Genomic DNA, 144179 nt, shown 5'->3' on the forward strand with positions numbered 1-144179 from the left:
AAATCCTACAGCGAAAACCTATACAGAAACAACGGCAAGGCGGGCTAGTTTGCTGGAGAAAAGAAATATCGGTTAGTAAGTAATGAAAACAGTTAAACCTGCTACACTATTAGAGTTTGTAAAATGAGACAGTCTGGGCAATTTTACAACTTTTTTTTTCCATTGTACTTTTTTTTTCTTTTGTATTCTTAAATGTTCAAGTGCCGAGGAAAATAGAGTAGGAGGCGATTCTGGGCGCCTTTTCGAGGAACCATGCAATGCCAAATCTGGGGTGCTTTACCTGCTGCTTTAATGGTGAACTGAAGGCCTTGGCGCTGCTGCTGAAATTATACCAGGATTTCGGTTTTATCCAATATCCGTTATAAATATCCTACAACTCGAACCGATGTTCCACACTGTATTTGGAGTCAGAAAACTGAAAAAAGTCCCCCGCTCCATTTACAGCATATTTGCACGCGCTTTTGCGGAATATTAACATTATCCCTAACTTGCAGTGTCGATTGTTTAACATAAGCACACAAAAACTATAAAACGGCAGGGGCGGTGGCGGTGTCACAGGAGCTGCAGGCCTGAATGTTACCATCCGAAATATGCAGGCAACCTTTCATTCCGTCTGATTCCGCATCCTGTGTTTATCTAGTGTTGTGTTGCATGCCTTATTTGAGACATTTTAAATGCTCTGCGGGTCTGTAGGTTGTTGGTGCTGTTAGTTGTTGTGCGTCTTTGTATGTTTTCCACTTAAACTGTTGTACAGCGCCATGACGCCCAATGAAAACTTGTTCCCGCTTTATGGAAGCAAAGAAGGGGGACGGAAGGAAAGGAAGGAATGAGGGGAGAGGAAAGGAAGGAAAATACGATTATAATAGCAAGGGAAGGGAGAGAAGAAATGAGGAAGGAAGGGGAAGGAAGGAAGAACATTAAGACGGCGGAAAGCGAAGAATGAAGATGGGGAGAGGGAAGGAGGAAGCGAAGGAGAGGAGGAAGGAAGGCGGTGATTAGGGAGGACAGATGAAAGAAAGGAAGCCTCAATGGAAGGAGGGAGGAAACGATGGATCAAAGGAGAGAGGGAAGGAAGAGAGGAAGGGGAAGGTGGGAAGAGTAAAAGGGAAGGGGGTGTTTCTCGTTTCCTAAAAACAAAAATAAACAATATTATCAGTCACACTTTACTGTATTGTTTTAGCAATTCGAGACCTTATAGTACTTACAGCCCATACACGTACAACACAACAGTGTAAAACACAGCCAGGTGTGCACATCTGTGCCGGTGCTCCAGACCCCCAGCCAGGTCGCTGCGTCTGTGCGCGCGCTTCACAACAGTCAGCAGCGCGCGGGCAGAGAGTGCGCAGTCACCAGGCAGCGGCAGCGGGGGCGTCACGGACCCCCCTCCCCCCCCCCCCCACCCCCACCCCCACTGGCTCCTACTCTTTCACCCCGACAGCAAAAGAGAGACAAACCTTAGCGTTTATTTACACACCTATTTTCAGGAGTATTCATCATAAAACTGCTGAAATAATAATCTTAATCATAACAACAATAACAATAATAACCATAAGAACAACAACAAAAATAACATTAATGAAAAGACCACAAACAATAATAATGACTGTTATTGTTATCAACGTAAATCATATAAAATAAAGTTTATTATCACGATTATTAATCAAAACAATAACTGCTACCTGTTGTTATTACTAATAGTAATACGGCTAAGACTATTTTGTATTAATACTTGTGGTATTTTTATTAGTATTTTTCACTATGACGATACCAACACGAAGAACAAGACATAATAATTGCAATTAAGCCAACAAGGGCAACACAAGCAATCATAGTAACAATAAATAATACTGATAATAGAGTATAGGATTTGTTTTGTGTTTGCTGTTAGTTGTTTTATTAGTGGTTGTTTTCATTGGTTGCTTTTGTTTTTATTATCGTTATTATTGTTATTGCTTCTGGTTTTATTTTTGTATAGCTATTACATTTTTGAATTGTTATTATTGTTCTATAACGCTTCAGCGACCCTAGGGGTGCGAAGGATTCGGTGTCTCTGATGCTACTCGCTACCTCACTTGTGAATATGCGTGAAAGTGTTTAGAGAGGCCATCCAGTGAAAACTCATAAGACTATCCTTTTACCCAATCTTACTTCGCCAGCAGTGGCCAACAATAAGGGTTCTCCAATGTCTGTTTGCTGACGTCTAGTTGGAAAGCACATCTTACTATGACTTCATTCACCGGAAAGCCACTTCCATTTTGCCGGTCTGTAGCTCAGGGGGTAAAGTGTTTGCTGCTGACCTGGTGTTCAGCTCAGCCATTGCAAGATCTGGAAACTGAGGGGCATATTATCAAGGAACGGCGTTACAATTATGGCCGCTTTCACAGCAGGAAACTGCCGCTAAAGCGGCGATAATGGGCTTGATAATATGCCCTTGAGAATTCCAATAGAAGCCCATGTTCTGGTGTTAACATGGGCTTCTATTTGAATTCTCTACGGGATATTTTCAAGCCCATTATCGCCGTTTTAAGCGGCGATAATTTTAACGCCGTTCCTTCATAATATGACCCTCAGTGACCTTCACACGGAAACCATAACGCAATTTAGTTAGAAACAATTTGAAATGCAGTACACCGCGCTATATCAACACGCAACTGGGCTTTGCCGTTATTATTGTTATTCGCAACACAACATGTACAAAGTGACAGTCTGCAGGAAAGATATAATGTGGGCATACCTTTGTTGTTGGTTCCTGGTTTTTGTTACACAATTTGTGTATTCTGCGTAAGTAAGTCGCAGTGTTCTTTTTTCGTCAAATAAGTGGCAACTCTTGCTGGTTGGTAAACCCAGCCCCTTCCCCACACCCGAGGTTGCTGCGACTTGGTCGCCAAAAACAAGCATGTGAAGAAGAAAATGGGTAGAGGACACGATTTGGCAGCGTTTTAAAAGAATGTAAACTGCATTCAAATGCTGACAGGTGATTTTGTTTTGAAACCTCAACTTACTTGCGTATCAAACTTCAGGTAACTAAAACAGTGTCTTAACTCTTAAACCTGTCCTAACAATTAGACCCGAACATCTCTGAGGGTGCAATCTCTCCTTTAGGCTCCCACACAACTTGCTATACTATACAAAACATAAAAAAACTATGCACTGCTAGCCTGACGTGCACAAGATGGAGCCACCCGCAACTCACATGGAGACGGTGACGGCTTGTGAGTGCTCCTTCCTGACGGGTGAGCTGCCGAGACAGCCAGCACGCTGTGGGAAACACATCGTAGGCAAAGCATAACGGACTCGAGCGTTTAAAAAGAGATGCGTTCTGAGCACAGCCTCTTCCGTCCACCTGTGGAGTTTTAATAGAAATTCATGCAGCAGCTGTCACGTACCTCTTAGAGTATACTTCGAGGGGGCCTTGGCTCCACCCAGAGGAGTATTTCTCTGTCACCACATGCAATTGGCTGTTTGGAATCTCAGGGTATATTATCAAGAGCAGGCGATAAAGTTATCGCCGCTTTATCGGCAGGAAACTGCCGCTAAAGTGGCGATAATGGGCTTGATAATATGCCCTTGTAAAATCACATAGCAGCCCAGGTTAACACCAGAACCTGGGCTGCTATGGGAATTCACAAGGGCATATTATCAAGCCCATTATCGCCGCTTTAGCGGCAGTTTCCTGCCGATAAAGCAGCGATCATTTTATCGCCTGTTCTTGATAATATGCCCCCTCATTCCATGTCCTTACATTACTATTCATGTAACCCTAAGTTACATTTTAAAAAAAAGCATTCAACCATCACACTTTGTGAAATTCATTTCTTTATCTTATACATGCAGTACCACTACCATCATCAATACCAGCAGCCACTATCAATACTACCATCAACTCCCACCAACCCATCTAACAACACTAATATCATCACCAATACCTAAACACCACCAATACCACCATCCCTTTACCATCATTAGCAACAGCACCACTAATAATGCAACCAGTACTACAACAGTGACCAGTACCATCACCATACCACCAATACTAATCAACACTAATACCACTGTCAATACCACCACCAGTGCCATCAATATCACCACCAGCACCAATACTGCCACCAGCACAATACTAACAATACCATCAATACCAACCACCCCTAGTATTGCACCACAAATTATCACAAAATCACCAATTCAGCACACCGCCAATACTACAAATTCCAACACACCAATATTGCACCACCAATATTTCCCTTCTATAATGCCGCCACCACCACAACTACCAACAGCAGTACCATCTCAACCACAACTAAACCATTATCACCACCATAACCAATATCTCTGCCACCACTTTCACTACCACAAGTACTACAACCATCAGCAATACTACCCTTACCAATATCCAAATGCCATCAATATCACCCTAACAATACCACAATTAACAAATACAACCAATACCACCATCACCAATGCCACAAACTCCACCAATAATACCGCTGCTAGTGCCACACCACCTCCACATGTACCACCAATTCCATACCACCATTACCACACCCCAGCAAAACCATAAACACCAATACATCAAGACCACTAATACCGCAAAATCAAGCTACCACCACAACTCCCACCAATTCCATACCACCATTACCACACCCCACCAAAACCATAAACACCAATACAACAAGACCACCAATACCGCAAAATCAGGCTACCACCACAACCAGTACTCCGACACCACAACTCCCACCAATACGTACCACCACACACACCAGCACAACCACTATTACTACCATCAAACACCACACTCCATCACCACTAATGCCACAAATACTACCACCAACACTATACCACCACCTATTGCAATATTACAATACCACCAGAGTTTTAAGTGGGCCGGGTCCTGCCGGGGCTCAGCACCAACAGTTCTTAAAAGCAGGCGCCGAGACGGGTCCCTATTGGCCACTCCATTTTTGCCCTCCCCCTCAGGGTGAAAAATAAATCTTCACTCTGCAGCAGTGCCACTCTTTCCTGCCTTTGATGTAACTTAAATGAGACTCATTATATCCCTTTCACAGTCTAGTTATGGTTCTTTCACAGTCTCATCATGTCAGAACTGAAGCATTTTAAATGTTACATTCAACGAAGCTGTAGTTGGTACATATTTATCAAATGAAGTCAACAACCATTGACAAAGCCAATACTCCTGGCTTGTTGTATGTGTAATGTTACTTGCTGTATTATATATTTAGTTGGAATGACAGAAGCAGCACAATAGCAGTCACCGGCACACTATGCTAAGCACAGATTTTTTAGCTTATGGGTTTTTAAGCCACACCCTTAATGACATCTGCCACGACCCCTTGAGAGACCCTCCAATTTTTTAATTCCACTTAACCCTTTCCATGCGGCCGCGATTCCCCTGGTGTGCTGTACACAGCACGAACAGGGGCGGGCCGTGACGAACCCCAGCCGTCATCAGCACACGAGCACCGTAGTGCATGACGGCTGGGGTTCGTCATCAGCATGGAAGGGGTTAAAGCCCTGAATACAGCCACCACCAAAATACCAATACCAACAGCACCACCACCATCACCAGCAATACCAGTACCAATGCTTCCACTAATACAACAACCATTATCAATATCACCACCACCATTACATAACCACTTTCAAGCTTTGACAAAGACAATAGATCTGGATTTTATATACCATCTCATTGAAGATGATTTCCATAAGCCGGTTTGTTCATGATTTATCATAATATACCCATGCCTGCTGATTTTCTCAATGCTTGATTTTCTATTGCTAAAGCTTGTTAGTTGAAAAGAGGCCACAGTGTAATATAGAAGTGCAGGTACTCACTCTCAAGAGTACCTTTTTTTTACTGAAAAGTGCTGGTACTCTTCCATTAAATGTATTGCAACAGGAGACCAGCAAATAAACCATATTAACATCATCAAACATCAAATAGGAAAGGGAAGGAGAGAAGACACCCCTGGCCCAAACAGAATACCACCGGTACTCTATAAACAAGAGTCAAATTTTTAAGCAGAAGCACTGGAACCAATTTTCGGAGAAATAATAATGCTGAAAACCCTGCTTTGCTCTTGGAGAGGATCAATTATCTCACCAATTTATAAACCTGGAGAAAAGTCAAAACCAAAAAACTATCGATTGGAGGCACTAGTAGACAATGAGGCAAAATTCTTTGCTGGAATTTTGCTAGAGGAACTCCAGGCATGGGCCAAAGAGAAGTTCAGAATTCTATTACAACAGACCGGATTTGCGAAAATAGTTGGGACAACTACAAATATACTAAGCATGGCAATGCTTATAGATAAGGCGGAATCTGCAAGGAAACCCCTTCATCTATGATTCATCGATTACAAGGCCGCCTTTGACCACGTAAATAGCAACAGACTATGGTCCAAACTGCAAAGCTGGGGGCTGTCACAGCCCCTACTAAACTTGCTGATAAATCTTCATACTGACACATGGGTACAGATAAAGCTGGGTAACGGGTCCCTCCTGTCAAGGCATATTCCAACTAGAAAAGGGCTGAAACAAGGATGGGTACTAGCACCTACACTTTTTAACCTGTTTATAGCTGACCTAGTCCCGCAGTTAAATAGCTGCAACTCACATGCCTCAAAAATAGGAGACATATTGCTGCCCTGTCTCCTATACGTGGACGACATAGTCCTGATTAGACAAACAAAAGTAGGCCTACAACATCTTTTAAATACTACACATGACTTTTCTAAAGCAAATGATTTATTGATAAATCTGAATAAAACAAGAACTATGATGGTTGGCAAAAAAAGGAGACGACCAACAGCTTGATTCTGGGGAGAGACTAGAATTGAGGACACAATAGAATATAAATATCTGGGTGTGAAGCTGTATAAAGGTGGACGTTTCTTGGCACAGAAGAACAGCATCAGGCACAAAGGCCTTGCGCTGGCTACTTCCTTAAAAACATTAAATACCAAACTAAACGGACCATCGATATTTCCTTTGGTACAGGTGACCCGCGCAAAGCTACTGCCAACAATCACCTACGGCAGCAAGGCACAGAAAGGAAGAGATGCCAAAATACTCGACGCCACAGTAAAAACTGCATACAGGTTAATTTTCGAGTTACCTAAATGCACATCGCCTGCACAAATCAGACTCGAGTTTGGCATACAGAAACAATCGTTTGCAAGACAAGGGGCTTACATCATCACCTGTCACAAAGTGCAGAAAGCCCCTCAGGGAACTCTAAATGAACAGTTATGGAAGGAGATACAACTACATACTGCAACACCCGCTGCAGAGTATCTTAAGAGTAGTTTACACGACATGGGGCTAAACCAGCTTTGCGAAACACCTACAACTGCCCCCACCTTTAAAAAACTGGTTTGGAAGATAGTGAAACATCTTTCATGGCTGGAGGATAATGCTTCTCTATCAAAAAGGTCCCATGGATGATGACTTTGAACACCTATACAAAGCCGACAGCACAAAACTACTTCAACCTGGGTTATGCAAAAACATAAAAATCAGCTTTATGAAATATAGACTCGGTCTGTTACCCTGTACACAGCATTGACCACCATGTTTAAAGGAGAAAGCGGTCTCTACGTGCTGCTTATGCGGATTAGCATCAGAAGATCTGCTGCATATACTATGCTCATGTAAAGAACTTTCAAAAGAATGGAAGCAACTTCTGGAACGACAATTTAACCTATGAGTGTTCGTACCAGGAGGCAAGCAGCACTGGCATGCTTTGCATCTAACGGCCCACAATTGAATTGTCGTCTAGTAAAGTATCTGAAGATATGTGAACAGAAAATGTCAGATATGCAGCTATAAAAGAACCTAGTTGTATGACAGATAAGCAAGCCAGCGAAGAGGTGTGAAGAGCTCCTCTGTATTCATCGTGGTCACTGGTACAACTGCACCTTGTTCTCTGGAGTCAAACTGCTCCCAACTAAAGTAGGGCATAACCAGGAAAAAGAAGTAAGGACTGGAATAAGTACTGTCCCTCTAGTGAATTACAACTGACTGGCTGGATAGTAAAGACGTTGAGGTTATGCTATAAGGAGTTGTCAACATAACAAGGAGATATGCCTAAACTGATATGACAATTCCAAAACATTAAATGGCTTCCAGGGAAGAAAAACTAATTTCAATCAGAGTTTGCTACTTAATAGCTATTTATTCCATCTTAGTGAAAAAATGCAATACATGAATTATTTCCAAAAAAGTTACAAACATATAGTAGAAGTGAATTGGACACAGCACAGTAAAATTACATTACACACACACTTACACTAGTCAAACATGTCACAGTCACTCAGCTCGCATACATGCATTCATACAAAACTCAACACAATCTGGAATGGCAAATGTACCAGTGTGAAAAGTAAAAGAAAAGGAACGGAACTGCTCTCTTAGTCAAACTGAAATTACAAAGACATTTTTCTAAAAAATAGTCCACTCAGCTGGTTTAGTAACAATGACAATTGTCAAGGGACATTTCATCAACAATGTGTACTCAAAATTGAACTCAAATGTGGTATAACTCAACACTTGAATTTACAAGAGCAGACCATTAGACAGAGGCCTACGCGTTTCGAATCCCTATAGGTCACAATGGGATTCTCCTCAGGGCCAAGGAATTTCTGAAAAACAGAAGACAAGATCTAAATGTCAACTTGTTCCCAACAATTAAGAGAACTAGTGAGCGAACACCACCACAATCACACACAGCTTACCCTCTTCAAATATAGGACAAAACTAATGTAGTGTGGCAGACTCCTACAGAGATAGAATAGAAAAAATGGAAAATAATAATTTAGTGTTCCTATACTAATGCTTGGTAACAAGTGTTATAGAGTATGGGGGGGATTAAAATTACCTATCAATGTCAGCAATGGGTCCACGGCGGAGCAATGTATTTTGTAGAATATGGGGAACCTGCAAAACAAAAATGTATTGAGGCTCTACACTATCAATGACCCTTGTGTCTAACGCTCAATTGTGCGAAAGTAAAGACCCAAACGGGGACCTCTCAGAACCGATCAAGTCTTTGTTTGGCCGTACATCCAGTGCCCTCGGACCCACTTACCGCGCATTAAAAGAGACTGCGTTCTAACTCCGCGGTAAGCCATACGGTTGCCTTCAGTCTCACCCAAGAGTTCCCCGTTTGGGTCTTTTTAATTAAAACCACCTCAATTTTCATCTTTTTAGCATGAATAAAAGCTGGCTGTTGAACTTCGGGCAACACTCTCCCCATTAGAAGGCCGACTTACAGAGACACCGGTAAGGCACCAATCTTACTTTCGCACAATTGAGCGTTAGACACAAGGGTCATTGATAGTGTAGAGCAGGAGTCTCCAAACCGGTCCTGGAGGGCCGGATCCATGACAGATTTTTGGGATATCCCCATTGAGATACATGTAGTAATTTTAAAAAATCTGGCATGGATCCGGCCCTCCAGGACCGGTTTGGAGACCCCTGGTGTAGAGCCTCAACACATTTTTGTTTTGCAGGCTCCCCACATTCTACAAAATACATTGCTCCGCCGTGGACCCATTGCTGACATTGATAGGTAATTTTAATCCCCCCCATACTCTATAACACTTGTTACCAAGCATTAGTATAGGAACACTAAATTATTCTTTTCCATTTTTTCTGTTCTATCTCTGCAGGAGTCTGCCACGCTACATTAGTTTTGTCCTATATTTGAAGAGGGTAAGCTGTGTGTGATCGTGGTGGTGTTCGCTCACTAGTTCTCTTAATTGTTGGGAACAAGTTGACATTTAGATCTTGTCTTCTGTTTTTCAGAAATTCCTTGGCCCTGAGGAGAATCCCATTGTAACCTTTAGGGATTCGAAACGCGTAGGCCTCTGTCTAATGGTCTGCTCTTGTAAATTCAAGTGTTGAGTTATACCACATTTGAGTTCAATTTTGAGTACACATTGTTGATGAAATGTCCCTTGACGATTGTCATTGTTACTAAACCAGTGCAGTGTACTATTTTTTAGAAAAATTTCTTTGTAATTTCAGTTTGACTAAGAGAGCAGTTCCGTTCCTTTCCTTTTACTTTTCACACTGGTACATTTGCCATTCAAGATTGTGTTGAGTTTTGTATGAATGCATGTATGCGAGCTGAGTGACTGTGACATGTTTGACTAGTGTAAGTGTGTGTAATGTAATTTTATTGTGCTGTGTCCAATTCACTTCTACTATATGTTTGTAACTTTTTTGGAAATAATTCATGTATTGCATTTTTTCACTAAGATGGAATAAATAGCTATTAAGTAGCAAACTGTGGTTGAAATTAGTTTTTCTTCCCTGGAAGCCAATTAATGTTTTGGAATTGTCATATCAGTTTAGGCATATCTCCTTGTTATGTTGTTCTAAGTGCTCAGCCTTACTGATTAGAGCCAGCTCTTTTTTGGTATTAGTTATAAGGAGTTGTCAGCATATTTAGCCGAAAATAATTTTAGCTGGAAAAACGTGAATACAAACTTTGTTGCTTTACGATAAGTGGGAGTACGTTGAGTGTGATGAGAGGTCCCCACGTGTGACGCATGACCCTAGGATGGCGGCTGGATGCGCCCCAGGTGAATCTCGACACAAAGATCCCAGGGAGTTGCCTTGTGAGGCGGTGGGAAGACTCTGGGGCCCCCGAAGACCACATGGGAAAAGAGACAACTTGACTTGTTCTGAGAAGCAATGCCGTTGCCTACATCACCAAGCTGGCTTTCTTTTTGTGCTGAGTTGCTTGTCCCCCTGACTCTGCAGCTGCCTTCTCTTCCTAGAACTGCTTCCTTGAGTGACCGTGTGGTCTCCTCCATCTTGGATTTCCTGGGACAGATCGGTGACTTTCAACCTTACCTACTCCCAGACCTATTTGCTGCCTACCCCATAAAGCTTTGCCTATGGAGCATGTAGTCCGTTTCCCTGGTTCCTCCATTTTGCGGTTGTGACTGTCCTTATGCCCAGATTTATCTACTGCCTCCCCATTGCGCTCAATCCGAAAAATCCTACCACTGCTCCCTCTCCAATCAAGGAAACTTTTGATCCAAGGCCTTATTTTGTCAAGGTTGGATTACGGCAACGCACTGTACCTGGGCGTACTACAGAAAGTTACAACTAAATTACAGGTAGTACAAAATGCCGCCGCCAGGATCTTGACCAATACTAAGACCCGCTGCTCGGCCAAACCAGCTATCCGAGAGCTGCACTGGCTACCCATCATAGAAAGAGTGCAGTTCAAGGCGCTCTGCTTACGCACAAAATTCTTAATGGAAAAGCCCCCCCTATACTTAAAGATCTGGTCACTCCTTATACCACCTCCAGACCCCTCCGATCTTCTAATGCCCACCTCACCCGAGTACCCAAGATCAATAGAGCACGATCAGGAGGTCGTTGTTTTTCGTACAACGCGTCCAAATTGTGGAATTCCCTTCCCTCTGACCTTCGTACACAACCCAACCTGCTGGCATTTCGAAAATCTCTGAAGACATGGCTGTTCCCGTGAGCTTCCCCCCCTCTTCATTCCATCTGTAATGGTTCAGCGCTGGGACGCTCACAGGCAGCTATGCGCTTTAGAAATCCGGTAACATTAACATTAACATATAGCTATGCCTTTGGGCGCCTTGAGTCAGTTTCCCTGGTTCCTCAATGTTGCGGTTGCGACTGTCCCAATGATGCCTGTTGCCACCAGAACGACCAGCGCCCTTCACCACTTCCAATGGAGCCAACAACCCCTCTCTCATCTTACTGGACTTGGTGATGCACCCCTTGTCTACCCCTACCTTCTCCCGGGACCGAGCAATATGGCTTATGCCCGGTGGAGGTGCATAGGCAGCTATAGAGGAGATCGGCTTAGGTTCACCCCTCAGCTGTCACCTACCCAGCTGGACATTGGGGACTGTTCTCCATGTCTCTCTGCTGTGTCTCTCTTCCTCCCCCTCCCTCCGAATGCGTAACAATGTCTTTTATATGTCGCTGTTTAACTGTTTCTTTTAATAATAATGATGATGTAGTATTATGAATTGTTTTTATGTACTTTTATGGTTATTAACTTTTTAACCGAATAAAGTCAAATTGAATTGAATATATGTCGCTGTACTGTGTAACCCTGTAACTGATGTAACTTGCATCACACTTGTCCTCATGTAACTTGTAACTCACTTTTCCTCATGTAAAGCGCTCTGATAGCTCCCGGTCTAGCCAGCGATATATAAAACTCTTCAAATAAAAATAAATAAAACAAATAAGTAGGGCACGTTTTTAGAAAGGACTTATAAATACAAGAAATGTGAAGTAAGGAGTTTTTATATTTTCAGTTCTCATTTTAATTGAATTTCTTTTATATTGCAACAGTTTTAATTACTATAAAAATAAATTAAACTTGAAATGTATTGCAAGGGTGCTGAGAAGTGCATGTACTATCCCTTTCAAATGAAAGAAATGCAGGTACCACGTGCCTGCCCATTTAAAGTACTGGGTCACCCACAGCAAAGCACCCCTTGTCTAAGAGCATCTATGCATTTTTTGCTAAACACGACATTCCTCACTAAGGCCTTAATGTTTTGAAAAAACATCTCAAAAATGGTGTTGGGGAAAAGGGAGTTTGGCGGATTCACTGTTTGAGAACTCATTAATCTAAATTGCAATTCCTCCAATCCGAACAGTGCCTTGCATACTAAGATGTGGTGCTGGTTCTGTTCCCACCCCCCAACCGCCCCTCCACCCCCCCCCCCCTCCCCCCCCCCCCCCCGCATTGGCATACTTTTGGCTGCCTGGTGCCACACAAATGCCCCCTTGTACCAGAGTGCAAGGATGTTTCCATGATATCCAGGATAGTTTTCTTTTTTACTGGAAGGGTGCGCTTCTAGTACAAAGATCCATGCTTAGCCATATGCCTTTTCACATTTTAACATGTGTGCTGTACAGTACAGCACACATGCAAAGAAAATGTTTTTCCAACATTATTCTTGCATAGAAGAGGCGAAGTTTTTGACACACATCTCTGTCTATCAATGTCAGTAGAAATCCATGGATGGTTGCATCAGAATAGCTATGCGCTATGGACATCAGGGCGTCTCTTTGATGCAAAGCAGTGCAAAGTAGCTCTTAGCGCTGCTTTTCATTACTTTAGGGATACTTTCCTGTGCAAACAAGTTACAACATTTGCCCTGGAAAGTAAATAACAATGCAAAACTTTGCACCGGTCTGTGTCACTTTTGTGACAAAAACCTGGTTCAAAGTGTTAGTAAATCTGGACTGAAGTGTTAGCCGGCAAGGGGCTTACTGACAACTAATTGTGTGGAAGAAGCCAATGGAGGATTTTAACGAGAACGTGATCCGAGGTTAATGTTGAAAGATGGTGAGGCAGATGCACGAGGGAGACTGAATGGCAGTGTGGTGGAGAGATCATAAGTATAAGAAAGAGCAAGGTGGTAGAAGTGGTGACTATAGAATACATGAACAAGGTTATATGAGGCAAAAGATGTACAGAGTGGAGAAAGATGACAGTTGAATACAGAGCCGGCCCTTGCTAAGATAGCACCCTGGGCGGAGAGAAACTTGGTGCCCTTGCTGATGCAAGCAAGTGGAACAAGGTAGTAGGGGGCCCTTTTGTGTTCACTAGTCAGTCCCTCGCTGAGCAGTGAATGGTCCAAGACTGCAAACCACTAAGAACCTGCCCCTGCTCACCTAACTCGCCCTTAGCTTAGCTGCATCACTCTGATGAGGGTGTTGTTAGTTTGTGCCAGCAGGGGCGAGAAAGTGAAGGAAGGGGGCGTTAATAGGGTGTGAAAAACATCGCCTACGGTATGATAATGAAATGCCACTTTAGACTGGCAACAATGACAGAGAAATGAGCACACAGGGACATGGGCAAGACTGGCGCAAGATGAGAAGGGTGCTGTTTTGTTGCACAACCTTAATGCTTACAGCTCCACGCAGCTCTCAGAAGTATGGTGCCCTGGGTCCGTTGCCCTGCAGGCCCATACCAAAGGCCAGGCCTGATTGAATGAGGGACATAGTAGAGCGCAGATCAATGCAGGACAACAAGCAAAAGAAAAAACACAAGAGTGTAATTTCCAGGAGAACATGGCGGCTAGCAGCAGCAGCTAGTCGGGAGGCTCCGGGAGGCTCTGACATATCCGGATGACTCGCTAACGGCTAATCGCTGGTGAAAGCTGTTCTTACGCGGAGGGCGCTTACATGGTGAAAGCAAAAAAATAACTTTAATTTTCATATTTACCGCGGCGCCCGACGGCGGTGTTCGTGGTGGAAGGTAAGAGCGGCTACCTTAGCTGACGGACAGCGCCTCCAAAGGCAGCTCTAAGCGGTGGTGCGGTGTTGCGGCCGAAAGTGTTTTCAACGGCACCGGTGTATGTTTGGGTTCAAGCACCGAGGACCTGGAGGGAGCTTTCAGCTTAGGTGCGGCGGAAGCCGCCATAAGAAATGACCAGCTCACTGACTGCATGAAGGAGGAGGTGAGGAGGCAGAAGGTCAACAGGGCTGAAGGGGGGGTAGCGCAGTGGGCTAGAGCAGTCTGTGAGGTGAGAAGGGGGCGCAAGGCAGTAACAAGAATATCGTATACAGGAAGAAGCAGTGGCCAAGCGAATCAGTATGGACTATCTCCCCCAGAATGCATTAGGGAAGCTGCCCAAAACAGTGTTGAATACTCCCCATTTAGTGGATTAAGTGCGGTAGGGGGGGATTCCTCGCCTATCTGTGGGAGTGATCTACGGACAGATCCAGTCTCCAGATATACGCTTAGAAGCAAAGCAAGGAAACAAGGGACTGCACGGGCAGACATTCCATCTCTGTCAAATATAAAAAATGGTTCGGGCGTCTGTGGCCAAAATAAAGTATCAGTAGTAAAAATCCCTGCAGTATCTAAATATGAGCCTAAATCAAATAAAAAGAAGAGTGGCCCAAAAAGTAATTTGACATCTCAAGAAGTTGTATATAGGGCTAAGCCTCCACCTTCACTCAAAAACTATTTTAAGGTAATTCCCTCAGTTTTGGAATTAAAACCTTCGGCTGGGGTTTCTACCCCCACGGTTTATACTTTTCCAGAGTTTCCGAAGGGTCTTCTTAGCCCTAATAGATTTCAGCTATTGGTGGATCAAGATCAAGCTGATATCGTAATGATGCAAAGTCCAGAGATGTGTGAAAATGTACTTAGCTCACAAAGTGCAATACTTGACAATGATGACTTAGAATATAGAGGAGTAAAGGATCTCTCAGTTTCTAAAGAGCAGGCTAAAATCTCGGGGTTGTATCTTCAAGGAGCAGTATGTCTACCGAGAGGGAGGACAAGGATGTGGAAGCACTCCCTAGTGATCGATCGGTACTGTCAACTTTGCAGTCATTAAGTCATGAGATGAAAAATGGGTTTGAGGTTTCACAGAAGAACCAACAAGAAATAAAATCGTTCTGTGAGAAGTTAGAAAAAAATTTGATTCGTTAATTGTCAGAACTATTGCATTAGAATCTACAGTTGCTGACTTAAAAACCTTGGCCCTTTAACATTCAAAGAAAATCGATGAATTAAGACAGCATGAACAGGGATACCAGGAAAAATTGGAATCCATAGAAAATGCACAAAGGAGGAATAACCTCCGTTTTTTGAAAGTTCCGGAAGGAGCGGAGGGCAGCAACATTACTGAATTCGTAGTCAGGCTTATCAAGCAAGCTACTGCAGTGGAAGCCTCAAAAGAAAAACTTATTAGAGACATTCAAAGACTTCATAGAGACCCGTTTAGGTTAAACCCGAACAAAACCAGACCCAGGAAGATTCTAGTCCATTTTTTGACTTACACTTTGAAGGATGAAATTCTTAACAAGGATCAAAAAAGTAGCTCTCTATCAGCAGAAGGGATTACCTTTCAGATCAGGTCAGATGTCTCTTCAATCACGGCATCTAGACAGTGGGAGCTAGGCAAATTATTAGACCCTCTTACGCAATTGGGTGCAATGGCACAAATGAAATTTCCCGCATCCTTAAAAGTTATGTATAAGAACAAAATGAGAGTCTTTAAAAGGGTAGACAAAGCAGAAGCTTTTCTTCAACTGATAACAGAAGATGGTCAGGAGCGGGAGGTGAGGTAATACTTCTCTTGTTTCTCTTGATAATAAGTTAAGTCCCTTGTAAATAGTAAAATTGTTTCATGATTTTTTTGTATAATATGCCATCCGGATATTAGGGGACGGAGCCTCAAGGCCTGAGTAGGGCCAAGAAGAAGAAGGGGGGTTCTCCAGGGGAGCACTAGGGGGGGCTTGAGTAAGGGGAGGTATAGAGTAGGGTGGGAGATGGGCACTGGGTGGGGAGCATGGGGAAAAAAAACAAATAAAATGTCCGATTCGCCAAATCAGGTTACTTAATAATCTTCACCATCTATCAAGGAAGATATGTCATAGGCTAGGGTAGCCCAGGGTCTATATATGAAGGTCCTAACATGGAATTTAAACGGCTTGAGGATAAAGCATAGAAGAGAAAGAATATTTCAGTACTTGAAAGATGCACCTGAACACATTTTTATTCTACAAGAGACGCATTCCACAGAACAAGAGCTAAGAGAGGTCTTCAAAAGTAAAAAATTGATTCAGCATGTTATATGCACCTCCCAGCAAGTGACTATAAAAGGGGTCGCAATCTTGATCAAAACAAACCCAGCTATTATATTGGAAGAGTCAAGAGCTGATAAAAAGGGGAGATGGGCCATAGCAAGAATAAAGTATCATTCATATAAATTTACAGTTGCTGGATATTATGGTCCGAATTTACATGATCCTCTCCCACTTAGAGAATTGCTGGAAGAACTTCTTGATTTTAACGATCCCTTAAGTCTAGCATGAGATTTTAACCTAGTTTTGGATCCTCAAATGGATAAAACATATAAAGACAAGTCTATATATAATCCTAAAACAAGATCTCTTCTAATGAATGCCATGCATCAGTTGGGTTGGAAGGATATTTGGAGGAAAACATTGGGGACAAAAAAGGAATTCAGTTTCCACAATAAAAAACTGGGACATAAATCTAGATTAGATTTTTTTCTGATTGCAGATGAGCTATGCGGTGCGGTCACGGAAGTTAATCATTTAGGAGGCCATCTTTCTGACCACTCAGCAGTCTCTTTAGTTTTGAAACTCTCGGGGCTGCAAAGTAATAAAAGATGGACCATGGATCGAAGTATTCTGATTGAGGTGGAGATAGTAAAAAAAATTGATAGATGATTCGGAAAGGTTTTTCGAGCTAAATCTAGGAACTGCCCCACTTGAAATTGTATGGGACTCCTATAAAGCGTATCTGAGGGGGGTGATCTTTGCCATTCAATCTACAAGGTATAAAAAGTTCAGGGCAATGATATCTGAGATCGAGACAAAAATTGCAAAGCTAGAATGTGATCTTTTAGCCCCAAATTTATCTTCGGAAGTAAATATTCGGGGGGGGGGGGGCTTCTAGCGTGTAAATTGCAATTAGAAGAGATTCTCGATACTAGACTTAGGAAGTGCTGGCAGGCCAGTTCTCTTGCTCACTTTGAATATGGGGAAGCCAGCCGGAAGCTTTTAGCTTGGAAAACAAAAAGAGAACAAAGCAGGATTATGATCGAAGGAGTCTTGATCTGTACTACAGGTGTGATCTCAGAAAATGTCTCTGACATTGAGGAAGCTTTTTTTTAAACATTTCGATCAGGTATATAAAGAAGACTTATCTCCGCAGGATAACTTAATTCAATCATGGCTCGAACAATATGCAATATTGGAAATTGAGGATGAGGCATCTAGTAACCTAAATAGAGGCATTAGTTTGAAGGAAGTGGTCGCTGTAATTGAGTCGGCTAAGAGGGGTAAAGTCCCAGGCCCGGATGGATTACCGGCCGAACTATATAAGATTTTAGTTTCAGTCATTACCCCCATACTCCAGATGCTTTTTTCGTCTATCTTTGAGGAAGGAGGAAAAATTCCCTCCTCGTGGAACGAGGCTACGGTAGTTCTTATTTTCAAGCCCCTTAAACCAGCGTCGCAGTGTTATTCTTATAGGCCAATCTCTCTGCTGAACCTTGACTATAAGTTTCTTGCTAAGATCTTAGCAGAGAGATTAAATGGGGTAGCTGGTAGACTATTACACTCTGATCAAAAGGGATTCGTGAAGGGACGCACCCTACAAGATCTGACTCCAGCATTAGTGGGGGCAATTGATGTTGCATCTCTGTATAAACTACCAATGGCGATTATTACACTTGACGCCACTAAGGTGTTTGATCGCGTTAATTGGGTATATTTGGTTACAGTTTCAGAGAGATGTAACTTGGGTAGGAATTTTTGTAGAGCTGTTTCCTCTTTTTACCAACATCCCATAGCCAAAGTTTTGATCAATGGTGGCCCCTCAGCACCTATAAATATTCAAAGAGGGACAAGACAGGGATGCCCCCTCTCGCCTCTGCTTTTTAATTTATTTATCAAGCCGTTGTCAGAGAAAAACAGACAGGATCATTATATTGCACCTTTCAAATATAAGAACTGGGAAAAAAGTGTCTCTTTATGCTGATGACATGATGATATACACTTAGGACCCATCACAAGCAATTCCCCAAATTTATAGTGCAGCTGCTCAGTTTGACCAAATATCGGGCTATCATATTAATCAGTCTAAGTCTGAATGCATGGCCTGGAATTTAGTAACCTCGATTCCAATTTTGAAACAAGAGATAAGATACCTGGGGATTCAAATCACGCAGGATATAGAACGACTAACGGATAGAAACCTCGCTAAAATCGACAGAGAAATCGCGGAATCTTTAAAGAGCTGGTCGCTTCTTCCCCTTACTTTAATAGGGAGAGTAAATATTATGAAGATGATGCTGCTGCCCAAACTAATATTTTTATTCAAAAATATTCCGCTAGCCTTCAAGGAAGATAAGCTGAGGAAAATACAAGTCAAATGGAATTATTTTGTATGGACCTCGAAGGGTATAAGAATCTCATGGAAAAAATTGCGGAGGAAGAAAAGTAAAGGTGGCCTGTGTGCCCCAGACCTGAAACTCTATGTCTGGACTCTGTTACTCAAGGCAGGGATAACGCTATTCGATAAACCAGATAGCACAGAAACAGGCATAATGTTTGATATAATGGTGTCTGAAGTTTGGAGATCTGTGCTTCTTCAAGAAGGTCCGACTGAAGATGTTGAGGGATATGGCTTTTACTTGGGCTAGAGTAAGGAACTCTTTAAATATTTCATATTACTCAGCTATGGCTCCTATCTCTCTTGTCAAACCCCTGCTGGACGCTGATATAAAATACTGGGGTCAGCTGATGCCTGACGGGTCGCTGCTAAGCTGGGGCGAGATCTGTATCCTGACTGAGAGCAATCTATCTAAGTTTAAATTTTTGCAAATTAAGAGTTGGAGCCAGGCGGTTGGATCGGAAATTGGAGTAAAGACGGTTTTGGAGAAACTACTTCAGGGGAAGAGTAGGAAGATTAAGACAGCAACTTTCTATTGGACTATCCTGGAAGCAGATGACGGTGACTTCACCTTGCCAGTCCACCTATGGGGAGAGCACGTTCCGGATGCAGAGCTGGAGGAGTTATGGCAAGTATCCTTTGACTTACTACACACCACAGTGTCTCCCGCCAATTTAAAACGCAACCATCTGTATTCTCTTCACAGAGTATACTGGTCTCCTGCTAAGCTTGCTACATTTTCTAAAGATACGATCCCCTGCTGTCCAAAGTGTAAGCAGGAAAAAGCTGATGATCTTCACATGTTTTTAACCTGCCCTGTTTTGCATAATTTTTGGTTCACAGTATCGGAAGGTATGAAAAACTTGTTTAACTTTGATATACAGGTGTGTGTTACACATATATTTTTTGGTATTTTCAATAATTATGAATCACTTCCTCGAGATATTAATAAGTTGTCACTATATTTGATTATTCTTGCACGCAGAGAAATCTGCAAACTCTGCGTAAAAGACACTGCACCTTCCTATTTAGATTGGATAAATGCAATTAGATATACAATGAATCTAGATAGGGTAGAGTGGAAGAGGAGGATACACTTTTGGATTCCCTGCATTAACTGGGTGGACAAGTTGTAACTATTGTCCTATGATTATGCCTTTTTGTAGAATAAACTACCCCAAGATAGATGAACTGAATTGACTACTTGTTCTTTTTACCTCGAGGGTATCTGCAGAAAGTGCATCCATTAAGATCTTCAGAGTTTATAACCAAGTAATGTGGGGTCCATCTGCTGCGCAGTGAACGGTATGGATTTGGTACTCTGAGAATATCCTTCGGCGTATGAGGTAAACAAAAAAAAAAGAAAAGAATGTAATTTCCATTGAAGTTTTGCAAGAAGCAAATTGATGTGCTTACAATGCATGAGGAAGTAAAATGCTGAAGGGAGATTGTAGGAAGAACTTTGATCAAGAATTAGTTTATGAGGGCTCGTACTGATGGGCAGGGGTCTGATTCTGGAATGACATTTGATGTTTTCCAGTCTGTACATCTGAAGCGTTGTGCTTTTCATCACATTTTGCTCTGGTAATAATGGCTGGGGAGATTATAAGCTCTGAGAGAACCCAAAGCCAGTTCTAAATGTGTAGGAACTTAGGTCCAGATTAGCTATTGATTAGTGTTATCACAGGTGGGCACACATTGTAATGCAGAATAAACTCACAGTGCCACTCAACTTTTGGGCACAAAAATTATTTTTGTGTAAATCGTTGATGTATTTAATGCCTTTGCATCCTGTTTTGCCAAACCCCATTAATCTATGCAAAGGCAGCATAATGGGCTGGAATGATGCAAGTATCATTAGGACTTTCCACACAGCCAGGTCTACTAAAGTAGCGCAACCGGGCAATGAGTGCAATTCTAATGCCAAATTAAATGAGGGGATATATTTATGGTAAATATTATTGTCATACAGAAGTACCTCTGGCTAAATGTCATAAACATTTTTCATTTGTTATGGTGTATTATAATTAAGGCAATAGAGATGATAAGTTTCATCATTAATATTTGCACAATTGTATGCAAGACTCATTTGTTACTTAGATATATTACTTCATATTGATAATTTGAGTCATTTTGCATCATAGAAAACGTTTTCATCAATAATCTTTCATAAAAACATTGTTAAAATAATATAGTAATCAATTAATAGGCATGTCAAACTCATTGTATCTAGATTCTTCTATTTCATAGAAACATTTGTGAAGCTTTGCCTGGGAGTTGGTTCAATTAATCCATGTTTACCACCTTGGGAAAGTAGAGGAGGAGACCAGCTATTCAGGCTATATGCACGTGGAGTCGAGAATCTCATCCACATCATTTGTATCTGCGACAAATTAAAAGATATAAGGAAAATGTTAATAAAACCATCCTTCAACCAGCATGGCATCAGGTCCTGAAGGCAGGCGGTAATCCTGTGCATCAATCTAATCCACAGCTGAATTGCCGCCTTACAAAATTCCTTGATCTCACTGAACAGAGGCTGAAAAACACATCTCTACTGGCCTCAAACTAGTACTACATGATGGTCCTCGGAACTAATGGTGTCCGCCTAGGAAAGATAAGCTTAATAATTTAAGCATAGCATCAGGACAACACCAGCAGTCACACCTTGCAGCTGTTTTGTTTCCTCGAATAACCAGAGTGGCAAGGGAACTCCATGGAGAAAGACATTAACACACTGAATAAAAACTCTTGACAATGGAATTTGAGGGCGAATTGCTCAATAATACAATCTATATGAGACAGATTTTGATCCTGACTAGAACATTAATTGCATTTTGTACAGTTTTATGTTAGATACAGCGTGGATTATTTTAAAACTGGTTATTTTTTTGTAACAGTGAATTATTTTAAAAACTGGTCAAATTTTTGCAATAGTGGATTTTGATTTTAAAGATTATTTAATGTATGCAATGGTTTTAACCAATCATGCATAATAAAAAATGACCTTTCCTTACCTATTTCACTTTTACGGGGCTGGCAACTTTTCTCAGTTTCAACGTTGTTTTTCTAAATGTGTGAAAAATGCACATTAGAGTTTCATTGTCAAAATCGTTTTTTATGTAATGTAAAAATGATCAGCTTTTACACTGCAACAAAAGAATAGAATGATATCACCCACACAGCTCTCTCAAACGTACGTGGAGAACATGTGTTTTGGCACATAACAAACGTGTCAGAGATAGCGGCTGCTCCTCCACTGAGGCGGAGGAGCGTCACCACACTGCTTAAAGAGCAGTGCAGAGTCAAAATAAAATGTCTATAACGGACCTTTATTATCATTTTATATTTCTGTTCCTAGGTTCAGGGAGAAGCGGAACTGGCCAGAGCAGGGGGCAGAGGGAGGAGTGGTGAGCACACTCAAAGTGCCCATGACTGTTTGGCCTAACCAAATAGTCATGCGCACTTTGCATGTTCCCCACCAGGCTGCATTACACAGCCTGGTGGGGAACATGCACAGGCTCCCTGTCCCCCACTGAGCACCGAATCACGGCACTCAGACCAATCACAACACTGCATTGAAAAATATATAAGACCAAAATTGATTTGTTTTCCATAGACAAGTGGTATGAAGTGGTTGCAGTGTCATTAAATTGAGATTTCATTTAATCATATGTCTTAAGTCTTTTGAATGTCACAAGTTTGCAGATGTGTTCTTGTATTTTTAGTCCCATTGGTAAAATTATTAATTATTTTGACACAAGATTTGTTTCCACAATCAAATGTCCTTTTGTTGTTTAATTAAGCTGGCGTAATCTCTACTTATAAAATGCTGGACCTATATATTTAGTAGTGGAGTTGTCACTGTTTGAGGGAGTACAGTACTGTCGAGCTATTCTGGCATGATGCTGCTGTCATGTAATCAGCTCCACAGTCTGGCACCTATGCTCACACCTTTCAAACTGAACACAGCCTGACAATGTATGAAATTTTGCAACCTATGCGCCCTTTGCTTAGTTCCAGCCAGCGACGAAATGGGAAACCTACAGAGCTACAGTCTGTGAGAAAGCATATAAACCACTTTTGAAATCTATGTGGCAGGTAGCAGATAAACCAAACACATTCTTGTTAATTATGTACATACTTCTATTGTGTAAAATGTTTTAACAATCATTTCAATAAATAAATCAAACCACACAAACAGACATTGAACTACATTTAAATATAAATTGCTATGTGAAGGGACAATAACATCATCTAGTTGATTTAAGAAATATTCTGTAAATATGGTAGAAACTACTATGACTGCTTAGAGCAATCATCTGAAAGTTGGAGTCTGACATATGCAAGATCTTAAAACTTGGTTAGTTTCCCAATATGTGCTTTTTCCTGTAAAGAGAAGAAAGCTCCAGTAGCTTCATTGAGCGTTCTAAGTGATAACTTCCTAAAGGTTGGTAACATATATTTATTTCTCAAGCCATTTAAACCTGGACAGAGGCATAAAATGTGTTCAAGTGATTATTCAAAACTGATTTCATAGCCTACAGAAAGAACTGGGATGAAATGTTTTTGATGAGCCCTCAAACTACTTCAGCAGAATATATAGAAGGCAACAACTTAAAAATGTATACTTGGTTACGACTTCCAAGTTTGAATCAATAGAGGACTTCCTAGATGGTAAGTAGGATTCCAGAAGATATCCCGCAGATCTGCGTCTTGGCATATTAGCTAGATCTCTCAGATGGAATTATTTTTGCAAATCTTTTCTAGTGGTCGATTTGCATCTATATTTTGGCAATTTTATTAGGGTTTCAATGGGGGGGGGGGGGGGGGGGTTGTCAGGGGTTCCCCTAATTGGGGGCCAAGTTCCACAGAAGCGAAGATGAAAAATGGAATATATACACACTCAATGTCAACTGCTCCCAAAAAGTGTGGGGGGAATAATCCGAGGAGGGTACCAACTCTCCCCCAGCTGGATGGTGTAGCTGCAGGGTTGTAGATGGGAGAAGGCTGCAAAAAAATACACAGTACTTCTAAACTACAAATGAAACAACAAGAATTATATACAAGTGTTCAGCATGAAATTCCACTTACCCCTCGATATTGAAAGTCAGACCTTGAATGAAGTGTCACCAGGAAACTTCAGAGTAGGAAATACGCCAGGGAAGATATGTACCCCAGCAGCAGCAGTGGACTCACACAGTAAAAGGGTTTCAGCAAGAACGTGTCTCACCCTGCAATCAGAGTAACAGCAGGTAACACTCAGTACCAGAGGAATTCCTACCAGCTGAAAGCACCACAGAGTAGGGCGAGGAGGAAACGTTCTAGATTAGGAGTTGAGCAAACCACGACCGGCTCATAAGCTAAAGACAGAGCGGAACGGGTGGGCACAAACGACGTCCGTCTCTTAAACTAAAGACAGAGCGGAAGGGGTGTACATAAAATACAAATGAGAAACTCCGCCCAACTCATAACATAAAGACAGAGTGGGAAGGGCTCTCAATAAGACAACAAGGTATCGGACTCACTCGAGACAAGAGGAAACGCTGTCCGGCTCGTAAACTAAAGACGGAGCGGAACGAGCACCTCTCTAAACATACACACGATATGACAATACTCACGAACACAGGGAAATGCTAGGTAAAGATGATAGAGTTGTAACTCAGAATAGGGTGGAACCCGGAAGAGAAAGATTGAGGGGTCAGGACACACCACCTCTCGGCCGAGGGTGGGTGCGAGCTAGGAAATAGATGACAAGGTACACGGTTTTCTCCAAAAACGATGGCCAAGAATCAAATATCGGCAACTGGAACAGGAATACGCGAGAAACAAAGGCTCCGTTAGCTTCCACGAAGCACAAAGAGCGAACGCTAGGAAAAGGGGCGTGGTCACATTAGAATCAGTAAGCCAAGCGTGGATTCACATGCGAGACGTCCTTTTCAGTTCCTTAGGGAGTGTCTCAAAAGTACATGACAGGGCACAATGAACGCAAGAAGTTACAGTAGGGAATATCTAAAAACATGCAAATCCGATTAGGAAGGAACACCATGCTGAACACAAGCTACAGAAGGTCTGTGAATCCGACCACCTCTAACATGGGTAAGTTGTGGTTTTTAGGTCTCGTAGAGAGACCTTTTGCCATCCATCCACAAAGCTGACTTTTTACGATGAGGATTTGAGGATTTTCAACAGTTCACGAGAATCCCAATCACGTGACCTGCTCTCATGCACGAGCCTTCCCCCTGCCAGCAGCCTTTCTCCCTTCACAGCCATCTGTTCGTCTCTCCCCGCCCCCCGCCGTCACTTATTCATGGCCACAGGCCATGCCTCGCATTTACTTCCCCGGCTCTGCTCCCCGCCCCGCATCCTCTCTATCCCTCGCTCTCCTTCACCCTGCCCACACCACCTCTCGATATTGCTGCTTGTTTTGTTTATTTTCTATTGTTTTTGTAACTTGTTGCCTTCCGTCTGATGTTCTATCCCTAGCTGTTCTGCAAATAACATTCTTTGTTTCTAACACCCACAGCTTAAAAACCGAAGCTCTGCCCAGTAAAAAGCAAACCAGCATCCCACCGGAGTTACAAACAATCTTTTGCTCAGCTCCCAAGCACGTACTTTAACGAAGCTGCAATAGCGTGCTGAACGTCTCCATCTCTGTTTGTGCCACATTAATTTAACTGAAACACAAGACATGTAAGCACTTAAACTATGTACTTTCAGAGATCTAAATTTTTTAGGCGTTATTTACCCCCGGTTACTGCCTTTTCCTTCCGCGGCATCGGTCCCTTTGAGGGCGTGACTCACTGAGAGCCTATTGACTGCCTGTTGCATCAGTACTTGTGTGATTTAATTAGTAATATACTTGAAATGACGATGCGCTTATTTTCGAGGGACGAATGGGACCAAATTAAAATGCATGATCATTATCCCGGAGGGCTGGAGGCTAAGGGGCTGTGTTCAGGAGGTGTTGCAGATGGCTCCAAGTCACATGGGCACCGTTTTTCCATTTCTTGACTGATTTTACATAATAGTTTAACTTTACTTTACATCAACCAAATTACCGTATCGTTATCTCCCTCTCTGTGGGTATTGTGAGGTGAAGGGTTTTGTCTCATTGTCAGCAGCCTTCCGTGGCCGCTTAGATTCCATTTGCCAGCAACCACTTCACGCGCTCCGCAGGTCATAAACAGGACCATCTGCTCATGAATCGAATGCTGGCATGGTTGCCCAGCCCCCCTCCCAGCGCTGCCTGATCTTCAAAGGCACCTTGTAACCCAAGCTGCCCTCTGCCTTTGCGTACTGAACTCTTTCTTGTTTCTTCTTTCGACAGTCTGCATCGTGGTGGCTTGATTTCTCCTTAAGTCCTTCTTTCTTATGTAGGGCGTGCCTTTCTTTGTTTTTCAGTCAGCCATACCATTGGATTATTTGCTTACAGACTCTCCGTTCGGTTGCCCATACACTTCTTGGCCACTTGCGAGTTTCCCTTTGTTGGTTCACTTATTTGCGCACTCATTGTTCTACTTGTTTTCCTTCAGTCGATGTCTGTGAGCGCTGCAGCCCAAACAATGTTGCCTTTCTATTCAGCATAGCCTGTTGTCTTTTGCTTTAGATTATATTTTTGTTTTTGTGCTACTTAGTCTACCCACTACTCCCCAATAGATGCACATGTTTAAATTACGTGTATATAGCGCTTCAACATACCCCCGATGAGACGTGACCTGCTTGGTTCCATTCGCCTTTGTGGGTGTTTGTGCTCGTCGTCTTCCAACCCCTCTGGATCTGGGAGTATTTTTTCTTTGTATCTCGTATTGTTTTGCTGCTTGTCCAGGTTACAGCTGCGTCCTCCTGTTCTCCTGGGGTCCTCCATGGGCCCCTTCTGAGTGCTGCTCCTCTGGGAGACGTCAGCAGCCCCCATGCTTGCGTGCTTTTTCACCTACTCTGTTGTCAGTGGATGCATTAGCTTGTCAGTGCCTTCCCTCCCTCCCTCCAGTCACTGCTTTTTTTCTTAGGCAGTTTGGCAGCTTGCTCCTCATTGCCTTCACACGCCTTTATTTTCCTTGCAAATTTCTCCTTTTACTGTATGTATTTTTTTACAACCACAGCACACTATAACTTTAGCGGCCCCACCCCTTCTGTTTTTAGGTCTCGTAGAGAGACCTTTTGCCGTCCATCCACAAAGCTGACTTTTACGATGAGGATTTTCAACAGTTCACATGAATCCCAATCACGTGACCTGCTCTCATGCACGAGCCTTCCCCCTGCCAGCAGCCTTTCTCCCTTCACAGCCATCTGTTCCTCTCTCCCGCCCGCCGTCACTTATTCACGGCCCCAGGCCGTCCTAATTGCTCTTTTTTTCAGCCTGGCTACTTCAAAGGGTTCGGGTTCGGCTGCCCCGCCCCCTGCAATGCCGAGAGCTTCTTTTGCATTTCTGAGTGCTCTCTCTCCCTGCTTCGGTCTGGGCCAGTAGATAATCACTTGAGCACGGATCTAGCTCTCTGACTCCCCCCCACTCTTTCCCTCTTTCCCTGGCTCCCTCACCCCTCCTCAACTCCCCAGACCCCCCCTCTCCCCCTCTCTTCTTGCTGGCAGTGCCTGGCAACTCTCTGTTCCTTTGCCCTTGCGCTCTCACCGTCTCCTTTCCTAACCCTCCGTGCTGCCCACCCCCGGTCAAGCCTCTTCCTCCATCCGCCTGTCCTGTCTGCACTTCAGCCTCCCGCCTCGCTGCTGCTCCGGCTCTCCTGCTGCCTGTGCCACTGCCTCGGACCCCTGCCTCCTGCCTGTGCCTCTCGCAGGCCAGGCCTCCTCTCCTGCCGCCGCTCTGCTGCTTCTTGCAGCCTCCGCGAGGCGCATCGATTTTCGGACCTCACACCCCCCTCTCCTCTTCACACGTCACCAGCCTAAAATCTGACAGATGTGCAGTCAGAGCCGACCTGGAGTAACCCTTTCACTGCCGGATGCTGGGCGGGGTGTGTGTGGAGGGGGGCATGAGTGGGAGTGAAGCTGGTGGGGGGGCAAGGATCGAACATACAGTAGTGGGTGGCTAGCATGTTTCTCAATATATATGTTTGTGTGTGCATGTATACACGTGTTCGTATGTGTATGTGTGACATTGTGCATGCATGTAATTTGTATGTGGATGTATATTAATTACATAGGCCCGAGCCTGTGATTGCCATCGGCGTTAATACGGCGCTGTGTTTCAGGTTGCTCTGATTTGCGTGTTTTTATGTGTGCTCTTCATGCAGCACACACACCCTGAAATAATGTATTTAATTTGGTACATTTATAGTAGATTTATGGCATTTACTAACACACATAAAACGGAGGCGAACATTAAACCTAGTTTGTGTAATACCTTCTGTTTATTCAATTCTCTTAATTCAATTTTGCATGATTATATTTTTCCATGTATTATAGTAATTCACGGTGATCATATAACAGAGTATTCTGGCGTTAATGTAATCTATTTATACCTGTGACGTTGCGCTGTTCTGTTTCTTTCCCTATTGTATTACTTACTGTGTCAACGGCGAACCCTTCTTTTAATGCTGTCTTGGAAAGCGCTCTGATACCCCAGGATCTAGTCAGTGCTACATAAAACTCTCACATACATACATAAATAAATAAATATATAAATAAATACATATTAAATAAATAACTATGTGAAGTACAAGAGGAACTAAGCGTGAAAAGCGAAGGTGCACAAGCGACTGTGTGTGCCGTGGGTTATCCCGCACAAGAGGCAGTGTGTGATGTTTGTTGCACCAGGGGCGTTATGCGGTGTCGGGCATTATGCGGTGTTGACTATTGACTACAGGTGTGGTTGTGCGGCGTTTGGTGTCCGGTCGTTGTGACGCCAGCGTTGGCACATCTGGGGCGCGCACCCCTGCCTTGGACAGCGGGCCAGAGACAGAAGGGTCGGGGTGACCCCTGCCCCCTGTTAATTACATCTAGCGCTAATGGACCCGCCGTGGATGGGGGAGGGGAGAGGCCGCGGCAGTGCACGGCTGACAGGGGCCCCGGGTACCCGTTCTGGCTGGAACACAAGCCTACAAATGTGCACTTCTTGGGAGCTTGCGCGCCACGCACGCCCGTGCATGCAGGTAACCATTGTCAACAAGTTTGCAAATTAGCATTAGATTTTTTTTTATTTGAGTCTAAGATTGAGTTTGAAGTGGCCCGTGCTATGGGAGGAGGGTGCAATATTAATGGGACCGGAAGAAACCTTCACTACCGCCTTCCATGCGAGCATCAGTGCAGGCTGGAGGCGGCCTCCTCCCTCTGGACAGGGGTGAAAGGACAGTGCCAGGCAGAGCTGGAAGTGTGAGTGCTTCGCCCAGGAGAGAAGAGGCCGCAGGGGTCACTCCAGCCCCGAACAGATAGCGCATAGACTCTCTGGGGCATATGCACAAGCCACTAGCCATTGGTCCCGTTGCTTTAAAGTTCCTCCCCGTTTCATGCTCCGTCTGCTCCGAAGTATAGCGCCGCAAGGGGAAGCAGTGTGCTCTATTTCAGTGTATACAGTACACTCACTCTTTCCCTGGCTCCCTCACCCGTCTTCAACTCCCCGGACCCCCGCTCTCTTCAGACCCCCCCTCCCGCTCTGCTGTAATTACTGCTCTGATGAGCTCCGTACCCCTCCAGAACACACAGCGACACCCCTTGGTGAGACAGACGGGAGCCGAGGCTGCAGCACAGACTCAAGGGCAGGGACAGGGGAGAGTGCACGCAGCTGGAGTCAGACGAGCTGCACCACCCCACAGCGGGGGGCTCCTGTATCAGCATCCACAGACCGCCCAGCCATCACCATCCACAGACCGCCCAGCCATCACCATCCACAGACCCTCCCAGCTATCACCATCCACAGACCGCCCAGCCATCACCATCCACAGACCTCCCAACAATCACCATCCACAGACCGCCCCAGCCATCACCATCCACAGACCCTCCCAGCCATCACCATCCACAGACCTCCCAGCAATCACCATCCACAGACCTCCCAGCCATCACCATCCACAGACCTCCCAGCAATCACCATCCACAGACCTCCCAGCAATCACCATCCACAGACCGCCCTAGCCATCACCATACACAGACCCTCCCAGCAATCACCATCCACAGACCGCCCCAGCCATCACCATTCACAGACCCTCCCAGCCATCACCATCCACAGACCGCCCCAGCCATCACCATCCACAGACCCTCCCAGCCATCACCATCCACAGACCTCCCAGCATTCACCATCCACAAACCTCCCAGCAATCACCATCCACAGACCTCCCAGCAATCACCATCCACAGACTGCCCACCCATCACCACCCACAGACCGCCCAGCCATCACCATCCACAGACCTCCCAGCAATCACCATCCACTGACCCTCCCAGCTATCAGCATCCACAGACCGCCCAGCCATCACCATCCACAGACCTTCCATCAATCACCATCCACAGACCCTCCCAGCTATCACCATCCACAGACCACCCAGCCATCACCATCCACTGACCCTCCCAGCTATCACCATCCACAGACCGCCCAGCCATCACCATCCACAGACCTCCCATCAATCACCATCCACAGACCCTCCCAGCTATCACCATCCACAGACCACCCAGCCATCACCATCCACAGACCTCCCAGCAATCACCATCCACAGACCTCCCAGCAATCACCATCCACAGACCTCCCAACAATCACCATCCACAGACCGCCCCAGCCATCACCATCCACAGACCCTCCCAGCCATCACAATCCACAGACCTCCCAGCAATCACCATCCACAGACCGCCCCAGCCATCAACATCCATAGACCTCCCAGCAATCACCATCCACGGACCTCCCAGCAATCACCATTCACAGACCTCCCAGCAATCACCATCCACAGACCGCCCCAGCCATCACCATCCACAGACCCTCCCAGCCATCATCATCCACAGACCTCCCAGCGATCACCATCCACAGACCGCCCCAGCCATCACCATCCACAGACCTCCCAGCAATCACCATCCACAGACCCTCCCAGCCGGGTCTGCTGCACCGCCATCCACAGACCTCTAGACCACCAGCCCCTACAATACCATCCACAGACCCACTCACAGCCAGGAAGACTGGACCACCATCCACATTCCCCCCCTTTATTTTTAGTAGTGGCCCTGGGGAACGGGGCCCCATGGCCTAAGAAGTCTCAGGAGGTGGGCCACCAGCCCCACCCCCTTTAATTAGGAAAACGAACCTGTGGGATTGGATCCACAGGGGATAATAAGGCTCGGGTGGAGGGCCACCTGGCCCCCGTCCCCTCTAAAAACATAGGGCCCGTTCTAGCTACAGGAAGCTTCATCGGGCCTGCTGGCCTCTACATTTTTGTTAGGTCTCGCAGAGAGACCTATTGCCGCCCATCCACAAAGCTGACTTTTACGATCCGGATTTGTAGAAGTGCACGTGCTCGTGACCGCGCTTCTATCCCCCTGCCTTGCTCTTCAAAGGCTCCCCTTACCGTGACTCGCATTTCTGCCCAGCCATCTGTTCCACAGCCTTACTCGGATTTCTCCTCCCCCTCCCCAGCCAGCTTCCCCCAGGCCGTGTTCCCTCCCACTTTTCCTCCGCAGTCAAACACGCAAACATGTCTCGGCAGGGACACTCACCATCCTGTGATTCTTGGCAAATCACGCAATCTCTGCCTTTCACTCGCGGAAACACGCACACCAAACTCAAACAGTCCACAGATTCTCTCTCCCACCTCCCCACACTCCCAGTCTCTCTTCCATTCACGCACGGCAACACGCACACCATAGCTTCTCTCTCATTCATCTGCATGTTCTCCCCCCCTCCCAGACTCTCTCCCGTTCACGCACGGCAACACACCCACCATAGCTTTTCTCTCATTCATCTGCTCAAACACGCAAACACGTCTCGGCAGGGACACTCACCATCCTGTGATTCTTGGCAAATCACGCAATCTCCCTGTGCCTAGAAATGAATGTGTCCCTCTGTAATACAACTGCCTGGTGCTTATGAAAAGTGCTCTGATATATTCGGGTCGAGCTCTTCCTGCCTTTCACTCGCGGAAACACGCACACCAAACTCAAACAGCCCACAGACTCTCTCTCCCCCCCCCCCCCCACACTCCCAGTCTCTCTTCCATTCACGCACGGCAACACACACACCATAGCTTCTCTCTCATTCATCTGCACGTTCTCCCCCCCTCCCAGACTCTCAACGCCGCAGCACCACTCAACGCCACACCACCAATCAACGCCACACCACCACTCAACGCCATAGCTCCACTCAACACCACAGCACCACTCAACACCACCGCATCACTCAACGCCACCGCATCACTCAACGCCACTCAACGCTACAGCAACACTCAACGCCACAGCACCAATCAACAAAACAGCAACACTTAATGCCACAGCATCACTCCACAACACTGAAGGCCACAGCCTCACTCAGCACTACTAAAGGTCACAGCATCACCCAACACCAATAAAAAACCACAGCATCACTCAGCAACACAGAAGGTCACAGCATCACTGAACGCCACAGCATCACTCTTTGCAACCAATCAACAACAACTGGTTCTAAGATGTTCTCTCAATGTTTTAAGCTTTATTAGAAATGTTACAAAATAATGGTAATATTTCACCTATGTTCTTGGATTTTCCTCACAGTTAAATACACTGAACATAATCTTCCCATAAGTTATTTACAAAACTTTAAGCTATTGCCACTATACATCACAATAACTTTTATTTAAGTATTAATTATTAATAAAAATAAAAGCCATTGTTATTTATAATATTGATACTTCAAAGTCAGGTAACTACAAAACATATTGCATTAGAATGCTATAGGTGTCACGTTTGCAAAAGTTAAAAATATTGGCATTGTAAATAACAAAGCTAATAATTTCGCTACTTTCAATACAGACACATAAATAAAATATTTGTCATTTGCAATACCAATATCTCAAACTTTCCTAATGCGAGAACTATTGCATTGTAAATGCTTGTTTAGTGAGGCACTAAAATCTTTCTCCGAAAAATGCCTAGAGGATGGATGATTTAGCATTATGGCTTGGAAGATCAAAACCCTCACTGAGTCGCTTGAAATATATAAAATTTCAGAGACAAACAGATAAAACTTTAAGCTATTGCCAGTATGCATTACAATAACTTTTATTTAAGTATTAATTATTAATAAAAATAAAAGCCATTGTTATTTATAATATTCATACTTCAAAGTCATGTAACTACAAAACATATTGCATTAGAATGCTATAGGTGTCACATTTGCAAAAGTTAAAAATATTGGCATTGTAAATAACAAAGCTAATAATTTCGCTACTTTCAATACAGACACATAAATAAAATATTTGTCATTTGCAATACCAATACCTCAAACTTTCCTAATGCGAGACCTATTGCATTGCATATGCTTGTTTAGTGAGGCACTAAAATCTTTCTCCGAAAAATGCCTAGAGGATGGATGATTTTGCATTATGGCTTGGAAGATCAAACCCCTCACTGAGTCGCTTGAAATATTTAAATTTCTGAGACAAACAGATAGGTCTCAAGGCAGTTCAAATAAAGAGGGGTCCTCGCTTGAAGATTGAATAATGGTCTAACATTCAGGATAAAACTTGTGTCAAGCTTGTCTGAGTTCTACCCATTAAGTGCTAGAGAGCTATAAGTCAAAGCTGGAACACGTTTAGTACTCAGTGCCTTAATTATAGGGTTAATGGACAGTTCACCAAATAGTTTCAGGACTTCGTTGTTATGGCAGAGTTTGACTTTAATTTTTCCAGAAGCTGCAATGTGGACACATTGGTATCTAAAGAAAAGCCCAAATATTCATACACCTCTGCAGTTTCAACTGACTGTAGGCCAATATTCCATTTCCTTTCCTGCTTCCCAAAGACAAGATGTTTGTTTTTTGTAATTTCGACTGTAAGTCCATTTAACTGATTATATTATTAAGAGTGCTCCATTGACTTGGATGACCTGATGGGGTTTGGGAACAAATGGCGATCTCATCAGCACAACCTAAGTCGCTGATCTGACAATGTCCCAGTTTTGGGACAAGAAAATTAGGTTATGAATGTGCTGTCCTATGTCTGAGATGTATAGTGAATAAAGAAATGAAGCAAGGACACAGCCTTGTTTAAGTCGATTTTGACATGAGGAAAAACTGCATTACCTGAAAGTTGGTCTCGCATCGAGGTGAGGCGCCAAGATCAGATGTAACAATGCGATTTCGATACAAAGGTCCTCAAGTTTAGACCATAGTCAATTTCTATTTATCTCATTAAAGCCTGAAAAGTAGTCTACAAAGGAGATACACAAAGATCTTCCATAATATATCTCCTTCGTGATTAAAAGCACCAGAGCCGTGATGTTCTCTATTGTGGTGCAGCCTGGGGTGAAGCCTGTGTGAATATTGACAGAAGGGTGCTTTCATTAACCCACTCTGTTAGAGATGACAATAGATGTTTAGCAAATAGTTTTCCTTCCACATCTAGAAGATCGATCAGGCAAAGTTTGGTAGTGTCCCTTTTAGTGCCTTTTTGTGCCGAGATTGAATAATTTGACCCTTCCATGGACGCAGGGACCTGGCAGGTAGATAGGGCACTGTCGTAAATGGGCTTGAGCATCCTGTTTCATAGTTGTGGATTGTGTTTCCTTACACCATTGACATTTCATCGAGCCAGGGGCTCTGGAAGGTTGGGATTGCTTTATTAGTAATAGTATGTTGTGCTCAGTGGGGACATTATTATTTTGAGAGAAAGAAAGGGATATAAGAGGAGGTAAAATACGGCTTGTAAAGTGATTCTTCAATTTTTTTTCTTCCAAGTATCGATAGGGATATGGTCAATGGTTGAGGGTCGGTAAACGCATTCTTGTTAGCGATTCCCTTGTGTTGCACTGCCCATCTTTTGTCAGATTAACTTATTTTGAAGCTTTTAACTAAAGGTCTATATAGCTGTTTAAGGCACATGATCGGATTTGTGCTCTCTACACTTCTCGAAAACTTAAGAAAGCATCTCAAAAATCCCCTAAAAACCTCTTCAGGGGAAGATTTACACAAATTGATGCAAGCTGAGATTTCTGGGGGCTTGGACCTTTGCTGGATGGTCATGGTCGACACGTGTACAAAACAGACTTTTTAATGCTCCCCAGCAGGATTACTGTTCTCATGTATGGGTCTTATGACATTTTTCGAGTTCGAGTATCAGCTTTGGATTCTTTCCAGTGACTCAAATTTCTCTATCAGTTTGGAGCACCACGTCATTTTCTTGTTATTAACTGACATTAAGTATTTTCCTGGGAGAGAAAAGGTCTTAAAGCGAGAATGTCAGAAGCACAAGGTGATAAACTGAGGATTATGATTGTTTTCCTTTCTTGTCATGTTCTCATAGTGTCTGTAAATAGAGACATTTGAGTAGTAAATTAATGGGAAGTCCATGATTGGCTCTGCTTTGTAGTAATGAAAGTTTTATTGGCCAGTTGCTCTTTGGAGAATAAGCCATTAAGACTGAGGTAACCCATTTCTAATTAAAAAAAAGTCCTAAGGAGTTTTGATTTATTTGTTTTGTTTGTCTTTGACCACTGTTGTGGGAAACCAGGGATGGGGTCTCCGGTGGACCATCGGGGCCATCAATGTCAACATCATTAGAATATCTCTAGCAGGTCCGCGGAGAAGTCTCCAGTCATAATTCAAGGCCAGTTACTATGAGGCTCTATAAAAGACTCAAGTTCCTTGAAGATTGAAATAAGAATTGCAGAGTTAATCAACAAAGGAGGTAGGCAAAGATTAATCATTAATAGTTGATTCCTTACAAAGCTCCTAATTATAACAGCTAGAATGTAACTCAAAGTTGTTATGATTATGTTCCCCAAGAGAACTTTGACACCTCCATCTCGAAGAATGTAAAATTATGCAGAATAAAACATTCCACTACCCAAGATTCCAGCAGGACAATTATGTAATGGCAAGTCAAGAAGGAAATCAAATCATTAAAAAAAGTATTGGGTTGATGAGTAGTCCCGGCAATATTTCACAAGCATAGCTGAATATATTAACAAAGATCTCAGTATCTAGCTTTGAATTATTATGTATCCAGCTCCCTAGTGCTGATGTCATTTGCATAATGAGTGTGCCTGGAGACAGGATGATGGAGTACAAATTTGGAAAGAACAGACATGGGTCTTTTTCAATTTGAGAAAGAGAGATTTGACACTCTACCTGCGTCTCTCTCTTAGCCAAGATTTGTGATGCTCTCTGTTTAGAGGATTAGGTTGTTTGGGTTAGCTCTACACTTGGACTTTTATCGGGAATAAACTACACTATCAGAAGATCTGAGAGACTATTGAGTTGAAGTCAGGAAGGAATCTGATCATCTGTAGGATATACTGCATTTTGAGAATGTCCTGTAGACCTCTTGATTGATAGCAGGACAGAAAATCTAGGCACTGATTTTCTGAATGTCTGAGATGGCTCTTAACAAATTCAGGGTGGACTTGATCTTTGTTGCTGCCTAAGCAGTTACCTGGAGACTCCTTTGATTCAAAGCAGCTTGCAGAAGATGAGGCCTTTGGCTCAGCATTTATCTGAGCAGATGCAGGTGCAGCAGAAGGTGTGCCATCTGTTAACCACATGTTGGAAGCCCTCGTCACAGTAGTAGGAGTTATGGCAGAACTGATTAGCAACTGATTGACCCTGGGATCGTGGCTACACAATTTGGTAACTAAGAGTGAAAAGCACTACACAATTTGTTAACGAAGAGTGAAAAGCTATCTACCACCTGGGTTAATAGTATCATCTTCGTCAGCAATAAATCTTTATTATCATGGCTGTGTTTTGCCAGTGTTATGACAGGCTGAGGTTCAGAGCTGAATCAGTGGGGGCTGATTGATGATTTACCACCTGGCTGCTGCAGAGTATGTTTCATAATTAATGCTTTGAGATGCAATTGTTGGTGGTTAAGTAAGTAGCAACTGAAGATAGCTGTGGGCCAGGTGAAATATTCCTGGCTACTTCTTGGCTGTAAGTTAAAAGTGTCAGTGGAGTCAATAACGTGGGAAGCCGAGATCTCGTTCAAGAAGGTGGTTGAATTGGCTCCCTCTGTTAGCCTGTATGACTGCTTCCATTTGTTTTGGTGGGTTACGTTTGAAATGTGGATACGTTTATGGTACCAGCTGAGGAACAGTAGGTCCTTTAGAAGACACCTCATTTACTTTTGCTAAGTTTTTATTTAATCTTTTTGGCCAGTGGTTCCCAAACATTTCACTCCTAAGGACCTCCATTGAGTCACTGCTGGAAGCCAGGGACCCCCAAGCAATTTGTATGATTTAAATGTCAAACATTAAAACTGTAATTCGAAAAAAATAAACACACTTGTGTACAGCAAACAAAAACTAGACTTGAATTACTAAAGAATTTAGTATTTTTATATAAAAAATATTTGCAAAAATCGAAAAATATTAATTTGAAGGTTTGTGCTTCATCTAGCGTCTAACTTTTCATTGTTTGGTTTTATTTCGCTGCCTGAGGCTCCTCCTCCTGCCAAGGCTGGACTGGAAACCTAAATTTCCTCTGGCAAATGTTGTCAGACCAGACCAGACACTGTACAGTGCACAAGTGCTGCGAGTGAACCTGACCACTACAAAGGGGACTTTGGGGGGCTCTCCCATAGAATTTTTGGAGGGGAAATGGTGCATTTTATAAGACATTTGACATCATATTTTGAATTGTATTAGCTTTTAAAGCATAGTAAATAATGACCTTACTATGCACCAGTATACAGCAATCTTTTGTCAATCTTCAATGACTCCCTCACTACTACCCTCCAACAGTGCCTCTCATCTCTCCGTAGCACATGTATTTAATTTATTTTATAGCACCTCCCATACCACTGTAGGGTTTCAGAGCACTTTACATCACACACATCCAGAGACAATTAATCTTACATGTGTAGATCAGTTAATAGAAACTGTTACATAAGGCAAAGGGGACTACAAGGTGTAGGATTTACATGTTATCCATACTGGTAGGCGTTTTTTAAGAGTGCTTGCTCTGGAGAAGCACAAACTCAGGATTCAGAACATAACACAGGCGTTAGCATTGACTTTAATAATAAGGATTTTTTTTTCTACCCAAACAAATCTTTTTAGCAGCATCCGTATAATGAAAGACCGGGAAAAAGCATAACTTACTAACTTGTACCATGCAGTTTGCATGCAACTCTTTGACGGCAGTTTATAGCTCACTGTGCTAGATTATGATTGGAACTTGTGAACTGCGGAATAACAAAATAATCTCAGTGGCAAAAGCTGGAACCCACTGAGCTATGCACAAAATGCATGGTACATTCTTTGCAGCAGGCATATTAAGTATCTTCACTTAGATGAGACAAAGCTGCTACTGGACAAACCCCCATCTCTCTCCAGCATGTACATTAATCACTGGAGTTATCATGACACTTTTATTGCTGCCCAACAACTGCTCATTATACAAGGAACTTTGCAGGGCTTTTAAAACTGCAGTCTGCGGACCCCCTGGGAATGTGTCATGGACCCCTTGGGGTCCGCGGACCCCAGTTTGGGAACCACTATTTTAGGCCTTTTCTAACGTCTTTTACTAACGTGTTTCAAACGGTGTTGAGTCAGATAATGGGCCTGAGGGGTACATAGTAATCGCCCAATGGCAGGAAGTCAGAAGCTGGGATTTTTCATTGCACCTAGAGGACTAGTGTGTAGCATATCATAAGGAAAGTCTGATGTTAGGAGCATGTGCGGGTCCCCAACCTATAGAGTCAGAGGCCTGGAAGTATCGCTATCCTTTTGAGGGGACTACATGGTGCCCAAATACAGCTGAGCAAAGGTCAGAGATCTTGCAAGGGCCTCAGCATTTGAGTTTAAACACATTTTCAATGGAAACAACTGCAGCAGGTTGATAATATTGTTGCTTCTTAACAAGTTGGAAGTTTTTCCATGATTGCGTTGAATTTCTTGTTGATACTTGCTAAAAAGTTGCTAGATTTATTCAGCGTAGTCAGTTCAATTGAAACATGTTTAATGTGAAGTCTTGTTCTCCAATGAGAGAAGTTTGGGCCTCCAGAGTATCAACTATTTTGTAAGAATGGAACTTATGGCACTCCTTGCCGACAGCACAGGATAAACCCGGTGAGTGTACTCCTCTTTAACGCTGGATGGACTGATGTGTTAGGTCATTGATACTCTCTCTTCCATGCCCAACAGCCATTGGGAAGTGCCTTGTAGCATTTTTTATATCGCTTAGGTTGATTAGAAGATCCAAATTGTCCAGTGAGCTTGCTAGCTGATCTTGTTCAGCTATGGTTAATTTCGTGTGCCTATGACTTTATGTACGGTTTAGACTAGAGTGTTGACATGCAGCATCCAACCCAGCATCTGATGGCCCATTCAATTCCTACCTACCATAGGTAGAATCACTTTCGAAGAATGAACCAGAAAGGTTAAAAGTGCATATCTGTAGTATTCTGTTGAGCTCTACTGTTATGTTATGTTATTTGCAATTTGTAAAGCGCACTGACACCATGGGTTTCCTGGCGCTATAGAACAGAGGTGAAAAACACGGGCTGGAAGTTTACAGGGTTAGAAGGGTATGGGGGAAGAGGAAGGTTTTAAGCTGCTTCCTGAAATGAAGGACGGATACCAGCTAAGTAGTTCTGGGTATCCCCTTTTACCAACTTTGGGTTAAGACTATATCCTTGGTTACTGCACTCATTGCGAGGTAGAATGTTCGGGCATTGCCTTATGCCGATGTGTGGGCTTCATCAATTTCTTCTTGGGCAAAGAGCAATTCGGAGTGACAAGTTCTGGATGACCAGTTAAATTCTTGGGATTAGCTCTCTTTCAAAATATAGGTGTGATGTGAAGTACCGTAGGCTGGAAATTGGTAAGTGAAGGCACGGGTAAGGGAGGATCTGCTTGTTGAACTGCAAGGCTTCCAGTACAAAAAGCTGGATTGAAGGAACGACACCTGATCCATCTACCGGAGGGTGTGTGGCATTTGTTTAAACTTCTGCATCCAATTAGTTGGCCTCTCCAGGGTCTTTTTAGAGCTCAAGCAAGAATTAGGATAGGTCATCCTTCAGGAGGCATTAGTGGTATTAATGGGTTGCCATGGGGTCTGGTTCTGCCATTTAACCTTCTCTAGCGTGTGCTGGCAAGTTTCATGTGTGGTTCCTTACAGCCAGTACAGTTGAATAGGGTACTAATGGCCCCAGAAGTAGTAGCGATGGAAGACATTAAGAAAGTCTAAGGGCAGCATGCATGCCATTGTGCCTCTGTGCCTCAATGCCACTGGACGAGGTTAGGTGATTATGGTGAGGAAGAGAAACCAAAATGTCAATTACTGTGCCTTTTTTGTTACTGTCACTGCTATTTCTCATGGTTTAGGCAGGTTAGGCTGTTTAGGCTACTTCCTATCTGTTCCCAATAAAGCTCAAGTCTGATCAGCAGTAGAGCTTGTGTGCAGTAAGAGCGTCGATGTGGTAATGCTAACCGGCTGTGAAATACTGAAGAGCTAGCTGGTGAGGAAAGCCAGTAAGGTGGGGGTGCACAGTTAGGCAGCAAACAATCAGAGGGCTTCAGACAACTGGAAGCCAAAGATATCTCAGCAGGCTTGACTCCCCGCCCGGAGATCTGCAAGCCTCACCGGAGGCCAGCCTTAACTTTCAAAGCTCAGCACCTAAATCCAACTCACCATGATGCTCACTCCTCAGTCACACCTCGCAGATGCTCCACCACACTCGGCCCCCTGAAGCACCAAGTCATCATAACTTTATTTCGATCACAAAGATCTTAAAAAGTACATCACAGCCAAATACATACAAGCATAAATTACAGACAGCAAGATGGTTATGGAAAGGCCAAATAGTAAAGCATTCTATAAAAACACTTAAAATGGTATGTGAGAATAAAAGCCATATAAAAATACATATCATCTGTATAAAATATATATTATTAAAAAAGTTACAATATAGAATATATTGTACAATGCACTTTGAGCGTCTGATCCATATGGCTAACAGGAATTTAGCTAGTCTAAAGACCACTACTCTACGAGTATCTGTACTAAGGATTCTAAGCATGTCTAGATAGTGGCCAGGTCTAATGAGCCTACACAAGGGAATAATTCACTTGGCCCTCAAGTTCTTGTAGTACGGGCTAAAGAATAACAGATGGACTATGGATTTGAGGCTTCTTTTGCAAGCCAGACATTTACCACCGGAGGATATATTGTTCTCCACTTGTTACAAACTAATTTGGTTGGAAGGGTCTTATATCTGAATTGGAGGAACAGTTTCCATGCAAGAGCAAATAGCGGGAAGGGTTTGAAATCCATACACTCTAGAATAAGTGATCCCATAGAATTTTCCACACCTTTCGCCTGAATATATTCCCTATAAATATCTTTTACCCTAATCTTCGTAATCAAACACAGCTCCTCCGGTCTTGACCAATAATCCTCCAACCCCAATTTCTTTCATAATTCCCTCAAGTCGCAAAACAAGGGGATTGCCAGAACAGTAGGTGCTTGTAGTCCAGCTTGTGAACAAATTTTCTTTGGGCCAAATCAAGAAAAATAGGAGACAGGGGAGTGCTGGCTGGTAAATTTAGAAGTGATTGTATAAAGCGACGTTCAATGGCAGACAGACAATTAATGTTGCCACTACCTCACAGTTCTACTCTATATATGACTTATCCTGGGGCTTTAGTATTATATATTTCTAGTGCTGGAGCCACTTTCCTGGGCACCGTACTTCTATGGATCTTATTTATGTGGGCATTCTGCTGGATTAAGGATAGGTGTACTTTCTCTATATGTTGGTCTTAACATAAATTTGGGATTAAATGAATCCCCAAATAATCAATAACCAAAACTAATTTAATAGTACGGTCCCCTACATACATGCATCTCATCGACGGCTTTGAAGTATCCTTGGAAAATATAATATATTTTGTTTTTGTGTCATTGAGCTCCAAACCGCGCTCATCACAGAAAAGTTTGAAATCATTTTATAGCTGTTGGAGCCCTTAGGGAAACTTTGAGATTGATAACATATCATCAGCAAAGAATACATTCTTCTCTCTCTCTGACTTTTGGGGCGTCACATCCATCCCTTTCAAGGGAACCTACTACCATATTAATACATAGCGAGAACAGAGTGGGTGCTAAAAGTCAGTCCCAGTCTTGCTTGAGGATTTATCATGAATGGCTCAGTTAGTTGTCCCTCCTCCCCCCACCTAACTTGGGCTTTATTTGCTGAATGTAGCTAAATAAGAATATCCAATACATTTTGTGGAATTCCCAACTCTGCCACCACCTTCCAAAGTTTGCATCAAGGGACCAAGTCAAAAGCCATACACAGGTCCACAAAGGCTACATACAACTTCCCCCCTTTAATAAAGACTTATTTCCAATAAATGCAAAGGAATACGTCGGTGGAGATCACTAAACGAGAATATTTGGTGTATAAGGACTATATCCTGACAAGTGATAAGTGGATGGTATGAGCGGAATATGTCAAAAGACAAGACATTCCAAGAGCCCTGAAGAAGTCATTTTGCTAGATTTATGCTCGACAAAACTCATGTTGGCTGCTTTTTCTTTGGACTGAAATTTGGAACAATAAATTATTAATTGCAAGAATCACGGACTGCACTGTACCAATTGAGAAATTATTTTGTGAAGAAGGATCTTATATGGACATCTGAATACTAATATATGAGTGCTCGGGGAAGCCTTGTGTTTCATTTGTTTTCTACATTTGTGGATTATGTTGGGGTTGTATGGTAACCGACCTCTTATCCCCTAGGAGCACCACTGGAGACTTGGATTAATATACTATTCCTGGTTTTGTTGAGCGCCCATTTATGTTACTGGTTACCATTTGTCAATAACCGGATGGTCATTTGTTTTAAATGCTTTTTTAAAGAAATTTTGCACTTTGCACATACTCATACTCACCCAGCGCTTGATCCTGGGGACTCACGATACTCAGGGAAGCAGGTGCTTGTCCTCTGATTGCCTCACCGACGCCTCGGTCAGACTCGGCAAGTGCTGTTGACTGGAAGGCGGTACTGCGACGGTGGCATTGGGGACTGGGATACTTCTGGGCAAGTAGCGGTTAGCGGGTTAGTCTTCCCATGAAAACCTCTACTTTAACTGATGCCAGAGCGCGCGCGCAGCTAACGCGTGCAGCGGGAGCACCGCTGGCGAGCCACTGGTGAGCCATAGGCAAGCCCGTCTGCGCCCGTCCGTGCCTGGACTGGGCCCAGGGCCACGCTCCCTGGCTCTCTCTCATCAGCTTTGCCGGGTAAGATGTTAAAATACCCAAGCAAACAACTGAACGACATCCCTTTTCCAACATATGCACACAATTGTCCCCACTTAGACATACACTCACTCTTCTTTCAGCTGTTCCAATTGTTCGTTTAAATTGGAAATCCACACCATTTCAGCTCCCTCCCAGCTGCAACCTCCACACACAAATCAAGAATATATTAATTTAGCCCTTATAAATGCACGTTCCTGTCTCCAAGCATAACTATGAAATATCCGACTTCTTAAAGGATCATGATCTTGACATACTATTCATAACAGAAACTTGGGCAGACCCATTGTCTTGACTCGATGTTTGCACCGCAACCCCTGATGGTTACCATATTTATAGACACAACCCTGAACTTGCCCCCTCTAACTATTTAGAATGGCTCCCTAATGCCTTCAACTCTTTAGTACCACTCAAAGAAGCCTCTAAAAACAGACATGCCCCTTCTGCCCCTTGGTTCTCAGAGGCTCTCAGACTTGAAAAACAACAATGTCGAAATCTTGAGAGACACTGGCGTAGAGACCATAACAACAACGTAAAAATCTGTTACAAAGAAGCAATAACAAAGTATAGGCACGTCATTATCCTGGAGAAAAGTAAGTACTACCTTAGACAGATAGAATCTGCTCAAGATTCCAATAAACAACTGTATCAGGTAGTGGCCAAGCTATTAGGGCTGTCAAAGGTCAACCAAATCTATGTCAATCTTACAGCCCAACCTAAGGCAGATGACCCGATTGTGGCAGTCTTACCTCCTGTGGCTTCGGTGACCTGGGCTCAATCCTCACTTCTACCCACCCCGGTCCGACGCTGCAACCAGTACCGTTGCGCGGAGGGCGGTAGAGGGAGAGCCAGTCACTTCCGGTAGACCGGTTAGCGGGCTAGTTGCGGGGGAGCAGGCAGGCATAAAGGTGCGTGGTGTTGTGGTCGCGGTGCAGTGAGTGGGGCTTTGGCAGGGCCCTTTGACTGCTGGTGACACTACTTGCTGACTGAATATTTAAACATCATTCGAATTGTGTACAACTGATTTTTAATCTTTGGCCTTTTAATTTGGGCATACTGCGGGTGGCAAGAGCTGGGGGCAGTCTTACCTCCTGTGGCTTCGGTGACCTGGGCTCAATCCTACCCGCCCCGGTCCGACGCGGTAACCAGTACCATTGCGCGGAGGGCGGGGTAGGGCGAGCCAGGCACTTCCGGCAAACCAGTTAGCGGTCTAGTTGCGTGGGAGCAGGTAGCTAATTAATCAGATGCTCCAGCGACCGTGAGGAGGACGCGTGCAGCGGGCGCGCCGCTTGGGCGTGGAAGACCCGCCAAAGGCAAGCCCGTCATTGCCCGTCCGCGGCCGGACGGGGCCCGGAGCCAGAACCCCTGGTTGTACCACAGTTAAGCAACAGTACAGCTCCCTGAAATTGCTTGCTCTGTGCCCCGATTGCGGATCTGTGCAGACACAGCTTGGCGGGAGGCAGGAAGGCCGGGGATTGCAGGCACTGCTCTTTCAAATTTAGTGTGGGGAGTGAGGTGGACGAGATAAACCCCCTCTCGAACTGCTGTTTGCTGAATTGCCAGTCACTTAGGAAACACAGACCGGAGGTCCTCGACCAGCTTGTAGATGGTCAGGTAGATGTAATGTTTCTCTCCAAGACTTGGCTGGACGAGGAGTCGGCGCCAGACACTGTTGAGGCACTACCTAGTGCCTATGCGTTCACCAGAATAGATAGTGTTTCCGGCAGAGGAGGCAGAGTGGCAATCATTTTCAAGCATCATATTCAATGCACCCTCGAGTCTATCGCTATTGCCAATAGTGATGCAGGGATCTTTACAATTAAGGCAGACCCGAACTATATTGTGAAAGGGGGCTTGATTTATAGACCTCCTGGTCCCTCTAATGGTTTTTCATCTAGTTTGATTGACCACCTTACTCAACCGGCACTATGGTATGACAAACTTTTAGTGCTGGGTGATCTTAATTTACATTTTGATAATGCTGGTTGTACGGTGGCGGGTGAACTTTGTCAGGAAATGGCCACTCTACAACTTTGGCTAATATCAGATTCCCCTACCCATCTGAGGGGCCATATGCTGGACCCCCTCTTTGCCAATTGGGAGGATATAGTTGTTTATCCCTCTTTCCCTGTTGTATGGACAGATCATTTCTTGGTCCCTTTTGCTATGAGACTGCCGGGGGCAAAGACACAGGAAAAAGTAAAAAAGGGCATAATGTGTCGGAGATCGGTGAGCTTCTCACAGGAAAAGTTTAGCAGCGCCCTCTCGTTGGGGGGCCTACCTGGTGGCACAGACGCTGACGGGGCATGCATAAACTTAGGCAGATTAAGGAAGCCCTGGACAACACCGCCCCCTGGTCATATAATTTACCGGGTAGAGCACATAAATCTGCTCCTTGGTACTCAGACGCCTTAAGAACGGCGAAAGCAGATTGTAAACACCTGGAAAGGCGGTGGAGGAAAGATTTGTCTGACCAGGGGAGGAGGGAGTATAAAGAGGCACTGAAGAGCTTATTAGAAGAGCAAAATCAGTTACTATATCGAGAGAATTGGATCGGCGGGCAACTCTACACGGGAATTGTTTAGGGTCTATAAGGAGATATCTTCCTTATCTACGTCAGCTGCTCCGGCTGTGGGATCAGAAGAGCTATGCAACCATGTGGCAGATTTTTTCTCTGACAAAGTGGAGAAAATATACTCCACCTTCCCTGACTCCGCCCGTGTAAGAGAGGAGGTTGAGGAGGAGATAGAGTATGTCTGTGAGGGAGAAGGGTTGAAGAGTTTTTCCATGTCCCACCCAGAAGAGTTCATTAAAATCTGGATTAGTATAAAACCGGGCGTTCCTAGAGACCCAGCGCCCCCCAAGGTGCTGAGAGGGAGCCTGGATATCCTGAAGCCATATATTAGACACTTGGTGGAGACCTCTTTTAGGACCTGTTCAGTACCAGGATGCTGGAAGAAAGCTGTGGTCCGACCACTGCCGAAGAAACCTCATATAAACCCAGACCAAATGGATAATCTTCGCTCCATCTCTCTCCTACCATATTTTGCCAAGGTTGCGGAGAAAGTGGTAAATCTGCAGCTGACGTCGCATATTGGGAGATCTACTCTCCTGCATCCCACTCAGTCCGGATTCCGAGCTTGCTACTCTACGGAATCTGCCTTGCTCTTTGCCACTGAGACCATCAGGCAATATGTGGACGCAGGCTAGACGGCGGCCTTGATCCTGCTGGACCTAAGTGCCGCCTTCGACATTGTTGCCCACCACACTCTGGTGCAGTGTTTGAAGAAAGGAGGTGTGTCGGACAGTGCCTTGAGCTGGTTAAAATCTTTCTTGTCTGGGCGTAGCTTCCAGGTGAGGCAGGACTCCCATTACTCGAAAGTCATCGATTTAAGACAAGGGGTACCGCAGGGATCGACCCTGACCCAGACCCTGCTCAATCTCTACGTGGCTCCTCTAGCGGAGATCTCTGATGGGTTTGGGATCAGGGTCGTGTCCTATGCCGATAACACGCAGCTGGTGGTCTCCCTCACATAGGCACCAGGCACGGCAGCCTCCAACTTAGTGGCGTGCCTGCAAGAACTGGCCGCATGGATGGCTAACAACTGCCTGAAGTTGAATGTCAATAAGACCAAGGTGCTTGTGGTGGGGCGAGCTCCGTCAGTATGGTCATCTGCCTGGTGGCCACAGAGCTTGGGGACTACACCTGTGCCCTGCACGCAGGCAAAGAATCTGGGGGTGTGGTTGGACACAAGGCTCTCCTTTGAGTACCATACCGGGCGGGTGGCAGGCCTCTGTTTTGGAGTCCTGAAGGTCCTCCGCAAAACCCTTGATATGCTACTGATTGCTGCCAGGAAGACCATGGTCCATGCTCTGGTGACATCACGCCTGGATTATGGCAACATTCTGTATCTGGGTGCTACGACAAAGTGAATGCTCAGACTCCAGGGGGTGCAGAATGCAGCAGCATGTCTGGTTCTTATGCGCCTGAATAGGGCCTCGGCGAAGGCAACGCGGGCCGCACCCCACTAGCTGCCAATAAGGGAGAGTGTCCTGTTTAAGGCAATGTTTGTTTGCCATCGCATCATACCCCCTCCTTTCTGTTGGAGCTACTCACCCCCTATGTCCCTACACACCAACTGAGCTCATGTGGGGTGGGTTTGGTGTGCGTTCCTGCCACCAAGAAAGCTAGGATGGGCGGACGCTCTTTCCTCCTGCTGGCTGCCCAGCACTGGAACAAACTCCCCTAGTACCTCCGATGGAGGCCTGGGAGAGCTTTTTCAGGAAAAATTTGAAAACATATCTTTTCCCCAGGGATACCTAGTGAGAGAGGATGTCGGGTGTGGAATTCTTGCAGTTGCACCACAGTGCGGGGACACACTGGCCGAGTGTAACCATGCGCTTTATAAATGTGCCTATTATTATAATTATATTTATTATGACAAGGAAGAAACTCCCCCTTTGTTCTTTAGTCAAGTCTCACCTCAACAGATCACAGACCTAATCCCCTCATTATATCGGGATCTTCCACTGACCCTTGTCCACCTACAGTTTTGAAAGTGATCCCTGATCTAATAGCCTTCAACCTTTCAAATATCTGCAATGCAATGTTCAGTACAGGCAACTATCTGTCCATATGGAAAAAGGCCCTTATCAAACCTCTGCTTAAGAAGCACAACCTTGACCCTGCAGACACAAAAAACTATAGGCCTATCACAAGCCTTCCATTCCCAGCAAAAAACTTCGAAAGAATCATGAACTCGCAGTTGGCACAATATATTGAAGAAAATAATTTACTGGATGACACACAATTTGGCTTTTGGAAGGGCCACGGTACCGAGACAGCCCTCATTAAAGCATCAGATGAAATTAGGATGATACTAGACCAAAGTGGTGCTGCTGTCCTGGTGCTGCTGGATTTATCAGCAGCATTTGACACGGTCGATCACGCTACCTTGATCTACCGTGTCTCAACCATCGGTATCAGACAGAGGGCAAAAGCCCTTTTAACCTCCTTCCTTTCCAACTGCACCCAACTAGTGTGTTTAGGCGCTTTCAACTCCCCATCATTTACCCTCCCGTGTGGTGTGCCACAAAGATCATCCTTGAATCCAACATTATTTAACATCTATGTGTCAGACTTGGCCAGAGTCATCAAAGAACACGGGATGGGTCTTACATCTCACGCAGATGACACACAATTGGAGCTTGCAGAACATAATGATGGAGAAGCAGCCGCAGCAAATTTTTAGGATGGAATGGTGGCCATTAGCACGTGGATGGCTAACAATTACCTAAAATTATACTCGGAAAAAACTGAGGTGAGGATTTTTGGCAATCTCTCCCCAGGTTGGTCCCCTACTTGGTGGCCAGCCAAACTGGAACCACCCCCATCCCGAGTTTCAAAGGTCAGAAATCTGGTGTCACGTTCGACAACAAGCTGTCCTACGCATCCCATGTCAACACTGTTGTCTCATCATACTTTTACACACTCAGGATGATAAAAAACCTCTTACCATTCCTTCCACTCAGTGCTGGAAAACCCTCATTAGTACTCTAGTAATGTCAAAAATTGAATATTGCAACGGTCTCCTAATGCACAAAATAAGGTCCTCAACAAACTACAGTTGATGCAGAACTCAGCTGCCAGGATTCTATCAGGCACCCCTAAGTACAAATCGATCTCAAAGGTGTTGCGAAAGTTGCACTGGCTACCTATAAGAAGCCGAATTAAATTCAAGGCGCTTCGCATCGCTTTTAAGGCCATGCGCAACACTGGACCTAAGTTCTTAAAGGAAGTTCTTGGTGCCTCTACGCCCAATAGACCCCTGCGCTCATCAACAGCCAACCTTTTAAGGGTCCCTCGTACCAAGAAAGTCTAATGAGAATGTAGACAATTTTCAGACGCCACCGCCAAATTGTGGAATACACTCCCCCTTCACATCAAGACTAGCCCGACCTTGCTTGCCTTCAGGAAAATGGTAAAAACATGGCTTTTTAACCAATAGTTATCAGATCCAAGTTTATGCTGCCGTCCGCAGTGCTGAGACACCCAAGGGTATTTGCGTGCTTTATAAATTGCATAAATAAATAAAACATTTGCAGAGTTTCTTGGCATAATCTAATGCCTGTTTGTATCTGGCTCTACATGCCACATAACAATCTCTTACTTTTTTGGTGGCCCAGTATTTCCCTGATCTGTGTGTGGAGTATCTCATGCTGGTTTCTCAACTTCTCTAATATTTTCACTTTGGAGACAGCAACACGCCACCTCCTCAAGCACTTTGGAAGCACCAAGTCACCACCACCACGCAAGCCAGCAATAAACCCACCCACCGATTTCTGCTCCACTGACCTTCACTCACCTTGTAGCCGGTGGATGGGAGGGGGTGTGCTCTTTTTGAATTTTGCCACTGTTTGCTACACAGACTCACCAAGCCTTGCAAATCAGGCGCACTTTTGCTTTGTGAATATAAGATGTATTTGTATAATTTCGAGACTGGTATATATGAATCAATAGCTTTTTGACGCATCATGATTCTCTTAAATGCAGTGTTTCAAATGAAAATCTAGAAATGCAGGCACTCACTACTCAGAGTACCCCATTGCTTCTGAGGAGTGCCAGTACTTTCCTAATAAATGTAGCAGCAGTGCTGAGAAGTGCCAGTACTCTCCCCCTCAAATCAAAGACGTGCAGGCACTGAGTACCAGACAGCCCCCGGCCATTTAAAGCACTGTTTAAATGTTAATTTTTCACCAGTAAATGCTTGACCCTGATGTTGCTTCATCACTGCAGCGCACGCGAGGATTTTACACACAGTGTATTCTGAAAATGTTATGGGGTTTGAACCACGTGTCCAGGCTTCGTACAGAGAGGTGCAGTTTCCCTTATTTTTCAATTATGCATAATACTCCTCTTTGATGAGCAGCTTGGTGCCTACACACCACCCCCACCTCACAATACTTGATTGTCTATAGGGCAAACACTCGTATTGTTGTCAATTTGCGTCAAAAGGCTTTTTATGTGCAAGTTCGGGAAAGTTGAAAGAAATCGAAAAAGATACCGAGTTTCGATAGAAATTACGCGAATAAAGCATGTGATTATTACCACGAGACATCAAAACTAAAAATGATCTTTTTGTTAATATTTCTTTGATCTTTCTAACAATGTATCCTACGAAGAAACTGTCATAGAAATGCACAGTAATTAATTGTCATTGTTTGCTTTTATTAGCCTCTGAAATTGGCATGCCTTTGAAACAAAAGACTAATTTACATACTCAAATTTTCAAAAAAGTTTCCAGCAGAGAGACAAAAGATAATCATTGACAACGAGTAACAAAAGTGTTGCAGCTACATTTTGTATTGCTAGGGACTGGATACAACAGGAATTTGCATTTTTTATAAGTCATTATATTACGATTGTGAAGCTAATCAAATCTATACAGTATGCCCAAGCGAAACAGGAATACCCACTATATGAACAGGACGGCCCCAGTTACAACTAAACAGTCATTGGCAAAGCCAATAGGTCTGGTCCTTTCATGGTGCATGGACACAAAGGCAGCATTGTCCGTTTGTTTCAATGGAAATAAAGGAAAAGAGGCACAAGTGCAGGATTATTTGATTTTGTTTGAAACACACAAAAACAGCAGGGATGAACTGTAAACTGTGGAAGACCAGCTCTGTGCAGCATGCTCACGCAGAGGTTCAAGAACAGACAGCTACAGGCCACGGCTGGTAGAGCTAGCAGAGTGCTTTCTGGTTTCCTATTAAAAAAAGGCTGCACACTAGCAGGTGGTGCCTGGCAATTTTTCATTGGTTGTAAGTCTCCTGCTCTTGCTCAGTTCGTCACCGCATTTCTTCCTCCGTCTTTGGAATGTTATTTCCTCCCTAGTTGATATAATTCTTGTTCCTTCTCGTTTTACAGCAGCTTGGGCCCTGGTCTCCCAAAAACATTGGGCTGATTGGTTCCATCTCTGCAACTGTCCTTTTGACAAACTGCTTACCTGGTGCTTCTGGGTCTCAGGGTGTTTTCTGGTGCTTTCTTTGCTTGTTATTGCCATCTCTACAAGTTTCCAATGAGTTTTTTCAGCTTTCCCGTTTCTATTCACATTGTTTATTGAATAGATGTGTTAATCATCAGTGTGCCATTTGCTTGTACAGTGCTTTTCCACCTGACCCTGAAATCACCCACCCCAATGCCATACACTCTGAGCGCGCTGACTGATTCTACTGTGACCACTCCCAGCAGACGTGGTATGTTCTCCCTCTTGTCTTCCCTTACCTTTATATTTAACTGACCCGGATAGATCCCAGAAGATGCGCAAACAGTACCGCTTCTCGGAAAATCCTGATGCTCCTATGCCAACAATGTGCGCCCTTCCCCAGTAATTGTTAGGCTCCTCCAGGAGTTGTTCAGCTAATGAGTCGTGGGATGCACTAGCTTGCTTTAAAGGGGTACTTTAGATGAGAGACTGTGAGCAGCATTTTGGGATACCCTACCCACTCCCTCACACTGGGAGTACATAATCGGTACAAGCCCAGCATGCAGCCGGAAAACACCAAGCCAACAACCGGAAGGCACGCCGCGAGGCAGGGAGGGAGGGAGGGAGGGGCGTAAGGAATGGGACGATGACAACGGGACCAGGAATAATGAAGATTACCGGTAAGTAATAGAAAATAACCCCCAGGACTCTCCTGTCTTCATCCCATTCCTTACTAATTGGAGAATACCAAAGCAGAGAACCCAGCCTTCCGGAGCACCACCAACGCCAAGGGCACCAGACCGAGAAACAGCACCCCACAGGAGCAAAAGGAACCCACAACAAGGAGAGGAACACAGAAAGGGGCACCCAACCAAGCAAACCCCCAACCCAGCGAACACGCAGAGCCAAGCCCCCAATGGAACAACCAGAGGGGCCAAAACCAATGGAGAAAAGGAGCCAGAAAGAGCAAGTGACCAGAGAGAAACCCCCACGGGTGAAGCCCCCGGACCCAGGCACCACCAGGCAGCCACCCACCCAGGGACCAAACAGGACAACCCAGCTCAACGGCCAAGAGCAGAGGAAAACAGACCGCACAGGGCAGGAGGGCCGAAGGCCCAGAAAGAAAAAAAAAGAAGCAAAACACGACCAACCACCAGACGGCCCCAACGCACCAGGGGAAGCCACCAGCAGAGCTGCAAAGAGGGCAGAACCGAACAAGCAAACAGGCACCCACCCAGAGGAACAGCCAGAAAGAGAAGGGGCTGGGAACCCAAGCAAGCCCCACAGTCAACAGCAGCAACAGGGAAAGCGGAAGCCAGAATCCCACAGAAGGAAGAGGCCACAGGACAGGACGGACCAACCGCCAACCCCATGCGAGACACCGAAGCACCACAGCAACCAAAAGGCCACCCCACCGGGAGAAGAACTCGGGGAACAAGAAAAGGCCAGGCCCGAGGCACCCCCCCAAAGCGGAGACACCGGGACAAGACGCCCAGCAACCCGCCCAACGGAGGCAAGGGAGAACAACGAGGCGCAACCTGGAAACAGGCCCGGCAAACACCAGGGCCCAAACAGGCGCCACAAGGAACCGGGAAAGCCAAAACCACACACCCGGAAAGGAGGACCATACCAACCAAAAGCCGACCAACCGCCATGAGGAGAAAGGAGGACACCATGAACCAGGGAAGGCAAACCCCAAGAGGCAGAAGGGTAAAATAGGAAAAACCTATAAGGAGGCCAACAGCCCAACCCCAAGAAGCCAGTCAGAAAACCGGCAGACCATCCAAGAGGCACATAACACAGCACCACCAGGACCCGGAAGGAGAGGCAAAAAGAAATATCCTCAACCACGAAGGGGCACAAGGAAAGACACATCAGACAACCGCAGCCAGGCCACCCAGAGAGCAGAGAAGCAGAGGGAGGGATCCCAGAGCCAACACAACTGACCCAGCGCCAGAGCCAGCCAAAGGGAGCGGTACCGGAAAGGATAGAAGACCAGCCCAGGACAGCGACAAGGCACACGAGAATGATCGGCCAGGAAAGGACCCAAGCAGGGACCAAAAGAGAACCCCAAGCAAACCAGGGCCCCACAGCACAAAGCTCAACACAACCAAGCCAAGAGGCGCACCAGCAACCCAAACGCACAAGCGAACGGGAGGCCAAACACAGGGACTGCAAGGGCAAAACCAACAGAGGCAAAGCCCAGGCCGCCAGAGCACACCAGAACAACCCAGGCACCAAAACCAAAGGAGAGGAGCCCGGAGAAGCAGAAGGCACACCACCCAACAGAGGAGCGGGAACAGACCCAAACAAGGGGAGAAGGAACACCGCAGAGCAACAAAAGAGCAAGGGCCACAGACACCACAGGCCAAAAAAACAGCCCACGTGGTAGCACAAGACCAACGACAGGATCCCAAAGGAAAAAGGCCAGACCCCCAGACCCAAGACAAAGCCAACCGCAACCCAAAGCGGAGTGAGAAGGGCGGGGTACCAAACACACCACCACAGTACCCCACCGAACAGCACAGTAGAATGTACCACAACAACACTGAATGCCCAGGAGACCCACAGCGCAAACAGGGCTAGTAGGGCAACACCGACAGGAGCCCCCTCCCGGGGAGGCCACATCCGCACTACCCACCATCACGGGAAGCAGGAAAGCGGCCCACAAAACAGGGGAAGCCACCACCCAACACCCACAAGCAGGGAAAGGGCACAGAAAACAGGGCAGGGCACAAGAGCAGAGCACCCAAAGAACCAGAGGCCACCTAAGGCAGAGGCCAAGAGAGACCAAAGAACCCCAGCCCCCAGAGGAGGAAAACAAAGTGACTGGCGGGAAGGCAAGCCCAAACCCCATCAAGCCAGCAAGGAAAGCACAAGACAGGGAAGGAAACCGCAACCCAAAACCCAGGCAGCAGGTGAAAAGCAAACCAACACTGGCCAAAACCCACCAGCACTGCACCGGAGCCAACAGCCCAACAAGGCCAAGGCCCACCAGGACAGAAGGAGGGCCCAACCGCCCCTCCCCCTTCCCACACGCAAAACAAGGGGGAGAGCCCAGCAGAAGGCAGACACACCGAGCACGGGGCAAGCAAAGGCACCCGGAAGAAGCAAGAAGGGCCGACAGTTTAAACCGCAGGCAGGCAGGCAAGAACCCAGACAGGTAAGCACCCGGCCCGAACCAACAGTAGGGCAAGAACCAAGGGGCGGAAGGGCCACAGGCAGTCAAAGGAAGCCCAAGAACCACAAAGCAACATGGATAAGCATCCAGGGCCGACCAGAACAGGGAAGAGTAGGCAAATCCAGGTGCACCCCCATCCAGGCACCAACCAGGGCCGACCAGGGACAACAGAAGCCTGCAGGGCAGGATGACCAGAGACCCAGATGACAGAGCAAAGAGGCCACAAGAAGAAGCCAAAAAGCCCCGGGAGAGAGAACCAGTGCAAGCCGTGGTCCAACAGGCAGACACCAAACCAGGGATGAACCAGGACCCACCTGGCAAAGCCACGAGGCGGGCAGAAGGAGAAACAGAAGCCAAGGCCACAGGCCAGCACAATAGGAGAGCACAGCAAGCAAGAAACAGCCAATATGAATGCACCAAGGGGACAGGCCAATAGCAGACCCACAGGGACTGACCTCCAGGCAAGACACCAGCCAGAAGGCCGGGGAACACACCACCCAAGGAGAAAGCCCCAAAGAACCAGCCCCAGGCGGAACCCCCCTCCTCCCCCCCAAAAGGGGAAGCCACACGGATGTACCATGTTACAACGCATACCATTACGACTACCTACTGTTACAACGCGACCATTACAACGCATACCATTACAACGCATAGCGCTTTGAGGTGCTGGATAGTGGTAAGTATAATTTACTATTCTAACTCCAGTCCCCGTGGACACTAGGGAAGGTGTTGGATAGTAAATTATACTTATTCCCTATCCTAGAGCGCCCCCCAGCGCAATGTGTTGTAATGGTATGCGTTGTAAAAGTTGCGTTGTAACAGTAGGTAGTTGTAAAAGTTGCGTTGTAACAGGTGTATACCAAGCCACACAGGGAAAACCAGGCCCAGGACAGGACAGCGAAGGCAGGGCCATGTCGCAGGCCACCGAGGCAACCGCAGGTACAGGCGCCAGCAAAGAAAAGCCCATCAGGAAACCACCAGCTCCGGGAGAGGATGACTAGAGCCAACAGCACCGGAAAGAAAGCAAAGAGCGAAGAAGCGTAAGCAGGAGGCCAAGGGATCCAATCCCGGCACCACCTAGAGGCCCAGGCGCACAACGAAGACGCGACCAGAAGGCTGGCAAACAGCAATCCAAACACCCTAAGAGGGCATGGGGAAGAGACACCACCCAGGGCAGCAAGCGAACCCCACGGAAAGCAGAAGCCTACCTAACCCAGGCGAAAAAGCACAGAGACGCCGCAGTAAGCAGCAAAACTACAAGAGCGTGCAGCAAGTCCACAGGAACATAGGCCCCAGCGCTGTCTCTGTCAAACAGGCCCACGGCCCGAACCCACCAAACCAAAAACAGTAGGGAAGGCATCGCAAAGCGACTCGTAGCACAGCGACATATGAACAAACAGGAGTCACATTACACAAGGAAGTGCATATCAACTCCTTGAATCACAGGAAATGGAGCGGATGCCAGGCCCAAACCTCCCGCCACAGGCTCGAAAGTCGTCAGTACCAGCCATATTCCACAACCTTGCTTACAGAGAAGAAAAGTGGCCAGAGGAGACGCAGGTGAGGGCAAAAGAGGGAAAGCATCCCAGTGGCAGAGTGCCAGCTTTGCAAGCATGGGGCCCCAAGAACAAACCCCGGCAACTCCAGGAGCCACTGCCGCCCATCAGGGCATCGCCCAGATGACTATCCAGCCAAAAAACCCCAAAACAGGAAGGAGACAAAAAGGGACCGCTATGCGGTACTTACCAAGGGGGCAGGAAGGGCACACCACAAGCCCACTAACCCCTAATAGCCAGCCAGTGGAATGTCAGAAACCGGTCCTCGGAAGCTTGTTTCCGGTCCAGGGAAGGCATGACTTGGCAGTTCGGGCTGGACTGTTCTCTTGAGGCACAGAGTCAGACTGATTTGCATATGGCCATGTCTGAAGTGGGGTGGCGTGGAGTGCAAAAAAACGATGGATTTAGGCACAGATCTCTGTACTGGGGTGAATGTATGACATTGTTCTGCATTCTGTCCAACAACTGTGGTTTTTGTAATGATAAAAGAATGGCTTTTTTCAGCAGGTAGATGCTTTATTATGCTCCGGCTAGAATCCACGACTTATATTCATCGGAATCTTCAGCCTGTTTTGATGCAAATATGGGGATGGAAACTGGCTTCACGTGATATGTACCTGGCCTCGGTTGTGGAAATTTTGCAACAATTTTTTTGCAGAAGTGAGTGCGAAATTGAAGATAAAAATAATCCCCGACGCATTAAAAGTGGGGGCAATAAAAAAAATTCTCCAAAATATGGCAACGTTTGGATATTTACAAATAATCTCCAGAGAGTTGATGAACTTGCAGAACTATCTTTAAAGGGGTAGTGGCTCTCATTGAATGGGCATAACATTTATCAGGTGCTTGATAACTGCATCGAATGTCTTTTAACTTATGTCTATTGCTTTTTCCTCAATGAATTGCCAAACATGAAATTTCTTTCTTCTATTCAGTATTTGTATGGATATTTTACTACATCTCAAAAATCAAAACGAAAAAACAAAAAAACTGTTTTGTTCCCAAACAACAGTTGCTACCTTTGCAGAAAAGACATATTAGACATATTCATCAGCACCCAACGCTACAAACAGATACTGGAACTAGTGGCCTGATGTACAAAGTCATGTTGTAGTTGCAAAACTCTGTTAGTCACAAAAGTACACAGAGTGCAACTGTAAAATAGGTTTATGCTATGTCATAAACCCTTTTTGCAATTTGGGAAAGTTTGTTCCTAATGCCGTTTAGGAACTGTATTAGGCGACCTCGGGGGGCTTTTACCCCCAATGTCTTCCTAGATGTGTAACATGTTTGTAAAGCAGCACTTGTTCCTTCAAAGAACACAGGCTGCTTAAAACATTTTTTTTGATAATGCGAATGCAGGGATTGAGTCTTCTGTCCCTTGAAGGCCACCATCTATGCATTTGTAAGCTATTGCCGGGAGTCCAAAAAGCAACCTGCCTATTTAATATTCATTAAGCAGGTTTTTTTGCGAATACTTGTGACTGATCATTTTGCAGACCAGCCTAATATTCCATAGGTGACATCACAAAATGACAGGACGATTTCTAAAAGTATCTGCGCAGTTGGAACCTACTGTTTGGGACCTGCCTTGCCATTCAGGTGTCCTCTTTTCAAAAAGGACTAATTGCTTGATTTTATCTATCTCAGTGCTGCCCCCTCATTTTGATGGTCAGCTAAGCACTTATTCCAGCGTGGCTCAATTCCTGCACCTCAGTTTGTGGAACCTGCACTTGATACCGAGTTTAAAATCAACACATAAAGCAGTGATGACATCACACTCATCCTGCACTGTCATCTCTAGACTCCACACAGCTCAATAATATAAATCAAATATAGCTGCACCATGCAGGGTATTCACTATTACCTAGTCACATATTAACGAAAAGGAACAGCATTTAACCAGAAATGTGACACAGCACCAATCATACCATGTTTGCCAGAACAGATGAGCAACATTGATTGGGCATTTCTTGGGACAGGCAATGGGCAGTACAACACTGGAGTTGTGCACAATACCACATCAAAGCCAAACAAACAGAACTTAGCGTTATAGTTTAGATATTAACTGAATGATTGGTGGAAGCAATGAGCTCATTGTCACTATTTGGTCCGTGTAAGGCAAAAGCTAGAGGCACTCTATTATGCCTCGCTTACAAAGGAGGGACTGACACAGACCAATCAGTCTTGTCTGTTGGGTAGGGGGTCCATTTATGATCCACATTAAAGTGTAGTCCAAAGTGGCACTTTGCAGCAACCACCATGATGTTGAAGCAGCGTAAGGTGTGTAGTGCTAGAGAAGTCTTGAGTCCATATTCCAGAGTGGCACCGAGAGCCTGGATCAGAATTAGCAGAGAATCAGTGTGCTCATCCTTAGTAGCCATGACCTAGAGGCAGAGGGGGTTGAAAGTACTGCAGGATGAGGATCATCTTCAAGTCCATTACCTACAGTGGCAGAAAACTGCCATGGTCAGGTGGTCCATGCACAGACGGTGGAATCTTTCAAAATCTGCAGAAAAAAAGTCAGAAGAAAAAGTTTTACTTCTGCTTCAGTGATGCGTATACAGACCCTGTGTGGGGGGGCTTGAACCCCCCCACATGCCCCGGCATCGCCACCTCCCCGGGACTCTAAGTATTAAAATTAGGGGGTCCATGATGGACCCCCAAGCCCCGGGACTACCACCCCGGGACTTTGTAATTGGTGGGAGGGGGGCCACGTGGCCCCCCCTCCTGGATCCTTGTCATGGCCCTGTGGACCGCCACCCACCAGGGCCAGTTCCTTCAGTGTCCCGGGGTGCCCACCCCTGGGACACTGCTGTTTTCTACGGCATGGTGGGAACCTCGCGGCTCCCGCCCTGCCATAGCAAACTGCTTTGGTATTTGGAAGAGAGAGCAGGAAACCTGCTCTCTCTTCCAAATACTAAATCAGATTGCTTTTCCACACGGGGAGCTGCATCTAAGCAGCTCCCCGTGTGGAAAAGCAATGCCGTCTCCCGCAGGAGGTAGGGAGCCAGCGGGATCATGGGGGGATTAGGGACCCCCCCACTGTCCCCAATGGATAGGGCCACACCCCAGGTGATGGGGTCCCCGGGGCCAGAAGTGGCCCGGGAGGGGGGCCACGCAGCCCCCCTTCCCTTAGAAATAAAAAAAATATATATGCAAGCTGGCCCCGGGGGATGGGGTCCCACTAGCCCACCACTTACCTCCAGTAAGCACCACTGAGCTACCTTACAGAGAGGTGGCCAAGGCCATGCCCCTTTTTACACCACTCTGCAACGTAGCTCTCTGGCGCTTACTGGAGGTAAGTGGTGGGCTTGCTGGCCCCCAGGGACCCTCAGGACTCAAGGGGACTTAATACCCCAAATTAAAACGTCCACAGAGCATGTTTACACAGTGGTGAAGGGAGGGGACGGGGCCTGAGGTGACGTGTGCAAACATGCCCTGTGGTGCGTTTTAAGGTGGGGAATTAATTCCCCTTCTATCCTGAGGGCCCCTGGGGGCCAACTAGCCCACCAGGTGCTTCAGTAAGCGCCACTGCAGTGGGTTGCAGAGAGGTGCACTAGGCCGTGCCCCTTTTTACACCTCTCTGCAACCAACTCTGTGGTGCTTACTGGAGGTACCCAGTGAGCTAGGTGGACTCTAGGGACCCTCAGGATTCAAGGGGACTTTATCCCCTAACTTAAAACGCCCACAGGTTGTGTTTGCACACATGTCATCTCAGGCCCTCCCCTCCCTTCACCAGTGTGCAAACGCACCCCATGGCGCGTTTTAAGAGGTAGTTTTAATCCCCTTGCCCTATTATATACTAGGGGCTTACAGAGGAGGACATGGTAATCACAGGGGTACCGCAAGGCATAGTATTCCCTAGTGTATGTTAGTGTTTTCACTGTATTCTAAGTGTCTTTTAACATAGCCCTGGCTCTAGGACTGGCTCGTCAGAGTCAGTTACCACCAGTACCTGTCTGAAAAAGTTGAGGGTACAGGATGATTTTGCAACAAGGCTTCTTTCTGCTCCTCTGTTTGTTCTTTCTCATGTTTTCCTTCTTCCTGCACTTTTTTACGTCTTTGATGAGTTCTGTTGCTTCTTTCTGCATTTCATTTGCTTCTTTCTGTGCGTTTTTTCTTCTTTCTTCACATGTCCTACCTCTGTAGGCATAGTTAGAAACTAGCATTTAAAAAGCCTAAGAAATTCACAGAAAAAAACATAGGTTTCAGGCAGGTTATAGTTAGGAATTAGCATTTAAAAAACCTTAGAAATTCACTGAAAAACATAGGTTTCAGGGGCGTTATAGTTAGCTGGACATTTCACTTGTACAAAACCATTGAAATTCCTTTGTTATAGTTAGTTGTACTAACTATAACTCGCGCGCCCACAATCAACTGCTGATGATGTCACATATTACATCATTCATCTCAAATGACATCACCGATGACATCATCCAGTGAATGTGGTTTGGTTCAATATTTAAATATGTAATATATATATATAGCAATCTGCATTGAAGAATGAGTGAATGTATAAGTGTCTGGATGGAGGATTTAGTATCAGTGTGATTGACTGTTTAAGTGACTATATGGGATAGTGATTACATTGTGTGAATATCTGAATCACTCTGTCTCTTGTTTCATAAACTACTGCATAAGTTGGTTACTAGCTATGTGAAAGTCTATATTAGTTATTGATTAGTTAACTGAGTATTTGTATGGGAGAGTGAATGTGTGTGTGGTTCGGTGGCAGGTTGTGACTGTCCAAAGATGTGTGAATAGTTAATTTAGTAGGTATATGAGGTTAATACTGCATGTGGAAACAGTTGTTTGTGTGAGTGAATGTCTTTATAGGTGTGGTGATGAGCAAATATATCTCTCAATGGTACATGTCCAACAAAGTAGAAAAATAAAAGGCAGTGAATATGACAGTTGTATAAAAATAAGTATACATAAGACTCAGTGATTGTATGAGTGATTGTATGGATAACTGTATACTTGTAATAGTGATTTTATAAGACACTAAGGCCTCCATTAGGATGGTGGGGGCGATCTGCCCGCCATCCGTGCCGGAATGACCCCCCTGCCATATTAGCATGATGAGGGGTCCGCTAATGCCGTCCGCCGCATTTCCACCCCGGTCGCCTTGCGACCGGGGATGAAAAGGGTTTATATGGTGGTGGTGTCTATCAGACACCGCCAGCCATATTTGGATAGGCATTTACCAATGCCTTTCCTTGGTGACATTGGCATGCGGAGCCTACTTTGGGGGCCCGTTGTGGGCCCCGAAGGAGTCCGGGGGAGTGGGGGGTGCACATGGAGGTGCCTATAGTACCCCCCTCCATTTCAAAGGACAACGTGGCAGGCACCGCGCAGTGCCTGTCACATTGTGCTTTGAAATGCACAACATGTATTTTTAACATTGCGGCGGGCGGTGCATTCAGCACCACCCACCTCAATGTTAAAAAAATAGGATGCGCCCGCCACTGTGGCGGGGGCATCCTAATTCCCCCCACGGGACCCCCACCTTTATGGCGGGCAGTCCATTTCCACGATGGGATTGCGGACGGACTTTGTCCGCCCGCCATCCTAATGGGGGCCTAAGTATTAGTTATGATCTATATGAATAAATGAATTTGTGTTTGTATAAGTTTGTAGCTGAGTAAATCTAAGTATGACCAATTGTTTGCATACGTGAGTAGGATGACTGCATAAATGAATAGAATGTGTGCTGGTGTGTAATGTCGATATAGGTGTATAAGTATATTTGATAGTGTCCTATTGATTTTTCTCAGCATGTATGAGTGAATCTATAGCTAAGTGATTAGATGTGTGTGTAGACCTAGGAATCACTGAGTGGGTTTTTAGAAACTTGTATTGGTGTGTCAATGGTTTCAAATATGGTACTCTGTATTTTATAGTGAGTGATAAAAGGTTATATTAGTGTATGATGAGGTGTTTCAGATTGTCACATGGATGATGTCATCAGTGATGCCACTGACCATGTCATGAATGATGTAATATGTGACATCATCAGCAGTGGATCGCGAGCACGCGAGTTATAGTTAGTACAACTATCTATAACAGAGGAATTTCAATGGTTTTGTACGAGTGAAATGTCCAGCTAACTATAACACTCCTAAACCTAGGGTTTTTTCAGTGAATTTCCAAGGTTTTTTAAATGCTAATTCTTAACTATAACATGTCTGAAACCTATGGATTTTAAGTGAAATTCAAAGGCATTTAAATGCTAATTCCTAACTATAACGGCCCTGAAACCTATGTTTTTTCAGTGAATTTCAAAGGTTTTTTAAATGCTAATTTGTGAAAGTATTGTTATATTTATTTTTTTCATATTGTTTTACAAATTTTTTAATCTATTTATTTTTAGATGTCTTATTTTTAAATTACGTTACATATTTTTAATATAAATTAAAAAAATTTAAAAAAGATTGAAATTGTAATAATTGTATTTTTTTTTATTTTTTATTTTTTTTCTTTATTGGGTTTTTTTTCAATTTTTTGGGGGAGTTGCCCACCCAAAGTGTACCTTTCTCGATCACTGTGCGGAACCTAGCTGCCATTTTAGGATTGTTGTGTAGGATCCGTGTAGGTGTGTGATGGGTACGTATTTTCCTCCACAATTGCTATGCAACTGGTACGGGACTCCTGGCGCATACGCGACATATGCGTATTACGTTACTCGACGCTTGTGCGCTTCCGCGTGATGTCATATACGTGTCCGACGCGGTGTGTCCGCGACGCCCACAACATTTTTTAATGTCTCAAAACATATATATATGTATTTAATATAAATATTAGGGCAAGACATCTGATTTAATCATAAAAATTATATACTTTTACTTTTAATTAACTTAAATTATGTTTAAATACAATTTTGCGAAGTCGCGTTGGGTGTGTGCTGCGTGTGCGCACCCAACGCGGATCCCATGTGACCAGAGAAAAAGAGATTTGATTGGATCATAACACTTCCTATTCTAACTATTGAAGGACCCCACCCGTTTCAATCACTCTTCTTAGACCTTCTTTGGAGGAACGGCTCTTTTTTTCTTGATTGCTCACTTGGTTTTGCTTTCATTCAAAAAAATGGCTTCAGCACAGCAGGAATCCTCTGATTCTGAACATTCCAACGCAGAAGAATTTGTTCCTGAACCACCAGGTTCACAAAAGTATGTTTTCATCGGCTGGAAAATGTTTACCTTTCCAGAGGGACTTAAAGAAGTCAATGCAACCAAAGTGACTTGAAAAATTTGCAAAACAGTCCTATTATGGGGAGACCCAAACAAAAAATACTTGTGTGGTACAACAAGTATGCCGAAGCACCTACAATGTATGCATCCTGTGAACCTGGCACAAGAGGAATGGAGAAGATTGCAGGAGAGTCTACCACCACCACCAGCAGTCCCGAGCACTTCTGGGGCATTGTCTTCAAACTCAAGTCTGGATATACGTCCCCAATTGGCAAACGCTAAAATACACTGCGTGAAGTGTAACAGATTGCTCTGCTACGATGAGCAGTCTATTGATTTAGTTTGCAGGGCACTCGATAATCATCGATGCTAGAGTTTTTTTTCTCTAAAGTTCACTGTTTTGTTAATCCACTTGACTTTTTTTTATTTTAAAAAACAACAAAAAAATCAAAAAAATGTTCAAAAAATCAAAACAAAATAAACAAATGCAAAAAAGAAAAAATAATTTCAGAACTTACTCTGGTTAAAAAAAGAGCTATATTTGTATGATAGTGTGTGAAAGTTTAGATGAATGTATATGTAGTGCATAATTGCCTGAAAGAATGCATTTGTGGTGTATGGTGAATGTATAAGTGCAGAACTATAAGGAAGAGCTGCAGCATGACACTGTAAGCTCTTTAACTGCAGTGTGCTGTGGTACTTCCGAAGCACAGGGATGCAACATGTAATGTAATGTAATGATGTCTTGTAAAGCGCATGAATCACCCCACATTGGGTATCTCCGCGCTGTAGACCGCTGGGGAACCCGTCCTGGCTTTCCCTGTGAGATGGACCCTACTGGGTATCTCCAAGGTGAAATCAGGCATCCCCGGCGTATGTGGGGGGCCGTTGTGGAGATGAGGCAAGCTAATGCCCAGAGTTGCCGAGTGTGGTCCCTGGTTAGAGTAGGCACCGAGGGGAGAATTATCGAGTCCGCTGACCCTGGTCCACGACCCTGCCGCGTTGGGAATTGAACCCTGATCCCGGGCCGTCCTCTGCTTCCGGGTCTGCCACCTCTAACCAGTGAGCCACACCACTGTACATAAATATGTTGCAAGTCTATGCTTCCCTCTGCACTGCTGCTTAAACTGCAGCCATGTGGTGACACAGGCACCCTTGCACCATGGAGTAAGGATATCTGTGTTGTGTGGAGTTTGTTTTTCTGCAGGAAGACACAACGTCCTGCAGAAAAACAATCAGTGAAGGGATTTTTCTCCTTCAATGTTTGCTGTACATTGTAGCATATATTGAAAGAGAATACATAAGGAGAAATGAAAACAATTCTCCTTGTTGTGCCTTGCTACACCAATTGGAGAATGGTGCAGCATTCACACACATGTCCAGATTTATGATTTCTGATAAATCTGGGGATGTGTCTTGTTCTATGAGTGTTCTGTGCAAACACGCACAGCAACACCTATGGAACGCCCCTTCAACGCAAAGTGGTGTGTATGCTATATAATTTTATGAGGAGACCTAGATCTGTGACAAAATTTGTTAATGGTATCAACTCTAATAAATTGAACCTACTATTCACGAGTAGAGTCAGCAATACTGAAATAGAGTTTTTACATGTGAAAGCAGAAGTAAAGGATCAATGTTTATGTACCACTGTATTCCATAAACCGACAGCCTGCAATACGACACTGCATGCGAGTAGCTTTCATCCCAATTCATTTAAGAACAGTATTCCCTATGGAGAGCTATTGAGGGCCAAAAGAATCTGTGCTTCCTGTGGGGAATATGAAAAGGCCGGAGGAGAGATATGTGCAAGATTAGCAGCTAGAGGATACCAAAGGCTTGTCTTAGATCAAACTAAACTGAAAGCTAGAGCTGCAAAAATAATAGACCTCCTATTCAATAAACCAAAATGCTTAGGAAGTGCCCTACCCATAAACAGATTCATCACCACCTACAACCCATACAATAGAGAACTGAGGAGAGCACTGTATAAACATTGGCATCTGGTCAGATAGGATCCGACCATTGGGAAAGATGTCACCCAAAAACCAGACATAACATGTCAACGTTCTCAGACTCTAGGAAATAAACTGGTCAATACCTATACTGACACACATACACAATGGTTAAACCCCAATAAAAGGTTTAAAAAGTGCACAAAATGTAAAGCCTGTCAATATGGCAAAAACACAACTGAAGTGATAAGTAACCTTGGAGAGCATTTGAATATCTCAAAACCAACTAGTTGTAAATCTAAGTATGTAGTGTATCTGCTAGAATGTCTGTGTCCTAAAGGCTATGCCAGGAGCACAAAGTTGGAGGCTTATTAGTGGGTTCTCCATCACTTACATGCTATAAAAAACGCTGATACAACAAATGCCACAGCAAGGCACTTCATGGAGCACCACAACAAAGACCCCACCAAATTAACCTACTGTATTCTAGATCAGGTAGTCAAAACCCTGAGAAGGGGAGATAGAGAATAAGCTTGGAATGTAGGTACATCCTTAGAATGGGCACAAAAGAGCCTGCAGGCATGAATATCAACAAGAAGATGTATACCTTCCTCTAATTGAATGGCCTATCTGACAGACTTCCCGTATTTCTCTGTAGTTTTCCATGGCTCTAATGTTGCATGTGTAGTGATCCCGAATTTTCTCTGCAAAGATATATTATATCAATCTGAGCACTTTAACAACATGCCTTTTTAGGTTTTTAAACTGTTTAAACTGTTTTGTCAGTTTACATGAAAGTGTTTTAACACTATATTTATTTTCTTCTGGTACAGGTTATCCAGACAGATTTCCGTGCTATGTCAGCAAATGAGTTAAGATATTTAAGTTTCTTTTTTTTTTATTTTTCATTCTTATATTAGTTTTCTATTTTTCAGTATGTTTTACTGTGGGCAGTTGCATATATATGGTGACCAATTAATGTCTAAAATATTTTGAAAAATGAATAGTTAATGGTCTCTGTATGACATGTATGCACATATTGAATTGTATGGTTCAAATAGTGAACATGGACATAGAATACTATGCATGATTATTGTTGGCGAATTGAATGCAAGATGAGAGATCCTTGGTTAGGAATTAGGGACTTTGCCAACTTGGGCTAAATCTGGCTGAGATGAATTTGTTAAAAATTGTGATTGCAGCTTTTTGATAGTGTCTTTAAGTTTCTACTGTTTGAAATGAACAAGGACAAAATGTTGTCAGAATAGTGATTGGAGACTATGCCCACTTGGGCTGGAATTTTCATTGATACTGGTAAATTCAGATGTTTTGGAATGTCGCAAAAAATTTATCTGGGTTTTTGGAAATCTTAATCAGCTATTTTATTGAATTATCATTTGCATTTATGTTACTTGCCTTGCAATATCAAGTTTTCTTTAATCAATATGCTTTTCTCACCAATACGGGAATATGTATAAGTAGCAGGTTCCGAAATGGCCGACATATAGTGCTGAAACAATAATCAACATGTCAATGCCTCACTACCTTATTCTATGACCATGTTTACAAACTTTATTTATACACTTTCTTAACAACAGTCTAATGTTGTGATCAAGGCTTTTCAAGCCGGAACACATAGGCTTTTAGTCTGCCACTTGCTACGCTTCATTAACTTTAATTTTGTTTCACTGAGTGCCATCCCCGAGTGATTTTTTCGGAGCATCGTTGCATATATATATATATATATATATATATATATATATATATATATATATATATATATATATATACATGCGTCCAATGCCTGCTCCCAGAAAGGAAAAAACGCGACACAACTCCGAGGATAAAGGCAAGTGGCTTTATTGATTTTGTTTTGCGCGTGGTGCTAAGTAGTTCCTGAAACGCTCAGGCATATGCATTTCAAGCCTCCAATGGCTCTCCTCAGTGCCGGTTCCACAAACTCCACGCTCGCTCTGGGGGTCAGATGGCTTGCAGGCTGTAGATAGACCACACCCATGTCAATAATAAAATATACATCATGTTGGTTGATTGCATTCTGCATTTGAGCAAATGTCCTTATGTGAATGAAAGTAAGCTTTTAAAATTCATAAATTTCTTATTCTAATGGAAGGTATGTGATAATCATATGACTGTATTAAAGTTAATATGTACAATGGCATTAATGATGGCGTACATCGCAGTGAGTGCCATCAGTGATGTTGTGGCGCTCATGTGGTACTACTTTAAAGAACACATAGATGTGGTCCGGTGCCTAACATATGTTTACTGTTAGATATTTGTCCAGTTGTTTGGAAGTGATATGACCTTTTATAAGGCATTAGCATCCTATTGCGTGTGTAAAAACACACTGGAGAATTATATATATAACACTAAATAGAAACCTTAAGTAGCGACCACCAAATAAGGAACAACCTGATAAAATAAATAAAAACACACACTAGTTAACCAATAACATTCCACTTAAACCAAAATAACCAATAGAACACTTTAGCTAATTACAGAGCACCATAAAAAGAGTACAAAAACAGGTACATTGTGCACCGAAAATGCTACAACTGGAAAGATTTTTTTTTGCCTGATTTCCAGAAGAAAACCTAGGAACATTACATCACAAAACTAACTACAAATCGCTGCAATTAAGTAAAATACCCTAAAAGCTGCAATATATCTTACAAAAATTGCTTTGAATGAAATTTCAAACAAATAGCTAGTATCTACCTTTTAATTTATATCTCCAACCTGTAGCTTCTACATCAACATTGCAAAAGAAAAAAAGGCATCCTCAGACCCAGGACACCAACTTCATAAACATGAACCTCAACAAACAGACGTTAGAGGTAAGTGAGAGTCATAAAAAGTATCCTAAAACATTAAACTAAAACTAGCCCCAAACCAATACCCAAACTAAATAACTACATTTATTTTAAATTCATCATTAAATTAATACTTTCTACCTAACAGGGAAAGGTTCCCACTTGACAAACATCTCCACTTAATTAAAAAGAAACTGAATAATGCCCACCACAGTAAAAGTACAACACATATGTATGAAATGTAGGACTTAAAACAGATTTTTCAATATTAGTAATAAGCCGATTAACATATTTAACACAAAGAAATAACTATAATCTTCTACCACTTTAAGATAAAGTAACACAGAGTCACATATATCACCTCGCAGAAAGGCAAACAATTATTATCTCTTCTAGTATATACACAGACAAGAAAAGCACAAACAGTGAAAATGTTTGCCAAAAATGTACCAAATATTATGCTATAATTGTTATGGGAGGTCCACAACTAAAAGTGACATTGTGATCAATGTTAGAGACCACAACCACCCTCCAAACCTAATAGAGATAGAAATACAGAATGTTCTCCAAGATATCAGAGAAGCAAGTACTCAGGAAGCCTGAGGCACCATTGTTAAAAGTATCTAGCCTAAAGTTCTTGAACACATTACAGGACAACTACCAGCAATCCCCAATTTAACAATATTCAAAAAAAGACTTATAAAAAATATTAATAGCATGCACAAGACAAGCCACAACTGAAACTCCTGCTGTTAGTAGAAGATATCAAGACATAAACATTACAGAACATCAAACCATAACACATAATGAAGAACACTTTCTCCTGCACAGCAATAGGAATAACGGCAGGAGAATATTTATATATGGAACACAAAACAATTTACTCAGACTAACCAAATGTACAACGTAGATGATGGATGACATCTTCAAATTGTGCTCTCCACCATTTAAGCAAATTTAAATCTTACATGGAGAATATCATAACAGTAACATAACCCTAATTTATGCAGTACTGCCTAGCAAGCAAAGTGCAGCATATTATGAACTACTAAATTAAATTAAAATTCAAACTGACAAATACTATCATCAAAATATAGTTATACATTTTGAGCAAAAATGCAAACACTTCCTAAAATGTATCTACACACAGCCATGCAAAGCTGATATTATCATTTTATTCAAAGTATTTGGGGACACATCCAACATTTTTTACTAAGGACCTCATTACATTGTTGGGTGGACCGCCATCGACAAGCGTTGGTGAAAGTCCACCACCCAGCATCCAGGGTAACGGTCTGCCCGGCAGATTACAATACCGGTGGTGGGAGCGATATGGGAGGGGGACGGACTGCACACTCCAGCAGGCTCAAGAAGCCCATTAATGCGGCGGTCGGAGCAAAATCCCTACAATGTAGGCAGTGCCTGCGGAGGCACAGCCATAGGAATTAGGATGTCTGTTTCCAACAGCCTTTTCATGGCGGTCACACCGCCATAAAAAGGCTGTCAGAAAGGGACTTTAGGGTCCCTAGCATGGCCCCTGTGCCCTTGTGTCTCTGCTATATGGCCAGGTGGGGCATATGTGGTCCCCGCCAAACATCCATACACTGTGTGCCTGGCATCACCGTGCATGGAAGTTTTCAAAATGCCTTTTACTATTGCCTTTGTGCAGGGGCCCTTTTCCTAGGCCGCTGCACAAGTCGCAATGGTAAAAAGCATTTTAAGACCGCCGTACGGTGGTCTTATTTTGATTGGGCTGTCGGGACTGCCGATTCCATGTTGGATGGTCTGGTGACCGAAATGATGGCAGTTGGAAGCTCGTCCAACTGCCATCGTAATGAGGCCCTAAGTGTAAAAATATCAACAAACAGCGAGTTTGTCTTTGACATTTCAAAAATAACGTCCGCCCCCGCTGGCCCAGTGATGGCGATCGTTACGCCATCGTGATGAGCCCCTAAGTATTCTCATTTAATATTTTGAAGATACTTAGGTTGGCAGACTGCACCGTTCTGGTCACAGATGCCAACCCAAGTTTTAAATCCTGTGGTGGAATGTATACAGCAGAACCATAGCTCAACAATCTAAAGGTAATAGCGCAGTGGAAGAATGGCACAACACCTTCCAAGCCACATTAAGCTTTAGTCACCCAACCCTTTACAGATTCCTAGAAATACTGCAAAAATAATTCTGCTAACAACAGTCAATCAAACCTAAAATATCTAAACAGACCAAAGAGATGTACGAAATATTACAATGTAAAGTACAACTCTTTATAAGTAACACAGGACTACCCTAACTAGAAATGATAGCTAAAACAATACTCTAACCAAACCATACAGCTCACCGATAATAGTACTCAACACAAACCACCTACCACAGTATACATTTATTTTGTAATACATTTTACAAATACTATGGAGGTGATTATAATGGCGGGTGGATCGCCACCGCCATTAGCATGGCGGGGGGTACCGCGGCAGACGGATAGTCTGTCCTCCGATTTTCTGCCGGTCGGCAATCGTTGTGATTGCCGGCCGTCCAGAGCTGGGGCATAATGTGGTGGCGGTGCCTTCCAGGCATCGCTATCCATATTATGATGCTGGGCTGACAAGGCCTTTCCATCTCAGTAATGCCGCCATGGAAAGGTTGGTGGGGATGTGCTTTGGGGGCCTGTTGTGGGCCCCCAGGGGGAAGCGGGTGGGGGTGCACTTGGGGGGTACCCATCGTACCCCCTGTATTCCCATGCACAAGGTGGCAGGCACCGCGCGTTGTGCATGCTTAACAAGCTTACAGCAGCACCCACCGCAATGTTAGAAAAGTTGGATGCGTCGCCAGGGTGGCGGTCGCATTCTAATTAGTGGAGCGGGAACGCCGCACATATGGCGGATGGTCCCAGCACCGCTTGGATGGTGGGCGGACTGAAGTCCGCTCACCATCCTTATGGGCCCCTTATTTTATTTGTCAGTCTTTAACATAAATTGAATGAAATAAAATAAAATAAGACTGATAAATAAAAATGTTATAACATAAAATTAATATATAATATTTTTCAAAACATATTACAATGAAATCTGATTTAGTAACAATGCATTTACAACTCCAGATCACATACAAAAAGAATAATACTTTACTTAATAAGTAATATATAAATAAACAAATATTGCAACAATAACATTGCCTACTCAAAAATAAATAAATACAAAAAAACCTTATAGTTTTGTAGGTTATATCCATGAATGACCATGAGTCCACAAAAAATCAATTCACAAAAACTTGCAAAAATTAAACCACAAAATACAAAAACTTAAAACTCCCCAAAAAGAATCAAATAGGTAGTCCCCAATAATAGCCTACCCTAAACACTTTTACATCCACTCTAACCTAAAAAAAACCCTTTAAAAAAAAGTTTCAATAACTTATACCTTAATACTTGAGCAGCAGCAGGGAACCGTGAACAACAAGAACCAAAACCAGCGTACAGTGATTAAAATAGAATACAAAAGAAAGGTAGTGATAAAACAAATGTTGCTTAATACAAAAACAGGCAAAATTAAGGAAAATATTCGGTAAATTAAAAAAATATATGTGTGTTTTGTGTGTTTTTAAGAAAATGATGAAAATATATATAAATATACACAGAATTCACACACCAATACCAATGTATAGTTTATAAATATATATACACACACACACACATACACACACACACCCACACACATACACATATGTACTATAAAAAACACATAAAACAATAGTTCAAATTAATATATATAAAAATATTTGTAAAGACATAAAATGTTTGCAAGCAATATACTAGGGAACAAATGCATTCATGAAGAAAGAAAAATGTAACGTTAAAATTAAAAAAGTGTACGTGATATAAAATATATAAATAAAAATTACATTGCAAAACATTTACAACCATTGTAAAATTGATATACATGTATAAAAAGATATAACTTTGTATCTTTTTTATCATAGCAAGTGTATATGTATAACATAATCTATGAAAAAGTGAATGCAAAAATATGTTAAAATGTGTAACAAAAATATATAATGAAAAACGTAAAATTTTCACTCCCTACAAAACTAAAAAAAACCACCGCAGTCAACCACAAACAATAAAACTCTATGGCAGTGCACTTATCTGATACACACATAACGCAAATATGTTAATATCATCATCATCAAAAACTTTATTGCGGCTATTTCAGCCATAAAAGTATTTCCAATACAATAAAATAGGTTAAAATATATCAATAGCAGGAGTAAAAAAATACATTTTCTGGCATTTAAAGGTTGAGTGAAGGTCAGGGCAGAGTAACAAGTAGGGCAATTTCATGTCCAAACACTAATTTTAAAAGCAATAATTTAGCGATAAAAGCATTTAAAAAATATTAGGAAAACCTTAAAAGTTAAACGTTTTTATTCAATGAGGCAACCCGCTTACAAGCACTCTGTCTCTCACACAGAGGCAGTTTCCACAATGTTACTGTTGTATAAAATTTGCATTTCATAAAAATAGCCACAATAACTAAGTGCCATTCTTTAGCAGATGCCTTCGTTTTAACCACATAGCAAGGAGAAATTTAGAACTTGCAACAACATAGACTGGGTTTGTATCAGTTTTTAGTATCCTAAAAAATTCACAATGGTTCCTAATACCCAAGTTTCTGCACAGTTGAATGATCCATTTGGACCTGGACTGCTTGTATGTAGAGCGGAAAAGCATTACATGGGTCACTGTTTCCTCCTCCACCATGCATCCAGGGCAGAGGGACTTTGTAGCACCCGCCCACTTATTAGTTACTGCAAAGAGTGGAAGCGACCCATATCTGAATTGCAAATACAACTTCCTTGCTAAGGGAGGCTGTATTGAGTCTAACACAGGCTCAAATCGGTAATGAACCTTAAAGTCCAAGAACCCATACGTCGGACTAGTGGTTTTGGTTTTAACTGCCTGAATCAAACTAGTGTATTTATAGTCTTTCACTGCTTTGGCAAGTTGTTTCTTAGGGGTGGATACAAACGATTCCTCAGGGGTAGCCCATAGATCTTCCCTACCCATGGCACGAAAAGTATCCCTGACAAAAGGCAGCCAAGGTATACTGTGCACAGCCCCCATTACCGACATTACCGCTTTTAATTCCTCCCTGTAGTGTCTCAACTCATGTGTACTCCACAACCGTCACCAATATAGCAGCGGTCGTGTTGAGATTATATCCACCACATGGAGGATATCTAAGTCCATCCGTATCGGCACTAGGGGTGTATTTATTGGCAGAGTCAAAATTTGTCTGATGAACTTGTTTTCAGTAAGTGTCATGGCCTTGGATGGGCAATGTCCCCAGAGTTCAGCCCCGTATAGGTAAGCAGTCCTGCCTTGCACCTTGTAGATCTCAAGCGGTGGGCTTATAGCCCTCGTAGCACAGGTATTTTGGACTTTCATTATTCCCCCTATTGCCTGGGCTAATTTCAAATTTGCCTTTTCCATTTGGGGTCCCCATCCCATCTTATCATTTATAGATAGGCCCAAGTAGTCAAAGATACAAACCTGCTCAAGTGGCCTATCATCCACCAGCGGGTGAGGGCAATTGGTAGAGTTTGCATTGAAGACCATGTATTTCGTTTTATTGAAATTGACTATGAGGTTCCTCTTTTTGCAGAACTGGTCGAACTCCTTTAGTACTCGCTGCATCCCCATTGAAGATTTCGAGAGGAGCTGAGTGTCATCCGCAAACATTAGTGCGGGAAATTTAGATGACGCTATTCTTGGGGAGTCCAAATCCTTTGCAGCAAGCAGATCTTCAATAAGACCATTTCGAAATAATGAAAAGAGGGTTAGGGCAAGGACACAACCTTGCCTTACCCCCTTTCCCACAGGAAAGGGCGCTGTTAGTTTACCATTCTTACCGCATCTCACTCTGGCATATGTGCCCTTGTGGAGGCATTTGAGTTGGAAACACAAATATGGTGGAACCCCCATGTCCAGCAAAATACTCCCCAGCTGGTCACGGTCCACCATATCAAACGCGGAGTTCAAGTCAACAAAAGTTAGATAGAGGCTCCCACCTTCCAAAACCGCATGCTTCCAGTAGATCAACTGGAGCCTAAACAGTTGGTCTATAGTTGAGATTTTAGCTCTGAATCCTGCTTGCAGCGGAGTTAATACCTCTCGGTCTTCCATCCAATCTTGGAGCCTACCTAATAATACCCTCCCATATATTTTTGTGTGACATCAATAAGACTGATTGGCCTATAGTTCGTGGGCTCAATTGGGGACCCTTTTTTGAAGATAGGGACAATCTCAGCACCTGCCTAAGTGGGCGGTGCTGTGAGGCCATGAATGATTGCATTAAAAAGTGACAATAGATATGGGGCCCACACTAACTGCTCATTTTTTAACAGATCCCCCGGGATTTTGTCCAAACCTGGTGCTTTATTGGGTTGTAGCTTTGCAAATGCTAATGCTACCTCGCCCATTGTGCACAACGGTATATCCCATAAGGGGTCAAAATTAAGATCGCATGGTAGAGCGTTACCGGCACTTAGACCAGTACATGGACTTGAATGTAATTCTTTAAAATATAGATGCCAGGATTCTTCATCGATGTTTGGATCAACGGTGTTCCTGCCCTCGGTTTTCCCTGAGTGGACCAAATTCCAGAATGTTCTGCTGTCCTTCTGGTCTAGGGCATTCTTAATAGCCTGCCATCTATCTACTTCCCAATCTGTTTTAGCATTGATGTTTGTCCTCTTGAATACTGCCCTGTCTTCCCGAATGCAGTCCTTGTTACCCCCTTAAGTGAGAGCAACAAGGCTTGTTTTGCTTCACTGCAATCTCTGTTATACCAGGATTCTCTATCCCTGCCTTGTTTGCGATTATTGGAGCCGCTCTTAAAAAAGAAACCTCCCAAAGTCTGGATCATTTCCAAATGAATTTTTCCTAGCTCACTATTAGGACCCATACTCGGTCTATCAAGACTTATTAGACTAGCTTTCTCCAGTAACGGTATAATGCTAGTATACAATTCTGCCATGGTTCCGGCGATTGATTGATTTTAGCCCACCGGATCCGTCTCCCTCCTTGTACAATAACCAAGTTATTCTGGTGTGAGATATCTCTGATATGACCTATGCCCCATCTGGAAGTCCAGCGCAATAACCAGAGGGTTGGGGTCGCTTTCACAGCGTACTTCAATGCTGAAATCGACCACGTTGTGCCAGATCTCCACTCTGAGCATTATATTGTCAATTATTGATGTTCGGCCAGTTGTTCCAAAAGTGGGTTGCCGAGGGTTATCTCCCGGAAAACGACCATTGTAGGCCCCTAGGGAGTAGGTCAGTGTTAGTGTAGTTAACTGGAGGACTAAAGGTATCCATCCCCTGGTTGGGTAAATATTAGAATGAGGGATTGACCATGCAGCATCCTCATCACTAGTTATAGCTTGCGTGAGGCCGTTTAAAGGTTCAAAGTGGCAATTGAAATCTCCACCAATTATAAGGTGGGTGCCCCACTCCAATGTACTTAGAAAATTTGCCAGTAAATCTAGTATCGGGGATGTTGCTGCATACTGTACTGGCCTTGAATATACATTAATTATCGCTAGTTTTGGGCGATTACTATGTGATGGTAGAATACACGTAATGTCCGGGGAGTGCGTATCTACTCGCTTTATCTTACATCCTAGGTGGGAACCCACCCATATACATAGTCTCCCCGATGGTCTCCCCATAGATCCCTTAACAGCCGCCTCGCAGTATGCCATAAACCCACTCTATACTGAGGGTCTACCACCCATGTTTCCTGGAATAGGCAGATCTCGTGGCAATTGACATAGGCCCCCCAATCGGGTTGGTCCATTTTGCCCTCGAGGCCGGCGATATTCCACGATAAAATTCTTGAGCCACCAGTGACCGATGGTGTAGCCTTGCCGGTTGTTCCCTCTTGTTTATTTGCCAATCCTTGTATACCAGTTCCATTGGTGTCTTGCACTAGTCCCTCAAAACATTGGTCCACACCACCACTTTCACAATTAGGTGTGTTTATATCTCCCACTATATTAGACATTGGTGGTATTCTGTCTGGGATCTCCTCCTCCTCATGGTGGGTGCAAATGTAGGGAATTAAACCCCCGCCCTCTGCCTCCCTAGTGGTTGGACTTTGCTTAGCCATTATACCCACAGTGGTAGGTTTGGGTATCACTCATTCCACCAGATCTAGTACGCTAAATCTATTACTAAGCAGTACTGGCGACTGGTGTCCACTGTGCCTAGCCCCAATCCAATCATGCTGATCACTGTTAAATGTGTGGTCTACTGGAGAATAAAAATAGCTCAAAAATTGTGAACCTGGATGGAGGAGGCTGAGTGTTTTGTTGAGCCCGCACAAACATGACCCACTACTTTGGGGTTCTTAAAGTTAATAATGATGCAGACTCCTGCTGAGTTTTTTGGTCTACGTCCCACCCAACTGACCCTTCTTGCAAATAAAATCTGGCATTGGACCTCTCTAGGGAGGGGTCTGTTATTATTTAGCAAGTGAATCGTTTTATTTTTTAGTTGGTCATACGATTCAGCTTTTCCTTGTTCTAGTTCTGGGACGCCAGTCAGGACCGCAACATATGGGGCACAGTCAGGGGGTAGGTCTAAATGTGAATGGGAGTTCTTTACAACTGACCCGGCATCGATTCCCTTAGGGGCAGTGGTCACTTCCTGGACCATGGCAGTTCCGGCCAATAGTCCCCTGCAGTTGCTGGACCTAACGCATGGCGCCTCTGGATCTAATAAACCATTCATACCCCGTGCTCCATCCCTCCCTTCATACCTCCCTTCAGTGGAGAGCATTGATTGTGCACCCTTGTTTGGCTTAGAGCTAACAGACACCACAGCGCACCTTAAACCCTCTTTGGCTATGTTAATAATCTTGCCACAGCTCGCCATAATGTTCTTAATACCACCCGCACTGGATACCGACAGTTCCTCAAGTTTTACAAGTTTGTTCTCAATTAGCACAAGTCTTTCCATAAGCGGCTGTAGAGACGATGCAATAAGACCGCTAATTCTTTGCCAGTATATATCCTCCAACTGGGGCAGTCCATTAAGAATGTCGCCTCGTTCCTAATTCTATCAGCATTGCGTATATCCTGTGCTGTCTCAGTAACAGAGGATTCCACAGGTACCACAGTGTTACAGTTATTTGGTTTGGTGATTTTAGGGTTTCTTCCCTACTGTTGTGTGTCCGCTCGCTTTCTCTTAGGGATTGCACCCTGTGTCTGCTCTGAAAGTTGCTTTGTATTTTTATTACCATCCATAGCACGCGTAGCTGGGCCACTAGTTCGGTGCGGTGCTGGGCCACCTGACATAGAGGCTGTCTGCACAGGGTCACCGTCTGGGTTGGGGAGTTGTATACCCATTGTTTGCTGTTGGCAGGTGTTTTCAGTCAGTGCACTCAAGATGGAAACTAGTTGCAGGTTTCTGTCTGGGGTTCATACACTCATTAGACCCCCAGGGATGAACGTTTATTAAAAACAGGCCATTTTTATAAATTGGTCGAGCGTGCCAGCTACATAGCCAACCACAGCAGTCTTCTTCCCCTTTCCTTCTTGGGAAGGCATCTCGCACAAAGTTAATACAAAAGTTCCCAGATGCAAATTACAATAGATAGCCACTTACTTTGCAAAACGCTGAGTTTTATGCTGTCGAAGGAGTCAGAGGGGGTCCAGCGCAGCCTCCCCGGTCTATAACGGACTCAAACGGGCCCGCCCTTGGCTCGGGCTTTGCCTGGCGTGCGTCTGCGCGCAGCGGAGATGACAGAGTTTTTAAATAGGCAATAGTTGATGCAGGGCAGGTGTGGTGTGACCTGGAGTCCTTCCTCCAGTATGGCTGGTTCCGAGCAGTGAGGCAAAAGCACAACAGCGCAGCGGCTCCCGCGAAGCGGGAACTGCAAGCTGTTAAGAAGGATGCTGCTGCTGTGGTTGATGCAGGGCAGGTGTGGTGTGTCCCGTCGCCCCCTGGGACCTGGAGTCCTTCCCCCGGTATGGCTGGTTCCGAGCAGTGAGGCAAAACCACAACAGCGCTGCGGCTCCTGCGAAGCGGGAGCGGCAAGCTATTAAGAAGGCTGCTGCTGCTGCTGTGGTTGATGCAGGGCAGGTGTGGTGTGTCCCGTCGCCCCCTGGGACCTGGAGTCCTTCCTCCGGTATGGCTGGTTCCGAGCAGTGAGGCAAAAGCACAACAGCGCAGCGGCCCCCGCGAAGCGGGAGCGGCAAGCTGTTAAGAAGGCTGCTGCTGCTGTGGTTGATGCAGGGCAGATGTGGTGTGTCCCGTCGCCCCCTGGGACCTAGAGTCCTTCCTCCGGTATGGCTGGTTACGAGCAGTGAGGCAAAAACACAACAGCGCAGCGGCTACCGCGAAGCGGGAGCGGCAAGCTTTTAAGAAGGCTGCTGCTGCTGCTGTGGTTGATGCAGGGCAGATGTGGTGTGTCCCGTCGCCCCTTGGGACCTGGAGTCCTTCCTCCGGTATGGCTGGTTCCGAGCAGTGAGGCAAAAGCACAACAGCACTGTTAATATGCAAAACACAAATAATTGTCATATACTTAAAACCATATAATATAATATACTTACGTAAAACATAGTGGGCCAGATGTAGGTAAGTATGTTTTACCGATTCATAAATATCGAATTTTACAGATTCGTATTTATGAATCGGTAAAATAGAAGGGGGGAGATGTAGGGAAAATCGGTAATTGAATTACCAATTCTGTAGGAATCGGTATTTACCGATTCGGTAAATACCGATTCGGTAATGCCCATTGATTCCTATGGGCATTGAAGCCCATAGGAATCAATGGGCATTACCGAATCGGTATTTACCGAATCGGTAAATACCGAATTTTGCAAGGGTGCAGGGGGTGTCACTTTGACACCCTCTAGCACCCCGATTTAAGGCATGTGTGACATGTGGCACAGAGACATGCCCTAAGGGCATATCCGTCTGTCACATGCCATAGGTGTGCATGCACACATGTGCATGCACACCTGGAATCAGTATTTTACCACCCAATTGGATTGGGTGGTAAAATACCGATTCGGTAAGGCCTGTGGAACTCAAAAGAGTCCCACCTACATTTCAAAATTACCGAATCTGTAAAAATACCGATTCTGTATTTTACCGATTCGGTAAATTTACCGATTCGGTAAAATAGGCCACCTACATCTAGAATAGCCATTTACCGGTCGGTAACGGCCGAATCAGCCGTTACCTGTCGGTAAATGTCTACCTACATCTGGCCCTTACCCACTAAATAAATATAATATACTGCGCCAACTCAAATTCTACCCATCTTGGGGACAGTGTTGGACTGCAAAGGGGTCAGAATTACTATTCACCCTCCAAACCAACGCTCTTGGGTAAAGTGTTGGACACCAACAGGGTCAGATTTACTAGTCCCACATTCCAAACTAAGCCATCTTGGAGAAGGTGTTGTACTCTAAAGGGATAAGATCTACTTTGTCCAACCCATACTAAACCATCTTTGGGAAGGATTTGGACCCTAAAGGGGTCAGATCTACTATTCCCACTCAAATCTAAACCAATTTGGAGAGTTTTCCTTTTTCTTAACATTTTTTAACATGAATATAAAAAATATTAAAACATTGCGTATAAAATAATACATCTAAAAAATACATTTGAAAATATAAAGCCAACAAATACTACACTTAAGAACATACCAAAAAATATTGAAAAAGACTGAAATTACTAACAACATTATTTTTACAATAATATATTTAACAACTATATTAAAACATGCCTAAAAAAGGATATTCATACTTGTGACATGCTTGTCAATTATATTTCTTTCATCACAATATTCTTGTAACAATATTCTGATACCACAATGTTCAAGCACCCATCTAGGGCTCTCTGGAACACTCATCTAAAATTGGTGCAGTTCAATTAAGTATATTGTATTTATCTCACGCCAGCCAGATTACACCTGTTCCTTGCTAATGTATATTACAACTACCCTAGGTGTGGTGATGAGGAAGTGACTTTTACCACATGGCGTGGACATGCAGAGCACTCCGGAACTTCAGGCATGGTGTGTATGATCTGGTTACAAAATTGACAGGCAGACAGCACATTTTCACTCACACATTTCTGCTTATTAGGGTTGATGCTTTGACCTAAGTCTGAAAAGGTGCATAGCACTTTCATCCACCTCACAAGGGTTCTTGCTAAACAAACAATAAAAGGTGGTTGGAAATCCCTTTTTCCCTATCGGTCAAGCTCTGGAAGACAGAGCCCTGGGAAATGGGCCTAGGCGGAGGATGATGCTATCAGGCGCTAAAGATGTAGGGCAGGAAATTCTATGACAATTGCCTGGTGGGACACGATTCTCCTACAGCTGGCCCCAGGTCACATGACAAACCACCATACGCTCCACTGGGATAGGGTAAATGATACTGGCACACAGATTGCCGGTGCATTACTTCTCCTATTCGGCTGTATAACAGTCGATTTCACCTGTCATATATACCTACACACATATGTATGAATGCCTCAACACACTACTTCAACCCCAAAAAGGCAATGCATGCCTAACTTGACTCACAGCACAGACCTATCGCTGCCATGTTGCTCGAACGTTTGCTGTTTCACATGATGGCCTTTTTTCTTTCTTACTTTAGCTCCCTTGTGTGGGGCACTGTCAATGTACATAAGTGTATTGTGTTACGTCTTCATGCATATAAATACACCCAATACAAAGCAATTAAAAAACTAATGTTTAAATGTCTAAAATCACTGAAATTCGCCGGTTATTGTTCAGTGAAGTAACTACAGATTGATCCCAAGTCATGCATTGTTAAAGACCTTACACATTAACTCACTCATGACATGCTGAATGACATAATTGATGACATTTCAAATTTCGGTGCAGAGACAGAATATCGAGTAAAAAATATCGAATTGCACAAATATTGGGTGAGAAATATCGTGGGTCAGGAATATCAACAGCCAAATTCTTGTGGTAAAGAATATAAATTTTATGAAAGTAATATCGATTTAAAAAATATCAAAGTTTTTAATACAGTTTGCAACAATATAGTTGTTAAAAAATGAAAATTTATTATAAATGTTAGTATATATTTTATGTGTTTTTTGTATAAGAATTGCGCCCGTTGGACATTGTGGACATTCGTGGGGGCACTTAATTACCTACCTCTGCACCCTGACTTGGCTGCTGGTCGCCTAGTCTCCCTCCCACCGTCGCCGCAGCTCTTCAACCATCGTGGCCGCGGACCAGAAGAGGACTACATCCCCCAGGCGCCCTTGCAGCGGAAGCCGCCACCGCATTTCCGCGCCCGGAGGCGCTTTAAAACTGAGGGCAGCCCCGTTGGAGCGGGCGCCCTTTGGACATTGTGGACTTCCGTGGGGGCACTTGATTACCTACCTCTGCACCCTGACTTGGCTGCTGGTCGCCTAGTCTCCCTCCTGCCACCCCCGCAGCTCTTCAACCATCGCGGCCCCGGGCCAGAGGAGGACTACATCCCCCAGGTTCCCTTGCGGCGGAAGCTGCCACCGCCATTTCCGGGTCCGGAGGTACTTTAAAACTGAGGGCAGCCCCGGTGGAGCGGGCGCCCTTTGGACATTGTGGACATTTGTGGGGGCACTTAATTACCTACCTCTGCACCCTGACTTGGCTGCTGGTTGCCTAGTCTCCCTCTCACCGCCGCCGCCGCAGCTCTTCAACCATCGTGGCCGCGGACCAGAGGAGGACTAAACCCCCAGGCTCCCTTGCGGCGGAAGCCCCCACCGCCATTTCCGCGCCCGGAGGCGCTTTAAAACTGAGGGCAGCCCCCGCGTCCGGGACCGCGTGCGGGCCGCGCCAGGCTAAGCCCGGGCAAAGGGCGGGCCGTCTGTGGCCATCCGGAGCTGGCCGCGGCTGGGCTGGGCCACCCCCCCTTAGCTGGATGTCACCATTTTAACTGTTTGGAGCTACGACCTTATGGTAGTTAACTTGGCTTTGAAAAGTGTGCCAAAGTGACTTTTTATTTGGATATTTGCTTCCCGGTGCATAGCAATTCATTGGTTGTAGCACTATTTTCACCTTATATTAATAGCTATCTTTGTGATTTACTTTTGCATTTAGAAATATGGGTAAAAATATCCCTGTACAGCCCCGTCCAAATGCCAGGCAGAAAATAGCTACAACTACCCCTCTTCCAAGTCTGACCGCCATAGATAAAACGCTGCAAAAGACTATTGGGGTAGTTGTTACAGCCATAGAGAACAATGAGAGACGTCTTTCGCTCCCCATAGGTATGCCACCACCCTTACAATCCGTAAATACATCGACAGTTCTGGCAAATTCTTTTGATTCAATGCTTATGGCTTCGTATGCTGGGCTTGCCGGGTCTGAGAATCATGAGATATTCTCCACACAGCAAAATTTGCCTCCTGAACTTTACCCTTTGGCTAGAAGACTTTCATTAACACCTACTATGCTGGTGCCGGATACAAGTGCAGAGCCCACTCTCTCAATTAATGATTCAGTAGAGCTTGAGGGTAATGATGCCTTATTAACCACTGATCCTGTACACTCGGACAGGGTAAATATTGAAAGTCCACCTGCAAGAACCGGCGGGCAAAAAGCCAAAAGCAAACAAAATCACATCACTAAAGAGCAGCCTGTAAACATATACAGGGGGAAAGGCAGCCGTATACATCGAAAAACTGTACCAAATTCATTAGGTCGAAAGGGGGATAAGTGCGAGGGTCAGTCAAGTGTTGCTGATGCCCAGCCCAGTGAGTGGAAGATTGAGGTTAGTGAAGAGGGTTTTTGGGGAAGAATGGAGACCCTGTTATCAACACTATTAGGGCCCATCCATCAGAAAATCAACAGTATCGAAACTAGGGTAGGTTCCATTGAGGAACATATAATGAAAACCACCCATCTGACTAGGACGTCTTATGCTAAGACACTTGCTTCCCCACCCGTATCCACCTCAAATGGGGTTGTGCCCAAACCTGTGCAACATAAAATTAAGGGGGCAAAGGACAAGTCAGAATCTATACGATCGGGGGTACTGCTGCAAACAACCAAGTACATCAAATAGCCCTAAATAATCGATCCAACGTTATTGATAACACTAGCAGCCATAGTGACGGTGGTAGACTGGAAAAACGAGATAAATTACCAAAGGAGAATAGTGTAACTTTACTGGCAGGAAACGGGAAACCAGGGGAGATTCGAACTGAACAGGTCCACGCATTCCAGAAAATCTTAAGGGCAACAACATACCACCAGTAACAAGTTTACCACCAGAATGTGGAGCATATGTTACAGTCCTTTGTAATGTACCTAAATTGTGGGAAGGACAATTAGAAACACACGAAACCCTTAAAAATAAAACCCTTTTCTGGTTAACAAAAAATTGTGATTATCCAATACTAGGTGCAGAACAGATAATACTTACATGGATGGATAGGCCCTACACCTAAAATATTTGATGGGGACTGTGTAATAATTAATTTTAGGTCACCAAACTGGGCACACAAAACTCTACTTAGCGCTCCCCCCACCCTCATGTTGGGATTTTAACACAACTTTATTGCCACTGGCGTATTTTTATAGACACTTGTTGGCAAATAATTTAGTCTTTGATCATATGACCTACCATCCTAATAATAACCGGTTGCCCATACTATCGGTAGCTCGCCCAATGCGATTCTCCATTCCATTGCACAATAGATTTCAGTGTTTGACAAAAATGGAGGACAATGATTGACATAAAAATCTAGCGGGGTATCCCCCAGAGACGAGCTAGGGTGGATGGTTACTCATAGACTACCTAGAAGGGGAAGTAAAACAAGCAACACCCAACCCCTATACACAGACCCCAATATGGTGTGTAAGAGTATTGGAAATTGTGTGACTGGCAACCTAACCATCACAAAATCCACGGAGTTTTTAGTGAATGTGGACGTGCCCATAAACTCAATTGATATCCAAGGATTAGAAATTGCAACACAGGAAGGGTATACACTAACAACTTGGAATATTGGAGGTCTTGGTAAAAAATTAGATATGCCCTTTTGGCAGGATATTATCACTTATGGTAGTTACATTATCTGTATACAAGAAACCTAGAGTATAGACCATGTTGTAGTGGAAGGTTACACATCCCATTGTTTAAATGCTATACCCTCCCCAATAGGAAGAGCTAAGGGTGGATTATTGTTGCTTATATCCAATAAACTGATTGGGTGTAAAATTATTAGTTATTCATCTATTGGCAATCATAGCCAAGGGTTGAGACTAGCATTCCCAAAAGGTAAGGATTTGGTTTTAATTAATCATTACAACAATAATTTCAATAAGGATAGGGAAGCTCCATTAGACCCATTAGAAAAGGAGATAGACAGGGCATAGAAATTTTCTACCAAACTTGCAGTCATTTTGTGGGCTGGTGAATTTAATATTCGAGTTTGCCCAGCAACACATACCAACTCATGTGGATTTATGAAGGCCCATATTACTGTAACTGGGACTGATGATGATTTGTTAAATTTTCCACATTGTGGATATGGCATGACCCTAAATACACTAATGGCAAAGTTTGATCTCGAGTTGTTAGACTGTTCCATGAAAAAGGGTCATATTAAATGTCTGACTTTTACTGGGAGAAACGGGAACAGTAACATAGACCATATTCTAATCTCAAAGAATATTTTCTATTCTGACCTTTGGATATCAGAACAGGTGGTCAGCGACCACAACAGCATCTCTATAGTATTACTAGAATGGGGCAACAGATTATCTAATACCGCTGACCGAATATCAGATATCCTCCCTGTTAGGCCTAACGGGATGAGAATTAAGTGGGACGGTGTAGACCCACCAAAGATTCAAATGGAAGTGTTCAGTAAATGTAGAAAAGGTATTTACTATTGCCTTAGTGAAGAGGTCATCCCAGATATCTTATTAACTACATTTTCTGATACAAACAATGTAATCAAGAGTGTGTTAACTAGAAACAATAAAGGGCAGTAACAGGCTGGAACGAGGTGGTTTGATTCTAAATGTACCCAGGCATTACATAAATTGAAATTGGCACTGGGGACTAAGCCCCGTAACCAACTGCTTGTCCATGAGCTGCGAATTGATTATAAGCAAGCTGTGTTGGCACACAAAAAAGAGTTGTGATCAGACGCCTGGGATAAATTAAGCATGGCAACCAACACCAATAACAACAAACTTCTTTGGTAAACTGTAAATAGTCCTTTCCTAAAAGATAATTGTATTCCTGAACTGACGTCCTATGTTAATTGTACTGAATGGATTGAACACTTTTCTAACATTTGTAATCCGGATAGGGTGCTTTTAACTCCTCTTTTAAATGATGATTTTACGTGGCCTACACTACCAATGTTAATTGGTGTCGAAGAGGTGCAGGAAGGGCTGGTAAATAGCAAAGGGGGCAAGGTACCGGGACCGGACGGCGTCCCGATTGATTTATATAAGGATGTAATGGATTTATGGGCTCCGATTCTCACAAGGATTTTTAATATTGCTGCCTTGGGGAATTTTCCAACATCATGGGCCCAATCATTAATTGTTCCATTACGTAAAAATGGTTTGCGTTCCGAAGCATGCAATTATCGCCCAATATCGCTGCTGGACTCATCTATAAAGGTGATGAGTAGGGTGCTTTTAAAAAGATTGGAAACATGGGCCTCAGATCTCAATGTACTAACCCCAGTCCAGTATGGTTTTAGGAAGGGCCTAGGGACCATCGAGCAATGTGTAGATTTGGACCTACTCCTTAATAAATATACAGTAGTGAAAGAGGGAAATTTGTTTTTATCCTTCGTCGATTTGAGCAGTGCGTTTGATTTAGTGGACCACTCCCTTCTTTGGACAGTACTGCTCGAATCTGGGGCCCCAATGAGATTGTGTTCTTTTTAGAAAGGGTATACGAGAAACTATCCTGCAGTGTACGATAAGGGCCAACTGGCGAGCGAACCCCGTTTTTTGCTGTGCGAAGAGGCATTAGGCAAGGGTGCGTATTGGCCCCTCTTTTATTCTCCCTTTTAATTAATCAAATAGCTATGGTGTTAAATAATATTCCGGCAGATGCACCAAAAATAGATGACACGGTAGTGCCGGTATTGTTATATGTCGATGACGCCGTTTTAATTTCCCGTACCTCTTTAGGCCTTCAACGGCTCATTGATGAATTTACTGATTTTATCAAGGGTAGGAAACTTTTAATTAACAAATCGAAGACCTATACCATGATATGCGGAAAGAAAAAGAAGTCACCAAGGTCTTTCTTTTTGGATGGCTCCAAAATTCAAGGTGTTAAAACGGTTTGTTATTTAGGTATCACCTTTGAAGGAAATGGCAAATGGACTGGTGAGCAAGAAAATATTAGATAGAAGATGATCGGGAACACTAATGGCATTTTTCGTTTTGCTACCAAACTAGGAGATCGTAGAATAAAGGATATGTTGACCATATACAATGCAAGATGTGTTTCTTCAGCTCTGTATGGAACTGGATTATGGGGCCACTCCTCTACATGTCCAACTTCAACAAGATGAAAACAGTTTCTTCAAACGGTTGCTGTGTGCCCCGGCCTCAGAAACTGGTCTTAATTATATATCAGATTTGGCTGCTTTACGTCCCTTACTTTTATGGCGTTCCATTTAGCACAAGAGCGAAACTAAGTTCACACAGTCCATAATTAGAGATTGCCTTAAGCTAGAGTATTGTTCCCGCATCCCATGGTTGAGTTATATTATCCGTTGGTATAGTATATTATTTGATTGTAATATCTCCAAGAAGTCTGATTATGTAATACCTTTTTCTAAGAAAGAAATAAAAGACTTGTTCCTGATTTACAGGAGGGAGGAGCAAATTAAATTACTTAAGACCCAAAAGACTTCTGTCTTTTATAGGCAACTCAAACTTAAAAGTGGGCTTCAGGCATACTTGGTAGACGTGTCAAGACCTTCACATCGATTTGTATTAATGCTTTTAAGGTGGGGCATTGTCCACCATCTCGTATCCTTCCCTGTAACGGGGGAAGGCTCCACTGTAAAATGCCCTTGCGATAATATTTCAAAACAGAGTTGTTGCCACTTTTTATTATTTTGTAAATTTTATGCATTTTTAAGAAAATTTAATCTGAAGCCTATCCTTTTAAAATAAAAAATGTGTTTAACAGTAGATGCTATGAAATTACTATGTTCTCTTGAGAGCCCAGATATTTGTTTTCATGTCGCACACTTTATATTGAAATGTAGAGCTGCTAGGAAATCCATAATATTGTGAAATTCTGTTTTTATATGGCCACATTTTCACTTATGCATATGTCACTTTATACCAGAACGAGAATACTCCTATGTATTGAAAATTACAGTTCACTGTGTTGTAAATAACATAATCAAATGCGACAGAGTTGCTAAGAAGTACACATTACTGTGAATATTTTGTTTTTTATGGCTAAATATGCACTTATGCACAGGTCACTTTATTTTAAAATGGGAATATCCTTATGTACTGTAAACCTATCGTTCATTATGCTGTAAAACCGTAATGAAATGCAGAGTTGTTGGATAAACAGATATTACCGTGATTTTTCTAAAAAAAATGTAACTTCCAATTTTAAATTGCAATTTTGAACTTATGCATACGTCACTTTAAGGAGAACTAGTTCAGTACCCCAATTACTGGAAAGGGGAACTATATAATGATTGCGATTTTGCACATCTGGACTCTTGCACATGATACTTTTTAGCACCATGCAATTTAACGTGAAGTATTGGTATATGTTGTATTTAGATTATAATTGACTACTGTAATAATTGTTTATTTTCTTGAAGTATTTATATATAATAGTGTACCTGCATTCTAGCACTAAGGAGCCTATTATGATTGCGGATTTTCCGCATCCTTCGGGCCGGCGGAAGCCACCGCCAGCCCGGAGGATGCGGAAAAACCGCAGCGGACCCACCAAAGACCCACCGCCACATTAGGATGGCTGGTGGGACTTGGTTTCAGTCCGCAGCTTTTCAGCCGCGGTTGGCTTACAACCACGGCGGAAAAGCCCTAATATGGTGGCGGTGTCTCTCAGACACTGCCAGCGATATTAGGATGCCCCAAAAGAAATGCTTTTCCGTGGCGGGTTTTCCGCCGTGGAAAATCATACAGACCTTCACTGCGGGTGCCCGTTGTGGGCCCCCTGGGTGAAGTGGTGTGTGGGGGGGCACATGGGGGGTACCTATGGTACCCCCCTGCATTTGTAAGCAGAAATCAGCAGGCACTGCGCGGTGACTGCCTCTTTCTGCATACAAATGCAATGTATTCATTTTTAACATTGCGGCGGGTGCAGCTTAAAGCCGCACCCGCCCCAAAGTTAAAAATATAGGATGTGACCGCCAGGGTGGCGGTCACATCCTAATTGCACAGGAGGGAACTCCACAGGCCACGCGGAGGTTCCCTCCTACTCAGTGATCGCAGACGGACTCAAGTCCGTCCGCGATCATTATAGGCCCCTAAGTTACTATGAAGGTCGTTTTGTGAAATTATTTCTTATAAATTGTTCAGAAATTGGAGCTTAATACATTTTATGCTTATGATGATTATCTAGAAAATGAGGAATAATATTTTATTTCTGTATTTTTATTTTTCAGCTCATATGGTTGTGTAATACAAACCGAATAAAGCTTTTTGAACTGAACTGAACTGTATAAGAATTGTATGTATGTTTATTATTTATGTTAACATTTTAGTAGTTAATAATTTTTTATTTACATTTTGCGTATTTAGTTCATTAGTGGGTTGTGGGTTTATAGGGGTATAGGGTGGGAAGTAATTTAATTATATAAAATGTATTGATTATTTTTTGTAGTTATTATTAATTTTTTTATTTGAACTTTGAGTTTTTATTTCCGTAGCAGGTTGTGGGTTTATAGGGGAATAGGGTGGGAAGTAGTTTAATTATATTACAAATATAAATAATTCTTATTTATTTATATTTGTTTGATTGAGATGTTACTGTGTCAAATGTGTAAATTAATTTATTATTAATTATTTAACAATTTGTTGTCAATTAATTTTAATTAATTAATTAGCAATGAATTATGGTAACTGTAATTAATGTTGGTGTGTGTTGTGGTGTATATAGGTGAAAATTGTGGAAAGGGTGAGACGTAATTTATTTTTGATTGATGAATTAATAATTACTTGTTAATTAATTATAAATAATGAATTAGTAATTAATGACGGTAATTGTGTTATTAATTGAAGGTGTGTGTTGTGGTGTTTATAGGTGTAAATGGTGGGAAGTAATTTATTTTTTATTGATGAATTATTAATTAGTAATTAATTATTGTACTTGTGTAATTAATTTTAGGTGTGTTCTGTAGATATTATAATGTTAGAGAATGTGTACTCAATTAATGTTTGTTTTATTGATAATATGTTTTATGTTCATTATTAATTATGTTAATTATGGAAATACATTTAAATAAAAATGTTGAAGTATTGGTGTGGTGTTGTAGAGTAGGGAATAAAATAAATACATTTATCTTTTAAATTATTTGTTTCTTTGTTAATATTTGTTCCTTTTAAGTAAATATTGTTTATAAATGTATTTATGAATTTATTCTATATATTATTTGTACCTTTTTGTTATTTGTAATAATATTGTAATATGTGTTCTTTTTATGTTTAATACATTTAATCGGATATTTTTAAAATATCGTTTATTTATTTTTAAGATTATTTAATTTTTTCAATTGTTTTAATGTTATTAGTAATTTTTGCATCCCTGCTATCCAACACTTTTCCTCCTGTAGCACTCGCTGGAGTGGAAATAGTACTTTTTACCCCTCCGCTATCCAGCACTTTCTCTGCTGTTGCACTCATTGGAGTGGGAATAGTAATTTTTACCTCTCCGCTATCCAATACTTTCTACACTATTACACTCACTGGAGTGGGAATAGTAATTTCCCTCCTCTATCCAAAACATTCCCTACAGTTGCATTCACTAGAGTGGGAATAGTAATTTATACCCCTCCGCTATCCAGCCATTTTCCTACTGTTGACCTCACTGGAGTGGGAATAGTAATGTTTACCCTTCCGCTATCCAGCACTTTCCCTACTGTTGCACTCAATGGAGTGGGAATAGTAATTTTTACCCCTCCGCTATCCAGCACTTTCCCCACTGATGCACTCTTTGGAGTGTATATACTAATTTTTTTACCCTCCACTATTTTCCTACTGGAGTGCGAATAGTAATTTTTACCCCTCCGCCTCCCAAAAATTTCCCTACTGTTGAATTCACTAGAGTTGGAATAGTAAATTTAATTCTTCCGCTATCCAACATTTACCCTAATTTTGCAATCACTGGAGTGGTAATCGTAAATTTTACTCCTCCATTATCCAACGCTTTCCCTACTGTTGCATTCACTAGAGTGAGAATAGTAATTTATACCCCTCCGCTATCCGGCCCTTTCTCTACTGTTGACCTCACTGGGGTGGGAATAGTCATTTTTACCCCTCCGCTATCCAGCACTTTCCCTACTGTTGCACTCACTGGAGTGGGAATAGTAATTTTTAACCCTCCACTATCCAGCACTTTCCTCACTGTTGCACTCTTTGAAGTGTATATAGTAATTTTTGACCCTCCACTATCTAACAATTTTCCAACTGGAGTGGGAATAGTAATTTTTACCTCTCTGCTACCCAACATTTTCCCTACTGTTGCACTCACTAGAGTTGGAATGGTAAATTTAATTCTTCCGCTATCCAACGTTTACCCTATTTTTGCACTCACTGGATTGGTAATCATAAATTTTACCCCTCCATTATCCAACACTTTCCCTACTGTTGTACTCTTTGGAGTGGGAATAGTAATTTTTACCCCTCCGCTATCCAACACTTTTCCTACTGTTGTATTCACTGGAGTCGGAATACTAAATTGAATTATTCTGCTATCCAATATTTTCCCTACTCTTGTATTTATTGCATTGCGAAATGAACGTTAATTTTAAAAAAAATATTTTAATGTTTTAATTAATTATAGAATGCTTTTTGTTTTAAATGATTGATATATAGATATATATTTTATTTTTATATATTTTAAAAGTAAAAAAATTAAATAAAGATAAAGTTAATACATTTTAAGGTAAATATATGTATATGTATAAATTGGTTCCATCGAGCGCTCAGGTCAAATAACACACAACAGGCCGTCCCTTAAGTCAAATAATCCTGGTTTATTACAGTTATAAACCAAACCAGGATTATTTGACTTAAGGGACGGCCTGTCGTGTGTTATTTGACCTGAGTGCTCGATGGAACCCCGTGTTACTTGTGATATTTAATACCGGCTGCTCCACCGGCAACGAGCCACCCCTACGAAGACAAGGGATCCCCCTGAGGAGCACCTAGCTTGTTGTGATGTATAAATTGGTATGTATGTGTGTTTATATTTTTTATATTTAGTTAAAATGTATATTAAATTTAATTGATTTTTTTAGTATAATATTTATGTTTTATATATTCAATATATATTATTTTATTTTATTTATTTTTTATCAATATTTTTTACATTTATATTTTTAATTTCCATATTTTTGATTTGATATTTTTGTACTTACCTGTTTAAGTATAGGGAGTCGATATTTTTGCATTCTGTATTTTTTCATCTATATTTTTGCTATCGATGTTTTGCCAGTGAATCTCAATTTACATCACCAACGACATCACACATAATACTGATATTCATATTACTACATGAATTCGTACTTGATTTTGAAAAAGAAAGTTGGTAGTAAGTGAATTACTCAATAAGCACATACAGCTGCATTGAATAGAAATAGTGTAGAGCCTGCAGCCAAGTGCAGATGACAATGATGAAAATTAAATTGTGTATGTTTTGTTTACCAGTAAAGTTACATGCGCAATTAGTAGTCCCTGTTAAAAAAGGTAAAGGATGACTGCCCGCAGTGTGGGTTGCAGAGGCACATTTCTAAGCCTCTTGTCAAATATATTTCAGAAAAGCCGAAGGTTCTGTTCACACTAGATTATCCACCAGTGGATGTCTGGCTGCGTTCCCATGTTAAGTAGCTCCTATACCATGCTAAGCTGAAATTGTATGTAAAATAAATGTTTTAACATTATTGATGTTTATTTGCAGAACCACAGTGAAGATTGTGAGACATTGCACACTGTTGAATAAGGTTGAAATATACTGGTGACCCATTTAAATATAGTAACCATGGCTACAAGACTGTATGCCATTCTAATCACCTCATATGTGTGGTGTATTCGCCAAAAAGACAGTATGCGTGGTGTAGTCGCCAAACTACAGAGGGTTGACCTTAGGGCATGAGGGAATGACTGATTGTGTCTCATCAGTGGCAAATGCATACCTGTCAAAATCTTGACTCAAAATTGTAGGTCTTGTGGAAGTCTTTAAGAATGTGATCCTTTTAAGGTGACTAGAGCACAAATGCTAATTTGTAGGGTGTTTAAGGTTTAAAAAGTGAGTGACCCTATTAAAGTGTAAGAAGGTATTTCATTTGTTAGACTAGTAAATACCTGTATAACATGATCAATCAATCAATCAATCAAAGCATTTATATAGCGCACTACTCACCCAGAGGGTCTCAAGGCGCTAGGGGAGGGCGGTCCGCTACTGCTCGAACAGCCAGGTCTTGAGTTGCTTCCTGAAGGCGAGATGGTCCTGGGTCAGGCGGAGGTGGGTCGGGAGGGAGTTCCAAGTCTTGGCGGCGAGGTAGGAGAAGGACCGTCCCCCTGTGGTGGCTCTTCGGATGCGGGGGACGGCGGCGAGGGCGTGGCCGGTTGATCAAAGCTGGCGTTTGGGAGCGTAGAAGTTGAGGCAGCTGTTGAGGTATCCTGGGCCTTGGTTGTGTAGGGCTTTGTGTGTGTGGGTGAGGAGACGGAAGGTGATTCTCTTGTTGACCGGGAGCCAGTGCAGGTCTCTCAGGTGTCCAGAAACGTAGCTGCGGCGGGGGATGTCCAGGATGAGTCGTGCTGAGGCGTTCTGGATCCGCTGGAGTCTCTTCTGGAGTTTGGCGGTGGTTCCGGCATAGAGGGAGTTGCCGTAGTCCAGACAGCTGGTGACGAGGGCCTGGGTGACCGTCTTCCTGGTCTCGGTGGGGATCCACCGGAAGATCTTACGTATCATGCGCAGGATGTTGAAGCACGATGAGGAGACGGCGTTGACTTGTCTGGTCATGGAGAGGGAGGAGTCCAGGATGAAGCCCAGGTTGCGTGCGTGGTCTGTTGGTTTGGGTGCATTGCCTAGGGCGGGGGGTCACCAGGAGTCGTCCCAGGCGGAGGGTGATGATCCCAGGATGAGGACTTCCGCCTTGTCCCAGTTCAGTTTCACTAAATGTGGGTGAGATCAGAGAAATGTTAATTGTCCTGCCTGTTGCAAAAGATTGTGCCCATTTTCACTTGATTTGTGATAGAAAATTTGGTACAGGTGTAGCTTGTTGAATTACTTGCAGTCCACAATGCCAATGGCACACTGTCGCAATCACTGGATGATGTCATCTGTGGTCATTAGTGATGTCATCAATGATGTAATTGGAGATGTCATCATTGATGTCATCACATTGAAACTAAACATGTCATGAGTGATGTAATATATGAGGTTATAAACATTGCATGATTGAGCACAATGTATAGTTAGTTGACTAAACTGTAACTGGTGGATTTCAGTGGTTTTAGGGTTTTAAATATTAGCTTGTGTGTCATTCCATCACTTAACTATAATGTTTCCTTAACCTTTGTTTTTTTAATGAGTTTCTTTTTTTTATTGCAGGTTAAGATTTTATCACAATACCTAACTATAACGTCACTTTACCCTTTGTTTTTTTCTGTGAATTTCTAAGTTTTATCATATTCTAAATGTAACATGAAAACAAACTGTCCATCAGCCTGGAAAATGGTGGAAACACTGTGCACTACTAACATGGAAGGGGTGGGGCCAAATGGACAGAGTTTGTAGACAATTGAGCACCTTTGCATATTCAGCAGCAATTAAAAGGGAGAACCATTGACCGTATTTGTTTGAGCCTCATTAGACTCTAGGGACCCCATCTTTTTTCTAAATGGGAAGGAGGCCACTTTGCCCTCCTCAACGAGCCCATTTTGGAATTGGGAATCCCATTCCCTAGGGCCTTCACTAATTAATGGCGGCTGACACAATGTCCACCCAGGGCACTCACCATGCACAATGTTGAAGGTTGTGGGCGGAGCCCCTGGACCCGCCTGGCCCCAGCCAGCTCCCCTTATGCTGCAGGAGGCAGCATTGCTCCCACCCACAGTGAGCAGCTATTTATGCTGCTTCCTCTGGGCAGGAGCAATGTGTTGCTGAAGAATGATGTTGGATTAAACCTAGATCAGTTGACTGAGGGTGAGTGCTTGCAATTTTCAACATTCCGTCCATCATCCCCTTTGATTTTGCTTTGTTCGCCCTAAGTTGGCAGGGTATGCCCCTACGTGGGTCCCTTGCTCACTTTGCCACTGGATTCAAGCTAGCCTGGCTGATGACAACTGATTAGCCAGAAACCGGTCCCAGGATGTTTGTTTCTGGTCCAGGGAAGACATGGCTTTGCAGTTTGGGCTGGACTGTTTCCATGAGGCACAGGGTCAGACTGATTTGCATATGGCCATGTCTGAACTGGGGTGGCGGAGTGAGCTAAAGAATGATGATGGATGAAACCCAGATCAGTTGACTGGGGGTGAGTGCTTGCAATCTTTAACACTCTGTCCATCATCCCCTTTGGTTTTGCTTTGTTCGCCCTAAGTTGGTAGGGTATGCCCAGACGTGGGTCCCTTGCTCAATTTGCCACTGGATTCAAGCTAGCCTGGCTGATGATGGCTGATTAGTCAGAAACTGGTCCCAGGATGCTTGTTTCTGGTCCAGGGAAGACATTGCTTGGCTGTTCGGACTGGACTGTTCCCATGAGGCACAGGGTCAGAGTGATTTGCATATGGCCATGTCTATACTGGTGTCGCGGAGTGAGCTAAAGAATGATGCTGGATTAAACCCAGATCAGTTGACTGGGGGTGAGTGCTAACAGTGTTCAACACTCGGTCCATCATCCCCTTTGGTTTTGCATTGTGGAAAATTTGCCAATCCATTTCGTATTTTGGACCCGGTGGTCCCTCTGCTACCCGACCTTGGGGCCTGGGGGGCAGGAGAGCATACCTACACTTCTCCCTTATGTTATTTTCTTTTTAAATTCAAGACATAGGTCTAAGTGCCCGAGTCACGTAACAGCTGTCAGCAACATTTTTCTCATGTTGCTGGCAGCCAATCCGAGTGCTCCCTCTCATGGGAGTCTGACTCCCATGGAGGCAAGATGGCCAAAGTGGAAAAAAGCTACCTTGGCCAATCAGAGTGCTCAAAATTTAAATTGGTGCTCCCTCATGATTCTCGCTAGACTCCCATGGACCCAACCACTCAGATATACAATTAATTTTCAACCTAAGTTTCTCAAAAACTACTGAACGGATTTACACCAAATCAGAAAGAATAGGACATGTTACAACGCAAACTTTTACAACGCATGCCTTTACACCCCGATTTTTACAACACAACATCCATTACAACGAATGATTTTACAATGCATACCATCACAACTAATTTTTAGAAACTACACTCACAACGAATTCCATTACAATGCATACCATTACAACGCATAATACGTTTAGGGCAACAGTTGTGTAAGTGCTGGATAGTGTAGGGGTAATAGGGGTAAAAATTACTATTTCAACTCCAGTGAGTGCAACAGTAGGATAAGTGTGGGCTAGTGTAGGGGTAACATTTTCTATTCCCACTCCAGTGAGTGCAACAGTAGGGGAAGTGTTGGATAGTGTAGTGGTAAAAATTACTATTTCCAAATACTTACCTTATAACGTGTTGTAATGGCATGCGTTGTAGTGGCATAAGTATAATGGCATGCGTTTTAGTGACATCCGTTGTAATGGCATGCATTGTAATGACATGCGATGTAAAGGATGTCCCGTTGTAATCACTGTGTTGTACAGGTAGTGCGTTGTAATGAATGCGTTGCAATTGTTATTTCCCAATCAGAAAAAGCATAATCTGTGTACCGAGATCTAGCTTCCTGACACATTTGGTACAATTCCGTTTAGCAGTTTTTGCTGTAGCGCATCTAAAAGAAGTCTATGGAAAATGCATGCGGATTTTGTGTTTTAGGACCCCCCCTTTTTCTCAGCTAACACTGGATGATTCACCCTGAAAATGTCTATGCTCAAACTGGGCAAACTAGCACTTTTTCTGAGAACTGTGGCAAAGGTATTAGAAACACAAAAAACACATCTCTTCTGGAAACACTGCCCTAACTATAACTACCCATTGGCAACTGCTGGTTATATACATGCACACATTGATGAATTTGTTTTTTTCCGTTGAATTTTTATTCATTTTTTAATTCTATTTCCTAACTATAACGTCCATGTAACCTTTGTTTTTTCCGTTGAAACTATACGTTGAAAAAAATTCTGTTACTTAACTATAACGCCCCTGTAACCTTTGTTTTTTTCTCAATTTTATTTCCTTACTGTAACCTTTAAACTATGAGAATCGGTGTGTGGGTGGCTGTATTTGTCAGTGAGCGGGTGTGTGAGTGGCTATATGGGTCTGTGAGTGGGTGTGTGAGTGTCTTTGTGGGTCTATGATTGGTGCTATGTGTCTGTAAGTGGGCATGTGAGTGGTTGTGTGGGTCTGTGAGTGGGTGTGTGAGTGACTGTGTGTGACTGTGAGTGGCATTGTGTGTCTGTGTATGCGTGTACATGTGTGAGAGAGAGAGTTGGTATGTGACTGGCACTATGGATTTTGGGCATTTGCATTTTTAGGGTATTTAAATGGGAGAACCATGGACTCTGCTCTTACCAGGAATTGACAAGAAAGAACCACTTGTCAAAGTTACAACAGATCAGACCATTGGATTAACGACGCATTCACCTCCATTAAGGATTTCAGATTGTTTTCCAATGTGGAATACGAGAGGAAACACATTTGATTTGCCTTCACCAAGCCTAAGATGTTATAAACGTTTGTGCTTTATTAAAGTGGACCTTCAACTGGGGCACCTGCTATGTTTATATTTGTAAGTGCTTCCTGTTGAAGTTTATTTTCTGTGAAATGCGCACCAGGACCAGAATGGAACCTTATGTTTTCCAAAAAGAGTGCTCAGTTTTGCTAAAAGCGTCGACCCAACTGGAGTTCTGGTTAATTAGTTAATGCTATCTCAGGCAATGTCTTATACATATTCTGCACTACAGTTGCTTAAACCATGGGATAATGTTTCCAGTGACCTCGAGCATCTACATCCACAAATCTGTGATGACATGAATCCTCATCAAGAGAAGACGATAAGATTGCAAAGAGGGTCATCTCCACCAAAAAAGGGCACTTCCTCTTTACTAAATGAAGTAAATGCTCCTTTGTTTGGTAGAGATATCCTCAAATTTCTCTGCATCTATAAAGTGTCTCGAAAATCAACTAGAAACTCACTTGTGACCTTTTATTAACCTGTCCCTCAATGTGGGAAAAGGAGAGAAGACCTTTGCATATTACTAATGAAAACTGGGAGGGCACGCGGTCCCATCTCCATGGGCCAATTTCAGCCCCAGGGACCCGAACCCCTGGGGCCTGGCTATGACTCTCTGGCTGCTCTGGAGCCCAACTAGGGCACCCAGTGTTCTATGGGACCAAAGGGGGAGGTTCAATGCCCCCTGTAGTCCCAGTTGGCCCCTGCATGAGCTGGCATCTCTCTTGCACAAGATGGAGCTGCTGGAATGCATCGATGGGAGGTGGTGGTCCCTGGAGATCTGCGTAGACACCCTCTCTAATATTCATTGTAGCCCCATGGAGGTGGTGGTCTCCTGGGCCTGGGGGACCATGCATCCCTCCTATCTCTTTTTTTCATTTATTGCCCTTGGTAGGTGGTGGTGCCTGGGGCCCAGGGGGTTCCTCGTGGCCCCGTTGCATTAATATTCACATGAGCCCAAAGGAGGTGGTGGTCACCAGGGTATAAATAAGCCCTTAGAGGGGGGCCCTGTGCTCCCCCTTCACTTTTTATAAACCACGCATGTCCCTGGGACCAGGCCTCATGACAGCGCCTTGTTTTTTTTAAATTCATGGTGATATTCGCGAATATTCATTAATTTTCGCCGGTACTCCTCTCGGACCCCATGACCAAGCCTAGGAGGTCAGGGTATTTCTAGCCTGACCCTTTTCTTTTTTTCTGTATTTCTTTGGGGGTACACGGAAAAATCCAAATCTCAAGATGGTTGCCAACACTTTCTGGTTAAAGTGTTGGCAGCCAATCAGAGCTCTGCAGATTTCTGCAGAAGCTCATCATTATTCACAAAGGCTTCGCGATCATAGATATACTAATATGGATTTCCTTTAATATCTTGCAAATTACTGAACAGATTTATACCAAATAACTGAAAGCATAATTTGCAGACCAAAACATACCTTTCTTTCAAATTTGGTGTAATTCCATCCAGCGGTTTGGGCTCCAGGCATGTCCAAAGTTTCCATGGGAATTAACATGGAAAACACACTTTGTTTGACCCCCCTTTTTTTTGGCCCCTGCTTGAGGGACCACCCTGAAGCTTTCCATGCACAACTAGAATTAGTGGCTCACTTTGTAAACAAATTTAGTGAAGACTCCTCAATCGACGCCAAAGATATCGGCAAGTCAAAAAATGCTTTTCCTATGGAAACATGGTCATAACTATATATATATATTTATTCACTGAAAAGAAACAAAGGATACAGGGACGTTATAGTTAGGCTGACATTTCACTCACACAAAACCAGAGAAATACAGCAGTTATGGTTAGCTGAGATAACTATAACTCGTGCCCTTGCAATACACTGGTTATTACCTCACATATTACATCACTCATGATATGGTCAGTGACGTTACCAATGTCATCCTTCCTGACATCTCAAATGACATTACTGGACGTGTAAGTACTGGCATGAATTATAAACAACAAGAGGGGCAACTACAATTCATTGATGAATACTAAAGATTAGTGGACAAATAAATAAACAATCACAGGTCGTCATTAATGATAGTAATATCTTTGCTTTAATTCAATAAGTTTTCTTTTTTATCTCTTCTTTCTTTTCCCTCAAAAGATATACAGCCATTACGTTTCACTTTAAACTGATGAATTTTTCTGGTTTTGTACGAGTGAAATGTGAGCCTAACTATAATGTCTCTGTAACCTTTGCTTTTTTCAGTGAATTTCTAAGGTTTTTAAAAATTCTATCTCCTAACTATAATGTCCCTGTAGCCTTTGTTTTTTTCAGTGACTTTATAAGGTTTTTTAAATGCTAATTCTTAAATTAACATCCCTGTAGCCTTTGTGTTTGTAAGTGAATTTTTAAGGTTTTTCAAAATTCAATTTCTTAATTGTAACATACAATCTTAAGTGAGTCTCTAAGATTTTTATACTTTCTTTCTAGAATTGTATATTGTATAGTATGTTTATAATATGTACCACTCATTTTTTGAATTGGTATGTGTTTATCAGAAAGTACATTAATAACTGGTTTAATTGTGAAGAATTGTGTTAGTCGGCACAACATTGTTACATTTACTGTGGTTAGTCTGTAATCAGCAAATGTATTTCACATACTGAAAAATATTCTTAAAGACATTTTTTTTAGATCGGAGCCACCCAAGAGGCCAAACTTTTGTTAAATTTCTTGTCAATTTTTTTTTTCAATCTGTGACAACATTGTGATAATCACAATCGCCACCACATTCAAAAATGTTAACAAACTAATACATTCTTACTATTATCATACACACATTAATAACCACATCTCTGCTTTAAAAACATATCTGTACACATATTTATCTAGTAGGTTTTTAAAGAAACTGTTTAAACCCTACTTCACATTTTCTCAACTACACCGAGGGTCGTGATGACACCGGTAACCGTGATGATCATGACCTTTTTAGGGGGTGCAAAACACATGTACGCACACATTTTACAGTATTTTATACACTAGGGATTTATTACTGCACTGTTGAAAGTCATATTTATGTAGGGAGTTTGCATAAAAACAACCATTTAAACTGATTTTACGTTTTCGCGACGCAAATACGTCATGAAATGACAAGTCAAATGCAGGCATTCAATAGCTACCACCATCAAAATGTACAACTGCAAAATAGATTATAACCAACACACTAAACACATGACTATCTAAACAACTGTGTATTAGCATGTACAACTCCCTTAATATCTCTATAACACAGTGATTAACTGTTTCAGTGTAATCTATGACTGCACGGATCACTGTATCACTAAGTGTCTCATTCACTGTATAAGTATTTGACAGGATCTGTGAGACGATGCATCAGTCTATTTATACTTCTGTAACAAAATGCATGACAGCCTCAGTAAATCTATGAGTGGGTGCATCAGTGTCACAATGGGTCTGTGATTGGTTGCATACGTCTCTCTATCAATCTGTGAGTAGGTGCACGAACTGCCTTTGCACATTTGTTAGTAGGTATATGACTATCTGACTGGATCTGTAAGTGGATACATGAGTGTCTACGTGGGTGTCCAAATGGGTGTGTGAGAGGGTCTATGAGTATATCAGTGGATCTGTGAGTGCGTGTTTGAATGTCTCAGTGGGTCTGTGAGAGCATATGTGAGTGTGTGAGTGGGTCTCTAAGTGGGTACATGAGTCTCTGAGTGTGTCTGTATATGGGTGCATCATTCTCCGAGTAAGTCTGTAAGTGGGTTCATAAGTATCTGAATGGGTATGTGAGGGAGTGCATCAGTATGTGAGTGGGGATGTGACTCGATGTATAAGTGTGTGAGTGGATATGTAGATTGGTGTATAAGTGTCTGAGTGAGTTTGTGAGTGCGTACATGAGTTTGTGACAGTGACCGGCAAGTGTGTACAAATAGATATATATTTTTTATATTTTCCCCAGTATTTGCAACGATGTTGGTAGTCACGACTACCTGTGATGGTACATGGGGGGGGCGCGCTAGTGGTCATGGATTCCTCGCAAATATCGCATGTAATGAAAAAAATCTATTTTGGATACATAACTTGAGCACCTAACTCCTACCCTGCCCCCTTTTCTTGTTTTTTAAACTTTTTGGGGGGATTTGGCTGAAGCCGAGTCCCAAGATGGCTGCCAACACTTCCTGGTTGAAGTATTGGCAGCCAATCCGATTTCAGTCCTGGGACTGTGGAATCCTCAGAGGAGCTGCGTACCAATATATACAAATTTGTTTTTCTTTAAATACCTCTAATGTTACTGGACATAGTTCACCAAATAACAAAAAGGGGTGCTTTCTGGACTAAAATCTACCCTTCTGCCAAATTTGGTGTAATTCTGTCCAGCAGTTCGGGCTGCAATCGTTTTCAAAATCTCTATGGGCAGTACCATGGGAAATGCACTTTTTTTACCCCCCCCCCCCTTTTTTCTTGGCCCCCTCTTGACAGATCACCGCAAAACTTTCCATACACAATAAGACCCACTGGTCAAACAGCACCAAAGATATATGCAAGTCAAAAAAGTAGTCTTAACTATTCCCACCTACTGGTGACCGCCAGTAGGTGATATATTCATAAGGAAATTAAAACTAAAAAAATTCCATGAACAACGGGGTGCCCGGGAAAATGATGGAGAGAGGGCCTCACAGCAATATCCAGAGATGCAAGGCCTTGTGGGAGCAGATTTTGATCTACTTTATGATATACATGGGCTGGAGAGAGGGGTAAGAATATCCAGTGACCCCTCCCAGTTATCATTAAACGTAGTCACATCTGAAACTGAAACTGGACTAACACATCTAGCAGGTACAAAAGTTAAGCTTGAAACCTCTTTTAAACCAAAATCTAAATTCGTACCGGTCATGGCACGGGATTCAATTGAAGTTTTTAATGAACAATTGGTGGCACAAATTAGAAGATTGAATATTAAGATTTCCAAATCCAAGAGAAATTACACTAACCATGAGAGGAGATACTGGCAACTGATTAACAAATTGAAGGACAATGACCAAGTCATAATACGGAACTCAGACAAGGGGGGGAACTTGGTATTGTGGCCTGTACAAGACTATCTTCAAGAGACCAAATCAATAACACCGAGTGCTACAGGAAAGTTCCTTTTACAAAGCACAAAGACACCCAGGAGGCTTTGTATAAACAACCATTGGCTTGGAAAAGTGTGGGGATGCTGAACTGGGAGGAATTAAAATATCTAAAGAAGGAACATCCCAGCATCCCAGTGATCTATTTCAAACCTAAAATACATAAGAGTATGAATAGACCACCGTGGCGCCCCATCATTTCCGCATGCGACGGCCTTCTGGAAAAATTTTCAAGGTACATTGATTTCTTTTTGCAGGACATAGTCAGGAGCCTGAAATCCTATGTACAGAATACGAGTGACTTTCTTAGGAAAATTCATGACATAGGATGGAGGTCCTCGTACCTGTTAATAGCTCTTGATGTGTCTAGTCTATATACATGCATTAGAAATCGGGATGGCATGCGGGCTATTGAGTATTTCCTTCAAAATAGGCCAATTATCTACTCTCAGCATTCAAACATGTTGCTAAAGATGATAGCATTCTGCTTAGAGAATAATGTTTTCCTTTTTGATGGGAGGATGTACCAACAAACACAGGGTGTACTATGGGGACCAGCATCTCCCCCAGCTATGCCTGTTTATTCATGGGCTGGTGTGAGGAGCTGGTCCTCAGGCGGCATAATGAGTTGGTTTTTAACAGCAATGTCATAACTTGGTTACGTTACATTGACAACTTGTTCATTGTATGGGACGGAAGTATAGCCAGTGCCACTGATTTTATTGAAAAGTTGAATCTGAATGAAGTTAACCTACACTTCACTGCAGAGATGAGCAGAGAAATGGGTTCTGAATGTGAGGATACATGTGGTTGAAAATGAGCTTACAACTACCTTATACCGCAAACCTACATCCGGCAATACACTCATACATGCCTCAAGCGCGCATCCCCCCTCCCCCCACTTATTGAGGAGCATCCCATATGGGGAAATGCTCCGTATAAGACGGATTTGTAGCAGGGAGGCTGATTGTGAGGAAAAACAAAATGAGTGCAGAGTCAGGTTTCTGGATAGAGGGTACAGCGCAGAGGTGATTGAGGCAGCAATTGGGAAAACTAAGTCAATAGCCAGAACAGATCTGTTGCAGTACAGGAGAAAACAGAACATTGAAGTAACAGAACAGGAACCGATTAGACTTATTCTTGGCTTTTCGAAGCAGCAGAAACAGATCAGGGAGATAGTCCAGAAAAACTGGCCTATTGTCCAAGGCGACCCGGTAATAGGAGGGTCAATGCCTAAAATGCCATTGTTAACTTTCAGAAGAAATAACAACATGGGCTCCGCTTTGGTCAGAAGTAATTTTGAAACCAGAGGGAAGGGTTCATGGTGGATGGCAAGCAAATTTTTCTTCAAATGTTCTGTATATAAGGCGTGCCAGCATGGAGTCAACACGACTAGCTATACCCCTACGTTTGGCTCTGTGGCCTGCAAAATCAGTCAACACTTAACTTGTAAATCTGAATTTGCAGTGTAAGTGCTCACCTGCAGTTGCGATCTACGTTATGTAGGAAGCACTAAACTACCTGTACACAAGAGGGTGCTGCAACATATCCATGCCATATGCAACAAGGATGATAGTTACCCTGTGGCACGGCATTTCAAATAAAGTCATAACAGCGACCCTAAGCACCTGAAATATTATGCAATAGATACCATCATGCCTCAAAAAAGAGGGGGGATAGGGAATGCAAACTAAGAAGGTTGGAAACATCTTATATTCTTAGATTTGATTCTAAACATCCGAATGGTCTTAATATTAGTGAAGACCTACATACCTTCCTCTAACACATGTTAAGACTTATAGGTTAAATGATGCAATACTAGAATGAGATAATTACTAAGAAAGGACCTGACATGACATGAATGATATGGTTTTGGAGAAATGCATTCGGACATTTGTCTGTTCCACCAAATGAAAGCTTATGAATTTTATAGTGTAAATGTATTTAAGGATAGTATAATTTTGTTGACATATTTATTAGGATTAAGGATAGGTTTTTAGAATCATTATATATAAAGTATACATGTTTTTGATAATTCTGATATTTATGATGGTTTTATCTAAGGATTGACCCTCGTAATTATATATATGTTAAATTGACTGCCCTGATTGCACTTTGCACTTTATATTCATACAATACTTTGCACATAAGATACGTCGCTTTGCTGGCAAACTGAAAAATGAAATGATTGTTATTTATTGCTGATTCACTTTATGGTATTGCACTATTATTATTATTTGTTAGGCACTTGAATAAGTTTACTTTCAATTCATGGTGGTATACAATGGCACTATTAGCATTTATGCAATGAATTACTCTTCTGTTATGAAATACATAATTGGAAGGACCCATTATGGGATTAATGTAAAGAACTGAAATTACATTTTGTATGATGTTTCTCAAATTACATAGCAATTGATGCAGAATCTAATTGGAAGATGTGCCCAAACACTAATATTTCCACTATGTCTATGTATGGCTGCACTGCACAATGCACTTTAAAAGGCGAATGGTGATGCCTTTGGGTTGTCATGTGATCAAGGGAGGGATCTCCCAAAACGTGTTATGGGGGCGAGGGCTAAATAAACAAATGCACGCAATTTACCGGGTCCAGGCTCGTTTGTCCGTATGAGGAGTGGGAGGAGTGAAAGTTAGGAGAACATTATATATATATATATATATACTTATATATATATATATATATATATATATATATATATATATATATATATATATATATATATATATATATATATATATATATATATATTAGTTCCCTGAGCTAAACATAACATACTTCCCCCACAATGCACTGCTTATGACCTCACATATTACATCACTTATCACATGGTAACTGACATCACTGATTAAATCATCCAGTGTGTGTAAGTTTTTCATAAACGTTTCTTAAATATATATATTAAGCTTCTGCATAAGTTAAATTACTATTCGTTCTGTGCTACTAATGAATGATACTGTTTCTAACATATGTGACCTGAGTGGTTGTGTAACTGTCTGTATATACATATGTGTGTGTGTGTTTCGGTGTGTAGGTGTGCGAGTGTGTGTGTGTGTGTGTGTGTGTGTGTGTCTGTGTGTGTGCGTGTGTGTGTGAGAGAGATAGTGTGTGCATGTATCCAAGAAAGAAGTGACTTATACAGATGGGAGTCACCAAAGAACAAAAATATATTTCTACTACAACATTTTGGCTTCCACCTTCCTCAGGTAGTACACGATTGTGTGGTCAGTGGCTGCACAGCTGACACTTCTGGATTTCCAAAAAGCATCATGAGTATATACTTACTACTTCTAGCATCAAACCACTGGGATACATTGATGACATATTTCAAACATGGAATGAAGGAAGTAGAAAATTGGAAGAATTTACAGCTTACGTCAACAGTATCCATCCTACTATCAAATTCACTGGCAACAATACTCCCTTTCTGTAGTACTACTCACCATTTATGAACAAAACATTTTAACTGATCTGTACCACAAACCTACAGATGCTCATTTGTATCTAAACTGGAGTTCATATCATCACACCACACTAACCTCAGCATCACCTACAGCCAACCACTCAGAATAAGACACATCTGAGCAGCGAGGACACTTGTAAAGAATATCTACATGAGTTTTCTAGATTATTTCAAATTTGAGGCTATCCTCTGCATATAATACAGCTGCAAATTGAGAGGTCTGTGCAGTTACCCATGGAAGCACTTATTTGGAATACCAGCAGCAGAAACTAAAGTGACAGGATCTCAGTTCTCATTGATTATCATCCATCAACTCACAAGTACAAAAACATAATGCAAAAAACATTCCCTTATTATCCACTTGTGAAAAATTACAGAAGTCTTTTCGAAAACCGCCATTGTATATAGCAGACCTTACAATTTTTCTCTTACTATGAGAGATGAACTCTAGGAGATGAACTCAAGCATGCTTTAACAAATGCAGGATTTCACTCCTGTGATTCTAAAAGGTGCATCACATGTGAACACCTTTTACAATCATCGTCATTAACAAGTTCTGTTATAAGAAGAACCTGTGGCATAAGACAACATTTTATATCACACAACATGCATTATTTATGTGATTCAGTGCCATTGCCAAAGTTTTTAAAAAACCAATATGTAGGCCAAACAGCGAATGACCTTCGTACAAGTTTCAGGAATCACAAATCAGCAATAATTAATAAGAAACTTGACCAGCCTGTGGCCAACTATTTTAACCTTGTGGACCATTTGATATCAGATTTGAAGATTTCCCCTGTGGAACATATCTTAAAGGAAGAAATACTGGACTCACGACAATATGTACCATTTAAAGTAATTGCATACAGATGGACTGAAGAACACTGACAATACCACCTGATTACTGCATATCTCAAGAGATGTCAAGACTACATTGATTCCACACTCCAAATGGAATCTTCACTCATGATATTTTTAAAAATCCAGCAGTGTCAGCTGTGCAGTCACTGAGCAAACAATCTTGTACTCCTATTGTTTGTGTGTCACTGAAATACACTTGAATTTAACACCCAAAGTTATTATTGGGGTGCTGGAGAGGGTAGCAGTAATGTGCATCCAATCATACAAACTTCTTCCATGGCCTTGAAGTTACCTAACTGCAAATATCAGAGAGAGTTTCTTAAAATGCTTTTAAAGTAATTTCATTAAATGCTTTTCAGCAAAATGTTAAGGAAACCTCAATGGACTTTTCCATTTCTCAGATTGCACGATGAGCGTTCTTCTGAGCCAATAAGGAAGTTGGTGTTTGAACTATTAGTTCCGCTTGGGATGTTATTTTATTTCCTTGCCTCCATTATTCTTTACGGGTACATTTTGCAGCACCTGTGGGCAGTGAAGTGTGGTGTGGAGAAGTGTGGCTCAATGGTTAGAGCGGCAGGCCCTGATGTAGAGATCTGGCCCGGGACCAGGGTTCAATTCCCTCCTCGTTGGGTCTTGGGCTCAATTTCCTCAGACCTGATAATTCTCGCCTCGGTGCCTATTCTAATCATGGGTCCCACTCTGCAACTCTGGGCAATAGCTTGCTTAATCTCCACAACGGCCCCAACAGCGCTGGGATGCCTGGCTTCACCTTGGGGGTGCCCAGGAGTGGGCATTTCACAGGGAAAAGCCAGGAAGGGTTGCACAGCGGTATGTGTTACAGCGCCAGGACACCCCAGTTGGGGTATTAGTGCGCTTTACAAGTACAAATTACATTACATTAACTTACTCCAAAGGTAGGCTGGAGTACCTGTGAGCCTGTTTTGACATCTTTAGGGATGTCATAACTTTAGTAATGTAGTTTGTGAACAGCAATGGGCTTACTCTTTAGTGGATATGGGTTTGTATTAACATGTCCCTATCTAAACCACTCCTTAAATATCCCTAAAACTCACTGATTGAGTAGTAAGTATTCCCCATTTTCAGCCACTCCCTCTTATTATTCCCACATTCATCCATTAAACATGTACCTATTTGTGTGGAAATCTCTGTCACTAAGGCAGCGATAGACTCACAGAAAAGATAAGTGAGGTGAAGGCATAGACCCCCACATGTAGGTTTAGTATTAGCATTTTGAGTATGTGAGTAGTATTACTGTTGTACTAATTTTCATATTACAAGATGCAGTTTGTGAATCAGCCCTTTATATTTAAGAAGTATTTTTAAACATTTCTGAATTACATCTATGGTATAATTTTGTATTTGCCCCTGCCCTTTAGTCTGCGAATGTAGCCTTTAGATGTGCCTTGATCACAGGAATGACTTGGTTTTCACTTTACTTAATGTGTTTTCCAAGGGTATTCAGGTTAAATGCATTAAAGCTATGAAGAACACAACCATAACATCTGATTTAATCAATGTAGTAAGAAATGATATTCTCTGCACATGTGCTGCCTTGTTGGTTGATTTTGATGGTAGGACAATATCTCCCCTGCTAAACTATATCCTCTTTAACCCCTTGCATGCTGATGACGAACCCCAGCCGTCATGCACTACGGTGCTCGTGTGCTGATGACGGCTGGGGTTCGTCATGGCCCGCCCCTGTTCATTTGTTTACAGCACAGGGGCGGAAACGGGCCAGCAGTGAAGGGGTTAATTGCTTACCCATAGATAGAGTACTAGGAATGTGTGGCAGAGGAGATCCAAAGAATGTGGTAGGCATGACTAAATTATGCCACAAGTAAAGGCAAAATTATGCTGCATACTGTGGCACAATCTGGGGTTGTATATTTTTCTATTTGTCATTTTAAAACGTTTTACTAGTACTTGGGCAAAAGTTTCACTTTAATAATACTGATATAACAAGTGAATAATGCAATCAGCAACTGAAAGGTGTCAAGTTAACCTCTGCACATGGCCTTACACTTTGCAGTAGCACCTGCAACATGTTTTAAAAAAAATGTTTGATCTGTTTGAGCTAGACACTACAATTTCTTTTATTGCAATCTGCACATTATGCAGCATGTGGTAGATTAAGTGGCAGTATTGTTAAACCATAATTAAGCAGAAAACCCTGTAGCCCCTGAATCACAAAATGTCAGTGCTCCTGTATATGTGCCTTGTTGTAACCATATCAATGTTGTTGTGGTGTTGGCAGTATTTAATTTGAGCTGTTGGTTTCCGGTGCTCGGCACCAGCATGTAATTGTCAACACCTGTGCTTCTGATGATCTGCCACAAGGCGGGAGTGTCTGTCTAATTTAGAGCAAACACCAAAAATGATGGACATAGGGCTGAAACCTTTCAACCACTCACCCCCAGTCACAGATCTGGGTTTCAGCTCAAAGAAAAGTTTATTAGGATAACCAAATAATGGCAGCATAATATACAAAGAGAAAACAACAGGAGTAGCATGGATATTAACTGAGGACATTATAAAAAGTATGATGAAAGAAAATGGGGGAAGGGACAAAGAAGGAAGGGAGGGTAGGGAAGAGAGAAAGGAGAGGGAGATAACAAGGAGGCTAAAACTTTAAAAATTACAATCATTGAAGCTATATAATAGTAGAGGCAGTGCACAAATATGCAGATAAATAAACATTAATGAATAAGGAGGAACAAAAGGTTATTCAAGGGGGTTTGGAAACTTCTTGTTGAACTGGGGATGGTTGGAAGGAACGCTTGGCACATGCATCTAGATAGAGGGTAATGGGGAGCCACAATGCAAGCCTTTTCGGAGCCAGGGAAGTGGGATAAACAAATGCAGTATCTAGTCTGTGATTGTAACATACATTGAACCACCAAGCTTTAAAAGTAATGCCCTCTGAGTCTTTCCAGTTAACAGTAATTTGCTGAAATGCAACAGCCAACAATAAGTCAACAATATGAACATTTGCGTCAACACCATTCCAAGAAGAGGAAAGTGAACCAAGGAAAATGTCAGTGAGAGAAAAGGGGATGGAGGTATTGAAAATAGAATTGATTTGATTCCAGACTTTAGTCCAGAAGGCATGCGTGGGAGGACATGTGAAAAGTATATGAAAAAGTGTGGCATTGGGGTGAGAGCAAGACCAGCAAAGATCTAGGGTTAGGGGAAAACGCTTGTGGAGGAGAGACGGCGTGTACAGAAGGCGATTGTAGATGAAAAAAAGGGTTTGCGTGAGAGAGGCAGCCCTGGAAGATTTGCGAATTTTAGTCCATATTTTGTCCCACAGGGATGTGGGCCACGAGACAGCGAGATCAGATTCCCATTGCACCTCAACTTTGGATTTGGGCCGAGGTGATGGAGGATCGTAAAAGGAGTGGTATATGGAGGACGCTGACGGGTTAGAGCGTAGTTGAGTGTGTAGAGAAGAGACGGGGTAGTAGGGATCACAGTCGAATTAGAGTGAGAGAGAGAGTCATAGGCAGACATAACTGCATTTTTGAGTAGGGTGTATTTATGAACAGAGGAGGCAGGGAGAGAGAAAAGTTGACGAAGAATCGGAAAAGGGGTGAAGACAGATCCAGTGAAAAGTTGGGAGACCCAAATTAAACCACGCTGTCGCCACGTTTTCCAGTAGAAAGGTTTCAATTTGATAAGAATGCTGTTATTATACCAAATCGTAGTGGCGAGAAGTTCTGTGATAGTAGAGGGAGGAGCCGGAGTAAAGGCTAAAAGTAGTTTCGCGGTATATTTATGAATTGGACTGGACAGGAATTGGGGCTTGCGAGAGAAGGATAAGTATTCCGCAAAGGTAAAAGGAAAAAGAGAAAGACGTTCAAGTTTAGCCCACAGAGGAAGGGGGTCATCGGGATCTGTAAGCCAAATGGCTGCTTGTTTCAGGAGGAACGCTTTATGATAGGCAGGAAAATTTGGGAAGTTAACCCCACCTTCTGATTTGGGGAGACGGAGACGCGATAAGGACATACGTGGTTTCTTACCAGACCATAAGAATATAGAGAGTATGGAATTTATTTTAGTGAAAAATTTGGCAGGAATGGAAATCGGCAAATTAGAAATGGTGTAGAGGACAATTGGGGATAGCATCATTTTAATAGTGTCGAGACGGCCCCACCAAGAAAGGTATAGGGGGTGCCATCTAGAAGTAAGGTCAGACAATTTTTGAGAGCACTTAGTAAGGCATAGCGAGATAGTATCTGGGAGAGAAGGAGTAATGTGTAAACCAAGATACTTGATATGAGCTGGACTCCAAGTGAAAGTGGATGCAGCAAAGTCGGGTTTAAAGGTGTATTTGGTGAGAGGAAGGATTTCGCACTTATCACTATTGAGCTTATAACCAGAGAGATGGGAATATGTGCGGACTTCAGCGAGGAAAGCGGGGATGGAGACAGATGGATTTGAAAGGAAAAGTAAAATGTCATCTGCATAGGCAGCCAATTTAACTTGCGATTGAGCAAGAGGGAAGCCATGAATGTTCGGGTTTTGACGTATCCTCGATAAGAAAGGTTCCAGGGCGAGATTAAAAAGAAATGGGGAGAGAGGACAGCCTTGACGGACGCCTCTACCAAGACGGAAAAATGAAGAAATGAGACCATTGGCACAAACCGCAGCTCTAGGGTTTGCATAAAGGAGGGATATAAGGGAAATGAAATTGGGGCCAAATCCAAACCATTTTAACACGGAAAAAAGAAATGACCATTCTACCCTATCAAATGCCTTCTCGGCATCTAAGGCAATAGCAGCCAAGGAGCCGTTGAATCGTGGGGACTTAGATAAGACATTAAAAAGGAGTCTGGTATTGTCGGAGATAAAACGGCCCTTAACAAAACCTGATTGTTCAGGGCCAAGGAGATCTGGAAGGAAAGGATCGAGTCTAATAGCCAAAGATTTAGCATATATTTTATAGTCAATGTTGACAAGGGAGATTGGTCTGTAGTTCTTACAGTGTTGATGATCCTTGCCCTCTTTCGGTATGATGCAAATGTAAGCATCCGAAAAAGTGCCTGAGGAGGCATCGCTTGCCTTAAAGGAATCAAGAAGGTGAAATAATTTGGGCAATAGAAGGTTTGCAAAGTGTTGGTAGAATTCGACGGTGAAGCCATCTGGGCCGGGAGCCTTATCCTTTTTAAGTGAGTGGAGTGCAGTGCGGAGTTCGGGAATGGTGAGGGGAGTCTCAAGGGAGGTCAAATCAACAGGAAAGGTGGGAGGAGGATGTATGCTGGATAAGAAAGTGGAGATAGAGTGATCAGAGGGTTGGGTGTCAGAGGAATAAAGTGTAGAGTAGAAATGAGAAAATACCTCAGGATGTCAGCATCTTTATGTTGCAATACTGAATGGACATCAAAAACAGATTCAACATTCAACTTGTTTTGTTTGACTTTTAGATAATTGGCAAGAATTTTCCCCGCCTTATTTTTCCCACCATAAAATTTCGAACTAGATTTCAGGAGGTACAGGGAGGCATCATCAGTGGATTGTTTATTATAGCTCATTTTTGCATTGATGAGAGCTGTCAAAGACTCCTGAGTATGAGAAGTGTAGTAGGAGTGCTCTAGGAGTTTAATCTGAGACAGAAGATCATTAGTGCGTTGCTGAGCAATTTTACGTTTTGCCGCAACATGTCTAAGGATAAAGTCTCTGGCAGCTGCTTTGAAAGCGTCCCAAACAGTGTGAGCAGGCAAGGATGGAGTCTTATTAATAACAAAAAATTCAGTAGTGAATTCAATAAAGGAGGCGGTAAATTTGGGATCAGTTAGGAGGGTATTGTTGAAGCGCCATCGTTTAGGACCACTGGATTTGGGTAAAAAATCAATGTTGATCAGGACAGGGGCATGATCGGAGAAAACAATGGGACCAATCTCCACTTGGGTCAGGGATTGGGAGATGTGGTGGGAAAGGAATATATAATCAATACGGGATTGGGAGTGATGAACCGGGGAGTAGAACGTAAATTCTTCGTCGGTTGGATGACAAAGTCGCCATGCATCAATTAATTTGTGCTGGGAGATGGCGTGGGTAAAAAGGTTATGGGATTTATTAGGGACAAATGAAGATTTGGTGCGCCTATCCAAAAAGGGATCTAATGGTAGGTTACAGTCACCTGCTAAAATGAAATTATCATCTATGCAATCAGTGATACGAGAGGCAAATGCTTTCCAAAAAGTAGGATTCCCACCTGTGGGGGCATATACATTAAGCAAAGAGAAAGGGACACCTTTAGAAGAAAGTTGGACAAATAACCACCTGCCCTCAGGATCAAAGTCAGAATGTAATACTGAGTAAAAGATTTACGGATTAACAAAACAACACCATTTCTTTTGCCGTCACCAGGGGCGGAAAAAACCGTACCCACCCAACCTCTGCGAAGTTTAGCAGCCTCACTATCAGTTAAGTGGGTTTCCTGTAAAAAGGCAATATCAACATTGAATTTAGCTAAATGAGAGAGAATCTTTTGCCTCTTAATGGGCGAATGCAAACCTTTAACGTTCCAAGAGACAATACGAACTGACATTAAGAAGATATGAAAAGGGATAGTGCAAAGCAGAAGTGAAGGGAAGCTTCAAAGAATTCGAGAGGGAAAAAATGAAAAAAGAAATGGAAGTAGGGAAGTGTAAGGAAGAAAACATGCAAAGAAGTGCTAAAAGGAGAGAACGTGAGATTGAAAAATTCAAGGGGAAGAGAAAAGAATCGTATTGGGAAAATAATATGAAAGTGTTGAAGAGAGAAAAAAGTAAGGAGAGGAGTTGACAGAATAGGAGTTAAAGATGATGTGTAGAAATGACCAAAAAGGGGGCAAAAAAGGAATAAAAATGATGTCTGAAGAAAAATGAGAAAAGAGGATAGAAGAAGAAAAGGAAAGCAAAGCATGAGCGGTCGAAAAAAAATAGAGCTCAGAAGAACCTGTAAGAACAAGGAAACAATGAAGACAGAAACTAGCGGTAATACATGGGACATGTGAACAATGAAGAAATAAAACATGGGGCAGTACTTACAAAAAATGATGAGGGGTGGGTTGTCAACGGACAGGAAACAGAAGGGAAGTAACGGAAACGTGATGGGGGAGGAAAGGCCAACCAACGGAGGACATGCAAACGGGGTCACGGGACGTTCCACCGGAGGACCATGGCGGAACACAATGAGACGATCTGTGAGGAGAAGAAAAACAGTGAGATTAGAACAAACAAACGGCTAAATAACGGGAAAAAACGCAGGAACGAACAGTTGGAGGATAAAAAAAAGGAGAATAAACTGGGACCAATGAGGTCCTACAAGAACTGAGGAACCTGTGGAGAAAAGAACATAACGTTATAAGAGCAACAGAATATCATAAATTCCAGGAACACCAGGCTATGCTAGCAACAAAGTCACGGTGGAAATGAAGGAGAAGGGCCAGAGAATTCCATATCAGCCGGACCACAGGAATTGAGGAAACTGCGAAGTCGGAGAGGATCTTCAAAAGTCATAGTCTTGTTGTTATAAGTGACTTTGAATAAACAAGGGTGAAAAAGTCCATATTTGGCTCCAATGGATCGCAGTTCCGGTCTCATGTCAAGGAATGCTTTACGGCGAGAGGCAGTAGCTTTGGCGTAATCCTGGGCAATAAACAAAGTGGAATCCGACCATTTCAAATGAGGTATTGCTTTAGCTGCGAAAAGAACCTTCAGCAGATCTGTATACTCAAGAAAGTACATTATGACGCCTCTTGGTTTTGTCTCAGGAGAAATACTGGGTGGAGCTCTACCAAGCCTGTGTGCGCGCTGTATGTTAAGAGAGGTGCCTTCTGGGAGATGCAGGAGCTTGGGCAAAAAGGACTTGAAGAAGGCAATGGCGTCACTCCCCTCGCAACCTTCCTTCAGGCCATAAAGACGGAGATTGTTGCGTCTATTCCTGTTTTCAAGATCCTCCACTTGCTTCTGGAGGGTTGTGAGTCTCATATCCATATGTACCGACTTGGTAGCGGCTTCCTGGAGAGTTGACACAGTCTTTTCCACTGCAGTGACTCTGGTGTCCATTAACGACCAGTTGTCAGTCAGAATTTGAAGCTTTGAATTTGTCTCCTCCATAAATGGGCGTAGTGCCCGAATTTCCTCAAGGAGAAGCTCCATGGAGACAGCAGATGGTGACTTCGGGGGAGACGGAGGATTGAGTTTCACTCTCTTAGGAGTAGTCCTCGCTCCTGGTAATAGGGGGACATCCATACTGAGAGAAGATTCACAACTGGAGGAGCCTGCAGAGGCTTCTAATTGAGCCAACGCAGTAAATAGCTTTGAGTTTTTGACAAAGTTGCGTTTAGGGGTTTTGCCAGGACCCTCCGCCATGTAAACTGCAATGAGGAAGAAACCCCAGGAGCGAATAGAGCGGATATATACCACAGGAGTGAGGAAAAACCAACAAAGTGAGTTATAGGAGGAGGTTTAGTTAAATCCAGGACAAGCCAAGAAAAAATGACAAAGAAATGTGCGCAGTCTGAGCAATACCAAGTGAATAGCAGAGATGGTAGATCATTAGAGTTAGTAGTAAGCACAAAATGGCCGCCAAAGCTGAGGAGACAGCTGTAAATTGAATAAAAATGAAAAAAATAATTCCATAGGGAAGATAAAGTCACCTTTCACTGTGATATCGAAGCGCCGTCATTTCCTGCAATTTTGGGACGTTTTGGTGAAAAAATGCGCGATGAGCGCGCTGTTCAGGAAGGCGCCGGCAGAGGCATTAAGATGGCGGTCGCGGCGGTGGTGGAGCCGCGACCGGAGCAAAATGAAAGTTGCCGGGCGGGGAAAAAGAGCCGGAGAGCAGCGAGGGACTGCTTAAGTGCCTGAGGTGTTCCGATGCCGTTTGCGATGCAGCATGTCTTCGAGGGAAGGCTGGAGCCGCCGATAGTCCTCGGTGAGAACGGAGCCTCACCCCGAGGCGTCCATCCGTCTTGGGCGCTTAGCCATGCCCCCCCACAGATCTGGGTTTAATCCATCATTCTTCTGCTCACTATGCCTCCCCAGTTTGGACCCAGCCATATACAAATCAGTTTTGACCCTGTTCCTCATGGAAACAGCCCAGCCCAAACTGCCAGGCCAGGTCCTCCCAGGACCAGAAACAAGCATGCTGGGACTGGTTTCAGGGGGTTACCCCTCATCAGCCAGGCTATCTTGAATCCAGTGGCACAGTGAGCAAGATCTGGGCATACCCTTGGCCACTGAACATAGCAAACACACAAGATGATGGACGGAGTGCTGAAACCTTTCAACCATTCACCCCAAGTCACAGATCTGGAGTTAATCTATCATTCTTTTGCTCACCATGCGCACCCCATTTTCATTTATTGCAATCTGCAAATTATGCAGCATGTGGTGGATTAAGTGGCAGTATTGTTAAGCAGAAAAAGCTGTTGCCCCTGAATCCTAAAATGTCAGTGCCCCTGTATATATGCCTTGTTGTAACCATATTATATTTGTTGTGGTGTTGGCAGTCTTTAATTTGAGCTGGTGGTTTCCGGTGCTCAGCACCAGCATTTAAATGTCAGCACCTCGGCTTGTGACGATCTGCCACATGGTGAAGCTGTCTGTCTAATTTGGAGCAAACACACAAGATAGTGGACCGAGGGCTTAAGCCTTTCACCCACTCACCCCCAGTCACAGATCTGGGTTCAAGCAGCCATCATTCTTTTGCTCACTATGCCTCCCCAGTTTGGACCTAGTCATTTACAAATCAGTCTTGACCCTGTACGTCATGGACACAGCCCAGCCCGAACTGCCAGGCCAGGTCCTCCCTGGACCGGAAACAAGCCTCCTGGGACTAGTTTCAGGGTATTATGCCTCATCAGCCAGGCTAGCTTGAATCCAGTGGCACAGTGAGCAAGTTCTGGACATACCCTTGGCCACATTGGGCTAACATAGCAAACACACAAGATGATGGCTGTAGGGCTGAAACCTTTCAACCACTCACCCCCAGTCCCACATCTGGGTTTAATCCATCATTGGTTTGCCCCTGAATCACATAATGTCAGTGCCCCTGTATATATATTTGCCTTGTTGTAACCATATCATAGTTGCTGTGGTGTTGGCAGTGTTTAATATCAGCCAGTGGTTTCCGGTGCTTGTCACCAGCACTTAATTGCAGGCACCAGCGCGTGGGACAGTCTGCCACATGGTGGCGCTGTCTGTCTAATTCAGAGATCAGCACAGAAACATTTGTTTAATAATTCAATAAAGATTGAAAATGACTATTGCCTGATGCCTAACCCATTTTTATAGCTTTGGGGGCCTGGAATAGTCTGAATTATAGGACTTTGATGGTTAGTAGCTGTGGTGGGACTATTATTGGCAGTGCTGGCAGGGGCAATGTGTGATGCAAGCTGCAGTGTTCTCCTGATGAGGGTCCTGGCACTTATGTATTTAGCAAATTAAGCACTGGTGGTGGTCTACTTGCAATTTTGGGCTGCAAATAAAGGTGGAGCAAAAGGGAGGGAGACTCAATAGATAGCGGAAACAGTAATTCCCTTTCAGTTTAATAGAATGCCCATTTGAGTAGCCCCAAACTCTAGCTCCATACAAAGCAATGCGGACACATTGTACCTATGGCAGAAGTTAAAAAAAACAAAGTCCCCACCGACTGTCATAGTGTTTGACTCAGGAGAGACCAATTATGACTCCAAGAATCAAAGCGGTCAAAAATAAACCCTAGGTATGGAAACTGTAACACTTTAGACAGTGTGCTGCTATTAATTGATATTGCGCTTAAGGTTTGACTACGACTTTCACATACCATGATTTTGATTTAGCAAAGTTTGTCTCCAAATTTAAATTAGTCATAAATTCTACATGCATTTTAACTAAAAGCTCTAGGCTTTTTGGTAAGGCTACTCAATCTATACTTATCAGGAATGCAGGACAGTTGACTTTCCTCTTCGTTCACTAATAGCATAGTGGTCAGGACAGTAGTGGTTGGGGCATGAACGTTTCAAAATTCATGATTAGAATGACTTCTAACAATTGTCACTCAATGCAATGGTATAATCTAATGTCATAAACTGACATGCATTGCAACCGTCACATAATAAAGAAATACACTGTTCTCACATTTGAAGAGCCTTTATCATATATGTACTAGAGCCTCTGAGACAAGCAACAGCCGACCCCCTCCCTCAGATGCCCCCCACCCAGAGGGTAAACACTGCTCGTGGCTACCCTGCACCAGACCTGAACCAACCAAATGCAAAAACAAATGGTTTTGAATAGGGCATAGTCTTACTTGCACAGTTCAAAATAATGAATTTTGCTTTGTTTGTAAAGTGGCAAAGTGCTACAGGAAAGAAGCACCGCTGGGTCATACCGCTGCTACAATACAAGCCCCCACCTGCAGTAAAACCGGCTCTCACTCTGCCAGACCACCGAAAACAAGCATTTGCACATCAATCGGTCTCATCTTTGGCACCTTACATGTTTTTAGCTATGCAGCACATTAGCCTGGGTGCTGAAACATCTACTGTTCTTTAAAATAGAGGGAAAGTAAGCACCAAACTGCATGACACGCCAGGTATGGGAACACATGAAGAGAAATATTGCCTTTCAGTGGAAAATTGTATAGTCCAAAGCATTGTTTTTAATATAAAATCAGGGCCTTTAGTGGTCATATCACTGAAAATACAAGATTTGAAAAAAGTATTATAGTCTACAGGGGCTAGTGGAAGACAATTTTTGTGGACAGGAATCTAGAGAATGATAAAGGGATTCTGGTATTTTACTGACCTCTGCTGGTCGTTTTCTATCAAGACAGTTAAATAGAGGCAGTTGAACAGAAAATAAAGTCCCTAAGCCGAAGCAGACAAGTCCTAGGGCTGATCTCCAGAGCCCACAAAGTACATACACATATAAGTATATACTAAAGTATATACAAGAGGTCTTGAATACTCGACCTAAAAAACGGATGCTGCCCAGTATCGCCAGTCCAGGCCTGATGACTATGTGCAGTTGTCCATATTTAGGGGCTTTGAATACCAGTGTGTATTTGTATTACACTGTATGTGTGTCTTTGCGCATGTGTTTTGTGTCTGTGCATGTGAAAAGACAATATATCTATCACTGCATCTACTCGAAACAGACAATATCTTTTTAACCCCTTGGGCGCGGCCGCGATTCTGCACCTGTGCTGCGCTTTTAATAAGTCGGTGGGTTCATGACGGCAGCCAGCCGTCATCAGCACACGCCCACCGCAGTGCATGACGGACGGGGGCCCTCATCAGCATAGAAGGGGTTAAGGACCAGTGCATATCAGTTCTGCTACCATGTATTACATAATATTGTCTCATTGCGCACAGTCACCCATGAAGTGAAAACAAGGTGAGCTGGAAGCCTCTACATAGTGCAGGTTCCCAGCTCCTTTTTGGAAGGTCAGCACTGTTATAATAACCCTTAGCTGGTTTCCCTCCTTCCAGGAGGTGGCCACTTAAATCTTTATTAGTATATTTTGGGGAGGATAGGAAAGACTTTTCAAGCAATTTTGGGCTCTTAGTCCAGATCCTTTTCATGGCCTCCATCACTTTCCAGCCATCACTTTCCAGAGAGTGAGGGGCTCAAAGCCCGCGCCTTATGGACATGAGGTTGACAGGTCTAACATACTGAAGAATAAGCCTCATAAAATACATTTGACTACTTTAAGGAGCATGTTTCACAAAAGCATTTATGTTGGGGAATGTGTGTGTGGGCGCACATGTGTACATCTGTGAGTGTACATACAAAACCTTGTGGGCACAAGGTGGTTAACCTGAGCACTCATGTGTGCTGGATGAGCAAAGAGGTAATCCAAGTGTTATGATCAAAAGTTTCATTCACTTTTTACATTCAATTGGTGAAGTGTGTATTCACACATTATAATCCAAGGATTGTGGTGGAGTTGAGCGCGGTGGTTGTCTTGTCTCTTGTCTTGATTGTCGAGTTTGAGTAGAACTGTCTGAGGACGATGTATCATCTTCAGTAGATTTATTGTACTGTGCTCTTTGTTGTCGTCTTGCTGCATAAATTTCAGCCCAGTTGTATACCTCCTCAAGTTTGTAATCTACGGTATCCCGTTTGAATTTCCGCAGTTTACGCTCATTAATTTCTTTCGTGTATTTTTCCAATTGGGTATTAATGTCTTCCAAAGTTTGATTTAGTTCCTCTCCAGTGAGTTTGGAGCTAAGTTCATCTTTAAGCTGTGCCACTTCTGTAGTGAGATCTTCTAACATTTTAGAAAGTTCTTCAACGATGAGTAAGATAAGGTCAAGTGAACACTTGTTAAGTATCCCGTACCGTCTTTCAGTAAATTTGATATTGTTCTTGCACAATGTGGATTTTAATGGAATGCGTAATCCTCTTGGTATTCTTGACACTTTATGATAACGAATTAGTGTACTAGCATGTAGGCGCTGGTTGATCTCTCTTTTGGCTGCATAGAGTAGTTGACGTATGTTGGACTGTACTGATCCTGTACTGGAACTAACACACTCGGGTTCCTGAATGAGAGTGTAAATGCGTTCCGTGTCCTCCGTGGAAAATTCGAAAGTGTCTGCTTTGTTTGATGTCAAGTTAGCTATGTCTGCATACGACATGATTATAAACAGGTGGGTGCCAAAGCGGATGGACAGAAGGAAATGACTATCACAAATTTGAGGGAATCCGCTGCACTCCTGAAGTAAACCAAAATTTCTGTGGGGTATCCCAAGGAAGGTTAAAGTCTTTTAGGGTGATCAGGATGCTGCCCTTACTGTCCGGAAAGGGCAGTACGTGAAAGTACATACAAAACCTTGTGGGCACAAGGTGGTTAACCTGAGCACTCCTGTGTGCTGAATGAGCAAAGAGGTAATCCAAGTGTTATGATCAAAAGTTTTATTCACTTTTTACATTCAATTGGTGAAGTGTGTATTCACACATTATAATCCAAGGTATTCCTCATATAGAGACAACTGAAGCAAATGTTTAGGCACTTCAAAGTATTCAAAACTTCAATATGGTGGCGTCAATTACATAAATCCTCTCCCCAATGCATTTCGAGCCGGTGGCTCTTCGTCAGGGGGTATAGCTGTAAACAAGTAGATAGAGGCTATGTCAGTCAGGAGCCGAGAGTAGTAAAAAAAGGATTAGTAAATGACAATCTATGGTGAAAAAACGAAGAAACCGGAGAAAGTTTAACCGCGTGCAGGTGGCAGATCCAAAAGTAAAGTAATGCCCAAACAGAGCTCAAGTGCGTATAAAGAGAGAATATATAGAATCCTACTGCCATAGGTTGTGCAGGCGAACTGGAAAAAAAGTATATTCAAGTGAACATGCATACAGATGTGAACCCGATTATCAATAGAATAACCAAGTCATTAGAAACGTTAACGACAGCCACAGTGCTTCTAAACGATAAATGAAACTGGCCAACCGCCGAGTGTCCGTGTCACAGAGTGTGCAAAAGGGCATCTAATTCCCAAAACGTCCACATCAGAACTATGTGCACTTTAAAAAAACAACTGTACATAGATAGGTGCCCAAGCGTGCTTACCGAGGTTTTTCATGCATTGTACATATAGTAACGGCTGCCAGACGCCATCGGGTAAACGCGTTAGTGATCGGTGAATCAGCGCATGCGCTTTACTGTGTGAATTAGGTGGCAATAGAGAACGGACTAACTATCACAGCGCTTGGAATGAATGAACATAAACAACCGACAGAAATTGCAGGGAACCTGCGAATAAGAAAGAAAGTTGGGAGAAAAATGTGAAAGATATAGCGGGGCTGGTGAAAAGAAAGGGAGTGTATAAAGAGTGCAAACACAGAGTGATAATGATGATGAAAAAAATAATAAAAAATGAATAATAAGGCGGGTCGAAATACTAAGAAAGAATGAAAAACAACCAGTGTAATAATGAAACGGGTATACTCAAAATAATGGGAGTGTAATAAAGTGTGAGATGGGAAAGATTGCCAAGTGGACAGGAGTGTACATGTAAAATGTAAAATGAAAAATCAAAAATCACCAGTACATTTCAATAATGCATGCACAAAATGTTGATCAACCAGCAGACAAAGTGTCTATTCAGAATAGGGAATTTTTCAAAGAAAGTTGCTAAATTCCAGACGTTCGTTGAGTCCTTTTGGCACGGTCGTACCGAGTTTGAAGATCCAAAATAGTTCTCGTTGCAGTAAGTATTTCTTCGGGTCAATGCCCTCTGGTTTGGTAACAGTTTCAAGGACCAAAAAGCGAATTTGACTGTTCGTATGGTTTTGTTGCGTGAAATGGGCGGACACACAAGATTTAAGATTTTTATTCCTGATGTTGCTCCTGTGTTCATTTAGGCGTGTTTTTATTTTGCGCTCTGTTTTACCAACATATGGTAATCCGCATGGACGCTTTAAGAGGTATACCACATTGGTGGAGTCACAGGTAGCATTGGTTCTCAGTAAAAATTTTTGCTAGAACTGGGATGGTTAATATTTGTCCCTGGAATAATGTTATGACAATTTTGACAATTGTGACATGGAATGGTTCCTTTGTATATTGTAGGATCAATGTTGCATGATTTTATAAGTGACCGTAAATTTCTGGATCGTTGGTAAGCGAAAATGGGCATGTCCTTAAATAAGTTATTGAAATCTGGTTCTAGTTGCAGTATTTGCCAGTGAGTTTTGATGTTTTTTTTGATTAGGTGGCTTTCTGTAGAAAATTTGGAGACAAACACGTTGGGTTGAGTGTCCAATATTGTTTTCACTTTGGGTTGCAATAATGTGGAGCGGTCAATGGATGACACTCGTTGATAGGCTGTTGTGATGATCCGTTGGGGATAACCTCTTTTGGAAAATGTATTCATGATTGTGGTACTGTCCTGTACAAATGATTCTTCAGTGGAAGCTATTCTTTTGGCTCTTAAAAGTTGTAAGTACGGTAAATGTGTTTTGAGGCTGGGTTGGTGAAAGCTGGAGTAGTGTAAATAGTTATTACGATCGGTAGGCTTGATGTATATGGATGTTTCAAGTTTGTAATCTTTCAAAGAAATGTTTACATCCAGGAAAGCTATGTTGGTATTGTTGAAATGATGAGTAAACTGAATTCTTTCATTGATACTGTTTAGATCAGTGATGGCAAAAATCAATTGTTCTTCCGTACCTGTCCAAATTAAAAAAATATCGTCTATGTAACGATAGTAGATTTGGAGATGGGTCTTCCAATGGGGTATCTACAAAATATGTTCATTTTCAAAATCCTGCATAAAGAGATTGGCGTATGCCGGAGCAGCACAATTGCCCATGGCTACTCCGTAAAGTTGACTGTAGAATTTGTTGTTGTATCTGAAATAGCTATGCATAAGGGTGAATTCAATGAGTTCCATCAGAAAAATTTGAAGGTTATGAGGTATGTTGGTTTTGAGCAGGGCCGCCTCCGCGGCCTGGATTCCTAGATTGTGAGGAATAGAAGTATAGAGTGAGTTCACATCTATGGTACATAGAAGAACTGGTGTTTGTGGATCAATGATGACGTGACTGAGTTTGGCTAGGAAATCTGTTGTATCTTGTAGATAGCTGACCATTTGTTTCACGGAAGGTTGTAGATGACGATCAATGTAGGTACCAATGGGTTCATGAATGGAGTTTACTGTACTGACAATGGGTCTGAATGGTGGTTTTGTCGGATGCTTATGAATTTTGGGAATCATGTATAGATATGGGACACTGGGGTGAGTTTTGATGAGATAACTGCGGTCTTTGTTGGTAATGTTCCTGTGGATACAGCTTTATCAACGATAATCTGGAGGATGGCAGCATATTCTTTGGTGGGGTCCAAATTAATTTCCATGTAGGTGTTAGTCTCTGTCAGATGTTTTTGCACGCTGTCAAGATAGAATTGGGTATCCATGATAACCAGGGATCCACCCTTATCAGCAGGGCAGATCCTGATGTTGCTGTTAGTGGCTAATTGATTCAAAGCGATTTTTTCTTGTCTGTTCAAGTTTTGTTTGTGTCGTGTAGAAGATTTAAAATCTTTTCTAAATCTTTTTGTACCAGAGCTTCAAATATGTCCAAAGTTTTATGGCTCACTGGGGCCATGAAAGTACTTTTGAGACGTAAATCCAGAATTGTGTTTTCTTCGATGGTGGTGGAGGTTGGACAAACATTAGAAAAGAAATGTCGTAAACGTAAATTTCGCATACATTTGTACACACTTGTTTGAATTTCCAGATCATTCATATTATAAGTGGGGACAAACGAGATCCCTTTCTGTAGTACCTTGTTTTGGGTAGAGGAGATGGTTGTGCTCGAGATGTTTATAATCAAGTTCTGTGACTCCTCGTTGATTGGGCAATGGGACGCTGTTGCTCTGTTGTACTGTGTTCTCCGGAATCTCCGGTTGCATCTGTGCCTACCCCTAAAAAAGGCACCGGTCCAGTGCTTTGTGTTGTAGGTTGACTTGTTGATGCCTCACTCTGAGGTGGTTGACTAGTAGGGCCGCCTCCTTGTTGTGGTGGAGTTGAGCGCGGTGGTTGTCTTGTCTCTTGTCTTGATTGTCGAGTTCGAGTAGAACTGTCTGAGGACGATGTATCACCTTCAGTAGATTTATTGTACTGTGCTCTTTGTTGTCGTCTTGCTGCATACATTTCAGCCCAGTTGTATACCTCCCCATCTGTGAGTGTACATATCTGACTGGGTCTGGAACACGCCTGCAGTGCCCATGCGCATGGCCTCCTCTGAGGCTGCAGCCTGCACATGCTACTCAGAGTGCCCTTGCCCAATGGCAGATCCTAGGATCCTTTGGACTTGTTTAGTCAGATTTTGACCGTTTGTCCATTTTCAAAGATGCCCAACCTTGATATTTCAAGTTTGAGTCGAAGTTACGTTTCCCATTATAACTACATGACTCCAAGCACCAGAATGTAAAGTGACCTGAGTCAAAACACCAAGCAGGTTAAACATGGGCTAACTTGACATAAACCAGCAACTAGGAGAGGGTGTGGTCTGATGGCTAGATTGCCGACTTTGTAGCAACACCAAGGTTCAAGTCTCTAGGTTGTGCCCACATCCTGTGATTCTGGGCAAATCACTTAGGGGCACATGCATCAAAGGAAATTGCATACGCAAATGGTGCGAATCGCAAAATTCGGCCGTTTGCGAATGCAATTCCCATTTTTGGGATGCATTAACATTTTTGTATTTTTGCAATTTAAGAAATCGCAAAATTGCGATTTCTTAAATTGCGATTGCATTTAAGGAATCTCAAATTGAGATTCCTTAAATGCAATGCATCAAACTCTAAAAATTTGCGAATTCGCAAATAAGGGGAGCAAATTACCATGAAGTTGACCTTCATGGTAATTTGCGAAAACTTTGAAAAATGCACAAAGTGCATTTTTCAAAGTTCCATTTTACACACACACATGCCCTTGGGGCATGTGAGTGCACAAAATGTACTTCTAAGCAGATTTCAAGGGTGCAACAGGGTGTCCTTTGGACACCCCTGCACCCTTGAAATTGCATTCTTAATTTGCGAATTTCTAATGGTGAATTGCAAATTAAGAATGTCTTTCCATTCATTCCTATGGGCCTCTAGGCCCATAGGAATGGATGGGGAGGTATTCCTTAATTGCGATTCTCAATTAGAGAATCGCAATTAAGGAATTTTAAGAAATCGCTATTTTTATAGCGATTTCTTGATGCATTGCAGTTTGCAATTCCTTAATTGCGATTCCTTATTTTTCGCAATTAAGGAATCACAAAATGCAATATTGATGCATGTGCCAGTTAATCTCCCTGTGCCTACCCCCCAAAAAATAATGAATGTGTCCTTGTGTAACGTGGTGTTCATGTAAAGCGCTCCAATACCTTCGGGTCGAGTTCCTGCTATATAAATCTGTATTTTAAAAACAAAACTTTTTAAATTATTCTGGACAAAATGATGTGACTACTTAAACACTGTAAATCCTGACACACTTGTGTGTCTTAACCTCATTATCGCAGTCGCTGGCAAATGAGCCTTTGAGCATGTAATCCCAAAGCGCTTTAGGTGATAATCAGCGACTTTTTGCATCAAGCCTTAATAAGATTTCAAGTAATTAATCAGGGAAGAGTAGATAAAAAAATAAGCAAGCAATGTAACTGTTAACAGACAGCAATCAGTTCGCAAACATGTTTCTGGGTTAAATTATTTATGGGAAAATTGAACAATGATGATTCTTTTATGTGCAATGCAGAGCACCCACCAAAGGGAACACATGAGAGCATTGGCAATGGTAAAAAATACTTTGGGCCCAACTACCAAAGCTCTTTAAAAAAATATATATATATTTTTATTTTGTAAAAGCTCAAAAGTTGCAAAATTGACTGAGTGCAGTGACTGAGGGGGTCGCTGGCATGAACGATGCTGCGCTTTTGTTGCAAGAAACCGAAACCAGCCCCCAGCAACAAAAACGGCCCCCACCTGTACAAAACTGGAACCCGCCCGTTCGGCCCACCGAGAAACACCCATTGCCTGCTACTTACTGCCAGCCATGCCCTGCTTGTGATGACTGAAGTTCATGCATTAATTTAAAGAAATTGCAAGTTATGTGTATGCCCTTTGGACATCCCAAACGGAAGAAAACACATGCTCAACTCTCTGCTTACTCCTGTAGCGACGTCATCTTCAGTTCATATATTAACTCCAAAATTCTCCATGTTAGTGCATGCGCTGCAGAAAGCAGAGATTGGAAACACAGGGTAGTAGGTAGGTAGGTAGGTAAATTTCTTTATTCGGCATTATACAAAACACCATAAACGTACAGCTAAAAATGATAATAATACACATATTCTTGTCATCTATACATAAGGTTAAAAAGAAAAAGTGCACAGAAGTATTCATTACAATTCGTTAGTCCCCTGTCTAACCCCCACTCCTTTCCACAGATCCTCTTGTGTCTCTTAATTTAAGTGCTAGCCTTAAAAAACTTGTGATGGAGTAGTAAATGAGTATATGAGCTGCAGGGAGCGAATCGCCGCTCCGAAACAGAGTGGCACCACCAGCTCCATGTTTCCGAGTTGTTTTCCTGCCTGAGCCTGGGGCTCTGATTTCGGTACCGCCTCCGCTCCTATTGTTGCACAGCTTAAATGCATCTTTGGCAGTAGTTCATAACCTGTGGTCCGGGGTCCCTTGGGGGTCCATGAAACCTACTCAGGGGGTCTGTGACTGCTTAGAAAAGTAAACAGTATTGACATATAAATAAAGTGTATATCATTAAAGAAGAAAATGTACAATTGAAAATGTTAAAACGTTCTCTAAATGTGTCAGGAATTCGAAACTGGAGATTAAAAATTAAGTCAGTATCCTCAGATTGATAGGTGGGAGCAGTGCAAGTGCATCCAACTAACTATGGGGCATATTACCAAGGGCTTTATCGCCACTTTAGCTGGAATTTTTCCAGCTAAAGCGGCGATAATTGTATCGCCCTATTACCTAGCTGTTGGTAACACCAGTTAGCGACAGCTAGTAGGAGATAGCGGGCATTTAGGTGCCCACTTTGCATGTCAGCGATAATTATCGTTAATGACATGCAAAGTGGGCGTGTTAGCGACTGGAAACAGTCGCTAACATCTCTATCTCCTATTACCAAATTTTGGAAATAATTGCGCTTAAATCTCCAAAAGCTAACGCCTGCCCAGAGCTGTTCTTAGCCATGTTATCCAATGGTAGGTGGATAACATGGCTAAGAGCATTTGCTCGGTAATGCATGAATATCGCGGACTTTACAGCGATATTCATGCATTTCGGCCGATTTTTATTGCTTAGGAGATAAACCTTGATAATAGCAAGGCTCCTAAGCGATAAAAATAGGCGTAGCTCGGCGATATTAATATTGCCGCTAAACCAACATAGCAATAATCATCGCTAGTTGTTGTTAATATGCCCCTATATTACAGACCATGAGCGGTGTCAATTGAAGTTAGAAAAGCTCCAACCTTCCCATTTAAATTAAAATGTTCATTTGTTTGTGAATTAAATAAATTATTTCATTATTTGTATATTTGTTTGATGAATGCTTGTTACTGTATTTTTGTGTGTATTGTTTTCAGGTTAAAATATTCGAAAATACTTCCAGTAACAACTCATTGGGGATCCCCGGACTCTAATAATTATTCAATGTGGGTTACCAGGTTCCAATAATGATTAAGCGGGGGTTCGCAGACGTCGAAAGCTTAAGAACCTGTGGTCTATGGTTTTTTGGTTGGTCTGTGAATAAGTTCAAGTTCTAGGTTTGCAAAATAATTTCTGCCATATGGTGCTCCACGATATGTGCATAATGAAACAAGGTTGTGTCTGTAATACCGGCTGTAGTGCAGTTCAGCAGCTAACATGTGCATATTATTTGCTACCGGATTGTACCATTGAAATCAGCGCAATACTAAGTCAGTTGTAGTACAGGATCTTCATAGGGCACATTCATGCACATTCGGCAGCAGCAGCTGCTTGTATTCACATCTGATTGCAATTAGAATGTTTTTGCTTAATTTTAGGCTCATGTAAAACAATTTCTTACGATCCGATATTTAAAAAAAAAGGAATTTTAATGGAAACAAAGCTTTTCCTGTTTGGGCTGCAGGTAAAAAAGGGCTCAGCGAGGAAACAAAAAACGATGCGACTTCAAACAGGCACTGCCCTTTATTCTCCATTTTATTAACAACCTTGCACTTTGGGGGCTTGAATGAAGGCATCAAATTACGCCTTTATTAAACCCCCTCAGTACAAATGCAAGCTGTGACTCTTCCCACAGCTAAAGCTGCTAGCCAGAATCGGTGCCCGCTTCAGGATTGTAAGTCAAGCGCTAAATGCACCGACAAGGGTATGTTACCAGAGCTGTCTTTGCACAGTGCAAAACTAGTGCATTTTATGCAGGCAAACAGTGCAGAGTATGGATTAGCAAATTTGGGAATTGAGAAAGACGTGGGGAAATTGGGGATTATTCCTCATTAAGTGGCTTGAAGCTGAGACTGGTATGAAAATTGTGCACCCACCAAAAACCATCCCCTTGCCACTTCAATATTTAACAGATGTGCAATTTGAGCCCGAGGTTGTGCGTGAAATAGACAGAAGGCACTACAGATTGCACCAATGCATAATGCATTTAAGTCAACAAGAAGTTCCTTTTCACCCATACGAACGGAAGCTTTCAATGCATGACTTACACCGTGTGGGCAATTATGTGTGGCCCCCCTCAGATGGATGCAACAAAGTGGGTGGAGAAAGGGTTGGATGGAGAAAATCAACTAATTTGCATTTTGAAAAATTAGAGTGTCACTGCATGGTGATAAGTAGCCGATTGCATTCGGCGTATCTGCATGTATGGTTTATGTCATGCTGTTTTTTCATGTGAGGCAGTTATTAAGAAATATATATAATCATATTCCCAACAAACACATTAAGATTGAATCACAATAGCTATGCTTTGTGATGATGGCTCATTATTTTTCCTTTGTTAACTGATACTGGGGTGGAACCAGTAAGACAATAGGTATTTTTTTCTCAAGTCTGGTAAGCTGTATTGTGGTAATACTATTGAATTTGACCTTTGCACTGTACTAATACATGAGTGAAATTGTGTACATTATTACTCGTGTTGCAAATTATGTGTTATTTGATCACAATTATTTTCTCTGGCAAGGCATAAACATATAAATATCTGACATTAAGCTGCCACATAACTAAACAGAAGCAAAGCAGGCCCGTTAGCTCAGAATGAGTCATGTGCAAATTGTACCTGTCCCAGGAAACCAGGGCACGAGTCGTAAAAAAAGAAGGGGGGGGACGCTGTCACCGGAAGTGACGCCACGACAGGAAGTGACGTCACGAAAGGTGCCAAGCTTCTCGTCCCAGAGAGGCCCAAATAAGTGGGGGGATGCCGTCCACCCGCGTGGTACCCCGACTCGAGCCCTGCAGGAAACACATCATGTAACACAGTTCACTTACATTTTGAAGCACATTTTGAGCAGATCCCCTTTCATACTATGCTCATTTCGCAAAAATGCACTATGAACCCGTGTTCTTTGTTAATCTGACCCTTGGACCAAAACTGCAATGAGCTACAGAGGGATCAGAAGAGCCCGGAACTATTGTGTAAAGCATTTTGATACACACATGTGGAGGGACATGGTGTGAAGAGCGCAAGTGGAAGTGGCTAATGTTTTGCCACCTTTTTTTTGGACCACACACGATGCTTCATTATCCTTGTAGTTTGATGCCTAAAAAGAAAAAAAATACTACGTTCTGCCTTTTCATTGGCAGGGCTCTCCTCGCGATACCCAATGGCTTATGCTGTGGAAATTCTTTGTATTATTTGTCATTTCTGACTGGATCAGGTGTATCTATACCTGCGTTTTCTAAAGCCTAATTGAATTAAAGGTTTTCACCTGCTATCGGCAGCACTCCCACAAGGGTCTGACCAAGATAAGATTGTTTTTGGCGTTCAGTGTTGCGCAAATCCAATTAGTTAGCAGGGATTACCGGGTTGAGCCAGAAGAAATGTCGAGGACAATAAGAGACCGACCTTCTTAGTTCCTAAATAATACTGTAGCTTTCACAAACACATAGCAACCAGTGACTGGGTAGACCAAGGCAAGCATTGACAAAGTCAATCGGCCTGGCGTCTGCAGACAGCCTTTTGCCTTCGTAATGGCTTGTTTAGATTTGTTTTGTCACAGTTTTTGCAAAACTATGTTGTTGGGGAAGCTGCAGGGCCCTCATCCGCCTCAAACAAACATTGGCTAAGAGCAAAAATATTTTTGTTCTCAGACCTTTAGCAGTCCCAGTCACCAAAGGGAACTACTTGTGCTTCTTGTGAAAGGAAATAATGCCTTACATACATTAAGTGGGCTGACCCACTCACCAATGCTGAATGCTGTAGTGGATTGAAGAACATTTTTAACCAGCGAAAAACAAACCAATGTATAAAGAGTGCTGACTCAAAGCCTCTATAAGTAAGTGTAATATACATATATTTTTTAGCAAAATCTAAATATTTTGATTAACGCCAGACCTGAAGAGCATTAGAGATGATAGTGCACACAATTAATTCAAATAGAGTATATGTGGGTGCAGGTCCATAAAGTGTATTAAAGCTGCTTGGTGTGCTCGCACAGTGTCCAGAAGAAACAGCAGATTAGAAAAGGTGCCATAGAGCCCACTCAAAGCGATGTAATGCTAAGGCCATATTGGGTAGTAAAATGCAGCTTACTTGGGGAGTGCCACTGTACCTGCTGCACTAATGCCAGCTATGATCTAGTTTACATGAGTAAGAAATTAGAACAGTATATGGAAAGGGATGATTGCATGCTGGCGGCTTGAAGGGCAAGTCAAGGAGGGTTATTTACTATTTTAATCCACCATCAGAACATCTTCAAAAACAATTGACAAGAAGTAATTTCGCATTACGAAAGTGCTGCCCCGAGGGACCGCTCAAGATAAAAAACGAGAAATACTCTCAGGCAAATAATAAACGAGGATTATTCTCAGGCAAGGAGGAGTGATAGTTGAACAGAAGTGTGTTGCTCGGAACCCACACAAAAGACAGACGGGAAATTCACTGAAGCGTGCGCCACTGTGTAATAAGTCTGTTTATAATTTGCATGCAATAAGAGGGCCTTGGAAAGCATGCGGGGTGACTGCAGGACATGAACACTGCCCTTTTGTATTCCGGTGACTGGGTAATTCGCCAAACAAATACTCTATTTTAGACTTCTACCAAACAGAAGGTAATCAGAAAACACACATGGTGAGAAAAAAAGGGCTGTCCTTTGTAGAAGGCTGGTGAATTGTGAATGCCCGAAAAGGGTGTAGAATGGCACGTTTTTGTATGTGTTATATTTTATAAACACATCATCCCGTACACTTAGATTAGGAAATTTAATTACTAAAATGAGTGAAGCATTTTTCCAAATGAATGTGCCCTTGATTTAGTGCAGTGGGGTGTGATAGAGAGGGTAGTATAGACAGGATAGCTCAAACACGCGAAAGAAGTTTAAGGGTAATGCATCGACTGCCTGGGCAATTTCTAGATTCTGGTTACAGACAGCATTAGCGGTCTGTTGTGAGCACTCGTGACCAAAACAGCTCAAAGGCATTTGGTGGATGATTACACTGTGCCATTGATTTTCCATCATGACTTTGGTAAAGTGGCTGAGTAGTTCCTTACTGCACCTACAGCCAGTGCAGATCTGTTAGCTGTAGAAGCAGCTTCTCCATTCTTGACAGGGGCTACACATCAGAATCCCCCCTTTACACTGACTTTGGCTATCCTTGGGTACTGTTTCACAGAGCTACTCAAATGAAAAGCATCTGTTACCACCCATGCGAAAACAATGCGTAGCTTAACAACACAGTCAATAACACAGCTGTGTTGTTACCAAGAGTGCCATTACAACACAAGTTATTACAACAACTTGCTTGAGGGTAGAACTAGACTTGAGAATAGTTTAAATTACTATTCCAATTGATGTATAAGTAGGGAAGGTGTTGTGTAATGTTGGAGTTCTAGTTAACGCACATCGCGTCATGACGCGTCGTGTGGGCGGCCATTTTGAGTGAGCGCGAGCGTAGGAGCACGGAGGTCACCGGCTCGGCGCTCTCTGAGTGTATACTTAGAAATAAACCAGCGCAACTCTAGAGCAGTGTCCTGTCATTATTTCAAGGGAAACCTACACATTACAATGGCGACGAGGTCGGGACAAAGACCAGAGAAACACCCATGAAGAAAAAAAAACCGGACAGGACAGAGAAGACAGGCCAGTCTGAACCAGACAACAGACACAACCATTGAAGCATCAGCCTGCAAGTAAGCGACCATATATAAACGATAGGACACCAGAGAGCGCGGCAGAGCCCACACCCCCCTCTGAGGAGCCAAAACTGAGCACTGGGGAGGAAGCACAAGAGCGCGCATAAGGGAAAAGCACCCAAGACACCCCATACCACCACACAACTAGGGCCAGAGCACTGGTTACCTCAGGGAAGAGTGGAGGGGCAGACACAGAGAGCCCCCAGCTACAAAACGGAAAATGAGAGAAAAACAGTGCACCTGGTAGCCCCAGAAGCCACGGTGGTACCCCACCTACAGAAAGGCGCGAAAAGATGTGCGCACAAGCGGCATCATCGACGGCCCGTGCAGTTCTTACCCAAACCAGGGGAGCCCCTCATGAGATGGGAAGATTGGGGAGACTACATAGACAACTTCATCGAAGTGTTAGAAGATGAAAATTATGAGAAATTTACCAGTAAAAGGAAGAGGCGGATATTGTTACACAATCTAGGCCCGGAGGGGTTAAGAATCTTAAAGAATCTGGTACCTAAACCACGAGGGAGCACAGACGACGATGTGTATGCCCATGCTATTGAGGAACTAAACGAACACTACAAACCAACAGTTTGCGTTTCAATTGACAGATACAACTTCCAGCAAAGGAAGCAGCAGCCAGGGGAATCGGTGGAAGAGTATGTGGCAGCGTTGAGGAAATTGGCATCCACGTGCAGATATGACACATTCCAAGATGAATTCATCAAGGATCAAATAGTAATGCACACTACGAGTACTGCTGTGCAAGACAAGCTGTGGGCCAGCGGTGACGCCACGCTGCAGGAAGTAATGATCATAGTCAAGAGAGCGGAAGTGGCATGAAGATGTGCGGAGGCGACAAAAAGGGAGACCGGAGTAAGTCCGATGGTAAACAGAATAGATGACGATGAGCACCGCAAGGACAACAGAAGCAAGGGGCACACATCGAAGGGACCGAACAGGTGGCAAGGGAATCCGGGACCACCGGGGAAACAGACGGGGAACAACAAGAAGGCTTGCTACGGGTGTGGAAGCTGGGCACATGAAGCCTACGACAGGAAGTGTCCGGCGTTTTGCGCCAAATGTATGTACTGTGGGATCGTAGGACACTACGAGAAAGTGTGCCGCAGGAAAGCCTCCAGGAGTGTGGTCAAGTACATCGAACAGGGACAAGAGGACGGAGAAGAGAACGACCATGAAGAAGAGGACACAGTGCTTTGCATCTATGACCAAGTGTTGAGTGTAGACAACAAAAGGTCGACCAAGCCAGTACTGGACATGACGATCGGAGGTGTACCGATAAGTATAGTGGCTGATATGGGATCGCCATATACCATCGTACAGCGAGCAGTGTGGAACGAAACTTTGAAGCCACACCTGGGCCCAGACCTGGAGAAACTGGGCATCAGACCAGTCACATACAACGGAGACCCCATACCCATGTTAGGATTCGGACCGTTAAAGTTTGAATTCAGAGGACGCAGCGCCTACTGCAAATTGTACATATCTGAGAAGGGGCCATCGGTGTTAGGATGGCTGGACCAGGGTGACTTGGGCATCAAACTAGACCCTGGCGGCAAAGTACAGATCCTATTCACCGACCCGGAAGTGTGGCCAGACCTGGACAAATGGAGGAGACACTATCCCAAGGTATTTGGAGGCACGGTGGGGAAGCTTGAAAAGTTTGCGCACAAAATCGTTCTCACGGAAGACGCCATACCGGTGTCTCACAAAGTAAGAAATGTACCTCTTGCGGTGAGAGAAGCGGTGCAAATAGAACTACAAGAATTAGAAAATAAAGGGATCATCGAACCGATCACGTGTGCTGAGTGGCTGGCGCCACTGGTAGTGGTCATGAAACCCAGCGGGAAGGTCAGGCTATGTGTGGACCTACGCGAGTTAAATAAGAACATTGTGGTGGAGAAGTTTCCTTTGCCAAGGATCGAGGAGATGTTGGCCAAAACGAGAGGCATCAAGTGGTACTCAACTATCGACCTAACGTCCGCATACCATCAAATTGCATTGCACCCGGAGAGCAGGAGGTTAACATCATTCATTACCCCCTTCGGGTGCTACCAATTCCGCCGTATGCCGTTTGGACTAGCATCAGCGGCTGCGGTGTTTCAGAAATTGATGCATCAACTGTTCAAGAATATGGATGGCATCCAATATTTCCAGGACTACATCCTAGTGATGGGACAAGACAGGTTAGACCACGATGCAAAACTGGCCAAAGTGCTAAGAGTGCTAGAAGGAAAGGGCCTCACGGCGGAGTGGGAAAAGTGCCACCTGGGCATGGAATCAGTGACCAACCTAGGGCACGAAATTGGAGTGCAAGGGATCACCCCAAAGAAGGAAAACATGAAGGCGATTTGCGATGCACCACCACCCACGAGCAAGGAAGACGTCAGGTCCTTCTTAGGAATGGCGGAATACTACAGTAAATTTGTGCAGCATTTTGCAACAAAGACGCACCACATGAGGAAGTTAACTAGAGAGAGCTGGTCGGAGGAGGCACAAGGAGAATTCGAGAGTATAAAGAAAGATGTGGTGGGAGCCATACCCCTGCAAGGATACGATCCGCAGGGCAGGACTGTACTCACGACAGACGCCAGCGACAAAAGATTGGGCGCGGTGTTGATGTAGGACCGAGGGCAAGGCGTGATGGAAACACTCAGTTTTGCCTCTTGCACATTGAGCGACACAGAAAAGAAATACAGCGTCATTGAAAAGGAGATACTAGCTGTGGTGTGGGCAACGACAAGGTTTAGGCAATTTTTGTGGGGCACCCGATTTCAATTAAAGACGGACCACAAACCCTTGGTGAAGGTGCTAACGTCAAGTGGGCACGCGAGTGCCACCCCCAGGATTTGGAAAATTACATTGAAGCTACTGGAATTTAGATATGACGTAGAGTACATTCCAGGCAGTCAAAACAAAGTGGCAGACTACTTAAGTAGGGTGGCGGCCATGAAACCTGGAGAAGAGGACCAGACAGGAGAGGAAGAAATGGTGGCCCTGACGGACGACCAGGAAAAGGTCATCAGCATCCAGGAGTGGAACGAAGCCTACGGCGAAGATCAGGCCATGCAGGAGGTGAAAAAATGCATAGTAAAGGGCTGGCCAGAAAAGAAACACACCAGCGAAAACTTGAGGCTATACTACGAGGTCAGGGAAGAGCTATCAATGGACGATCAAGGAGTGTTTGTTTATAGGGGAGACGAGGTCATTCCCCCAGCAGGCATAATCCCCAAACTATTAGCGATACTCCATGAAGGACACTTGAAGATAGGCAAGATGAAATTAAGGACCAAGCAAGGATACTGGTGGCCAGGCATGGACTTACGGGCTGAACGGTATGTCAGGGATTGCTCACAGTGCCAGGGAGCGGACAAAACACTCAAACCGCTACGACCGGCGTTGGGAAGATTTGACCCCCCACAGAACCCCTGGGAGGAGTTGTCCATAGACTTCTTGGGCCCGATATTAGACAGGCAAGGCATCCAAAAGTACATGTGTGTCCTCATCGACCGATACTCGAAATGGCCTGAAATGAAAGTGGAGGAAGTAAAGGACACAGAGACTATCTTAAGATTTTTGAACGACACGTTCATGAGAGAGGGCATTCCCAAAGCCATCCTAAGCGACAATGGCCCCCAATTCACCTCAGACAAGTGGACCAACTTCATGGAGAGAAATGGCATCCTCTCCAAACACACCTCAATCTATCACCCGGCCGGAAATGGGCTGGTCGAACGTTTCAATAGAGTGGTGATGGGGTCAGTGCAAGCAGCGATATCAAACAACAAAGACTGGGAGAAAGAAATATGGCACATGGTATGGGCGTACAGAATCACCCCCACGGGAACAGGATACAGCCCCTTCCAAATACTGAGGGGCCGTGACCCCTTCACAAAGGACAATCGCGGATGGAAGGAGAAAACCATAAAGAGTAAGTGGTTCCCCGCAGTGGTACAAGCAAATTTGGAGAAGGCACAGGCAGTATACGCTAAATACTACAACCAGCGTAGGAACGTGAGGGACACCGGTCTAGAAGAAGGCGAGTGGGTATGAGTTAAGTTGGCGACTATGCAGAGGAAAGGGGACCGCAAATACAGCAAACCTTTGCAGGTCAAGGAGGTGTATGATAGAGCAGCCCTGTTGAGCGACAGCAATGTGTGGTCTCAGGACCGAATGGCGAGATGCAATAAAGTACTACAATGGAACCAAGGTGGACTCAATCCAGAAGGTGCAGGGGAAACACATGCAGGACATGAACTATTTGATGAGGAAATGGACACGGAGAGAGGAGAAATGTGTGAGGAGCAAAGCGACTGTGGCAGCCCCAGGATGGAGAAAGGGATGAACAAAAGGAGAGCTATGGAGAGCTCGGCCGCGCAGAACAGTGAAAGAGGCTGTGCAGAGACTCATGAGATAGAGGCCACAGCCACCCCAGCAAGGCTGACCAGGAGGGGAAGAACAGTGGTGAGACCAGCCAGGTTTCGAGACTTTGATATGAGCAGCGGACTGTAAGTTAATAAATTTCCATTGTTTGGAAAAAAAGGAGATATGTAATGTTGGCGTTCTAGTGTACGCACGTCGCGTCATGATGCGACGTGCGGGCGGCCATTTTGAGGGATGCGCGCGCATCCCCAGAGAGTGAGGGTGAGCGTAGGAGCACGGAGGTCACCGGCTCGGTGCTCTCTGAGTGTATACTTAGAAATAAACCAGCGCAACTACAGAGCAGTGTCCTGTCATTATTTCAAGGGAAACCTACACATTACATGTTGGACTTAAAATCCAACACCAGTCCAACACCGTAGTCCCTTTTACAAGTAGTTGTAATGACTTGCGTTGTAATGGAACTCGTGGTGACGTCGCCGTTGTGGTTGCGACTGCGTTGTAAAGGCACTACGATGTTATGCCTGTGTTGTAATAGATGTTTCCCACTCACACAGTCTACATCAGAAATGCTGGTGTTTCCAGTGCTTAGCTTTATACACTACAAGTAGCTAAACACGGGAAGTGAATGTTGGGCATGAAAAAGTATGAATGCGTGTTCACTTTTTACAAAACGGCAAGAGGAAGCAGCAACATTATTTAACTAGTCCCTCACTTGGAGCACAGAACCAGTAGCCCCATGATAACTTTTTACTGCATGTTTTATTTATAGGGGTCATACTGAAGATCAATGGCCCACAAAACCATAAAAGCAAAAAGGTAAGGGGCCCCACTTACAAATATTTCCACAATAGCACCAGTCCTGGGACAAGCAACATATCTATCTTTTCTTTCTGTAACTGCAGGGAAGAATAACAGGGTGCGTTGTAGCTGTCTGCAGTCCAAAAAAAGAAATACTTACTCTCTAAGTGGAACTACTGTACTATATAAGTGTACAGATCCCAGATGCATGCAGATAAAACCATTACAACAAGCTTTCACAAGAGGGCTGGTCTGGAAGACACTCTGTCAGAAGATCTGTTGAAGCTCTGTTTATATTCCAGTAACGCGTTTTGGGGAACACAGTCCCCTTGTTCACACACTGGTTCAACTGCCAGTAACTTACTACAGAAAATAGATATGAAGGGCCCTCGTTCTAATATTAGCAATGACTGTCCATTATTAATTTGGAAAACCTAATCATCAGATATCTTCCACAGTTACCTCCGCTATATCTCATATCTACAAATAAGGAGTAGGTGTAACTTACAATTTTGGAAAAGGTGATGGACAGAGTTTCTGAATGATGCAGAATACTCCTACCCAGTCAAGAGATCAGGGCTTGATCCATCACTGTTTTTTAGCTCACTGCACCATCCCAGCTCAGAACCTGGCTACATGAAAATTAGTCTGTTCCTGTCCCAGTGCATGATGGGAACAGGGCAGACCAAACTACCAAGCCAATTCTTCACCAGAAAGGAGACAAGCTACCGGGGACCGGTTTCTGGCATTTCAGCCGTCATCGGCCCGGCTTGCTTGAATCTAGGTGTAACTTACTACATAAAATAGATATGAAGGGCCCTCGTTCTAATACTATTAATGACTGCCCACTAATAATTTGGAAAACCTAATCATCAGATGTCTTCCACAGTTTTGAGACCCGATATGCTGTCCACAATTTGGATATTTTTTAATCAGAAGACAATTGAGAAGAAAGAAAAAATCTGACCCACCCATGCTCCAATCTTAAACATATCGTTCGTGTCTGTGAGTATATGGATAGAACTTTTTCTTCCAATCCAATCTAGAAGCCCAGAGAATTATCACCCCTCTTTCCTCTCCCATCCCCATTCATTGTCTCTAATTTGGGATGATTCAATAATTTGAAATAAAATGTTATAATTGGTTTATTATTGGAACTTTTCCCACCACCCTGTCTAGAAGCTCAGAGAATAATCCCCCTTCCATTCCCTTTCTATCCTCATTTATTGTCTTTATTTTGAGATGTACAAGGAATTGAAGTAAAATGCTGCAATTGAGTTGTTACTGAAATTGTTTCTGAAGATAAGAGGTCTATATGAAGCTACCTGTTGATGCATATTTTTAAGATTGTATTAGTTTCTTAATAACTGTATGGACTTGTTCTTATTTTTGTATTTTTTATAAATTTATTTATAGAAAACACGTGGCTCCTCCAGAAGAAGGCGCTGGTCGCCGAAACGCGCGTCGAGAACTATTGTGCCACTTCTTATAATTTTTTTATGATAAGTCAAAAATTGGGTGTTGTATTCAATTGTTGTTTTTTATGTACAGTGATTAATTGATCTATGTATGATTTTTTTAGGTATATGAAATTAATGTCTTTTTTAATATAAATGTTAATAAATATCAGAATCTGTATTCACTGGTAGCTCTTCTTCTTTTAACATTTCCTTTTTAATATAAAGTTATGATTGCCTAGGTTGTTTTTTGTCGATTGTTCAACTGCCAAACCACCTTCTTTACACAACATAGACATAGGACCACCATTTTCGGGTCAACTGGCAGTACTTGGATGTATGACGTTACAACGCATACTTTTACCACGCATACCATTACAACGCGTTTTTTTACAACGCATACCATTACAACGCATAGCGCTTTGGGATGCTGGATAGTGAATAGTTTCATTTACTATTCCAACTCCAGTCCCCGTGGACACCAGGGAAGGTGTTGGATAGTAAATTAAACTTATTCCCTATCCTAGAGCGCCCCCCAGCGCAATGCATTGTAATGGTTTGCTTTGTAGTGACTGCGTTGTAATGGTAGTGCGTGGTAAAAGATTCGTTCTAAAGGTTGTATACCGCAGTACTTTCACTGTGAACATGGCATCCATTTTGTAAAAGAGTTATTCATATACATTATAGTACAAGTACATTATTCCTGTTATTATTGTTATCGGCACAAAAGTTAGCAGAAAATAAATAAAAGTAAATACCGGTAAAGAAAAGAAAAGGCAAGAGAATAAAAGGAGTAACCTGAAAATCAACCGGAAAACACACACATTGTTAGATTTAATAGTGTATCGTTACTATGCATTCTGTGTTTCTGTGTGTCTACACATTTCATCCAATGCGGCGGCGTCTAAGTTGGCCTCATTATTTTAGAAAAGTTCCACATATCATCGTCAAGTTTGTAGGGCATTACATGCATACTGTTTGTCCAGCGGTTGCTTCAGGTAAATGGTGTAAGCCACTTGTTTCAATGCAGTAACCTGTGCAGGTAAATCTTTACGCCTCATAGTGAGAAAAACCTGCCTCACGCATGGGCTGAGTAGGGTGGAGGAAGCACTGTATTTCAAATATATATAGGACCTAGTTTCCATAGCAAAAGCATTTTTAGACTTACCTATATCTTTGGCGCAAAACTTCACAAAATGTTCCCGAAAAGGTGTCTTGTTGGGTCTTGTTGTGCATGATTAGTTTGAGGGTGATCCGTTAGGGGGGCAGAGAGAAAGGAGGGGTCATAAAAATGTGTATTTCCCATAGGAATTTTAGACACGACTAGCACGAACTGCTTAACGGAATTCCACAAAATTTGGCAGAAAGGAAGATCTTGGCCTTAAGTGAACTCTTTGTGATTCAGTGTAATCTAGTCAGAAGTTTTTGAGATAATAAAGAAGATCCTAAATGGTATAAATAGGGACACGAGTGCTCTGCAAAGCCTCTTGATCTCGTGCAGAGATTTGATTGGCTGCCAACACTTCAACCCGAAAGTGTTGGCAGCCGTCTTGGGACTCGGATCAGCCAAGGCTGCAAAACCGTTACAAATAAACAAGGGGGCAGGGTAGGGTTACTCTGACACCTAGCTCTGGTGCGTAGGGACCCTGGCAAAGCTAAGAAATCTTTTTTCCCGGTAAAAGTTGGGCCAGATCTGCAAATTTGTGGCAAAATAAAAAAATGGGGTACAGGGTCCCCCTTCTGAGGTTCTTATGAGTCCCAGTGACCACCACCTCCCCATTGCTTTACTGAAATTAAGAGGGGGGGCTACTAGGACCCTCCTCCATCGGGCTCTAAGAGCCCCAGGGACAGCCACCTCCCTGGGGCTTCATTTAAAATAAAGGAGGGGGCACACTGACCCCACCCTCCAGGGGCTTACATATGCCCCAGGCATCACCACTTCCCCTAGGCTAAATATAATACTAATGGGGGACCCTGTGGACCTCCCCCAGGGCCTCAGAGACCACCACCTACCCGGGCCAAATATATATTAGGGAATGGGAGGGAGGCCTGGCAGCCCCTTCCCAGGCATATAAGGCATCAGGGACCACCACCTGCCCATGTATACTAAAGAAGGGGGTCACACAGACCCCCCCTTCTAGAGACATTAAAGAAAAGAAAAAACAGACCAAAAGAGGGCAAAACAGAGGGCAGAAAAATTAGCAGAAGATGCAAAACAGAGGCTAGAAAAACAAGCAGAAGAACGAGCAGCAAAAGGCAACATAGTGGTTATAAAAAAAAGAGTAGAAATGGTAAAACAGAGCAGAGGAGGGCAAAATGGAGGACAGCAAATCGAGCATAAAAGATAAAATGGAGGACATTTAAACTAACAGGAAAGGTAAAAGAGAGGGCAGGAAAGACAAAACAAAGAGCAGAAAATGAGCATAAAAAAGGAGAAGTGGGTAAAACAGAGTGCAGAAAAGCAAGCAGAAAAGGCAAAATACAGGGCAAAAAAATGAGCAGCAAATGCAAAACAGAGGTTAGAAAAACAAGCAGAAAAACAGCAGAAGAGGGAAAAACAGAGCAGAAAGGCGAGCAGTGAAGGCAAAATGTAGGGCAGAAGACACAAAACAGGGGGGGCAGAAAAACAAGCAGAAAAAGGCAAAATAGAGGGCAGAAAAGAGAAGACGAAAAAGCAAAACAGAACTGGGTATGGCAAATCAGAGGACAGAAAAATGAGCAGAAAGATACAAAAGAGGACAGAAAAATGAGCAGAAAGATACAACAGAGGACAGAAAAATTAGCAAAAAAGGCAAAACAGAGGGCAGAAAAATTAACAGAAGAGACAAATCAGAGAGCAGAAAATGAGCAGAAAGACAAAACAAAGCTGAAAAGGGCAAAATAGAGCACAGAAAAATGAGCAGAAAAAGGCAAAACAGAGGGCGGAAAAACAAGTTGAAAAAGGCAAACCAGAGTAGAAAAGGGCAAAACAGATAGCAGAAAAACAAACATTGAAGGTAAAATTGAGGGCAGAAAAACAAGCAGAAAAGGCAACACAAAGGGCAGAAAAATGAGCACAAAAGGCCAAATGGAGGGCAGAAAAACAAGCAGAAGAGGCAAAATGGAGGACAGAAAAACTAACAGGAAAGGCAAAACAGCGGTCAGAAAAGAAGCATGAAAAGCCAAAACAGAGGGCAGAAAAACAAGCAGAAAAGACAAAACAGAGCAAAAAATGAACAGAGGAGGCACAAACAGATGGCAGCAGGTAGACAGGCAGTAGAGGGTGGCAGACTGTGGGCAAGATGGACAGAAGAACTGTCTCAGAGAGAGATATAAGGAGGATCTACTTAATGTTTACAGAAATTAAACCTCAACGGGAAACACTTACATATATAAACATAGCAAGTGCCCCAATTGAAGCTCCATTTATGTAAAGGACAAATGATCTTGAGCTCCTGGGCTTGACAAAGGTAAATCAAGTGTGTTTTCTCTCCATTCTACATTGAAATTTGACCTGAAATACTTTGTGGAGGTAAATGCATCGTTAATTTATAGGAGCGCAATGTGTCGTGACTGTGACAATTGGGTTCTTCTTGTTCTTAGCTGGTGACAGCAGAGTCCATGGTTCTCCCTTTAAATGACTATGGGCCAGATGTAGGTAAATCCGATTTACCGACTTTTAAATACCGAGTCATACCGATTCGGTATTTAAAAGTCGGTAAATTGGAAGGAGGCAGATGTAGGTAAAAAATTACCGAATCTGTAAGAGTCGGTATTTACAGATTCTGTAAATACCGATTCTGTATTTCCCATTGATTCCTAAGGGCCTTAGGAGTGCCACCTACATATGGTTTTCCGAATCGATAAATATACAGATTCAGTATTTTACCGATTCTGTAAATTTACCGATTTGGTAACTTTACAGAATCGGTAAAATATAGGCCCCCTACATCTGGAAACCCTAATACCGGTCGGTAACGGCCGAATGCGGCCGTTACCGACCGGTATTACGGCTCCTACATCTGGCCCTATGAGTGAAAAATGTGCAAAATCACCTGAAGTGCCGCCAGTTTGGACCCACCCTGTCCACCTTAATAGTATTCAATGGTCTTCCCGCTTTTTGCCTGGCTGATAGGCAGCTTACCAAAAGGTCACCAGCATTTCTCCTGCCGATTTTGGTTACCAGTTCTTGATGCTGAGGAATATGAGGACATCTTCACCAAACAAAGAAGCACTTACTTCATTTAGTTACGAGACAGGGCCCTTCTTTGGTGGAGATGTGCCTCTTTGTACTCTTGTCCTCTTCTCCATAGGAAGATTCATATTATCACAAAGTTTTGGATAAAGAGGTACGAGGAACAATCACATTGTTAAAGCAAACACAAGGTCACTGGTGACATTTCCTTGTGCTCCATTATGCAGCTATAGTGTAGAATACATACTGGACATTTACCCAAGGAGGTAGCATTTAGTAATTACCCAGTAGAAAGTACTCCACTTGTGCAAAACTGTGGACTATTTTCGGACTAAGCGGCAGGTGCGGTTCTGTAGTGGCCCAGTCACTTACACAACTACTGACACACCCACACAGACACTTAGACACCCAGTCAGACACAGGCATTCACTCACAGTTAACTCACACATTCAAGGAGGCACTCACAAACCCACTCAGATACTCTCACACTCAACGACCCATTCAGACACTCATGCACCCACTCAGAAGGCACTCATGTACCCTCGCACAAACCCAGTGACACACTTATTCAGCCACTCCCAGACCCACTCAAACACCCTCACACACCAATTGAGACACTCACACACTCACTCACATACCTACTAAAACACTCATGCTCTCACTCACATACTCACTCTCAAAGGTTACAGGTTATATTTAGAAAATAAAATTAAAAAATATTAGAAACTCACTTAAAAATCTCAAGGTTACCCGGATGCTATTGTTAGCAAATAACTTTTAAAAAAAAACCTTAGAAATCCACTGAATAATATTTAATGCAAGCTATACCGCTAGAACTACCAGGAGCAAAA

This window comes from Lissotriton vulgaris, chromosome 9 (assembly GCF_964263255.1).
Source record: "Lissotriton vulgaris chromosome 9, aLisVul1.2, whole genome shotgun sequence".
Classification (NCBI taxonomy): Eukaryota; Metazoa; Chordata; class Amphibia; order Caudata; family Salamandridae; genus Lissotriton; species Lissotriton vulgaris.